This window comes from Tenrec ecaudatus, chromosome 9 (assembly GCF_050624435.1).
Source record: "Tenrec ecaudatus isolate mTenEca1 chromosome 9, mTenEca1.hap1, whole genome shotgun sequence".
NCBI lineage: Eukaryota > Metazoa > Chordata > Mammalia > Afrosoricida > Tenrecidae > Tenrec > Tenrec ecaudatus.
Window position 1 is genome coordinate 87,774,087 of NC_134538.1, and position 144,179 is coordinate 87,918,265.

Below are 144,179 nucleotides of genomic sequence, written 5' to 3' on the forward strand. Positions count from 1 at the left end.
ATGTGCGGCCATCGTTCCATTCCCCACTTGATGCCGTGCTGTCATCAGCACATAGAGGCTGTGTGGTTACCCGAGCAAGCTCCCAATGGAAGGATTTTGCCCAAAGCAGGAAGCCAAGCCACCCTTACTAGCAAAAGGTTTAGAGAGAGAATTTTTTGAGGCGAATGGTGAAAACAAGATTTATTATGATAGAGATGTATGTTGCAAAGGGAGACAGGAAGGGACCTGAAAATGCAGAGCACGTCCTGAAGAACCAGGAGAAGTGTCTAAGGGAATGTAGGTAGGAGGACATTATGACTATTCATGAAAGGAGGTGGAGAATGCCAGGAATTGAGTCCATATGGGAGGCGTAATGATAGTTGGATTTGTGCACAAGTGTTCAAATTCGGACTTATGGACGAGTTGGCCTGGGCTGTGATGTTTTCATCGATATATAATTTCTTCTTGATATAAAGCTCTTTCTTTTTTTTTAACAATTTATTGGGGCTCATACAATTCTTATCACAGTTCATACATATACATACATCAATTGTATAAAGCACATCCATACATTCCCTGCCCCAATCATTCTCAAGGCATTTGCTCTCCACTTAAGCCCTTTGCATCAGGTCCTCTTTTTTTTCCCCTCCCTCCCCTTTCCCCCCTCCCTCATGTGCCCTTGATAATTTATACCTCGTTATTTTGTCATATCTTGCCCTATCCGGAGTCTCCCTTCCCCCCTTCTCTGCTGTCTAGGGCAGGAGGAAAATAAAGCTCTTTCTTATACATTAAAAATTTTCAAAGGCTTCTGGGTCGGCTCCCCTGCAGGTCAGAAGTGTCTGGTCTACTCTTGGTCCTGTGTCCAGGCTGAGCTGGCCAAATGCTGAATGCTGCAGGGTAAGGGTGAGGAACTAGAGCATCACATGACTCATGCAAGGGGAAGATGGAGTTGAAATGGCCTCGTTGTCATTGTTAGGTGCCACCCAGTCGGTTCTGACCCCTAGGGACGCTATCTACAACAGAACGAAATCTTGCCCGGTCCTGCGCCATGCTCACAATGGTTCCTAAGCCTGAGCCCGCTGTGTCAGTCAATGACATAGGCTACTTCTTGTCTTATGCCAGGAACCCTCGTGGCCTTGTGGGCGATTTAGTTGTCTAGCTGCTATCTGCAAGATTAGCAGTTTGAAATGGGAGTCAGGCGAAGCTCTCTCTCTGTAAGAATGAATGTCTGAGAAACTCACAGGGGTAGATGGCAGTGAGTTTGGTTTGGTTCCCTGTCATATGCCACAATGTGCCACAGTGGAAAGGTAACTGGGTGTGAGTGTGATGGAGCCACCAGGTGTGGGCCTGGGGAGAGCCCTCCAAACCATTCAAGCTTGGAACACGGGGGTGGGGGAATTCAGTCTCTGTACTACCTTGTCTCAGTGTAGCACAGTGTTCAAAGAAAGAAGCATTCTGAGCACTCTTTAATCTTTCCATTTTTATTTCAAAACGCTGCATTTCATATTAACACCTACTTTTAAACAGAATGATGCATTAATTAAATGCTTTGTCATAACTGTTATAAGCTCTGTTAGAAAAATAAACATCTCACAACAAACTACAGTGTCAGCTCTTTAATAAATACATCAAACAGAAGTTAGTAGTCAAGAGTTATAGGAACAGGTTCATAGTATGTTATTTGAAATGATCATATTCATCAATTTTTTTCATATTATTTAAGGTAATTTAACTTTATGTACACTTCAAAGCCTGAAATAAGAAATCTGTTTAATGATCATTTGGTACTTTTTAAGAGCTATTTTATATTAAAATATTTTAATTAAAAAAACCACTTAATAAATTTATTTTTACAAATGAAGTACATGAAACAAAATGAAGTTATGTGGTGGATCATTTCAAAACATTTATTCATTTTGCAGAAGTTTTAAAAAACTTTAAAGAAGTAACAGGTGAATGCCAAATGATCATAAATGTTTGGTAAATGTGCTCAAAATGAATTTCAATAGTAGTATGCACAAATTTATTTATTTGTATAATTTAGATGAAAATATTTTATACGTACTCTTCTTAATATAATCTATATATTGGTCTGTATTTTTAATCAGAATCTCGAATATCTGTGGAACTGTGTAAAGTCAAAATTTATTTTACACAACTCACATATTTTCCATCCATACAGATTTCAATGGTACATTTATTGTGAGATATTTTCACGTTCAAAAATTGATTGTGGAGGCTACAAACCTGATTAACAAAGTTAGCATACTAAGGTAAATTTTATGCAAAAAAGTATTCCAGGTAGATAAAAGAGTAGTGTTTTTACTCTCAGATATTTCATTAACAGCTGTCCAGGTGGTTGAATAATATTATCACATATGTAAAAAATTTAAATATGCATTATGACAGCCATTACGTAAGATCGAAAGGAAATAAATTAGTCAAGAGAAACTCAAATGAGAGAACAGAAGTCATAGAAAAGTAAAATGAAGTAGAAGGATCCGAGAGAAAAGCTGTTTTCCACAGCACAGATTGGTTGTACAATTTTCTCCTGTCGTCCACATAAAATAGATAAGATGCTGTGATATCTAATTATGATGGTTTTCTGCAATTTTGTTTCCAGTTTTTCTCTTTAAAAGTGAGATGATCATATAAAAGAGCTCCTTAGGAAGGAATGGAAAGAATAAAACCTTGTGAAAAAAAATAGTGCTAGAAATGATCTATTCCTGTTGGTTAACTTAAGGTTTGCTAAAACCATAGCCCTTAGCTTAAGTGTCAACAGGAGTGGAAAGAGCTTTGATAACCCGAATCAGCAGGAGCTGAGCTCATGTGACTGCCAGGCCCCGTTTTGCATTGTTCGTGAGTTAGCTGCACTGAAAATTGGCTTCACCTGTTGTCATAAATGAATTCTCAAATATTTATAAGAAATACCCCCATGTCTATGTCCATGGGTCTACAGTTGAATTAGTGTACTATTAATTCATGCGAAACTTTACAGATCTCAGTTAAGATGCCAACAATTGCAAGGTAGATCACAATTTCAGAGATGTTAAACTGAAAAGGGTGTCTTGGAATCAGTGAACTATGAATATGGGTATGGATAATTAAGTTCACATAATACATATGTAATAAAAATTCATAAAGGAGAAATAATTTTTAAAAATGCTAGTTTCATATTTCTTTGAAAACGTATATCAGTTTGCAACTTTATAGTTATTAAGGTCAGTACTGATAAAGAATAGTCTTAAATTAAATATTAAGAATAAAATAAAATGCACGAGGCACAAATATGCACACGATAAAACGAATACCCAAGAAGCTGAATTTCACTTGAGACTTTCTTATTCATCTCAGCTGTTCAAGATGGAAAGAAATTCTAATAGTGGTGAGGATGTAAAAGTCCTTGGTTTGTCTTTGTTCAGGAGCCCAGTCAAACGAGGCTTAGCATTAACGAACGATGTTTGAAAATAAGCAACTCCCTCAGACCCTTACATTCAATTCTTTTTCACAATTTGGCTTATTGAGCTTGAAGCTTTAGGGCAGTCTCTTGGGATACACAAATGTAAAAAAGGAATGTTCACAGCAAATCTTACTGAGTCCAACGAGTACCGTGAGAAATTAAAGGAAAACATAACTACAGGAGAGAAACTTTTAGCCTAAGAAAGCCATATTTCATGTTGCCTGCTGTCATACATATAGGTATCTTCGGTAGGGATTAAGTAGACATTATAAAAGTGTTTGGAATTTATACTTTGGTGAACTGACATATTTGCATATAAGGTATTCCCTAATTTAAAACATTTTTGGTTTAACATTAGATATTTTTAGGGAGGGGGTGTAACATTTTTGCAAATCAAAGATGAACACTTATGATATAACCAGATCCCTAGTGGACTTTTGAGTCTTCTTGTGAATGTCTATGGCCCAATAAGTATTAATAATTCCCAAAGATTATGTAAATATTTATAACTCCACATGTGCTGAAGTATAAATATGTAGCCAGAGAAATAAAATGTTTAGCTACATTGTAGTGTATATTTGACACATTTCTATATCATTATATATCTCAGGGCACAAAAAATACTGCCTACTAAAAGTGTTATTCAAGTTCTTAATTTTGTTAGCAATTTAAAATTCCATTCATTGTACTTGATATCCATGAATCGCAAAAGCCTCCTCTTGCAATATTAGTTCAAACAGGCTCTATTTACATACATTATGTAACCTAAGAATACCCTGTTTCCCCCTTTTTTAAATTAATTCTAACTAGGCCAATATTAATTTTCATCTTACAAAACCATTACACAGGAAAACATTAATGATTCAAGTAAAATAAAAGCACTAAAGTCTTTAATAATTAGACCTCTAAGTAAAAAGAAAAGCACAAGGCATGACAGACATATCTACCATCACAATCTAACTCTGAACTGCGTATCAGGGAATGTGATTTTTTAAGTACCAGCCTTACCCCCACCCCCTGGCGAAGCTAGTGCAAACGAACGTGGTGTTGAAATCTAACACCTTGATTTCTCAGGGTTTCATTATTTTATGCTCTTTTGAATAAAAGTTATTTTACAAACATTGTAATGCTCATTTTTGAAACTGTGAGCATTTCAATGACTGGCTAGCTCCTCATTTTCCCTTTTACTGAGGTTCTCAGGCCTGCCTTTAGTTTTACTTTCTAAAGGAGATGCTGTGATGTGTGACAGGCAGGCTGCAAACGGGATTTCTGCCTTATCCTGGGCCACGGTACAGAATCACAGCATTGTCCCCTCTCGGTTCACCACGGAGATGCTGTTCAATTCAGATTTATAACTGCTTGGCAAGGGGCATTTTTCTGTTTGTTGGCTCCAGAACATATTCCTACAAGCTTTTCGCTCCTCTTTATGGTAGAATATGGAGTGGGTGCGAGTCTTCATTAAAATGCAAATTTCCTAGCTCTTTGACCTGCACAAGTGCTGCAAGACAGCAAATCTAGGGCAGGAGAAGATTTTGAATAAATTCCATTGTTACCGTAGGCACTGCTCTCTAGGGCACCCAGCCTCTTCCTGGTGGTGCCTGATGTCAGATCTACTCTGTCCACACAGATGGAGTCACGGGAAAGACTTTCCACTGAATAAGACTCAGAAACTTCCTGCTTCTGTTCAGAGTGCTACACTTCAGTCCTACTGCACCCCTCCATGGAAAGTCCTGGTGATGCTGGTCAACAGCTAAGATGTGAGTAACTGCCCTGGAGTGGTGCCAGGCCATGGTCCTGCCTCTCATAAAAGCCTGGACGTGGGTGATGGACTATTCAGCTGGAAAGACTCTTTTCTACTTTGTTCTGAAAATTTCAAATGCTCATGTACTTCAGATATCAGTAAATTCCATTTGAAAATACTTGTCCAACTGAAGGTTTTGAAGGTCCAAGAGGTAGCATGATATTGTGCAATGCACACTGTTCTAGATTGATGTGCTTTTCTAAGGCTGCCACTGACCAGGTTGGTGTTTGTGGAGAATCCATCTGAACTTTCTGAGCCTCAGTTCTCTGACTAACCACATGGTTGAAGTAGCTAGTATCTTTTTTTTTTTTTAGAAGAAAGAAATGGACTTGTATCACACCAGGTTCCAATACTGACAGGCACAAAGCAAGATGCCCACCATTCCCACCTCCCAGGAGCCTGGTGCTGGCAGAGCATGTTTCTGACCAGGGCACTAGTGAAGGCACTGTTCGCCCCACCAGTGAATCAAGGCCAGCAGGTCCTCTCCGAGGACTCTAGCACACCAAGACAAGAGTTGTGTCAGGATGTGACTCTAGTCTCGGAAAAGTAGCTAGTATCTTGTACCATCCTCAGTTTCATACTGTTACGGATTCTGGTGAGATGGGGTAAATGAGGGACATATTATCAGGCTGCATTGAAGGGGAAACACATTACATAGCTTTTAATTAGAAAAATGCTGACATTTGAGTGAAAAATCTAAGAACATTCCTTCCAAAGTGTGTGACTTTGCTTGATGGCACAGGTTCTGCACGTCTTGTGGATTCCGATGCACTGATTTGCTACGTGAACTGGTTAATAATCTATCCAGTTTCCCAGGTGAGAAGATACAAACTTCCACATCCTCAGACAATGAAACTGCAGGTGTGGTGCTACATTACAGAGTCCCTTATTCAAAATTCAGCTTTCACCAACAGCATTCTAGTAAAGTGACTTTGTATTATAGGCTTTTTATGGCAGTAGTAACTTAGCACTTATTGAGTCCAGTCATCTGTGACACATATAAACATCCTGTAAGAAACAGCAAATGAACAGAAAGTATAAAGAGGAAAGAAGGCTGGATTTAGTATCCATCTTATGAAAAACAGAAGAAAATCCCACATAAACACACATGCATAAAACTACAGGTTCAAAAGCAATATCCCTCGCTGTGAGACTAAGATTCTGTTCACCTCTTGAGTGTGTCAAACGCTCCCCATTTAATTATCTAGCTTGACTTGTCTGTGCGTTGCCGACTGCTGAAGCGTTTGGCAAAGTGAGCATAATTGACTGTCATCCACATGTTCAGTGCAGGAAATATTGTACCCTTGTAGTGACACAATGCGGACCTTCTCACAACACCGTCTCTCTAGGAAGCAGGAATGGCGGGTGCCTGTAAAGTGAAATCAGTGCTCTTCAGATGCTCTACATTCTATGCAGATCTAAATAAGTTATATATCACAGTAAAGTGCTACAACGACACTAGTCTCAGACAGTAGTAAGACACATTTTTCTCTGAAAATTTCAGCAGCTCTGGAAGTCACGTGAAGATGAGATGCGGTCAGTGTTCATTCAAGTTGGCAACCAGCAACTGGCCTGACCTTGACCATCTTGGCTCCTCCTGTGACTTCTAAAATTATATATTTTAGGAGCAATTAGTAAAAATCCAGTTTCTCACAAAGTATTTTTAAAAAAATCTTCTTTAGTAGTTGCACCTGAAAGTTTCATGAGGATTTAGTTTGCTGAAATCTATTTTTATTTCTTCAGGCTTCTCACGCTGGTAGGTTACAGCTCTTGTGCAAACACTATGCAGAATCAACTTATCCTAGATGGGGAAGAAATGTTATTATTAATTAAGGACCTAAGTCTTAAAACTAGACCAGAGCATACTTATAGCAAATCTTTTTTCTTAACTTCACTTACCTTTTTTGAGATTGGCCCTCTATAATCTGCCGAGGACTTAATTTGATGGCTATTCCACTGCAGTATCACCTGTCTAATAATGAGGACCTTTAGCAAGCCAATCAAGAATGTTACTATAAAGATGATGAAAAATATCTTCAAGTAGCTTGGGCTAGAGAAACATTCTGTAATGAAGTAAACATACGAATGGATTAAAAATTGGAATCAGCACACAAGTAAACCATAGTCACCATCGCAACTAATATGAAAAGAAATATTTGAAAATCAATATTTTCAATGCAGGGGACTGCCACTTCGGTTGATTCAGAAAGTGAATGCTGTAATTTTAATTGTACATTTATTATTAAAACATTTTCAATGGAAGGCTCTCCCTAGGAGAATAGCCATCATGAAGGTATTTGATAAGATTATCTCTCTTCAGCCTGATTTTTAGAATGGCAGCAACTGTAATATGCACAAATCCCTTTATCAAATGTAACTTGATTCACGACAGAGGAACTGTTTTCATTACGTGCATTGCTGAGCACTAAATGGAGAAGGGGATTTATTATTTTTTTCTAACAGCTCTGGATGCTAGCATGTGCTTTTTTTGTTATGTTCTCTTCACTTGTTGTACATCAGTAATGGAAAATTAAGTAAACATCTGCAGAGGCTAACACCAGTACTACTCTAATAGATGAGTAAACATAGCATCTGACATGACTGCGTGCGTACATTTCCATCATTATTAGAGACGGCCACTCCAGGATCGAGGAATGTTCAACTTGGGGAGAGGAACACAAATCCCTTCAATTTTTATTAACTTACTTTTATTTGCCGATTAACCAAACCTATTTTTCTTTTGAAAAACCCCACTTGGTCTCCTCTCAAGAACAAATCACTGGGAAAGGCTGTGTGAAGAGGAGGGGGGTGCTTCTCTTTCAGCTCCAGCCTTCCGGCCAACACTAGCTGGAAAGCCTGCAGGGCCCTCTTGCTAGAGGCACCTCCTCCTCTAAATGGAGCCTGGCTGCAAACTGCTCGTGTCTGCAGAACTCAGCTGCTTCAGGCTCACAGAAACCACCTCCTGGCCGGAAGAGTCATGTGTTTCTCTACCAATTCCCAGACCTTTGGGACTTCCCCTGAATGTGAAAAGTTCTCCTTAACGAGTTCCTTAGGGAGGGGCAGCTCCATCTCTCATGTGGCATGTCGTTTGACCATGGCCAATGGTGCTGTCACATAAGCCCCAAACAGCGACAGGGCCAAGAAATCATCCCCAGGGGGAAAGACGTAAGAGAGTCAAGTTGGGCTTTTGGTCGGGGATAAGGTTTCTTGAAAGCAAGGTGCAGGGGATGGCTGATGGGTGGACACTGGAATGGAAACACCCGCTGCCTGTACATGGCTTCCTAGATCACCTGCAAGGAGAATCTGAGACTGCTTCCACAGGGACCATGAAGTTCCAACACTGACACATACTCCTTGCGTCCTAGCTGATGCGTCGTTTTCCCTTGGCTGACTTAAAACTACTCAATCACCTAAAGTAGATCCTCACAGGAGACACGTGGCATGATCCCACTTTCTGGCTTCTAGCCTGGTAGTTGCAGAAAGACCGAAAGAATGCCCTTGGAGAGTGAGTGGATGGAAGATGCAGGCGGTTAATAAGGGCCTTGTCCTCTTCTTGCATCATAGTGATGAAGAGGGGGAGGGAGAGGGGCAGGAGCTCCCTAGCTACTGATACATCTTCAAAATATTTCTAATGGATTGGGATAGAGGACACTTTCTGGGCCCAAATCTGTGCATATTTTTAATGTTGTTAGCAATGGCTAAACATTTACCTCTCATTTGTGCCTCTCTTCTTAGTGCAGGCCAGGCAAGGGCCTTTAAGAAAACACTTTTTGTCATCTACTTAAGTCAGAGTAGGCTTGTTTACTTAGCACAATGAATGGCATGTTGGCAGTAAGGGCCTACTGCTTAGAAAGGCACTTAGCCTTCAGGGGAGGCTGCTGCAGCTCTCCAGCTGCCTGCACATGGGGTTCCTCCCAGAGGCCGAATCAGGAGGGCTGAAGGCCAGTGTGGAGACAAAGAAACAAGAAATGCAACTTTCAGACATGTTTACTCTTCTGCACAGTCCACCTAAGAGCTGGAATCACTCCTAAGGTTGGAGGAGAGACATGCCATAGTAGGGGTAGGCATGCTTTTAATGATTTCCCATTCAGGTATTATTCAACGTCCCACGGGAACGTGTAGTGTTGGCTTTTTGGGTGAACTTTGTCTAAAAGTGGTCTGTGAGCATAGGAGTCACGTGTGTCTGCCAATTCTATGTCCCCTGATCATTTGGCTACTTCTTTCGCGTTCACCGACTCGTTTATTCTCACACACTCCCCTTTGGTTTGGGGACAGTTCTCTTTCTCTTGGTGATGCTGCCAACGAAAAAGTTTGAAACTTTGAGGTTCTGAGTCCACCACAGAGCATCAACGAAGCAACATCTGGTGAACGATTTCCCTAAAAGTAGTCATTAAAGCCCATGTAGACTACACGTCTCCTCTAACACACATGTGACCATCATGCGTTGTCATCCATTCAGTGGTAAGTGGCTTTACAAAAATGATGAATTCAATAGATGAGGAAAAGTGATCTTCCAAACTCTTTATAAGAAGCCAAGTACTTCTTAAGTAATATTGTTAAGGGAAATTCTTTAAGCCAAAGTTTTTAGACTAAAAGTTCTATACCGTTTCCACCGTGTCTTATTTATAACCATTCATCCCTAAAGTGTATTTATATCAAAATAGGAAAGTAGAATTTTCCAATAGCAGACTGTGTTACTTAGTCTTTTGCCTTCAATTGACATGTGACAGCAAATGCTGGTTTCATGATGGAATGTCAGATCTTGAAACACATGTAGGCTCTATTGACTTGTCTGTAATGATGGAATGGCTTGACCTGGGGATTTCATACTCCTGGTTTCCTGAGGCCTCTCTAGTCCATCTATTGGGGTGTCCTTGCATGGAAGCAAAAGACATGGGGATTTAGATCCATAATTCAGAGGGAAGACTTAACAACTCAGTCAAGTTACGGACAGCATACTTGAAGATACAGAGTACCATTTCTAGGGGATATAAGAAACTGAGGCATCTCGTCCACTTTTCAGAATGATTAATTATGAGCCCCTTGGGGTACCCTCTGTCTAACTGGATCTACTACTTTTCCTCTGCGGGGCTTGGGTGATTAAGCTCTGGTTCACCTGATGTTTGGTCTGTAGACAACTGCTCAGCGCGAGCACAGGAGGCTGGACACTGCTCGAGCGGCGCTTGAGAGAGGTTGTGAGGGTGAAGGCACGGCACACAGTTCCTGGAGAGGTGGGGTTGGGGGCGGAAATGCAAAAAGCACTTATTAATTGAAAAAATTGTAGCCTATATTTTTGGAGAGAAATGAACAAATACTGCTTTAGGAAAGCAGGCTGTGCCATTTGTGTGTTATTGCATGTGAGTCTAACGGCACGGCACAGGTACATTTTAGCAGCATAACACATTTTGATAATATTGAAGATCAAAACAATGAGTTCACTGTATTAAAAAGAAAATATCAAGGAAACAAATAAAATACTCTTACCATAAATTAACTTGCTAATTATATATGTGTTTTAGAATATTAATATTATACTGCTACTGGAAGAATCAAACCATGGTAGACAATTCAAACTTTGGACAGGTTGATTAGAAACAGCCACATGATTAGGTCTTAGTGCTATACTTCAAACTAATTAAAATATTATTTTGCTATACTTCAAACTAATTAAAATATTATTAAATATAAGTTTTGAATGACTCAGGAAAAACTGGATATCCATTTGCAGAAAAGTGAAACAAGACTCATCCCAATCATATACAAAAATGAACCCAAGATGGATCAAAGACCTAATTTTAAAACTTAAGCTATGAAGATCATCAAAGATTCAAAGATAAAAAATAAGGACAAATACAAGGGACCTAAACATGTCATAAACACACTATCCACCGTAACTCAAATTACACTACTGGACAACAGAAAGCAAATTAGAGGATGGGCCTATCCTAAGAATGAAACACCTCGACACCTCAAAAGATCTCGCCAAAGAGGGAAAATATAACTTACTCACAGATTGGGAAAACAAAATTTATGCCAATAACCTATTGGAAAAATCTGTAAAGTTTATAGAATACTTTAATATCTCAACAAGAAAAAATAGAATAAATCCTATTAAAAATGGGCAATGGAGAAGAAGAAATATTTTATTCACATTCAAGAAGTCAATAAACAGAAAAAGAAATGCTCATGATCATTATCCATGAGAGAGGTGCAAATCGAAACAATGAGATATCCTCTCCCACAGAAGTAATAGTAATGACATAAAATAATAAATCCTGGGGAGGGTGTGGAGCGACTGGAACCCTGAATCTATTGCTAATGGGATTGCAAAATGTAAAGCCGCCTTGGAAAACAGTGTAATATTTCCTTCAAAAGTTGGAAATCTAAATACCATATGACCCAGCAGTCTTACTACTAGGTATATATCCTAGAGCAGTAAGCCTCACCACCAATAGATAGATGCACACCCATGCTCATACAGCACTAGGCACAATAGAAAAAAAGATGGGAACAACCTAAATGCCCATCGACTGGAGAGTGGATGAATACACCATGGAACAGACACACAATGAGATCCTCTGTGACATTACAGACTACTGGGTGGATGTGAGAACCACTCCCAAACATGGATGGGCCTGGAGACCATTATGCTGAGTGAAGCTAGTTAATCACAAAAGGAAAAATATTAAATGAGACCACTTTTATAAAAGTCAAGGAAAGGTTTACACACAGAAAGAACATCTTTTGATAGTGAACGTGGGCGAGAGGGAAAAGAAGGGAAAATCACTAGCTAGATGGGAAAAATCACTAGTTAATACCACAGTATTAACTGGGATGATGGGGAAATTGATATATAAATTTTAAAACAGAAAAAGGAAAAAAAGAAATTACTCGAGCTACGAATCGGATGCTTTTTAAAGCTTGAATTGCACAAATAGGAAGGGACAATGATGCTTAGAGTGGTGATCTTTATCTCAGCAGATTACAGGCTGTTACTGACACGAAATCCATTTTTGGCACCAGATAATGTCATTACTTAACATAGGGCCTTTCATGTTTATATCACTTGTGCCTAGAGAGCTTAATGGAAGCCGTCGTTCTTTACAGTATAAAAGTAAAACCCAGAATGATTACTTTGTGTAAAAATAGTATGAAGCGGGTTATCTAGTTATTTCGCAGACCTGAAAGGAGGCATTTTCATCCTCAATTTTCCCACGAGGGCTCTGAGGCACAGCGATGGCAGCTCCTTGCCTGGAACGCAAAGTGAGCTCCTTGTCAGTGGGGCCGATGGCAGCCCCTAACTGTAAAGAGTGTCTCCCAGAAACTGAAGGCAGTGACTGCTTCGAACATTTTGATTCTCTCATCATCATCTAGTGGCCAATGGTTAAAACCTGTCTCCTAATTCTCCAAAGCTCCGTTCAGTTCTTTCTTAGCTTGATGATAGACCTTATCTGGAGACAAAGATCCAGCAACTTCCAAAGTTTCAAACGCAGAGCACAAGGGGCCGTCAGAGCTACGACAGGTGTGCCCTTCACACAGGTGTGGCGGAGAGCCAACATACCAGTTCTCATCGCAGGCTGTGTTGCAGGTGGGGCAGTGTTCACAGAAACGCCCGATGCTCGTGGGATCCGTGCACTCGCACCTGCCACACACACAGGTGCCTCTCCCGCTGCACACGTGGCCCTTGGCGTTAGTGCAGTGTTGGACTGATGGTGACGGGCACTGGCACCAATCTCCTTCCCAGCCACTGTCGCACTGACATCTGCCAGCCTCACACTCCCCGTGACCTGCAACAGAGACACGCCAGGACCTAAATTATATGCACCTGCTGCCTTTGTGAAGTGCTTCCCAGCACGCATTCCCCCTTGTCTCCATGAAAACGCTGACAACGCAGTGAATGACTGTCTGCAGTCAAAGCCGTTCTAACGGAGATCGTCTCCTGATGAGATTATGTAGTGTTGACAAGGATGAACCCTGCTGTGGTCGCTGCCTGGCTACTTGGACACCACTCTGCCCTAGTTTCACATGTAAAACACACACGTTTAAGGAAGGCACAAAGGCTGGAGTAATTAACGGCCTCACTTGAAATTAGGAGAATAGGGACGGCAGTTAATAGCTTCCATAATTGACTCTTTGGGTAATTTAAGTCTTTTGTGATTGTTAAGGCCTGGGATAACTTTGAAGGACCATGCAGTCCACTTTTGTTAGTGTCGTGTTTAAAGAAAACGTTTCCTGTGAAGTTGAACAAGTCTCTTCAGGTGTGCAGTGCGATATTTAATAGGTTAGTAGGTTGGCATGGATAATGTATGCAGAGAGCTGCCAGCCCACCGCTTCTGTGTTGACTTCAACTCCAAGTGACCCTCTGTAGGGTTTCCAAGGCTACAAATCTTCACGGAGCAGACAGCCGCATCTTTCCTCCGCAGAGTGGCTGGCAGGCTTCAAGCGCTAACCTTCCAGTGAGCAGCTCCACACATAACCCACAACCCCCAAGGTTTCCTTGCAGCGAACTGTGACTAGGAGCCAAATGGAAAAGAGAAATCGGGGTGGCCGAGGGGAGGGATGCTTCTGTGGACAACAAGTTGTGAAAAGACAGGTTCAATTGGGTTCACAGCATCATTGAATTGATTTTAGACTAGGAAGTGTCCAACACTGAATATGCTCATGCAAATAAATCAATAGATAGATAGATAAACAAACAAACAAACAAATAAATAAATCATCCAAAAGGGAAATCTTTTCCAGGATTCTTTAGTGTTTGCCAAGTTTATTTGGCCAGAGTCATGCTACCCTCTCTGTTTCCCTCCCTTCCTCCATGTCTTCCCCCTTTCTGTCCCCCTCTTTCTCTCAGTCTCTCCAGCCTTCCCTTTAGGGCTGGACACTTCACAGGGGAAGCATTCTGTGGAATCAGCTCCATTTACTAAAGGATAAAGTCAGGGTCACCCAGCCCTTACAAACATCTTCCAGCCCTCTGTGCTGGAGTCCAGCCAGCTGACCTGTCAGTCTGTGAGTTTGATTTCCAGAGGAAATCACTGAAGAAAAATGTGGGTCAGTATTACAGTCTGTCACTTAGTCATAAAACACTCAAAGCCGATTCTCAGCTGCCTGAGGGTCAGTAGTACTGCAGTCACATGGAAGGGCCAGCACCTTGATTTGGAGGACGTTTCACTATAAACAGTGGGATTCTTGGTGTATTTCAAATTTCACTGAACAATTTTAGCAAACAATTACTAATTTGTTATAAGATTACTTATCCAATCAACTGATGATACCAGATACAGCTGAATAAATGTTTTGGATAAATATTATTCTCTGTATTTTAAAAATATATTTTACATAATATCTTATATATAATGATATAAAATAGAATCCCCCAATACAATAGCACCTCGCCCTGCTAAGCAGCCATTGCAGGATACCCATCTTCCCGACATGATCACTGAAGACAGCTGTGTGTGTAAGCAAATGTGGTGAAGAAAACTGATGGTGCCCGGCTATCAAAAAAAGATATAGCGTCTGGGGTCTTAAAGGCTTGAAGGCAAATAAGCGGCCATCTAGCTCAGAAGCAACAAAGCCCACAGAGAAGAAGCACACGGCCTAAGCGAATACAAGGTGTTGAATGGACCATGTAGCAGATACAAAGGAACAAAAGCAATCATTGTGTGATCACCTTCCTCACATAATGGCTGAAGACAAAAGTGTGCATAAGCAAGTGTGGTGAAGGAGGTGGATGGTGCCCGGCTACTGAGAGATATAGCGTCTGGGGACTTAAAGGCCTGAAAGCAAACAAGCGGCCATCTAGCCCAGAAGCAACCGAGCCCACACAGAAGCAACCGAGCCCACACAGAAGCAGCACTCCAACATAGGTGACCATGAAGGACAGAGGAGACCAGGTCTCCAACATCAAAGGTGGGGTGGTGGTGAGAATCACATCACCATGAAAGAGGGGGAGTGCATGATGGGGACCCAATGCCCACCTATAGACAGCTGGACACCCCTTCCAGAGGGGTAGTGAGGAGGAGATGGGCCACTCAGGGTTCAGTGTAGTAACAATGAAACTCAAAACCTTCCTCTAATTCCTGAACGCTTCCTCCCCTCCCAATCATCATGACCCCAATCCTACCTTGCCTTGTGGACCTGGTTATACCAGAGGATGTACAGCAGTGCAGTGGGGATCTGGAGGCACAGGGAATTTAGGACAGACGAACCCCTCAACACCAGCGGTGGGAGTGGCGACACCAGGAGGGAAGGACATGTAGAAAGGGAGAACCGATCTCGGAGATCTATGTGTAACCTCCTCTCTGGGAGATTGGCAAGGGGGAGGCGGGTGAGGGGAGACACCGGGGAGTGTAAGATAAGATATAATAATTATTTATAAACTATCAGGGACCAGGGGTGGGATCAGGGAGGGAGGGGGATGGGGGGAAAAAAAGGGAAACCGAGCTGATTCCAGGAACCCAAGTGGAAGGTGAATTATGAGAGTGACGAGTGCAACGAATGTATAAGGGTGCTTTGCTCAATTGATGTATGTACAGATGCTGATAAGAGCCTTATGAGCCCCAATAAAAAGATTTTAAAAAAAAGAAAAAAAAGGAAAAAAAACAAAAAAAAAACAATTCATAGCTGAAAATAATAGATGGTTCTAAGAACTCTTCTAATCCAAAGATTCAGCAAAAATGTGCATATGTAATCACTATCACTATGGTTTGCAAATGATGGGACAAGGTGGTCACAACAATTTTCACTCTGAATCCTAATCACTAAACTGGCAGCAAAAGAGGATGGAGTGGTCACCTAAACACTCCTGGACATATGATCACTGAAGAGGTGTGCTTTACACAGCTGCAGACCTTCCACTACTAATAATGCATATAAAAGTCCAGAGACCACAGAGGGCTCACTTCACAGTACAGAGAACAGGCATAAAATGCTGACAACAGTCCCAGGAATGTGTAATTGCTCAATAAAAGTTAATGCCTGCTGTTGCTATTATCATCATGTGGCAGCCCCCAGGGACTACCACAAAGTTAAGTTTCAAGTACAGGCATGCCTCCTTTTATGATGCTTCACAGCTATGAAGGGGCTTCAAAAAGATTGCAAAAAAACATCTATTGTCTTTTAATTCCATTTCCACAAATTTTTGAAGGTCCTTCATACCATGTTTTATACAAATCAGTGTTCGTGGAAACCCTGCATTGAACTATCTGCACCATTTTCCCACAAGCACGTGTTGCATCATGACTCTGTTTCACATCTTGGTAATTTCTATAATATTTCAAAATCAAATAATGCTACTGTAGACAAATTCCATTATTGTTTCATTCCACTTTCCATGAACATACCACTGAGGTATGTCTATACTATATGCTTTCAGGCACTCTGTATTCCTTATCACCACCAATAAAGTAAGGTTTCCAGCTGTCACTGGAGACTGTTTTCAAAAAAAAAAAGATATAAAATAGAATAAGACAGCTTGCCATACACTCAAGTATGTGTGATATAGGCCCCATTGTTAAGTTTACCTAAGATACACCATTTGTTCTTAGAAGTTTGCCACCTTCCATAAAACAAACAAATAAGCAAACAAACAAACAAAAAACTTACTGCCATGAAGCTGATGTCATTCACAGCAGCCCTGCAGGGCAGGGACTGAAACTTTTTTTTTTTTGAGATGCAAAAGTGGCAAAAGGAGTTTATTAGCTAGCTCAGCTAGGGCTTCCTCCCTCTGCTGCCCGGCACAGCGGGGGTGCAGCAAGCTCTGTGTTCCTGAAACTTTTTATAGGAGTAGAAAACCCCACCTTTCCCCAGCAGAGTTAGCTGGTGGTTTCAAACTGTGCATGTTGCGGCTCGAACTCCAATGCGTAGCCACAGAATAACCATCTAAATCCAACTATTTAGATCAATATTGATGAGTATATGTAAAAATCTGCAAAGCCATTTTCACAATAACTCACTGCCGACAGAAAGGTTATCCCAGAGTCGTGGGGACTGCGAAATCCCATTCTCACCCACTGCTGTTGAGTGCATTCTGACTCAGTGGCCAGACAGGACAACGGGGCTCAAAGACTGTACATGTCTTTATAGAAACAGACAGCTCATCTTTCTCCCCCAGAGATGCTGGTGGGTTCCCAAGGTCAGTTCTGCAGCTAGCAACCTGATGCTTAACTCTCTACATCACCAGGGCTCGAGTTCATTGATTTCATTAAAAATAATATTTTGTATTAATCTTCAAATGTTGCAGTTTTTCTGGAATTTAACCTCTAGGTGGCAGTAAGCCTAATTGACCTAAAAGTAAGTAGACTTTATTTTATTTCATTTTTCACTTACACGGTGTGTGGCCTCAGGCACTGATCTCCCAGATTACTTAATAAACTCGTCTGCACTCGAAGAATACTGTCTTTTGACAATTCTGCGACTGGCAGTGTTTCAAACCTGGACTGCAAGGCTGGGATCATGCAGACTGACAATACCATATAAAACAGGGCATTAAACCTTATGTTCCAAGGAATGAGAAGAATGTTTTCAGCAACTCATTTTCCATCATCCTGAAAGGAATCCCAACCCTGAGCAACAGGAGGCAAAGAGCGTTTATCACAATGAACCAGATCCTTCTAGAAAAACACACGGATTAAGAAAAAAACCAAAAACCTATCGTCAGGATCAGCAGTTCCCTTTCCAGGAGCTGCCGTTCCGCAGTCAAAGAATGCACAGGCGGAACAAGTGTTTTTGTTGCTCTTTATTGTGTCCGTGTTTCCTCTAAAAAAATGAAGTGCTAGAGCTCATTTACCATGCTCCTATTTAACGTCATTTCATGGACTCTCAAATCCTGAGTAATGAATTTAGATGCAGCGTTGCTAATGGTGCAGCTGTGATGTAAAGATAGCACAGATGCTAGTATAATTGTGACGGGTAAAACGACATGTATAAAATGTGAAAATTGAAAATGTGCTATTTTTTTTTTACATTTTCACAACTAAGCACAGTGGGGGAAACAACAACAACAACCACCGCAAAGCACTGCGTGCACACACGCTCACTCACCAGCGCATAGATGACCTTGGTGATACGGGCAAGAAAAGTCATCCTTTTCGCAGTATTCCCCATATACTTTTCCCAGCTTGGTTTCGTGACAGAAACACCTTCCACAAGCACAAACGCCCCGACCGCTGCACACAGGCTGATCCTTGTGCGACTTGCAGCTCTCAGGAGACGGACCTCCGTCCGAATGGCACGTACTGTCCTCACACTGGAGACAGTTAGCAGCGTCCAAAAGCGTTTCCTCGACACACGTCCCTGCAGGCTCCCTGCTGTCATCGCACCGGCAGGTGCAGTTTCTGTGGATGTGAACTGTAGTGGTCTCGTTGAAACCGATAGGCTTGATAATTGCAAAGCTTTTTCCTCCGGTGACGTCACATGTTTCCATTGTGACCGTTATATTGAAAAGAACCTAAGTTTAAAGAGAGAAAGGGAATGTACTTTACATGCCTTGATGAGGTTTTAAATCTCCAATAAGAACTCACCCCCCACCCTCCCCACTCCCACCCCCCACCCTCTGGCCAAGAAAACAAAACAAATATGCACTCTTTTCCATTGAATCAATCCCAAGTCAAAATGATGCTGGCAACAGGGGAGAATAGTCTCTGTGGGGTTCCCAGGCTCTAACTCTTTATGGGAGTACAAAGCCTCATCTTTTTCCCAAGGAGCTAATGGTAGTTTTGAACAGCTGACCTTGAGGTTAATAGCCCAATGAGTACCACTATATCACCTTTGCAATAATACATCTGTTAATATTTTAAAGTGACAATGTGTCTTCCTAGAGGAATTACCAATATTTATAAATTACATATGCAATGCAATTCCTTTCATAGAAGCATTGATATCCTTTTAATGTCATTCATTTTCTCAGGAATGAACTAGAGCAGCGGTTCTCAACCTGTGGGTTGTGACCCTTTTTGGGATTGAAGGACCCTTTCACAGGGGTTGCCTGATTCATAACAGTAGCAAAATTATTGTTATGAAGCATCAATGAAAATCATTTTATGCTTGGGGGTCACCACCACATGAGGAACTGTGTTAAAGGGTCGCAGCTTTAGGAAGGTTGAGAACCACTGAACTAGGGAGTTAGAGGAGGGAATGATTGGTAATTATAATGTACTTTTAAATGAACTTGGGGGGTGAAAGTTTATTTGAAGAGCCTACTTCACCATTTATGGTTAATTCATGTCTTGGCTTGATTTCCTAGCAAACTTAAGAGAGAATGTTGGGGTCCAGTCCTACTATTCTGAGATTATGCAACAGGCATTACTAGACATAAATCTAAATAAACTGCAGTCAAGGGCTGCTCCTCTATTAGTTAACAGCCCCAGAGGAGATTCCCAATGAACAATACTTATCTTGTTTGTGCTTTCTAGAGGTTCAGGTAGAGTTCCCTAGTCATCTTTTGCTTTAAACAAGAGACAATGGAAGAAGATCGTAGCCTCTTTCGATATTAAGAAAGGATGCAAGCATTGGGACTCTCTTTCTGAGACCTAAAACATCTCTCTTCCTCAGGGGCCTGACATTTGCCTTGGTGAGAGATGTTAGTCTAGAACTAAAGTGTTAGGCTGGTCAAAACTAGTTTGTTTCATGTATTTGTCATTTCTTTCTCCTGTCAAAATTCCCCCCTTCTGTTGTTGGGCAACAAAATATTGGTTTAGCGTTGATCTGTATTTGTTAATCAATCTTACTGTCTTTGGGGCCTTTGGAAAAGAATGTTTTATTGATTTATTTAACCCTCCATGTTATCTGTGTATATATATATATAATATACACACACGTGTGCATATACACACACATGGTGGTGGCTGTTAGGTGCCATCATATCAGCTCCGGCCCATAGTGACCCTGTGCACAATAGAACTAAACAGTGCATGGTCCTGTGTCATCCTCATAATTATTCTTAAGCTGAAGCCCAGTGATTCAGCCACTCTGTCAATCCACCTCATTGAGGACCTTCTTCTTTTCCATTGCCTCTCCACTTTACCAAACATGATGTCCTTCTCCATGGACTAGTCTCTTCCGTCTAAAGTATGTAATGCAAAGTCTTGCAATATAGGGTTTTGATAAATAAAAGTTTTATAATATAAACAAAAATTATCTCTAAAGAACATTCTGGCCTTGCTTCTTCCAATACAGATAGATTTATCCTTTTAGGAACGCATGTTTCTTTAACATGCATACTATGGTCCTATAAATTATATATATGTCCATTAAGAATTAGAAATAATTTTGTAATATTAAAATAAATACAGATGCCATTGCATTCTAAATTCTTTTGGTTTCAAGAATGTCAAGAATTAACAGATGTGTAGGATAGTGTGGTCATGGTCAATATTAAAAGTAGAGTAAAACTCGAGTTTATATAAATAAAAGCCCATATGTCTATTCCTGAGAGTGAGACTGTTTATGGTTGAAGGTGGGGGGCAGCGGGAGGGAAAGGAATGGAGACCAAAAAAAAGTAAAAACGTATAAGAATGAAGGAAAAAAATTCTGCTCAAATGCAATTTTGAAAAGAATAATTACTTGTAAGAGAATAAATCTAAAGAGACTTTTAGCTCACTTCCTCCTAGTACAACGTTTTCTCTATATTTAATGGAAATCAAATGTGTATTTTGATATATGATGTCTTTTGGAAGAAATACAGCAAGTGATTATAGAGAAGTTTTTTGAATTAGCTACTTATAATAATTATTTTTTAAAACACACAGCTTGCTGAAGAACAGGTGTGTGTGTGTGTGTGTGTGTTTATAAAGTGTCACGCTCACTCTTCTTGAGTTGACGTTCACTAATGATGGTCCAATAGGACAGAGGAGAACTGTCCTCGTGGTCCTCCACCCTCCGAAAGCCATGCCCTTTCATGCAGCTCCTCAGGTTGGGGTGACCCCCAACCATAGCATTATTTTCGTTGCTCCTTCATCACTGTGACTTTGCTAGTGTTATGAATCATCATGTGAATACCTGATATGCAGGATGCATTTTCATTGTTACAAATTGAGCATAATTAAACATAATTAAAGCATAGTGATCAATCACAAAACTATATGTAATTATATATTGTGGAATATTTGTGTTTTCAGATGGTCTTAGGCAACCTCTGTGAAAGGGTTGTTCAACCCCCAAAGGGGTCGCAACCCACAGGTTGAGAACCGCTGCTATAGGGTTTTCAAGGATATGTATATTTCTTAATGAAAGTAGACTGCTCCATCCTTCTCCTGCAAAGCGGATGATGGGTTAAAACTGCCGAGCTTTAGGTTGGGAGCCTGGAGCTTAACTACTGTGCTACCTAACGCACAAGTACATCACTCACCAAGCTCAACTTCCCAAGCGGCAAACATGCATTCTAATGAAAGAGAACAGAGGACTTTCTTTCAGCTCAGATTTAGAATCTTTCAACAACGTTATTTTTCCCCTTTACAGAACCGCATAGAAAAAATAGTAATAATACCATGTAACTTCAGAGGCGGAAGAAAGCAACTAGAAATCTACTCTTCACTTTAAAGCCAGCCTGTGTGATCTTGAGGGGCTGACGCGAACAGGTATCAGAAGTACAAAAACAGCGATCAAATTGACGTGAGGGGGATAGACCGAGTGTGGCCCAGCACCCACCTGTCAGACCACGGGAAAGTCCCTCACCGAGGGCCACTGGAGGGGAGGCTAGATCCAGGGTGCAGCACAGCACCGATGAAACACATCACTATCCTCTGCTCCTTAATATTTCCTCCCCTTACTATGACGGTCTTAGTTTTACCTCACCAGTCTTATGAGATCTGTGTCTTTTTATTTGTATAATTAAGATAGTTCTGAAGATAGATTCTTCAGAAACAGTAATGGAATAATGCTTTCCTCAGGGTACAGGAAGGGAGTTTGGAGAAAGGGGGGTAAAGGGGAACTGAGGGGAAAAAAAATAACAGAATTGTAGGTGAACGGATACATTGGATGGTGTAAGTTATGGCAATCTATATATGTGTATGTGTGTGTGTGTGTGTGTGTGTGTATAAAAGGGTATCCTGGGGGTGGGATGGAGGAGGGAGGGGATAAAGGGGAGCTGATATCAAAGAGTCCAAGAAGAAAATGTTTTGAAAACATTTGAAAATGGTGGCAGCAATTGTACGATGCTTGATCTCATTGAATTACAAATTGTTACAATATCCGTAAGAGCTCCCAATCAAATGATGTAAAACAACAACAAAACAAGAAGGCAGTGATGCCCAGGTTGTAAATGACTCGCAAAACTCACTTTGCCAGGAAGAATCACTTTAAAAGCATCCTGTGGGTGTTTATTCACTCTGAGAGAATGTCTCGCTTCTCTAGTTCTATTTTCCTGAAATTTCTATAACCTGGGGCTCTCTTTTCAATCACCTCCCTTCAAAATTAAACAAGGCCACTACCTGTTTTCTTGTACCTAAAACATTTTGTTATATTTTGCTAGGCCATTATGAGTGTATGGGGACAAACACAAACGGAAGATTTTGGAATTTTTCACCTACATCAACTACTCACTTACTCCCACTCCCCCCTCATTTCAGGCGATTATTTAAAATTTTCTGGTCACGTTAAGCATTTTCGGATGTGAAACCAACAGCTGTACTCATTATCCTGACTGGCATGTTTGAGGCGTGCGGTCTCTGAAGCTGGACTGTGACATCCGTGTGTGCGTTAGCTGCCCTCCAGTTGGTCTCAGACTCGCGTCAATCTGTTCACAATGAGCTCTGGCCTTGGGGATCGTAGGCCTTTTTCGGGGCTAGTTTTCCGAAGAGCACTGCCTGACCTTCCGTCCCGGCTCGTCTTAGTCTGGAATCTCTGCTGCAGCCTGCTCCGCATCACAGCAACACACAGCCTCCAGAGGTAGCTAAGTGGTGGCTGCGGAGAGGGAAACTAGCCAGGAATCAAACTGGGATTTTGTCCAGGGAGGGCGAGAATCTACCTTTAAGCCACCAAGTTGAAAGAAACTCTGACTAAGTAAGGGATGGGCTGGACTATGCAGAGCACTATTTATCTTACCGAGAGAGCTGAGAAAGAGTCCAGGCACTAAAGCAAGTAGGAATTTTCAGAAGAGACAAAGAAACTTATTTTGAAGTCTAAGTAAGATGCTTGGAAAACCAGTGGTGAGCAGTGTTTTCCAGATTGGTTTGACACCAAACAACTTAATCTGAAAATATGGAAAAGTGCACACAGCGTACTTCGTCACCGTGGGTCACATTCTTGCAACCGTCCACGCCTGGCTTTCGGGCCCCATCTGGACAGATGGCAGTAATGGTAAAAGAGACGCCTCGGACCTGGTTTTCCAGCTGAACTTTTACTTCTGAAATGAGTTTCTGCAAAAACATCAATTTGAAAAATTACTTACTGAAGTGGTTTCAAATGTAAATAACAAAAAAAGAATCACATGTATAAATAATGCTACTTTTAGTTTTCTACAGAAAGGGTAAATACAATATCACCTATTACATTTCAAATACATCAGAAATGCCGAAGTGTCGATTCTCTTCACTTAACTTGTCCTCTCTTTGCACTTATTTCCATGACTATGTACTTTAGCAAGTCCAAAAGTATTTTTCATTTGTCCAGTGTTATGAAAGTAATCATTTTAAATTTCACTTTAACCTTCAGTAAGACTTAAGCGTTGTGGCAGGTATAATAAAACACTGATAACATATGTATCACTAAAAAGCGGGAATCTTGACAGCATAAGGTACGGCATATGCCTCTAACAAAATTAAAATTATGAAAGTACACCTTATATTTCTGTTAAATTCCTGAGTTATACTTAGATTATTTGGGACAAAGAGAGCCATAGTTTTTTGTTTTTAAATCTTGCAAGAAACTAAGTATACCTGAATCACTTAACAGAATAATTTCTCCAAACCAATAGAAATGTCCAATGGGATACAACACTGCCATGTTCGTAATGGAATGGCGGTCAGAGTAGTCCCAGGTTTGGGTAGATGGTTAATGCGCATGGCTGCTAACTGAAAGTCCAGAGGTTGAAGTCCACTCAGAGGCACTTTGGAAGATCTGCTTTGGAAAAGTCTGTTACTGGAATGCTTCTGGAGCAGGTTCTATCCTGACGCTCGTGGAGTTTGCAGGGGTTGGGCTCTGCAGGCCATAGTAACAGCAGCAGCAGGAGTATGGCAAGGGAGAAGGAAAGACTTCATACAATGAACACTCTCAGTTTGCCCTTATGAAATTCGGCCGGTCTTAAGTCTTTAAGCTGGTGAAACCAAAACCAGTCTCACTGCCATGTGCCATGAAGTTGATGATGACTCATAGTGACCTTCTGGGACGAGGTAGAAGTGGGGGTTCTGAGACTGTCACTCATTTTGGAGGGAGAAAGCCTCATCGGAGCAGCTGATGGTTTCCAACTGCTGACCTTGCAGATCTCGGCCCCACGGGTAACCACGATGCAGCAATCAGGGACCCTTCCACCCTGGTTAGCAACTGTGCTTTCAAGCAGGGTGCGAAGACAAATCTCTGAAAATTTGGCCCAGTTTGAGGATTTAGAAATTACGTTCAGGGTACAGCTTAAACTCCTTTTACAATATTTAACAGGACACAGGAGCAGAAATGATGTAGAATTCTTTAATGAATTATGAAGTATTTTGTTGGATTGGGAACACAGTGGAAACTGAAAAAAATTGGAAAATGTAGACAAAAAACTCCCAAAACAAACGAAAGAAATTAGTTTGCCAGAGAAATTTTTTTGTTGTTGAATCTGCTGGTGCTTTTCTATTACTTAAGTTTAGCAAGAACTATGCTGGGCCATAGTTGTATAGACTATAGACAAATAAAAAAGCATGAAGTCACATGTGTTGTCTCGTGAGTCTTCCTGTTTCATTGGTGCAGTCTGACACATAGGTAAAAGTGTCAATTTTTCTCTCTTGCATGGGGTCATGAATTGGTTCATACTTTAAATATTCTGGGAGACTCCTAACACGATAAGCTCATTGCCAATTATTTATTTTGGGTAACAAACTACTGGTGAGAATTATTTGTACAAGAATGATTTTTTTACATAAGAAGATGCCCTAGTCCTAAGGCTCTTTTGTAACGACGAGGAAGCATGTGACTTCAAGACGCTCCTCTTTATTTCAACCTATGTCGTTGTTGGACACAGAAAACTCCCTCTTCTGACATAGAGAAATCTAGACAGATTTATTTTCCTTTAAAAATAAAAATTTAAACAAGTTCTCTACTTCCTTCCTTTGTCTTTTGTACCAAGTTCTGGGTAGATATGCCCTGAGTTAACTTAAAGGCGAGGAAGCCGCAGGACTAGTCAGGCTATTAAACACTGCCATTGTATTGGGAAGAGAAGCAGAGAGAGTTTTGAGAAGTGAGACTTTGCCAAGTCCATTGCTGTTGAGGCCAATCTGGCTCATAGCAGCCCCAATCTGTAAGCGCCAACAGCCTCATCCTTCTCCTTCAGAGTGTACAAATGTCTTAGTTAAGAGGTACTGGCTCTAGCGATAGCTGGGTGATCAATTGAAAGTTTGATCGAACGGCTGACCTTGTGGTTAGCAGCTCAATACAGCCCTTCTAAGCCACCGGGGCTCCTCAAGAGTTTACCAGTGGCTCATATGTCAGGGACAGAATTGAAGCCCATGATTTTGGCACCATGTTTGGAATCAAACCAACAACATGACACCACGAAAGAGAAAAGCCAGTCATACGGGCTCCATCCCTACCTTGATCAAGTTAAATTACTCTGTTCCTCGAAACCTTGACTTCTGTGAATGGGAGTACATCTGACTTATAAGTCGGTGATGACGATTCAGTGAGGTCACGGGTGAAAAGGGGACTGGCTCTTGGTCGAGGTAATATGATGAGCCATTAGTATATAACCTCTTAACAGATATTATCTCCCAACATTGATTCAGGTTGATGTAGAGCTATCTCTTTAAATTCTTTGTGTTTACATGTGCCCTACTTATCAGATTAATGACAGCAGGTAGCTGCCAATTCAATAAAATAGTATGTCTACTGAAGGGCGCCAGAGTGGGTTAAGGCATGGGCTTGTTAAGCACAAAGTTGGTGAGTCCAACCTGCCAGCTTCTGGGTGGGAGAACGATGAGGCTGACTGCTCTCATCAAGATTGTTTTGTTTGCGAAACCCTACATAGGGCGGCAAGTAAACGGGATTCATCTCAATGGAAGCGCATTTTATCCAGGGGATTTTAAAATCAAAATAGACAAAGAATTTGACCTCAGATCACCCAACAAAATCCTCCTGGTAATCTGTAAAATTCAGATAACTCTGCGTATCTGACTAGTTGTCTCTTTAAATAACAATGCGGATCACCTACTTCATGACTTGGAAGCATATGAAATATCTTAATTCAGAGATACATTCCGCAGCTGTGACTGGGTGGTTCATTAACTCTTTTATTGGGAAGGTGGTGTAGATAGTTTCCGATTCAAATGCAGCTTATTGTCAATGATACAACTGAACAGAGAAAAGTGAAATGATTTTGCCCAAAATAGTACAGTTAGTGAGTGGTATAGGGAAAAAAATGGGGGAAATGGACAAAAGATAAAACACAACTGAGAACTAAACACATTGCTGTGGGTTTGATGCCACCTGAGAGCCACCCTAGAACAAAGAGCGCCACAGGGTCTCCAGGGCTGCCATCTTTATGGAGTCTGACGGCCACAGCTTTTCCCCAAAGCACAAATGGTAGGTTCCAACAGCTGCCCTTTCAGTTAGCAGCTCATCTCTTAGCCACTGTGCCACCAGGACTCCCTGTGAGTGGCAGAGCCAGGGTGAAGTTCTGCATTCCAGCTTCCCAATGGAATGTCATGTCCATCACTCCCACCAAGAGATGTAGCCCTAGTTTTTCCTCTGATGCAGGAAAGTGGAGTAAAACTTTTATTTAAAAACAGAACAGACAACTGCATATAACATATACATACCTTATAGGCTTCCACTACCAAAGTATTGAGGTTTGCAGCATTTGATTCTATTTGACCAGCGATGGTGCCAGGCAAGAGTGGTAAAAGATCCTATAAAACATATGAATCGCATTTACATAATGACAAAATAATACCCCACAATTTATCAATCAGGAAATGTAAAATGTTTTATAGATATAAGTAGAAGATGAAATATTATGAAATCGAAATAAGAAAAATATAAATAACCTAGAACTGCTAAAGCATATATCTAACATGGTAGTATTTATCTGTATACATGCATGAATATAAATGTGAACTAATTAAATGTTGATCCAAAACTCCAGCATTTTCCAAATTTTTATCCATGGAAAAGAGACCAAAGAGATTTTAAACATAAAATCATATCTGAAGGCCCATAAATTTGAGGACTCCTGCAAACGTTTTCCTTCATTTAGAGACTCAAAATTCATATTCACACACCAAAGATTCTAGTATGTTCTGCAATTCAGGAAGAATTTGACCTCATTTAATGTAGAATTTCCTGAAACTTCATTGATAACAGTTTTCTTCATATATATTGTGTATGTTTATTATAGACACCACACCATTGTCTATGGATTGACCTTTAGGACATGTGGGACTGAAAAAAGAAAAGTCTTAATAGCTCATGGAAGTTTTATGAAACAAGTGGTCTTGCTGAGTGGTGCTAAATAATTAGAGTGAAGATTCTAGGCATTCCTAGGGAGAAAATGAGGATGAATAAAAGTTTACCTGAGCTGAAGTAAGAACTGAGAAAGCACCTTACTGACTAGAGAGAAAAATCTATATAGTAACAAGGGAAATCAGATTATGAAAAATCTTGCAATCCATTTATTTACTCATTTTACCCTTCAACCAACCAACCAACCAACCAAACAACCAACCAACCAACCAACCAACCAACCAACCAACCAACCAACCAACCAACCAACCAACCAACCCGTTGTCATCAAGCTGGTTGTAACTCACGCTGTCTTCGTGTGTTGCAAAGTAGAACAGACCTTCATAGGAGTCCCTTCACTCAAATGCTTATGGAACAGATTGTCAGACCTGTTTTCCATGGAATTGTTGGGTGGGCTCAAACTGCCGACCTTTTGGTTAGCAGCTGCATATAAACCAGTTGTACCACCCAGGAACCTATTAAGCACTAACAAGATGATTTTCTGAGCAATGAGGAAAATATATCACTTATACCCACCCACTGACATCTAGTCAATTCCATAGACTTTTACAAGTTTGTTTACCATCTCTAAAGAACCTACTGCTTATCACTTTGCAGATGCTAAATTGCTAGATACCATAGTTTGCATCCTGAAAGATTGAAATAATTTCATAAACCACTGTTGATGCGAAATAAAGGAACGACCAACAGACCTCAAAGAAAGGAATATCTAGCAAGCATTTGAGGGGCTGACAAAGGCTGTCTGGGAGGTTTCCTTGCCAGAGATGACTGATGAGCTGTGACGTACGGATGAGTAAAGAGCTTCAAATAGTTACGTGTCTGACTACGAGTGTTAAGATCAGTGTTACATGAATCTTCTTGGGAGACCGAACTATTTTGCAGCCTTGAAAATCCTACATTGCAGGTCCGCCTGCACTGTCTCTGTGAGCATCAACTTGATGGCAACTACTACTGTCATCAAGAGTCAACCGGAGCCTGAGTGACACAATGGCTTATTGTGTTCAGCTGCTCGCTGACAGACTGGTGGTCCAAGTCCACCAAGAGTCATCTCAGAAGTGAGAGTTGGTAATCTAGTTCTGAAACTTTCAAGCTCACTGCCACTGAGTTGATTCAAACTCATAGAGATCCTGTAGGATGGCGTAGAACTGTCTCCATGAGTTTCTGAGACTGAAACTCTTTATGGGAGTAGAAAATTGGCTCATTCTCCCTCAGATTTATAACCTAGGAAACATTACATGGGGTCAATTTGAGTCAGGATTGATCCAATGGCAGTGGGGTTTTGAGCAACAAACTGGAGGACAGATTTGGGATATTTGTTAATAAGCTGTTGCACTAAAAGGTAACTGATAACAAAATCTCTGGACAGGGAAATGAGTGACTTCCTGGGCAGATACAGGAATTGTATCAGAACTTGTCAAGTTTCCTGAGTCTGTTGGCTCTTACTTTGAAGAATGAAGTAAAAGACTTGGGAATTCTGTATTGAGGGAGATTTGCATTTCCAATGAACAAAGAGGAGGCAAAGACTCCCAAAGAGCTTAGGAAGAATTAGTGAATAGAGATGCACAATGAAGATTCGGATCTTGGAGGGCCTTGAAAGTGTGAAGAAAAGAGACCGACATTCCATGAAGAGGAATATAAAGTCTCTAAGAAGAAATTAATAGAAGAGTTTTCTGGGGTCCATTGGGCCTCCAGAGTAGTGTAGTGATGGAAGTCTAGTCAGCTTGTAGGTTCACCTGTCCCAAAGGATTCAGCAAACGAGAGAGAGTGTACTCATAAAGGTTTCGAATGGCACAGCCATTGCTTCCATGCCTCCTCTTGTTTCTACAGTGTGACCTACAGCAAACCTAAGTATGTTGCTGTTATTGAAAGTTAAGATGATATTTCCTAACCATAACTAGCTTATAAAGATATGCCCAAGAATCAGTACATAGACAAGATGCTGACATAAAAAGCATAGGGGTGGAGCATGGGCTGGTTTTCATCTGATTAAAAAATCTTCTCTTTTGTCAGTATTACCTGGAGTACAAGGCTGTGCCCTGGGTAATGAATATAATTCTGCAGTAGCTTTGAGTGCATACACTCGGTTCAAGGTGCTGGAAACATCGATGGACCTTTTTCTTTTTTTCCCTAAATGTCTGAAATTTCTATAACCTTGCTCTGCAGATACTGTAGAGCAAGGCCTCAAACCCTTTCAAAGCTGCTCTTGCAAGCACTGTAGGAATGCACAGGGTTACTCCAAACCCAAGCACGCTGGAGGCTTGCAGGGACCTTTTTCTTTAATGCCAATTTAAGACACATGATATACATCAGTCAATGCAGTATTAAACTTAGACCACACAATGTATAATAACACTAGAACTCTTATCTGTGTTTCAAAGAAGTGTCTTAACTTTAATGATCAATGAACACAGTTTTAATCATTGTGCTTTGGACACGAACATACCTTATACCAATGAAATTGACTCCCTTGAACTGCAAAAATGACATTGATATTGTTGTCTATTAATTTTTCTGAAAGTTGGCCTAGAGAGGGATGTTCCTATAAGAGATAAAGATGGTGAGATTTAGTCATTCAATTCTCTATATAATACTGATGCCTATTATAAAGCAAGCCATATGGCATGCTTCCATGCACACCTTCTTGGGAAAGATTATTATTTTTCTAACCCTTTGCTGCTGAGTCAATTCTGTCTCATAGAGGACAGAGTATCATTGCCTCATAGGCTTTCCAAGGCTGTAAACATTTTGGGATGTGGAATGTCACATCTTTCTTCCAATAGCAGCCTGAGCACTTAAACACTGCATCCCCAGGACTCCTATGGGTTTTCTAGAGGAATTTACATTGTTTTAAAAATAATAGCATCATCTACAGCTAATTTAAAGAAAAGAGCATCACAGACACTTAAAACACAATCAAACAGCATCTGATACTTTTCTTGGTATCTTGGTTTTTAGGCTGTTCCTGGGGTTATATGGGGTGCAGATTTTAAAAATTACCTTGAACAGACCACATCAGCTCCAGTTTCATAGAACTGGTGTTCCACTATATTTAGCAACTGTTACACTAATTTATCATCCTAATTTTAAGTATTAGAAAAATTCAAATCCACAAATTACAGGACAAAACAAAAATAAATGTTTGAAAAAGGGTTAGATATTACTGGATTTCCAAGGGAAGCTATCTATGGACCCATCGGGGTAGGTGGTTATGCATTGAATTGAAATCATAAGGTCCGTGATTTGAACTCATCAGTCACCCTGCAGCCTTTGAAAGATCGAAAGGCTTATGAACCAAAAGGGACAATTCTTTTCCGTCCTATGCAGTCACTGTGAGTTAGTTTTTCTTTCTAATATGGTAAGTTGTTTAATATAAACAGAGACCACAGGTTGGATACTGAAAACCCAGAACATAGCTTAAGAAGAGTGACAAATAAAAAAAAATGGAAAAGACACATACATATATGGGAGGTCTGAGCGCAGTCTAAATGCTAAAAATATAAAACTTCACAGCCATTTTCACATCTTGACGATGAATATTTTCTTCTTTTAATTATGCAGTAAATATTTCAGAACACACTTTAATATATAGGAATTAATGGATTATTTGTTTTAAATGTTTCAGAGGTAAGGTTGGCTCCAAGTCTTTTCTTTTTAAGAAAATTTTTAACTTTTAAGAGTTTCTGTGCACAGATGGAGAAGTTGTGTCATCTCATAGCAAGACTGGAACATTTTAATTTTAATAAAGGAGTTTGAACTCTGACAGGCTCCTTTTGGGTTTCCAAACATTTCACTTTCTATTTGGTGGATCAAACTCACTATTAGTCAGTTGAATATAACTTACAGAGAACTTACAGGGCAGAGTGGAACTTTTCCAGTGGGTTTCAGAGTTTCTAAGTCTGTATGGAGCAGAAAAGTCTCATCTTTCTCGTGCACAGCAGCTGGTGGGCCTGCATGGCTGGCCCTGGGGTAGCAGTCAAACACTTAGACCCCGATACCATCAAGACTCCTTATTTATTGACAGTAACTCTTAGTTCTGGCTCCTTTTTTAAGATAACAAACTGGAACTGTTCGCAAATAAAAGTTCATTCCTAATAAAGGTAAAGTGATACTTGGGGAAAATTCCAAGTTCGTGTAATTTGCATCGGTCAACAATATCTTTGGATCAAAGGACACCATGTGAAGTGTAAATATTTGGTACAACACAAACTACTCTTTAAAAAACCAGCATGCACTTCCTTTATCTTAGGCTAGCTAATGCTACATTAAAATAACTGGACATTTTAGGAGCGATCAGAATGTAGAGTGGTATATGACATAGTCTCCGTATCTCAAACACTCGAGTGGATGGATAAAAATGGGTGCTATTTTGGAATCAGTAGGTCAAATATAACATGTGAGGCAGCAAAATGAGTATTGCATTCTTTTTGTATTTTTGTCTTTGTACTAATGTGATCTGATCCTTACCACTTTAGTTAGGTCTCTTTTCTATTGTTTTCCATGGGGGTTCCCTGCTGTGAAGCACAGGAGGAGTGGACAGACAATGAGACCACTGATATGGCTGTTACAGGGAATGCAGGGGTGGGCTATGGGGACGGGAGTTTGGGAGTAAATGATGAAGGGGGTAGTGAGGAGGGAGCACTGGAGCCAATTGTAGTTGCAAAAATCATTTTGGGGGTGAATCATCCACAGGGGGGTATGCTCTAGGATGGATGCGGTGGACTGTACAATTTCCCCTTGATATGTTTGAGCGATCAAAAGATTCAATTCTATGATATGTAAATTATGTGCCAATAAAACTGTTGAGCAAAAAAAAAAAAAAAGAAGAAGAGAAAAAGCGTGTTGGTCAGTGTAGTCTGTAAGGAAAAAGAAGGTAATACCAAGGGTGTTCAGCACCTGGCTGATGAACATCTAATGAAAAATGCTTTTAGAAATAAAGTCTCATTAGTGCTTATAACCTCCTGAGATGGATTTCAGTAACAAACACGAAAATGTCTTGCAGATATAAACTGTTTAGAAGCAAAACACCCTGTGCTTAAATGCTAGATATACCGCTTTAGAATAAAAGTCCAACCTCAATTCCATCTTCCATAAAATGGAAAAGGTATCATCTACCTTCCATAACGACTGGAATGATTACAAAGGTCACGGTGGTGTGTGCGAACCATTGCTAGTTATTTGTACATAGCTGCTGTTCCTGCTAGGTGCCATTGAGGGAGCCACCTCTGTGTCACAGGGATGCTACAGAAACGACAGAGTAGAACTAGCCCACAGGGCTCTGTTGGCTGTAACTCTTACAGAAGCAGATTGCCAGTCTTTCTCCTACAGAGTAGCTGGGTGGGTTTGAACCAACAACCTGTTAGTTAGCAGCTGAGTGCTTGACCGTGGTGAGACCAGGCCTCTTTTTGCAAAGTTATTCAAAAATAACAACAGTTATTTTTATGTCATTTCCAACTGCTTGTACAATACAGAGGCTATCTCAATGTATCATTATCCTCTGGTCTAATAATATATAATAAAGCCTATTTTACTAAAATAAATAAAATTTATGAATAGCTAACTGACATTATTTGTAGTGATGAGAAATCTGGATTTTAATATGGAGGAGGAGTAAATTTTAGTTTAGGAAATGAGAAATCTGACAACTAGAGAAATTGCTAACTAAAGTTATATAATTTGAATTTTTTTTTGTTTTTCTATCTACTCTTCTAGAATTTAACGTGATGATCCCAAACAATAAATTTGCAGAGAGATTATGTCAAGATTTATTTTTAATATGCCTCTGCCAGCAAGTGGTTTCTAAGTGCATAGCAAAGAGTAATCAATTAGCACTGATCCTAATGAGTATTGTGTGATTGAAGTTAAAATTGCCCTATAGTTTTGCTCTCCTGTCATGCTTCAATGTCAATTATTTTCTCTATGGAAAAGTTTTGCCAAACCACACCATCATGGCTAACATTTCCATATTTAGTAAAGAGTAAAATTGATCAGTTTCACTAATTCCAATGGCCCATGTAGTAAATGCATATACATTGATATGATTTGTGCTTCTTTATCTCGCTCAATAACACTAGTAACCATCATGAATATCTTCTTATCTCTCTGGCAATCTTTAATGTTGTGATAGAAACAAATAAAAATTTACACAATTTGCATTTAAATTTACATAAAAGGAATTTACCAGTTAGGTTTGTGTAAGGGAATTTCTCCCCGGAGAAAATTTTAAGAATATAATTAAATTCTTATAAAATGAAAACTCGAAATTCTATCAGCTGTACTTTTATGCTCCCCTCTTAAAAAAAGTCGTAAAGCAGGTTTCTGATGGTCTGTATGGCTTTCGTAAATTAGGGAGAACAAGAAAAGGCAAGACACTGAGCTGTGCTTCGTTTTCCCTTGAAGGCAGCAACTGCTTTCCCTATGTCTTTGCTTCCGCAAAAAGGAATCTCAGTGTGCCAAGCACTCCTCCCTCTTAACGTTTAAAGCCATTCATATTTTAAGGAAAATTTAACCCATATGTTTTAACCAGTTTATACTTAACTGATCATAAAATTGATTTTTAAGGAACAATTCAAAATGCAAGCAGCTTTTGGATTATTATTAATCCCTTTTCCCCTTTCAAAAACAGGAAGTCACATTGACCAAAAGCACATAAAATTAAACCCTAGGAAGTTCTTGTTTGGCCAGAAGCTCATGAAGAAAGTCAGTTGAATTTGTAAGCAGAAAGGCTTTTTTTTTTTTAACCCTAGAAAGAAAACTGCTTTTAAAAAAACCCCAAGTACCTAGAAGCAGATTTTTTAAAATTACAAATGTATAACAGATGTTGCAATAAACCACTGTTGACAGCAGAGCTGTGGATTAATGACCAGGGCTGGGGCCCGCTCCCCATTTCCCCACGAAGCACAGTGTCATTTAAGTGTTTTATCTGTTATGTCTTCTCCTTCACTAGCAGGAGCACACACTCCCTCAGCCAGCTGTCCGTTGTCCGTGACATCACTGATCTTCGAGCCTCACTCCCCTTCTCCCTAGCCCATTATACATTGTTTCTCTAAACCCTGAAAATAATTAATAGCGATAACAAACATTTCAAGGGCAAATGGGAGGCATAAACGAAATGTGCCAGGACAGCTGCTAAGTAATTCAAGGCAAAAGGATTCCTTTTTAATTTTTCTTCTTCACTGACACCTTCTCTGAGACCTGTGGGAAGGAAGTTGTAAATGCCAGGAGGGAAGAGGAGGTAGGAAAGACTCCATGGGAGCGCTTCCAGTCAGAGATCACTGTGTGGGGATGGATGGTGGAATACTAATAATGTGCTTACGTAGTTGGAGAAAAAGCATCGAATAAAATGGGAGCCATAATTTTTTTATTAAGTACTACTGGATTTTGGTAGTGACTATTATCCTAAGAACAACAAGCACAACAAAATAGAGGTTAAATAAAATATTCAATTATTTGAAATTTTTCCCCTTCACATTTTCAGGGGAGGACAGGTAAATACAATAAAAGCCACCTGATTGTAGAGATTTGTGCAGAGATGAAAATGTCAAGTAATGTGCTGTTAGTCAACATCTCTCCTGACCGCCTGGTTTTTATACCTACCTGGCTGCAGAGGGATCATCTCATAGATCAGGGTTTCCCAACTTCAGAACTGTTCAGACTAGTCTTTGTTGGGGGCTGCCTGGGCTCCGTAGGCACTGTAGCAGCATCCCTGGCCTCTTCCCACTAGGGGCCAGTAACGCCTCCCTCCTGGGTTTGTGATAAATAAAAATGTCTCCAGGAAGCAAAGTTGTACCCCATGCGCAGGTGAGGACCAGTGATGGAGTGTAGTACAGGACCCAGAGTTGGGCTCTGGAAACAGACATTTGTCTACACCTCCTGGCACTGCAATGACTAGTTGTGTGGCAATTAGCAAGTGTCTCGATCTCTGAGAGTCCCAAGACAGGTATGAATATTAGAATGCACCTCTCAGAGCTGGGGTGGAGATTAGGTGACTGGGGATGCATAAAGGTTCTCACTCATCTTTCTCATTAGGAGTCTCAGATTTGCGGTGACTAGGGAGTGCAGGTCCTGATAGGGGACTGGCTGCCACCCACCTTATGCAACTCTGTGCCTGGCTGTGTGACTACAGACATGGTCTCTGATCCCTTTAGTGCCTGGGACTCCTAACTTCCAAAATGGTCGTCATGAGAATGCCACACATTTTAGGGGCCTCCCAACTGTGACGCTGTTGGCATTTGGGGCTGGAGAATTTTTTGTAGTGGGGGGGCTTCAGGATGGTGCGTGGTGTTACATAAATGTAAAGGGCCAGATACTACAAGACTGCTTACGAAAAGACAGACTTAAACAAAGGCTTTAATAAAAGGTATTTATAAACCATTAGCAAAGGTTACATGTTGGGCTCTCTGTTTGCTTTGTCTGACCTGACTCAGCCTTCTTTGCTGGTAGCGCCTGAAGGCATTTAAGTTTCGGACTCCTGCCGCATATGAGATTTACTACAATCCTATTTCATCTATTGAAGGAAGGGCACAGACTTTCAACAAAAGTAGCAACTTCCAACAAAACAACCATACAATTCTCTGCTCAAATAGGATTTAATTGAGACATAGGACATTGCAATCCATAAATATTTTCACTAAATATGTTTTGATTGTGCCATTTTGCATATGATCAATTTGCATTTGCGTTCATTCCAGAGACACTAAAAATCCATTGCCAGGCTACTCAGAACCTGGTACAGATGTTATTTTCAGGCATTATTTTGCTTCCACTTTAAAAAAATTATAAACAAATGTTCGCAGTCTAAATCTCTTTGCTAATGATTAAAATTATCTCCTTAAATGGAATGCTGTCTGTTATCAGTAATAATTATAAATGATTCTCCCAGACTTTGAAATGTCAGCAATTTCTTTCTGATAAAAAAGGAATATTAGGATAATTATGATATGAAATTGGTATCTTGAATGGCTTGTCTTCATCTGTAGTTCTGGATAAATTGAGTGTAATTCCATGTAATTGATTGAAAAAAAAAAGCTTCCTAAGTCAGTTCTCATAAAACAAGTCCGTTACAGTTGTATACGAGTGGCACAATCTTGACTGCTTCACCCTTCACAATGGCTCCCACTGCCATGAAGTCGACTCCAACTCTGTAGCACAAAGGAGCAGGGTTCCTGATGGAAGCAGATGCCTTGCCTTCCTCCTGCTGCGTGGACCGCAGACACTGGTCAGCAGCCCGACACTTAGCCGGCTGCACTAGCTGGGCTTCTTCAGAGGAGTTAGTAATGGTGATGAAGACCTGTGATGCTGGCCTAAGCCTTTGGGTTGGCGGTGCTTCTCATTTCTAGTAGTCTAGTCCACCTAGCGTATCCAGTGCTTGTTACTCTGTTTTTGGTTAATATGAAAATAAAATAAAACAACAACAACAAAGGGGTAGCTGCCATTATTTTGGTATTCACACTGACTTTCATGAAAGGGCTATGCATACATGTAGTGAAACTCTGGTCTAATGTGATTTAGACTTATACTATTAAAGCTCATCATCAATTACTTCACTTTCTTTAAAAAATAAGAAGTCTTGGATCAAGAAGTTCGGTTAGCATTCACCAATATTTGTCTTGGCGACCAGAGGTAAGTGTTTGATTCCTTGTGCTTGCCAAACTTACGCAGTTTTAAATCCCTATGCCATAACCAAGTAAGAGGGGGAAGAGCCAACATGCTGAGTCAGGTTAAGGTAACATGAGGCATAAGGAGTTTCAGAGTTTCAAGTAGCATATCTTGCATATGAATGTATGGCCCAGGTATCAGTCAGATTGTTTCAACTTCTTCTGTTATAAGGCAGCCTCCTCACCCCCACCACAGTGGAATGATCATTTTTTAAAGGAAGAGGAACTGCCTAAAGTGTGTAACCTGGACAACTGAACTAAGGCTTATGGCCCCCGATCCATCACGTCAGTGACGTTTGGGAAGTTCACATTTTTAGAGAAGTGGAACAATGTTTCGGAAGAAAAAAAGTTGTGCGTGATAGATTGTCCAAAATCCTGGTGTCATAAGAATCCAATCACTGCCTAAAATGCCACCATATTTAGAGTTTATTTTCCTAAGGTTCCATGACATGATACATGTCTGAAATCACAGAGGCATTTCTCTGCGTAAGGAACACTCCCTAGATAAGCAACAATACTCTCTCAAATCCACTTATCAAGAGATGACTTTGAGACTTGGCAGCACTTCAAAAGGATAATGTAATTTGAGAACAATGTGATTGGTATTTTCTTTTTAAAAAAAATAGCTTTCCCTAGTCTCGTAACAGAATAGTTCTCATCTCTGTCTCCACTCCCTAATAAAAAATTAGGGCTTTACTTTGTATTTCAAGAAGCTAAATTGAAGAAAGTTAATGATAGATATGAAATGACAAAGCTGGAGGGAGAGAGTCGGCCAAAGTAAAATGTGGATGAGGAGGAGGGGATTAGCAAATGGATTAGGACACTGTTGGGATAACTCCAAATCCTGTATTTTCTTTCAATTGAAGCTCTCATTTACTTCATGAGATCTTTACACTTCGAGTTTGCCTCTAAAAGACTAACCTCACCAAGAGTGGAACTTGCTTTCTGTGCTAATACAAACGACCATCTACATTTTCACTGTGTCTGGTAGGATGCTGCACATTAAAGGTTGATCTGCTTAAAATTTTTGCAGGGAAAACACACAAATTTCAGCACGTTTCTCATGGTGCAGCTGTCGGATTGTGTACTGAGACGCCTCTGGCCGTTGTAGAAAATTCACACACCAAAAGTCAAACAAAAAGGGAATCCCAAAAGGCCAACTGACTGTCAAAGAGTTGATTCCGTCTCCCAGAGATGCTAGATATGGTTTCTGAGAAGGTAAATCTCGAGGGGGGGTGGGGGTGGGGACGGATAGATAGCTTCATCTTTCTCCCTCGGAGTGGCTTGTGGTCAGCACTTCAAAACCTTACCCGACAGCACTACCAAACCAAAATAAATAAATAAAAGAGACTTGAGATCTAGCATTGTTTCTGGGGAATAAAACTAAAATATATATATATATATTTAATTACTGCCGTTGAGTCAATTCTGACTTAGAGTGACCCAATGGGACAGAAGAGAACTGCTTCTGTGGGTTTCCAAGACTGTCGCTGCTGATGAGCGTAGTCTTTCTCCCAAGGAGCTCCCCGTGGTTTGGAACCGCAGACCTTGCAGGTCACAGGCCAATGTGTAACCACTGTGCCACCAGGGCTCCTGAAAGCATCACTACGGTTCCTTAAACTCACAACGGTGCCTTCAAATACTTTGGAACTTCAAGGGAGACAGTGAAACTATCTGCCAAGTACCCATGAACTACTACTGAGCTGTAGTACCCGGCTTCATCATTACGTTCGACAGGCTGTGATTCCTGTGAGGTTGGGATTGTGGAGATGGTTCCGATAAACAAGAGTAGTGTAGGCAACAGCGCTAAATAGGAAATGAGGGTGGTGATGTTCAATCGGATTCCAAGGTTTGGGAAGCTCCCTTAGAATGGTTTGATAATTTTAAAAGAATGACACAAATACCCTCATTCACAGATACAGATAAGTATATATGTGTATTTTTAAAAACCTGACTAACCATGTTGTTAGGACATGCTATTTACTCAGTTGTTTGAATCTAACTATTTAATAAACACAATCACTAAGCATTCTTTTGTTTTACATGGAAAAATTAGACACCCCAAAGTCAACACAAACTAAAAAAAAAATCGAACATCTCTGTGTGATATCAGGGCATCGAGGTATAAATAGATATTGGATGCTTTCTACAGCTGATTTCCTATGTCTAGAGTTAGGTTTTCCGACATGGAGGCGGTTCTGTGACGGTATCTAAGCATGTGAGTCAAACGGTCGTCCTCTGTGAGGACTCTTGCAGATCGCTGCAGGCTTCCCAGTGAGCTCTGCCCAGCCGTACGCTTCAGAAAGAAGGGATGAGGCCCAGTGTATAGATGCCTGCCTTGTTTTACTAACGTTTTTTGTGGGGGGGGGAGCTGGGGGGAGGGGTGTCTATTTAGTTTCTACCCATTGCACTGTGAGGATACTCAGTCCTGTTATCCTTTTATGATTACTCTTTAGTGTTTGTAGATACCAACAAGGTAGAAATCATTTATTTACATATATGTATTCCCTCAGAGGTTCTCTAAATTCATAAAAAGTAGCCCTTGTACTACATTTATTTCCATAGAGTGGTTTATTGCACATCTGAGGGTCCATTGTTAGATGCAAATACTTTGAACATTTTATGGATATGTATAATTTATATATATACTACTAGTATTCATAAATGGCACTGTTTCATCTCTCTGTATTTCATGTCTCATCCTTGCCCTCTAGCTTGCTTCTTAAGGTGCTTTCTTGGCATGAGAAGAACAGAATGGCCAATTTAAACATATGCTTTAACATAAAGAACCGCAGTGACTAACAGCTCACGCTGCATTACCATGCTTGTGGACTTGACATAGACGTTGTTTTTCAGGTGGCAGTTCCCATCATTCGGCACCACCACGCCTGCCAATTTGCTGTCAAGAGCAAGATGAGATGTCTGATCTGTCATCACCAGCAGCAACCTTTTAGCTTCTTTTCGCCATCCAATATGACTCTTAGAACAAACATACAATTAGACCCTTGTACATAATTGAGTTAACAGCCATTCAGTCAGCTTGTAATGATGTGGGTGAATTCAAGACTGCTGCGTCAGCAGCACTGCATTGTCACCACACATCTTCTACTGAACTGTAACATGTGATCACGCCAGCTCCTGGCCAGAGGGCTCTAGGCTCCCTGAAGCAGGAATAAGATGGCCCTCCGACGTGAGCACACCCAATGTGAGCTGAGGAGGTTGTTTCCGGTCTCTCGTTGGAGGGTGGTGCATGAGAAGAGGAGCCCTTTGGGGAAGGATTCCCCTGTGCAGAGTTATTCTTTCACTTTGATCGTTTTCTATTTATATCCCTCTCCCAATTTAGCACCTCTGCCCAAACACATATCAAATTGACTAACGCTGGTGACTGACGAGAAAAAGGAGGGGAATGCATTCTTTCATGCTGGCCTAAAAGGCGAGAGGAAAAGAGAGGTTCTGAATTCTTTGAGAATTTGGCATCTGAACCAGCATTCAGAACCAAGAAATGTGTTACCTCACACACTGCTGCCTGCAGCATGGCATCAAAACCTCCTTCCGGTGTGTCTATGTTTCCAGAGATCTTCTGTTTGTGAACTGCTCTTTCAAACGCAGTGATGTTCTCCGTCAAAGACAGCACATGGATGTACCCGTGGGGAGGCATGCAGTCTAAATTATAGTCACTACACGAGAGAGGACAAATGCAGATTCTGTTTTGTGATGCTTCTTTCAAAGTCCCAGAATAGTAATAGCAGAAACGTCGGAAAGTGAAGGGACTCTGATATTTTGCCAGGGATATTTTATAAAGGGAAAACCTACACCTTGGAAAATCAGAAAGAAGTAGAATATTGGTGAAAATAGCTTTGTGAGTAGGAAAGAGGAGTCTAATATTTTGCTGTTCAAAAACAAAGATCAATCATGCCCTTCCAATCCAGGACACATTGGGAATTTGATACACTAGCATACACTACAAGAGTTCAAGAGACAAGGAGGGCTTGGAATAATTCCCTGTCATATTTTACACTGGACAGCTGACAAACACTTTCATGGAAATGTTTGTGGAATTTAGTTAAAACACCCTATTGCGAGTTGAGGTTGTGCACTGGTGCATATAGGAGCTGGAGGCACAGGGAATCCAGGGTGGATGATACCTTCAGGACCAGGGGTGTGAGGGGCGATGCGGGAAGAGTAGAAGGTGAGTGGGTTGGAAAGGGGGAACCGATTACAAGGATCTACATGTGACCTCCTCCCTGGGGGATGGACAACAGAGAAGGGGGTGGAGAGAGATGCTGGATAGGGAAAGATATGACAAAATTATAATCTATAAATTATCAAGGGCTCATGAGGGCGTGGGGAGCAGGGAGAGAGGGGGGAAAAAGAGGACCTGATGCAAAGTGCTTAAGTGGAGAGCAAACACTTTGAAAATGATTAGGGCAAAGAATGTACAGATGTGCTTTATACAATTGATGCATGTATATCTATGGATTGTGATAAGAGTTGTATGAGCCCCTAATAAAATGTTTAAAAAAACAAAACAAAAAAACACCCTATCGCTATTTGATTTTAGAAAAAATTTGCAGGGTTTTAAAAATTGATAGTGGACCAGGAATTATTGATGAATAGCAATAATCTATTTAAGTTATTATGTGCACTTCATGATATTCTAGAGAGTGAGGGTCAGCTTTTGGTGGATTTATAATCTAGAAGAAGGCTCATGGGCTCTGTGAGGAAATGAATCAATCCAATATAACATATAGCAGAGTTGGTTTGGTAAATTGGAATAAATTTTATCAAGGAAGGATCCTTTACATTTGTTTTGCCCCAGAAATTCAGCAAACTCGTGACAACTGTGTGTGAGACACATATTGTAAGGTCAGTTCTCTCATGGTGAAACATAACAGTATTTAGGAAGACACTAATAATAATGAATTCTTTCCCAAATAGTCATGTTCTCATTCTTTGACCCAACCTCCATGCAGTAACGGAGTTTTCTATGTTGTCCGACACCAGCAACATAACTATAACAGGATCACAGCAAAGTAACAGAAGAAATTATGGTTAAAAAAAAACACCAACAAAAACCCAAGCTCTCGATAGTCCCCAACACTTCCTTACAGAAACATTTCCCCTGTCCTAATAGTTTAGATCTTATTTTAGTAGGATGAAAATAGAAAAATGCATATACTCTTTATTTAAAATCAGGATTTTACAAGAAAATTTAAAACCCCACACATCTGACAACCACAGCCAATGTTAGATACCTGCACTGGTTATGGATCCTTTCTGGGTGGATGCTAATGTAGGGTGAAACGGTCTTATCCACATAGGAGCCGAAGCCAAGGCGGAAATCATGGGAGAACAGTGACATTTTTCTAGACAAGTCATTTCCAACAGAGTTTAATTTTTCTATATTATTGTGCATCGATGCTGAGACATCCACTAGATAATAAAGATCCACAGGGTATTTCTTCAGAGGATGAATTTTCAACATGAAATTAGCCTCCGCGCCTAGGTTAAAGAAAGGAAGGAAACATCACGGAGGCTTCATTCCAACATCTTAGGGTAAACACATCACATCAGGCACAACAAGTATCACAGCTCTATCCATGATGAATACGGTGAGAAACACTGGACAATTTAAAAGGCATAGCAATTCATTAGCTTGCAATGGATTCCTCGCAATTCTGTGAGATATATGAAAAGATGAAACAACTCAATATAAGTACTCCAGGGTATATACTCCTATTTATCGCCAGATGACGGCGTATTTCCACTGTAATCTAGAAAACAAAACAACAAGCAATATCTCTCTCCCCAAAGAGAATAAATGGCTGTGCTTTAGAACAATTTGAATAATCTCAGAAAGGTCTCTGAAGAAAATACCTCTTTATATGATACAGTGGTTAATTCATTATTTTGGTTTGAAACATATTTACATAAAGAGATGTGAAAATCTTAAAACTGGGCAGCACATTAAGCTACTCAAAACAATACCTTTTCATGAGTCTTAGTTCTACAGGGGTTAAGTGTTGGGCTGCTAACCACAAGGTCAGCCGTTTGAAGCCACCAGCTGCTCCGCAGAGAAGAGGAGGCTGTCTAGTGCCGCACAGAGCCACTGTCTGGAAATCCCACAGGGGCAGTTCTCCTCTGTCCTAGAAGGCTGCTATGAATCCGAATGGACTCAATAGCAGTGGTTCTTTGAATCACGAATTACTTGTTAAAATTCCTTCCCAGCGTTAGCTGAGAGAAGAAATGAGACAATAGTTCCAAAACTGGTATCCAACAGTGTCACTTTGAGGATTTATGGAACACACAGGGCAGTCTTTGTCCAACACATAGCCGGTGTTCAATAAACATATGTTGCCAAGGGCACTGGCCCTCAGCCAATGAACTGCTGGGGAAGAGAGAGTCCCAAGGAAAACAGGATATAAGTTTGTTTACTTCTGTCCATTACTGTTTGATACAATGACATGGGCTATTCTCTGAGTACCCTAAATAGTTAGTCCAAAGCCAAAACAACCAAACCCACTGCCATTGAGTCAATTCCCACTCAGAGCAACCCTGCATAGGGTTTTTGAGACTAAATCTCTAAGGGAGCAGACAGCTTCCTCTTTCTCCAGCAGAGCAGCTGGTAAGGTATAAACCTGTGACCTTGTAGTTAGCAGCTCAATGCCTAACCCACAGTGCCACCATGGGTCCTCACAGCATCGGCAGTGCTATTTAAGTTTAAAATGCTTGGTGGAAGAGCATCAATTTACATCCAAGTAATTCCGAACTCCTGAGGTATTAAAAAAATTTTCACTAGTCATTAATTATATGTTCTTAGAGAATGCTTTAAGTGGAAAAATAATTTTCATTTTAAAATAAGCATTAATTTGCATAAGCAATGTATAGTCTGGTCTATTTTTAAAGACATTCCCTAATTTGTCAAATCATAGTTTGAAGTTAATGTGCTTGACACTTGAAAGCAATGTTTTCTTGTAAATTATTTGATACATCAGACGTTTGCCCATCAGGTTTCCTACCCAATGTGTTCAAAATAACGTGTACGTAATAATTATATATATTATGTCTATAGTGACGAGGGGGAGATCATGTCCATGTGCATGTATCCTCCAATCATTTTTAATTTGCCCTTCTGTTGTGCAAACTCTATTAGCATAACATTCCTAACTTTCTGGTCCAAAAACTCCCAAGGAGAACTCAGGCATGTCTGGCCCGGCGGGGCCCGGCCCAGCTCACTCTTTCACCCTTGCTCTTGGCAGTGGACTGCCTGCGGAGAGCGTGTGCTGTTTCCTGGCATCCCATGAAGAGGCCTGTCCCTGATTGCGTGTCCTACAATTTGGGTGACTTTCAGTTCAGGAAACTGTTCGGGTCTGGTGCCCAGGCCCAGATGAATGAGAAGGAAAAGCAGAGTGTGAGGAGAACTGGGACACTGTCCGAGTGGAGGGACTTGGACCTGAAAGCAGGGGTTGGCATTTTCATCTTGGCAGTGTGTAGAGGACGTGTTTGGGCCATGAGATGTTCTCTTTCTTACACATTGTGTCATTGGCTCTTCACTGTTGTGATTCAGAAAGACTCGCGTGACTGCTGAGCTAGGCCCTGTCACATGCTCTTCCTTTGGTGGGTCACTGCAGCCCACTCTGTTTTCGGAGAGCCGATGCTGAAGGCAGTGGGTATTCGGCATCGAGCAGGAGCCTCATTGAACTATAGGTTGACCTTAGGAAACAGGCTGGGTCTGTATAGCACCAACAAAAGCACATTCATTGGAGCTCTAAACTACTCAGAGAGCTACAACCAAATGCCAGCCACCTGGGGCCCCTCAGCTGCTCATAGACTACAAGCAAATCCTGGTCTCCTGGCCTCCGTAAAGAAGAGATATGAGGAAGCTTTGCCGGAGGGTCACGTTTGAGCACATGCATTTGGGGGGCATAGATGCTGGCGTGCCTGGGCCAGTTCTTGATCTCGGCAGAGCCCGAGCCCTCAGCAAAATGAGCTTCCAAAACAGGGGGAAAGGAAACTCTTTCCCTAGAGGTAATGCTAGAGAGAACACGAACCACTGCTGTTACGCTGCGCAGCACCTGCATTCCCTGTGAGGTTCCAACTTTCACTCGTCAGTTCTAGGCTGATCCCAAGCCCCTCTGCGTGTGAGGGAGGAAAGCGAAGGGACCAGACTTGGATTGCCTGTGGCTTGTGGCTTGCTCGTGACTTGGAGACACTCCCCCACAATATGGTCTCAATTGGATTTGGATTGGATAATTGTATACAAGTGGAAACAATATCTTCTTTGCGAGGCAAGTTCCTTAAGCTTATATTTTATTCTATTCAATGAGATTGTTCTAAAGCCTAAAGTAAACTTGGCTGGGTTGTAAGGGAGCATGGGCTACTATTTCAACAAGGCTAATTGTGGTATATTTAAATTAATGTGGCATTTTATCTTTCACAATAAGTTAATTATAGCTGCTCTTTTCATCTTGGGGATTTTGAGTGTTACAAATAAAGGTTACCAGTTACTTAACTCAGTATGCGTTATCTTTCTTTGCACATCACGGGAAGTAAGGTGAGCAGTTTGTTACGCTGAGAAATGAGATCAGTCATGACTCAACTGTTTTCTTGTTCATGTACTTTGTTGCCATGATGCAAAGACTACATTCTTTTCAATAGCTTTCTATTTTGGGACCACAGGTACATGGAATAATGTCGTTGGGTGTGTGCTTATATGAACAGCTTTAAAATATTCTGTTCGTGTGGGTGTAAGGTAATTTAATTTTCCCTTTAATTCTGGTATGCATATTATAATATTTCATCCATTATAGGTATTTTTTCCATTTATTTTCTACATTAGAGTGTCAATTCCTACCACTGAACATATGAGATGACTGGAGAGGCCGACTTTGAGGAAAATAGTTGTAACTTTTTTTATTCATTTTGTTTTCCTTTATGGATGTAGAATTTCCAACGTAGGCCAGTACCTGCTGAATTGTAACATTGTGCCTTAAATCATAACGTTTTGACATCCTATAGGGCTTAAAGTTTGGGGGTCTATTCTGGTAACTTATTAGGCAGTCTATTTATTTTTTAGTTATCAAGCTTTAATGTAGCACGTGAAACTCGTTTCCGTGTGCCACACCTGTGCCACACCACATGAAGGTGTGCCTTCCACACCAGGCTTCTGGTCTTTTGCCAGGACTGTGCTTGTAGCCTCTTTATTTGTTTTCTACTCTATTTTTATTTTCTTGAAAGCAGAATATCATTACACTGATCTTCTAAACACTCACAATTGTTTGTCACACCTGGTTTGAAGTTTACTAGTAATTCTCCATCAAATGGCTAATGTCCAAGTATTTAATATGATAGAATATCTCTATAACCTTGCTTCCACCTATATCTCTTGCTCTAGCACAACAAATTCCCCTACATAAATTACACAAATCCTCTGTTTCCATGGCAACTGGATCATGCTGACATTATGGTGCTTACCCTATTATTATGATTCCAGATTGTGCATCTTTAGCTTTCTTTTGGTCACTAAGAGCTACTAAATGAGATAATCTACATAAAACAATTACAACAGTACTTGGTAAACAGTAAATACACACATTATATATAATTATTATTATTACTAGATTCTAAGCCACATTAGGATAAGAATTAGGTTTATTCCTCTCTGGAGCCTCTAGTTTTGCACACACATCACCAACTCAGAAAGGGACCCTGGTGGTGTGTGGGTAGGCATCCAGTTGCTAATCACAAGGTTGGTGGTACAAACCCACCAGCATCTCTGAGGGAGAAAGATGAGGTTGTCTGCTCTCATAAATATTTACAGTCTTGGAAACCCTATGGAGCAGTTCCACTCTGCCCTAAAGGATCTCTGAGTCAGAATCAACCTGATGGCAGTAGGTGCTGGAGTCAATCCAATCATGTTTAGAACTAAAGTACAGGTGATGTTCATTTGGATATAGTATTTCCTAAGGCCCACCTATTTGCCACATTAGGAAGAGACAGCATGACTGATATCCCACAGTGTGTGTGTGTGTGTGTGTGTGTGTGTGTGTGTGAGAGAGAGAGAGAGAGAGAGAGAGAGAGAGAGAGAGAGAGAGAGAGAGAGAGAGAGCTAGCTTACCTAGACTCTCTCTATTTACACAGGATTTCTCTGGCCTCAGAATGTTTATGCCACCACTTTCCTATCTCCAGAAAAGGTTCATCCTCACACCTTTTCAGATTCTGAAGACTAGGATCCGAATGTCTTTGCAGTAATCATTAAACGAAAAAGCCAGTTTTGAGACACAGACTAGCAAAGAAGACTCGGAAGAGTTGATAGTTAGAATGAGCTTGTAAACTACTCAGATGATGGTGTGAACATCCCAGATGAAAAGCTGAAGAATTGGTTGACTTTAAAAGGTAACTGAAAATGTGTTTCATGATACAAAACTGAAAAATAAAGGAAACATGAAAGACTAGAAGGAATGAAGAGAGACAAAATTTATTCATTGTCATTGGGTAGGGAAAGGAGACAGTCAGAAAAGGAGATAGCCTTGTGAAAACAGCAAGGAAAGGACACTAGCCCTCTTCTCAATTATGTGGGCAATAAAAATGGAGGATATATGCCAGGGTTGATAGAAAGAATGTGAGGATTTCTATTTTTATTTTATATCTTAAAATATTTTGAGCTAGGAAGAATAGAGTATAACTGAGAGATCTTAAGATTTTAATATGTTGCACTAAATCAGTGGTTCTCAACCTTCCTAATGCTGCAACCCTTTAATACATTTCCTCATGTGGTGGTGACCCCCAACCATAAAATTGTTTTCATTGCTACTTCATCACTGTCATTTTGATACTGTTATGAATCATCATGTAAATATCTGATATGTAGAATGTATTTTCATTGTTATAAATTGAACTTAATGAAAGCATAGTGATGAATCACAAAAACAAGATGTAATTATAGATTGTGAAATATTTATTTCTAATGACAAATCAATGAAATTTTGTCGTGTAGCATGGGTAACAGTCTTCATGCTGGGTACTCGTATGTGGGCATAGCTGTAGGTGGGTGACCCTCCTGGAGATGACAGATGAGCGGTGTTTTATGTGTTTTCCGATGGTCTTAGGTGACCCCTGTGAAAGGGTCATTTGAGCCCCAAAGGGTAGAGAAACGCACAAAATGAAAGGGACTCCTTTCTTTAAGCTATTAAAATAAACGAAGTTGGAAGCATTCCTTGAATTAGTGAAGTGTATCATTCCTTACTGCCATCAAGTTGATTCAGACTCTAGTGACCACCTCAGACAGAGTAGAGCTGCCCCTTTGAGTTTAAATCTCCATAGGAGCAGAAAGCCTCATCGTGCTGCTGAGGAGAGGCAGCAGTGTATGAACTAGATCTTGTGGTTAGCAGCCCAGTGCTTAACCCAGTAGGTTAGTCTGGGCAGACTAGAGAAGCAAATTAATAAACATGCATTTGTATATAAGGGAGAGGTTTATATACAAGAGGAATTGAACACTGAGAAAACATCTAAACCCAGTCCAGTCCAAGGCCATAAGTCTGAATTAGCCCATATTTCTGATACCAATCTATAAAGTCCTCTTCAGACTCACTAAACACATGCCACGAAGCCAAATACAGGACGATCACCCGCCAGTGGGTAGAAAGTCTTTTGGGTCCAGTGGTGTTGTAAGCATCTCAGTGCTGTCAGGGGTCTCTCTGTGGCTTCTCAGAGTTGTGTACAGGTGCCAATTTGGCAAGGGGTGGGTTGTAATAAGTAGGTTTGTTGTGCCAACATGGCCAATGAACACATGTGAAATTGGTAGAAGGGCGGAGAGATAAATGGCTTGGCGAGCCTTGCCTCCCTCTCTCTCTCTCTCTCTTGCTCTTTGATCATTGGACCAGTGTGCAGCTGCTTTGCTTATTCTGTGCCTCCAGTTAGAAGCTACACGACCTGAGAAGCCACAGAGAGACCCCTGCTAGCAATGAGATGCTCACAATGCCATTGGGCCCAAAGACTTTCTGCCCACTGGCTTGTGATCGTCCTTTATTTGGCTTCATTGCATGTGTTTTGTGAGTCTGAAGAGGACTTTATAGATTGGTATCAGAAATGTGGGCTAATATCAGACTTATAGTCTTGGACTGGAATGGGTTGGGATGTTTTGTCCATGTTCAATTCCTCTTGCACATAAACCTCTCCCTCATATACATATGCATCTTTATGAACTTGTTGCTCTAGTCTGCCCAGACTAACACATTATGGTACCAGGAGTGGAGTGACCCAGACCAATCAGAAAAATGGAGAGTAGATGTTTGACTTCTGTCTCGGAGTAGTGTTTCTTCTTTGGCTAGCCACAAGTCAGATACAGCCATGCAGATTACTCAGTTATTTTCTCGAAAGAATATGGGAAGTTAAACTTTTGGTTATTTTGTTTGGTTGTTGTTTTCGGATATTCCTGTATGAAATGGCAAAAATGAAGGCAATTAATGTATATTTTGAGCTCAGGGGTTTGAATGTTTCAGAAACCATGCTGCTTATGGAAACTAGCTGACAGAAGATTAAAATGACTGACAAAAAGCATGCATCTGTTTTGATGCCTTCAGAGACCTAATCCCATATTTTTTTATAAATATAATAGTTTAGATAAGGATTTAGATAAGCTAAAAAAGGATTGAACTTGACTGTTTTAAGAATTGAGTTTAGTATCTATTGTAGATATAAGGATGTCTAAAAATGATTTGGGGAAGTACAAAAATAGAGAGATTGAAAGCCCACTTGCCTCAAGGCATTAATTTGATCTTCAGATGGGGTTAGGCCATGCCTGGAAAGAAGGCTCTGAAAAGATAACACCCACCCAGTGCTTTGGATTACTAGGATATTTGCATTCCAAGAGATCTGCCTAAGGGCAAGATTGACAGATTAAAGGAAAAAAGGAACATTTTGGATTTGAAGTTTGAACTTTAGTGGATTTTGTCAGAAGCTGGAAAAAATATAGAACCATGAAGAAAACTCCTCTCTGGGACTGAACGTTAAAGGAAACCTGTGAGCAGGCTGAAATGCTTGCTAGGTACCACGCGGATTCACTTGTTGAGTGGAAGTGGGAGAAATGCAGCAATAAGGAGATGGGTTGAGTTTGGCCACCGACATCCGTGGACCTGGTTTACAGGAACAAGAGGAGAAGATGAGAGTGGGCTGACTGGTCTGAAGCTCATGACCTAGCACAAGGGGTCTAGGGTTGTTGAGAATTTGTGATGAGGCCATGGTCTAAGGCAAAGAGAACAATGGACACCCTGATGAGGCTAAGAGAGCCAGCCTACATTGAGTTGACCAGAACCCGGCCAGATGAAGAGATTTTTGAGCCTGTGAACTGGTGCATATTGCTGCAGACTTTATGGGTGGGTGACCTTTCCTGATTTGACTTTGCTTATGGATGCGGATTTCACCAGGTTCCAACTGGAATGAAGATTTTTCACATCAAATAAATGATTGTTTTCTCAGAGCACTGGGTTGATATAAGTGGGAAATATAGAAATTGGATACCCAAAATTGGGGAATAAAAGCATGAAGTGGTTGGCTTACAAACTTTCATAGGTGGGGGAATATATATTTATAGAATTATAGGATTAAGGTGTTCGTGTTACTGCAATTATTAGCATAAGAGTTTTTTTTATTTGTTCACTTATAGAATGTTATATGTTTAAATGAGGTTGGTACATATTGAATTGTATGCATCTTAGTTTTATCCTATTAGGTATAGATGGGATTTTATTATTATTTGAAAATTATACATGGCTAAAGAGTTATGTGAAAGTGTTAAATTGACAAGGGGTGGTTTGTGGTAGTCACCTAATGTGGTGTCAATTTAAGGATTAAGAGTGTAGGGATGGAATCTAGGCTGTCAATCTGGAGATAGCCAATGAGATTTCTGTGGGCATGGCCTTCTCCTGAGAATTCTGGCAAATCTGGTACTTCCTCCTTGGAGGCGGAAGACACCTCTCCCTCTGCCACTCCCTGGGAGACATTACAGAAGACAAGCCACATGGAAGCAACCAGACCTCGGAAGCTGGAGAAGCCACAGAGAGACCCCTGCCAGCACTGAGATGCTTAGAATGCCACTGGACCCAAAAACTTTCTACCCACTGGCTCGTGATCGTCCTGCATTTGTCTTCATTGCATGTGTTTCATGAGTCTGAAGAGAACTTTATAGATTTGTATCAGTCATATAGGCAAATATTAGACTTATGGCCTTGGACTGGACTGGGTTGGGATGTTTTCTCCATGTTCAATTCCTCTTGTATATAAACCTCTCCCTTACATACACATGCGTGTTTCTGAATTTGTTTCTCTAGTCTAGCCAGACACCCAGTATGCCACCAGATCTCCTTTAGTGAAGTATAGGTTATGTTAATTGTTTTAAAAGAAATTTCACTAGTTTTAAAGTAGAGCTAGATAATTACCTTTTCTACACTACCCTTTAAAGGATTTCATTTTTAGCATTCCCAGGGAACATGTACTTTAGTCAGTAGTCTATTTCTGTTATAATTTTTCTATAAAATACATAGGTTACAGTAAGAAAATAGACATATTGGGGGATACAGTGTGAAAAATAATGTCAGATTTTCAACTTAATTTAAAATATTTGATTTTAAATATAATCCAAGTAGTATTCCTTCAAACATTTAGTCAGTGTATGTATCTTAAAAAAAATCTTATTAGATGCCACATTGAAAATTGTGAATTTTCATCAGATAAGAATAAAGTAAGCTGAGGCTCATTTGAATGAAAAAGTTGAAATAAAATTGAGTTGTAGATGTCTACTAAAGTCTCATCAAGAGTCTTGATGGTTAATCGTGTTTGGTTATTTACTAGAAGGTTAATAGTTTGAATCTATGATCTTCTCAAAAGGAAAAGATGTGGCAGCCTGCTTCTGTAAAGATTCAAGCCCTGGAACCCCCTTAAGGTAGCTCTACTTCTGTCCTATAGGGTTACTAAGAGCTGGTATCAAGCTGATTGCAAAGGGTTATTGGAATCCCTGCGTAATGAAAAAAACAACATGCTTGGCTGCTAACTAAAAGATTCTCCATTCATGGGCCTGCTACCACTACCAAGTGCTCACCTTAAAAGATTCTGGATAAAGTGGGAGATACATGTGGAACTAACCTGAAAAAATATATATATACCATGTATGTTTTACAGATCAGGCTTGCGAGTGATACAGTCAAAACTATGGTCCTCTGTCATTCGGCAGATGTGAAACTGAACTCTCCCCCATGGCTGAATTTCCAGCCAACATTAGGGGAACAATCGCAGGAGTGAGAGGTGCATGCCTTGGAATAATCAACTACAAGGCGTCAAAAGGGCAGTATTTACCCAGGGACAAAGATCAGAGGGATGAGGAATAAAGGAAGAATAGAGATAGGAACACAGGAGGAAGTGGGGCCATTTATGGTACGTTGAAGGGATTGTGATCAAGGACATAAAACAAGGTCTGTGTGATTTGTTGAATGGAAACTGGGTAGCTCTATAAGGCTTCACCTAATTAAAATAAAAAGTTAAACAAATGGACAAACAAAAGCCCATCTCTAACTTTAAGCCTTCCCAGGGTGGCCTTGAATAGAAGATCTAATGAAGTGCTCCTGAAAAAGCAATCAGTGAAAACTCTATGAAGCACAGTTCTCTGAGGTACAAGGTTCTCCATGGCTGCAAACCACTTGACGGCGGCTCACTGGCACAGGAGCAGCGCTGGTAGCGTTCGTTTGCAAGACGAGATGGCCCGGCACTAACACCCTGAAGAATTTTTTTGGATGAGCAATAGAGCAGGTTCTCAATGGTGATTTTAACACGGAAAAAGAAATTACACTTTTTAAAAGTGGGGACTTTAGAATCAAATCTGGGAAAAGATCTAGGGATGCTTAGTTAACAGACTAAATTTAGGAAAATAAACATATTAGGAAAAGAGTAAGATTAAAAATCATTCAAGATGGTTGGGCAAACATCTTTAAAAGCTGTCTATACCTGAGAAATGTGTGTGTAGTTACAGGAAAATCTCAGGGCAGTGTCTGGAGGACATAGTGTGCTAGCATTCAGTGAGCAGGAGAATACAAATTCAGTAAGCAGTAACCACACTAAATATAAATGCACTTCACAATAAGAGATCGCAGGGCCTGTAATCTTACCAATCAAATTACTTTCTTTTTGTAGAACCCTTTCCAACTCTTGCTCTTGGGGAGGGGAGCATACTGGGATGTATAATTGCTTTAGATGGTGAGAAGCAGTTTTAATTGGAACATGCCTAAGGCCAAGGAAGAAATGGACTTTGTTTTTCTTGGTAATCAGAGAGTTTAGAAGAAATAGTTCAGCGTTGGAACTGGAGGAGTATCTATGAAGAATGCTGACTTAAAATGTTAAAGAAGGTCAAGGCCACCCAGAATGAAATAATGAAGGCTTGAGACCGATGGCCACATGGCTTTCAATTAAATCCATTGAATTGAAGGGTACATACTGTGCACCTGGACTTATCCTGCCATATGCAGTTTGCACACTGGGGTTCTCTAGCCCAATAAGAAAATGACAAGCCTGTGCAAGTGGGCAGAATTCACTGGCATGGAAAGGAAACACATGGGAAGTCAAAGAGGAATGGTGTGTGTTCAACTCAGTAGCAGTGCCCAACATAATTAAGACAATTTGGAATTTTCTGTTTGTGCTTAAAACTTCATTGCAAAAGCTCTGAGGACTTCACTGAACACATATCTCCTATTAATTAATAAATGAATCAACGAATCGTCTCAATAAACGTGTGTGCGCTTGCTCTGTACCAGCACTCTGTGCTAGGTACCAGAGAACCAGGATGAAAGTAATCATAGTGCCCTTTCTTTCAGAGCTGGAAGTGTAGAAGGAACAAGTACAGTGGAGCGTAATCAGGCTTGTACACACACAATTATACTGTGGTGTGGTGAGGTTTGCAGAGCGTGTCCAGTCACACAGGCAACTTGACGTTGTCCTTGTTAGTCGCTGTTGAGTCTATGCCAACTCATGGTGATCTCGTGTGTCGAGCAGAACTGTTCTATATGGGCTACATGTCTGCCACTCTTATGAGCAGATCTCCAGGCCTATCTCCTGAGAAGCCTTGGGGGTGGGGGGGGGGGTGTTAGGATTTGAACTGCCCACATTCCAGCAAGTAGTCGAGCACTTCACCATTTGTGCCACCCAGGAGTCTAGTGGTACAGAAAAACTAGAATTCTGATATTTGATCCTAAACTCACTGATTTCTTCTCTAACAACACTGCCTGTGCAGTATTAAGTATGGGCAAACAGTATGAAGTATAACTTTGTGAGCAAAGATTTATAAGAGGATTATTTGAAAATTGCCAAACCTGGACGAAGCTGGATCGATATTTCTCCTGGTGTCACCTGGGTATTAATTTCATTTCCACTTGGTGTTACTTGCACAGATGGGTATTCTATTGAGTCAACTGAGCAGCCTTTGCTTATTAAGTTTGGAACAATATCGCAACGTTCACTCCTTGATCCACCTGAAATGAAAACCTGTTAAAAGAAGCAAAGTCACTGACTTGCATAGGGTACAGCATCTCAGTGGTAACCATGGAAAACCAGATAACAAATTTTACAAAGAAGTCCTCTTCCAACTTCGTACGCGCAAGCGATGGAATGTTTCTGCATGGCTGCGTGTTTCCCTGAGGAGTACCAGCAACTTCAAATAAAGCTCTAATTCCTCACTCTTATTTTTAAAAGAGGAAAATTAATTATTGAGGAGTATATTTAAATCAAATAATGTAGGTGCTGTTAACGGATCGTTGTAAAACTATACCAACTTAATTCTTTGTAAATATTTGACTTTGGAAGGCCTGTTCCAAAAGGAAATTTAGTCAAAATCGAGCTCTCGGTGCTTCCAAACATGAGACTCAGTCCCCAGAGGTCTCAACTGGTTGGTTTATTATAGGTTGTTATGTTTAGAATACGAGCATGACTCCTTGGAAGTCACATGCCTAATTAAATACTGAAAATTCATAAGAGAGTGAATTGGATCACTGAGTTCTTTTAGACCAAAAATATCCTCCAACTCCTTATATACAGAAGGACCTGTAAATAATTAAATAAACTAAGCAAGATCCTGGTAATAAGCAGAGAAAAATAAGATTGCTGCTCAAAATCTCTTCAATTTGCAGCTGAACCTAAATTTTTCACTATCATTCCACAGTGGCTAACTGTTATCCAGTATCTGTTTGACAATTTTGGAATCAGCAAAAAAAAAAAAAAAAAAAAGCATAGAATTTAATTTATCCAGGCTCAGAAAAATGGGTATTTTCATTTTCGATGTTACCATTCAGGTTTGTTCCCAAACAAATAAAACTGAATAAAAGGGTAGACATGTGTTTTATTATATACCACGCTGGCTTGGCCATTTGGGGGATATTTGTTTACACATTAGCTCATGAATCTTCGTGGCATTGGCTTTTGATCTGGCATCCGTTTATTATTCCTCCATTAGTTCAGCTGGGGCAGACAGCTGAATTTCCAATCAATTGATCATTTAGCCCCCAACTGTTGATTAACTACGTAACTCAAGACCAGTAATTTGTGAAGGCTTAGAACACAGACTATGGCAAGGCAAATATAGGCCCTGTCATCAAAGAGTCAACAGACTATTGTGAATTCACTCACTGAGCAAATGAATGTAATGATGCTGGGCTAAAACTCAGAGTCAGCAAAACCACCTTGGGGCTGAGGGAACAGGGATTATCAAGGGGACACGAGAGTAATTTTGAGCAGGGTCATCTCTGGCACCAGTGGGTGGTGAGTAATTAGACAGAATGGTGGTAAGCAACTCAAAGACCTTCAGATGAGGATTTTAATTCCTCTGTCAATTAGAGCAAGGGGTTGGCGAACCAGGACTGAAGACAAACGCATTCCACAGCCATTTGGCTATTTATTTACTGTAGTTTGGTTGACATCTGAATTTATGAGGGCTGTGAAACATTTTAAAAGAAGCAGAAAAAAATATGTGACAGAGACCAAAGGTGGCCCACAAGCCTAACACTTCATTCGGTGGCCCTTTATCGGAGACAGTCGCTGGCCTTTGACCTGGCAGTGTAGAATACACTGATAACTATATCAATATGAGACACAAGGGATGTGACCTTCTTCCTAATCAAGATTTTCAGGAGTTATTCACGAAGGACTTTATGGAACGGAAAAGAAAACCATTTGCTTTGCCTTTGGCTCCACATGTAGATTTCAGCCAGAACTTAATCATTTTGAAAGTCTGAATTTCTTAAGTTCAAATTGATCAGGGAGAACCGAGAGTCCTCAATGAGAGGCTGAGTTGGCATTCCGGAGGGCGAAGTGGTCTATAAGCCACTAGGGCATGTGCCATGGTCCTCCAGAGAACACCAGGCTCAGTGGGGGAATCCTATCCTTCCACAAGTCCGTGGAACACAGAGGATGCTTCAAGAAGCCTTGACTAGCTCATGGATGGTGCACATGACGGATGTGCCCAGAAGGTTCAAGCCCATCCAGCGGCAACTCAGGAGAAAGGCCTAGAGAGCTGCTCCTCCCGCCAAAATTCAGCTACGAAGACCCTCTGCGGAACACAATTCTACCAGACATGAGGTGACCGTGAGCTGGAAGTAATTGGTAGCAACTGGTCATTGACAAGACCTGATAGCTACTTGCCCACTTATGTCTCAAGTGATATGTGGAAAATGTAAAAACTCCAGGACATTAAATCATGGAATGGAACCGAAACCGAACTCACTGCTGTGAAATCAATTGTGACTCATAACAACCATATAGTATAAATAGCTCTGGTGTGTTTTTTTTCCCCTCCTCCAAGCCAACCATTGTTACTTGAGTATTCAGAAAGACGAAGAAGCACTTACTTCAATGAAATTATACATTAAGCTATGTCATCTGACCTTTAAATGTCAAATAGTTTTGCCGAAATAGGCAAAATAGTCTCAATTATTTTGCAATATCTGAATCAGCAGAGCTCTTTTTAACCCACTGTAAAAACTAAGAAAAATATTGCCAATGTGACAGTTAGGTTTGAAGGCGGAATTAAAGACAGTGGATCAGAATCAAGACTGGAAGGCCGTGCCTGCCCACTGCGGCCTGCTTTTTCCACTTTGTATAAAAGGAAAGCAATTTGTAACCACACCCTTTTAATTTTCGGTATTTAGTGTCGTTTTAATTTCTTCTAGTTCTTATGTTTCACTTTCCTACAACACATAGCAAAATCCTCCTCCGACTTTGTGCATGAAAACTTCCTGAGAATGAAAAGCCCGGATGGAAGTCACTGGTTGGCTTTCCACCCACTGTCCCTTTGGCCATCGAATGTAATAATCATATGAGGATATAAATGAGACCCCCCCGCCCTTCTGCTCCTGTCTGACTCTTTCTAATACAGAAACAAAAAATTTATTTTATCTTCCCTGTTATGGATGGAGCTTTAGACTTCACTCCAATCCCCAATATGTGTTGATGTAGTGGGTTATGCGGTGCGCTCCTGACCTCCGGGTTAGGCGTTCAAGCCTGCTTGCTACTCCAAGGAAGAGAAATAAGGCTTTCTGCTTCTGTCAAGATTTACAGCTTTGGAAACCCAAAGGGAAGTTCTATTCTGTTCCATAAAGTCACTAAAAGTCAGAATTGACTCAATGACAGCGAAATTTTAAAAATATGTTAGAAGTCTAACTCCTCTATCTGTGGATGTAATTCCATTTGGAATAGAGTATTTTGTTACGCCAATAAGACTTCTATCAGACAGTCTGAGGGAGCCCTGGTGGTGCTCAGTTACGCTTTAGGCTTCGATCTGCATGGTCAGCAGTTTGAAACCACCAGCAGCTCCTCAGGAGAAAGACGGGGCTTTCTACTCCCGTAAACTGTTACAGTCTCAGAAAGCCCACAGGGGATCACTGTGAGTCAGCATCGACTCAGTGGCAGTGAGTTTGGTTTTGGTTATCCGACGCTTTAACCAAGGTGGCTGGTGGTTTTGAACTGCTGACCTTATTGTTAGCAGCCCAGTTGAACGCCAGTTGGTACCCACCATGCCACCAGGGGTGGCTGTGAGTCAGCCTGGGCTCAACAGTAATGAGTTTGGGTATCACTAAGGAACATCAAAATATTAGAGTTTGAGATGAGGATCTTCTCTAGCACTGGTGCCTTGAATTTAGACTTCTAGCCTCGTAAAATATGAGATAATACATGTTCACTAAAGCCACCATATTCTGCCACGTTTGTTACAGCAACACTAGGAAACCAAAGCATACCCTCCTATAAGTGAATTCTCGTCACGGTATTGTTTGGTACAGTGACACTTCTTGGTTGTTCTCCAAATTCTGACCACGCTATCGTATCCTGAAGCAAATAGATGAGGTCAGAGCAGAAGTGACTTCTTCAGTGCCTGTCCTTTCTTTCACAGGAATATTTTGTTTCTGTTTATCTGTTCTAATCATGAGCAGAGACAAGGGCCCCTTCTCTCACTGTACATCCCACCCTTCCGGGTTGAGAAATAAGACATTATTTTCATCTGGGTGATTTTAATATTTAACCATTACATTCTTCTTCTTGAAGATGTCAGGTCAGCCAGTGGGAGTGGACAGCTCCTAAGGTTAATGATGCTGACCATGTCTGAGTCTCTACCCCAGGAATGTAGGCTCAACACAATCTCCTGAAAGTTCTCTAAACCAGAATAAGTTGCTGCCCAGTCTCCCATCTTTCTGCATAGAAACAGTTCTATTTCTTGCGTGCCAAATTCTCCAAATTTAAACTTCACAACATTATGAAGTAGGTCCAAGTGTCCTGTCCATTTTAAGGACAGGGCCAACCTAGTAGTTAGGGAAGGTATCTAACGGTACAGCTAGAAACTGGTGAGACAGATTTGAAGCCACTTTGGTCTCAGCACAATATAGTGCACATGGTAGAATACGGCATGGAAAACCATTTGGGTCTGTGAACAAACAAGTGAATTCCCAAACGTTTTCCGGGGGCCCCATCGGATGGACCTGACCGGCAGCGGATGTGTGCTGGCTTTCTCAGCAATGCAGTCATCCCCGTCCCCCTTAGTTTACTCATTCCTCTGGACACCCCAATCCCTCCCTCCTCCCACGGCAGAACAGTTCCAGCGGCTCCGAGAGCTAGGCCTCCATATTTATGTCATGCCAGTTTGAATGAGACACGAAAGGGGGCTCTCTACTTCTAGGACAGGACTTTCTACAGAGCTGGCATAAGACATTTGGTGGTCCTTCCATACTACCCTCTGTAGTTGGCAGCTGGCATAAACTTTAGTGCCCTGTGGATCTTCTTGGTGGTGATGCAGCAATAATTCCAAATGAAGCACCGCGTGTTGACCAGGAAACAAGAAATCATGACGCATTCCTGAGAGCGGAAAACCTATAAATACATTTCAGACCCACGTTTTCACTGATGAGAACAGAGCCTCAGCCGGAAGAGTGAATTCAGTGTGGTCATTCGACAAGTAGGGTGTGACAGTGTTGAATCCGGACACTCTGACACTGTGCTCTCAGTGGCGGTGCTTGCCTCCTGGGACTCTGGCAAAGTACTGCCTACTTGAAGGGTGCCACCGGGCTTCCTGCTGCAGAGCCTAGAGTACCCGGGGAAGCATGCAGGATGTCAGTGAGAGGCGGACTTGCAGACGTGGCTACAGTTCTTGACCTTCTTCCCCGACTCTCTTGTCTCCATTTTGAGGTGGTCTATTAGAGAATTTGAGGGTCACCAGTCTTTGCCTCTTGTCAAGACTTCTTTTTCCTCCAGGAAATCCGTAACCAGAGAAATCATAAACATGATGGTAGTAAGCACAGTTCTTCAGCTAACCCTACAGGGGCCCCCTTCACGCCAGCAAAAGACCGCTAAAGGGTTGCCCCCTTTCAGCCGCAGGTTCGCGTAAAGTCAGTGTAAATTCATGTGGGAGAGCTCGTAAAAAAAAGAAACCTCAAATCATAAGATAGGTTCTTCAGTGCAACTTATTATAGACGGGCAATTCTGACTAAAATTTACCAACCAAAGAAAATCCAAATAACTTTAGTTGTTCACAGAACAAAAGAATGCATTCTTTTCACCAATGTTTGTCATTGACATTTGTTTCTCTTGGTAGAAACATGCTAATTCTGAATAGTACACATATTTTTCAACCCAATTCTCCACTTCACATAATTTAAGTGAACACAGCATCTCACATACCAAGTCATTTGTCAAAAGAAAGGCACCCTATTCTCCACATGTGACAGGCGGATTTCCACATGTAACATGTAGCCCCAAGTATTTCAAATAAAATGAACCAATAAATTAGCTAACTTTTCTTTAATAAGCAAATGTGAGAGAATAATTCAGCTTGGCTATGTAACCTAATGCCTCAAGCTGCAGTAAGAATTTCACACCAAAGCCTACTGAACTATCAAAAGTTATTATCCGTGCTTGCCAATTTTCTCTATAGAACAGATGGAAAGCATAAAATGCTTTGCTCTTCATTTCAAAATTACCATAATTTTCCTAATAAAGCAGTTATATTTTATATTCACCCAGATGCACTGTTTCCAACCATAAAACCAAGTAAAAATGTCCTGATGTTCGGTAGGACCATTTTTTGGTGTGTTTTTTTCCTGAAGCGCCTTTAAGGCACAGGATTTACCAGTAAAGAATCTGACTCGAGAGAAAGTTGGTGGTAAGGGAAAGAGGAGAAATGAAAAAGAAGAGAAAGCACACCTCTTGAGCACACCAGCCACATTCTGGCCCCAGAGCAAGGCACTTGGTGCATGATGCTGCACTTGAATCCGCACATCGGTTGTGTTCTGTAATGGAGCACAAAACAAAGCATTAGTGGCCTAGTTGTCCAATGGGCAGTATATACAATTCTAGACCCAAACGTATTTTAAAATTTGAAATAATGGGCACAAGTTTTAAATACATGGCATCAAAATGTTTCATTGCTTAGTGAAGAATTAACCTGTGGCTGATATTGATCAAGTATTTCCCATATGGCTCTTCTTACCTGGGCTCATAAAGTTGGAGGAAATGAGGGTGATGTAAATATGATTTTAGTTAAATTGGGTGGGGGTTGGTTTGAATTTTGCTGCAATTGTAGAGGAGTCTCCAAATATGTTTAGTATGCTGAAGTTTTCTTACACTCAGTATTATCTGAATTAAGTAAGTGTTTTGGGTCCTGGAGTTTTTACTGTAAAAAACAGTCATGTACATGCAAACATCAATTGCAACACATAAAGCTGAATCATAATGAATGGACTTTCTGAGAAAATTTCTCATTAAAAAATGTATCGAGTTTTTGGTGAAAATTTACACAGGGAGCGAGGCTCTCATTTGACTATACACACATTTCTGCACAGTAACATTAGTTAATCACACTGTGTCAGCACAATCTTTAACTGTGCTCTTTTTGTTCCATTTCCAGCACTCTAGTTTCCTCCCGCCCTTATTTTCTCATCTTTGATTTTGAGTCATTGTTGACCTTTTGATCTCATACTGATGGTTTTGACATAGAGTAATGTCCGTTAGTTGTGTGACACTCTGTTATTTCACTAAAAGATGATCTCTGAGGACAAAGGCCATTGCAGTTTTAAAAAGTGTCCCAAGGTGATAGTTTCATGGAGTTCTCTGTTGTCTACTGTTTCGTCTTTTTTCCCCTAAAAATTTGAGTTCTGCTCTACGGAATGTCCCCGTGGCCCTGTCATTCTAGCTGAGACGATCTAAGATAAGTCATGTAAGTATAGTCATTGGTGATGGCCAGGTATGTAATCCGTCCGGTTTCAGGATATACGTAGTGGTAGCTCATGTCAACTTGCTCCTTATCTGAGATTTTAGTTACCATCTTGCTGTTTTATTCATGGTGAACTGAAATCCAGAGCTTGGTATTAGATGACCACTCTCAAGCTGTTAGATCTCAGATACTACTTGCTTCACTAAGATACAGTTCACGATTTTTTTGTGTGCATTACATTATGCCAATATCACATGAGACTATGGCTAAGACGGTTTTGATAGGTCTATAAAATTCTAAATTAACTTTTGAGTTCTGATCATCTTAATAATGACAATCTTGCTTCGCAGGGTACCAGAACCAAATGCAATACTATGATTTATTATTTTTAATTTGGCTAAAACAGATGAATGGTTTAGTTACTGCATTTAATTTCTGAGAGTAGATCACAGCCAATACATTTCAGCCAATACATTTTCCCCTGTTTCCACACTATTATATATGAATAAGGCAGTTTGATTAAAGACACATTCCCTTTATTCCTCCTACCCACTAACTTCTTATACCATTTAAAAAAGACTTGTCATTATAGAACTTACACACATAAAATGTCATGGAGAACAAGTATTTATAATGAATTTTCCATAACACAATCACATATTTCCTACCAAGCCCAAAACAAACTCACTGCCATCAAGTCCATGCAGACTCATAGAGACGCTATCAGACAGGGTATTACTGCTCCTGAGTGTTGAAGACTCTCACTCCTTATGGGAATAGGAAGCCCCGTCTTTCTCCCACATCCTTCTTACAGCTTATCTTTTATTATCAAATGTTCCAAGAACACTGGGCATCCTGGTCATATAGGAGCTCAGAGCCCAGGGGAGGAGAGAAGCACACGCAGAGTCAAGTCCACTAGGACATGCTAAGCGAGCTGTGACATTCCGCGGAAGGAGCTGTTCACTCGGCTTTAGAGGGAGGACCAGAGGTAGAAGAGAGCACAGTTAAGTGTATCCAGAGGCAATAATACCCATCCCTCTTTGCTTCGTTGTATTTTTCTCATCTGGTTTTAAAAATCCAATAGGCATAATAGAAAAGTATACAGGCATGCGCACACGTGTGTGCATACATATATGCATGCGTGTGCGTGTGCAATATATTTTAAAGGGAAGAGTCCCTATTATTTCTGGTTGTCCCCATCCAATTGGGTTTTTCTTTTTACTCTCATTTATTATTTCTCTTTTCCTTCTTCTCTCCCTCCCCCTCTCTCCTTTCTCCAAGATAATCTAGAATAAAACATTGAAATAGTTCTAACGTGTAAGATGCATGGAAGAAGGAAGAAACATTACAAGGCACTAAACCTAGCAAAACAACACTAACTGGGGTGGTGGTGAGGGTGAGGATTCTTTCTTCTGTTTTATTGATTTATTGGTAAACCAATGGGTTAAAATGAAGCAGTCCTTTTCGGGTACCTCTTATGCTGTCTGTAGTCTCTGAAAACTTGGCATGAATTTAAATAAACCTTTAATATACGTTACCCCAAACTTCTTCATTGACCTTTCCAGACCTGGCCTAGAATTCCAAGGACTAAAAATAACACTAATGTTTCAGGCTCCATTTGCTTCCAGCTTGGCTCTGCCTGTGCCCTTCCTCCACCTAACTACGAAGCCTCCCTTGCCTAAAAACCTTCCATCTGGCTTAGCTTGCAAAACTTTAAAACTGCTTATTCCTGAAATCTTATGAGTGTGAGTGACCTTTTCAGTTTTGTTCCCAGAAAGAAAACTGGTTTAGGTTTAGAAATCAAACACGTTTGCAGACCCAAGGCTTTACCAACTCAGCCTTGACCCAACTGGAATGTGGAGTGCAACTAACTTCAATGGAAAAATAACCAAGTGGTTTACACAACAGGTAGGGATTCTGCACTGGCAGTGAAGCTGGCAGTTCAGTGGGAAAAAGCTGCAGCATCTGTGAATCTGGTTTTTGTTTCTAATAGTCCCTGTGTCTGTCCTAAATTGACCCAGATTCCAGCTCAGGTCAGGGTTCTACTTCCTTAGCACATGTAGTAAGTAATGAAGTGACAAACAAAAGTCCTGATTTCTTTGGATTCTGCTTTCTATTTTCTTTACAATCTTCCAGTGCCAACCTCTGATCTCAAACTTCAGAAACCTAAGGATGGGGACTCAGAAGGATGGGGACTTTGGTTCTGCCAATCCTACCCAGGTTCCAGGCCGACATTTCTCAGAGTGTACATAACTACAAGAAAAAGATCCCATAAATGGATATGGAGGAGGTGGACCTCACAGTTCTGCAGAACTGGAAAAAGACCATAAATTGTGCTCCCTGGGAACAGTGTCAAACATTATTGCTGGAGAGTGTCATGCTCAGACTTCACAGAAGACAAACCAGATACACTTTGACCAGCAGAATTTAAAGAATTTTTAAAAATTTAAAAATATGCAAGTAAGTAAAGTTGCTAAAATGCAAGCATCACACCCATTACAGAAACTCCTTGCACGGAATACTCAAGCTTAGATGGTGCTATGACTCAGCACTCGTCAGGTATCTCCTCCCAGATCTCTCTTGCTCCTTCTTTCTCACACACACACATACAATGATCTGTGCAAACAGAAGTCCAGCAGATAACACAGCAGACCCATCAATGTGTGGCTGCAGTTCAGGACACCTGAGCTTTTTGCATCAGCAAATACTCTATTCGCTTCATTTGTCATCCTATCCCCAATTCAACATCATGCAGAGGATGCTCCTCTGCAGGGGCTTCCTAGCAGCCTGTGGTGCTGGGGTCTCCAGACATGCCAGGGTCGTTCCCCGACTCCTTGTAGCTACTGGTTCAGCTATTTGTCCAGTTATGTTGCATTGAGCACCATATTCCTTACGCTCTAGTATTGCTTTCCAGTTAAGTAATGTCAATTGTTTTCGTTGAGGTTTACTTTCATGCTTCACAAAGAAAATGGGACATTGTAGAGCCTCAAGGTAACCTCTAAGCCTCGGTAGTACAGTGAGCTAAGCGGTGGGCTGCCAGGTCAGTGGTTCGAACCATTCTTAGAGGGTCAGTAGAAGTTGGAATTGACTCAGCGGAAGGAGACTTGGGTAATGGAAATTTGGACTAAGCTATTCAGTATTTTAAATCGCTTCATAATTATGCAAAAGGTGGGCAATGAATAAAGACGGAAGAGGAACTGATGCCTTTAAATGATTGTGTTGGAGAAGAATATGGAATATGCCATGGGCTGTTAGAAGAAGAACAGAGCTCGCTTGGAATAAATGCAGCCAGGATGCTCTCTAGACGTTTGTATGGCGAAACATCCCATGTACTCTGGACATGTTCTCAGAGGGTCCTGTCCCTGGAGTAGGCTATCATGTTTGATAAAGCAGAGTGTCAGTGAAAAAGAGGAAGATCCTCAGTGAGCTGGGTTGGTTCAGTGGTTGCAACATTGCACTCAAACAGCATCGGCAGGACAGTGCTCGGGTCCCTTGTACACAGAGTCACTGGGAGTAGGAACCAATTTGATGGCTTGTAATGACATCAACAATGGAAACTGTTAAGACAATGGAAAGTGATAATGGTTTAAACCATATGTCCTCAAATCTCTCTCTCTTTTGCTGATTTACCCTAGTCTTCACTGCCTCGCAAATCTCATGCCATTAAAAATGTGCTGCCTGGACAGGCATATTGCCAGAAAGTGTGTACATTCTGAGTAATCCTACTGATCTATGAGCAAGGACCGGGAGCCGTACCTTTTCTCATTATGTCACAACTGGAGACAACACGTGTTGCTAAATGGCTCCAGGAACAAATTTACAAACTTCCGTAGCCATGCTACTTATGAGTTAGGTGCCCTGCGGTTATTCCAACTCTGAGCCTTCATTTCCCTCCCTGTAACACAAGGTTCTTCTTGTTCCCAGCAGAGTCGATTCTGACTCCCGGAGGTTTCTGGGGTGCAGAGTAAAACCACTCTATGGGGTCTTCAAGGCTGTGGCCATTCAGAAGCAAACTGCCGGACTTGTCTCCTGAAGGGCCTCTGCTCATTATGAACTGCTAACCTTTGGTTAGTAATCGAATGCTAACCATTTGGTTCATCCAGGGACAGAAGGCTGAAAAGAAAATCAACTGCGGCCAAGCATTCCAAGCATGCCAAGCACAGTGCTTCGGGAATAGATTGTCTTCTCAGTGCCTTCAACTCAGTTCTGACTCATGGCAACCCCGTCAGGCATATAGGCACCTGTGTTAGTCTGGGTAGACTAGAGAACAAATTCATCAATCCACTCATATGTGTATAAGGAAGAGGTTTATATACAAGAGTAATCAAGCATTGAAAAAACGTCCCAGCCCAGATCAAGTCCATAAGTCTGATATTAGTCCATATGTCTGATACCAATCTATAAAGTCCTCTTCTGACTCACGAAACACATGCAATGACGAGAATGCAGGAAGATCGCAAGCCAGTGGGTGGGAAGTCTTTTAAATCCAGTGGCATTGTAAGCATCTCAACACTGGCAAGGGTCCCCATATGGTTTCTCCAGCACCCAAGGCTGCATCAAGGTAAGTCCATGTGGCTTTTACTCAGTGGGGGGAGGGGGGTGTCTTGACAGGAATCCGCCTTGTCAGTCGAGCATCTCCAAGGGAGTGAATTGAAAGAGTGTGTCTTCTGCCTCCAAGGAGGAAATTCCAGATTCCCCAGCATTCTCAGGAGAAAGCCATGCCCACACAGAGGCTTCATTGGCTATGATCCGATTGATAGACTCCACCCCTTCACCCTTAATCTTCGCAAGTCCCAGATTGACACCAGTTTATGTAACTACTACAGCACCAATAATTGGGACTGTTCCAGGTTTGTGGTTCATTTAGGTGCAGTTGAGCTGCTTTCACCTCATAGTGACCTCAGGCACCACAGAAGGAAACACTGCCCAGTCCTGTGCCATTCACATACCTGTCCCTAGGTTTGAGCCCATCTATGCAGGCACCGTGTCTATCCGTCTTGTTGAAAGTCTTCTTCCTCTTTTTCACTGCCCTCTACTTTATTAAGCATGATGTTATTCTCCAGAGATTGGCCTCATTGGACACCACGTCCAAAGTACATAAGCGAAGTCTCACCATCCTTGCCTCTAAGGAGTGTTCTGGCTGTACTTCTTCCAAGACAGATTTGTTGGTTCTTTTGGAAGTTTAGGCTACTTTCAATATTCTTCACCAGCACCATAATTCCAATGCATCGATTTTTTCCCATCTTCTTTACTCAGTGTCCAACTTTCACATGTATATGTTATCATGCAATTAGATTTAATTCCATAATGAATGTTGTACTGTTAGTTTATTTCATATTATAATGTACATACATGTTTAGGAGCCATACTGGTACTCTAAGGCAAGCACTGATCGGCTAACGACAAGGTCAGTGTTTCAAACCCACCAACTGCACCAAGGAAGGCAGGCGGGCCTGTCTGCTCCTGTAAAGATTTACAGGCTCTGAAACCTTGTGTCGTGTCACCATGAGTTAGACTCAATTTGATGGCAGTGAGTTTGGGTTTGGGGTTGGAAGACACAGTCTTATATATACGTGTATATACATGTGAATGTATTTTGTTACAGGTTTAAAAAAGAAAATGCTAGCTGCCTTCAAATGTGCTGTAACTGATTGTCTTTATAAGAACAACTGTGGATCACGAGGGCAAAATGAAGTTTAAAAAATATAGTCGCTAAATAAACAAATATCTTGCTGTTTTATTTTATTTGCTTCAAGAGAAATCTTAAAAGCTGATTAAGATTTAGCAATCTAAAGAGTCACACACTTTTGGTCTGACCGAAATTCTTAATTGCTGAAAATCTCTTAGAAGACTTAAAGTTTTTCATATTTTCTACCATGACATTGACTTAAGCTGAATGAATTTTTGAATTTCTTCCCAGAATTAAATGTTTGTGACGCATGTGAGATGACCTCTCTAACTGTCTGCCATAAAGCATAATAAATAACCATCAACAGGATAGAGCAGATCAAAGTCAGGAAACTACTCATTCATGACACGTAGTTATTCTGTTTTAGATGATGTAGCGCATCCATGTTGTTTTGAGACTAGGTAGTGTATATAAATGAGAAAGGCATAAAACACCCCTCATCCATGGGCCACTCAAACGACCTGCAAAAACGACAAAGGGGACTCAAGGTTGACACTGAAATTGTCCAATCAATCAAGTGATCACATCAAATGATAGTTTTGAGAAACGCTTCTGGTATTTTTCAGCTCCAAAGTCTACACAGCAACATTTAGAAGACGTTCATAGTTCTCTGGAAGATGAACCACATACAACTGATAAGATGATAGTACTTGATATTCAGAATCTTTCATTCTAGATTCTCACATTACTCTTAGCAGAATGATTTGGGAGAAACTTTTTTTTTTTTTTTTGCCCCCAGGCAGGATCCCTTTCTTAATTGCATTTACCATACAAAAGAAATTAAAAGCTACTTCCTTTCAAAGGAACAAAGTGAAATCTATTCTAATGACTACATACTCTGCTTTGACCAACAGTTAAATCCAAGCAACTGCATGCACTGAGGGAGCACAGTTTAGCATTTAACGTCGTGGCTTCCTTGTCCGAGACGTACACCATGGTCAAGGCACTGCTACAGACACCTCCAGATACATGCCGTGGTTTCTGAAAGCCCTGCTTTGACAAAGGTATTTCAATTCTTGCATCCTTTGATTTAGAAATTGAAACAAAGAAATACATTGATGTTCTAAACACTTACCATTGCATAGACACTCCGAGCTTTCCTTGTTTCCAGAAAGCCTCTACAAACACAGGGAGAAAGACAGTGCGGCCTAGCTCCTTGAATATAGGGGCAAAGCCAGGTAAAGTTGAATGAGGACTCAGTAAAGGGTCATGGGGGAAAAGCTGAAAGCATGAGGTGTTTTAGAAAATCAGACTTGAGTAAGTGGCACTCTGAACAAAATAGAGACCGTGTAGAGTGATGGAAGTTCATGGCTGAGCCAGCATTGCAGAACCAGGGGAATAAGGGCATAATCCAGGATCTCTTCGCCACCACACCCCCGCCTCAGGTTCTCCTTCACTTTATGTGTACATTATACAAACCAGGAGCCTTTCTTTCATGATATTTTCATTTGCAGATTTATTTAGTATTGGGAAGCTAGAACACATGGTAGACTGTTGACATAAAAAAAGCTGGACTGATGAGAGATGGCATTGTGACAAAACTTCTGCTACCTAATTAATGTTACTCAATAATTGCATATTTCAACTGTGCCCCTATAGAATTTGTTGTAATTTTTGCTTTGCTTTTTGTGATTTGCTACTAAGTCATGCTAGACATTCAGAAAATACTACTCTCTAGAAGTAATTTGCAGCATAGGTTGGCAAATCTCTCTTCTGCATCTGTCTGTTGTTTGTTTCAAACTAGTAGCAAGCATACCTTTAATAAAGGGTCTTATGGGGGAAATCAGTTTGTATTGGATGTTTTCACTAATATTGCTTGGAAAAAGTATGCACCATTATTTCTTTTTATCGAGCATACACAAAGTATAAATTGAGTCTATTTCTTTCTTCCCATATTAACTTTATCAAACAGTGTTTGGGTTTGATAGTCTTGAAGGGTACATTTGGATGAAAATGAGGTGGTATGATTGCATTCATTTCTTAAAAAGTGACTCAAGCAAATGGATGAGGAAATGAGGACATTATAAGAAAACAAATTGCCTTAGTTCTCTCTGAGGCAAAACCCGAGAGGATTGGCAAGTGATTTCCTGAGAAGTGAAGTGATGCAAGAAGGCCAGAGCAGGGTACGATGCTAAGCAAGGATGTTGGAGTTGCTGAAATCCAACTTTTGCCTGATCCTACCCAGAGCTCTGAGCACAATGGTACCACAAAGTTGTCCCACGGAGGTAAGGTGGCCAGAGGTACTCTCACCTATTATTCAGTGATTGGCTGCTGAGTGATAAAGGTTACAGGTAACGAGGGGGTAAAGTTAATGTCCCCATGGCAGAGGACAATTCTCCTGAGAAGAAGGCAGCCCTGAGCCATTAACAGCCACAATTCAAAGGCGTTAGAATAGGTGTACCAGTGGTGTAAGAGGAAACTGGGTGAGGTGCCAACATTATCTACCACAATGTTGTACCCAGATAATTCTGTGATTAGAGGTGTGGAATGTATTGCTATTACCCACATGGACCTCTTTATGAACAGTAACTTAGAGTAGTAGGTCGAGAAAATCTCCAATATCCCATCTTCCAGTACCTCTCACAACAAAGGCAGTCTTTGCCTAATTCTGATAGGTTAAGATGGCTTTTGTGAAAAAGTTTCTCTAAAGAAGACTGGTTGACTAGTTGGATGGCTCCTTTTTATCTGATGTCAGTCCTGCCTAGCACAGCGACTGTGACGCCTACCTCTGCAGCTGCTGTCCTCAGACCAGAGGAGAAGCCTTATCAAGAAAGTCAGTACTATGAATCTAAGAGCTAAATCAAGAGAGCCCAAGTCAGTCACAGCATGGGACTCACTCTGGATTGCTCCTCAGAACCGCTTGTGATGTAAGAGGGAAATTGACTGCAATCTTACTTAAGCCACCTTAAAGGCTTTCATATTAGTAGATAAAGACACTTCCTACCTGATAACCTTTAATCCTGGTTCTAAAACACAAATTGATGAGAGAAATGCTTGAGCTGGATTAAAGTGAACGTTTTAAAAGAAATGTTAAATATAATATTACTTTATACTCATATGAAGCCGACCATCCATCTTCTTGTTCTGTTTGCTTGGTTTTTCTTTGGGAAGCTGAAATGTTAAGATGATGGGTTCCTGTTTAGTCACATGTGCTTTGTAGGGACCGTGTGGAAGCTGAGCACATGACACCAATCAGTTGCCATTGAGTCAACTCCAACTCACGGACACCCCCTGGGTTTCAGAGGAGACCTGGGCTCTGCAGGATTTTCAATCACTGATCTTTTCCCAGAGTAGATTTCCAGGCTCCAAGGGGGAGATTTGAACTGCCAACCCTTCTATTAGTAACCAAGCACCTTACCCTTTACAAAACCCAGTTACACACTAACAAACCTTCAATGAAAAAATAAGATTCTAATTGAGGTTAATTTCATAGTTTGTCCTAAAGTTTTCATAGGTCTTGGTTACTTATATATTTTGAATAATCTTTATTTACAAAACCTACTTGTTGCACAAGGCAATACTTTATGCATACTCAATGATACCCACCTGGCTGAACCCATCTGTTTGTTTCCAACAAGGCTTCATTCTGGTTCAAGCTACGTTTTTAACCTAGGTGGTTCTTACAGATGCCCATCTATTGACCTTGGTAAAATATAGATTCTGTTCATACATCTGAGGTTGAAGGGCAAACTTTCACTAGTAGACTGAACCAGAATGAGCCAGTTCAAAGTTCTAGTTTCCAAACACAAAATAAATAAATTAATAAATCCAAAAATGGCCATAACTATGTCTAATTTTGGTCCTTATAATTATTTGATCTTATAATGTCAAATATTTATGAGAAAAGTCTGTTGATGTAAAGCAAGACTAGTCTCTTTCTAAAGAACTCCTCTGAACATATGACTGAATGACACAAAGTTGGAGTCATAGGTGAAGCCCCCTAATCTGATGCAAACACATCCAATTGTCCCCGCCCCCTTCCCCACATGCTCAGGTCTAAATTAATTGCAAATCAGCAAGTATTTCTGGCTCTTATAAATATGAGTGATGGTTAGTGAGTATAACTTGCTTATAAGGCCAATGTTAGGAAACAACATTAATATTCTTAGTGCTACTTAGCCATGTTTATTAGGCTTCTATTATATGTCGTCCTAATAGTTCAACTTTCCATTATATAGTTAAAAAATTCATGTAATTACAACAGGATTTTATGCAAAAATAAACGTTTTTGGAGAGCCAAAGAGAAGATGGGAAAGGCCACTTTTCATCTTGGGCAGGTTTAGAAATGTTCAGGTACTACCACAGCCTTCCATCTGTTGGCTCTGCCCTGCCTTGCTTAGGGCAAGCTCCACATGAGTCAGAATTTAAAGTGGGCTGGGCTGACATAAACCACACTTCTAGTTCATGATAGAATTTATAAGAAGAGCCATTGTGAAGATACTGCTGACTCCTCCACTGTGTTGAAATGTGCAGTCACAAGAATGCTGGTCGGTTGCAGTCATAGCAGAAACTTCCATTGTGATTCAATTACATTGTAGTCAAATTTGCTGCGCAAACAACAAAAAAGGTCTAATAGAAGCCATACATTGGGAGGTCATGTTAGGTTAAATTTCATCGGAAAGGGGGATCTATTAAGTAGGCTGGTGCAATGGGTGTAAGCTGACACTCCCTAGGCAGCCTGCTGACAGTACTACACGCAGACGTTTGGTGATGTAGACTAGAAAATACAGGTGGAAAGCAAGGGCAACCATGCTGAGGTCATAGGATCTGTGAGAGAAGGTAGAAGATGCCATGGTACGTGATGCTGGAGGAATGTTTTCACTCAAATGTGGCCCGAAAGCTAGTTTTAAAGGATAGGTACAACGTAAAAATCTGGGTTGCTGGTTTTTGTTGTTGTTTGTTTTTAGATATACTATGTCTACATTGGCATATTAATTGACATGGGAAGAAGATGAATAAGTCTAAATATCATTTATTATTAGCATGTGGCAATGGTTTCACTTCTTCTTACTTCCTGAACAATGAAAGTCTCTCTTGTTGGACCAATAATTCCTCAAGAGGATGTAATTTAATTTTGCAGTTGTTTATTTACATCAGCACATTAGTCTGTCTTCTGACCCACCTGGTGGGGATTTGTGAGGTTGAGAAAGAAACTCAAGAAGGAAGATAAGGGTTGAAATCACAGAATCTCTTTGCAGATCTTTCCTGCTTGAAGACTTGGAACTTCAATCAGGGTCAACATCTCAGGACTCAAGGAAGGCTCCAGAGGCCCCTCCGAGGCAAACGCCGGGTACAGCTGCATTTGTCTAACTTGGAAAAGCAATATTAGCCATGTGCTTCGTGTCTTGTTTTAGCTGGACCTTTTCCATACATTCCAACTGTCCTGTTTATGAGGTACACTCCCTTTTTATACAAGCCAAACTATTCACCGGTTTTCCACTCTCTTCCTCTAAATAATGTTTTCAATCAAACACACTGGAGTTCCAGGGGTTCTTCCTAGTTCCCGCTCCAAGCCTTGGCAGGTACGAATTTCTCTTCCCCCATAAAAAAAAAAATCACACTATTGCTCATGTCAAAATCTCAAATGCCATGAGGAAGGAGGTTAAAAAAAAGGTGCCTCAGGGTAGTCCAAATTGAAGGCACATACTTTCTGCATTTTATCTCTCAAGCCTGCAGCCACGCAGTGCAGGTGGCACATGAGGAAAGCTGCAAAAGAGCACCCTCTCCAGTACAGGATTCCGTTCTAAGAAAATATAACTCATTAAAACCTAAGGAAACTTATGTTCTCTTCCCCTCCCCCTGTAATTACATTTCAAAGACGGAAAAGGGTATTTATATTCAACTCTGCCACTTGAAAATCAAATTCATTATACAGAATAGGAAAACATTAGGGAAAACAAACCGTAAGCATTTATGAAGTGATTCCTCTGGATTACATACTTGATTGGTCCGTGAAATGTACAAGAATCCTGTGATGAAAGCGCTCCTTTGCTTTCGCTATGGGAGACTTAAGTCTATGAATTGAATGCTCTGTATCATTCTAGAATCAAACAGATGGAAAGAGGACAATTCTGGATTCCGTTCTGAAGACAGGCTTTTCTCTGAAACCCTGTCCTGTATGGCACAGCAAGAACACACCAACAATTATAATAAAATGAAATTGAGAAACCTTTTGCTACTATTATGAGTACTAAAGTCATCTTTAAGTGATTACTCGACCATTTCAATGCATCTCAAGATAATTATTTAAGACAAACACTGTGTCATAACGTTTCTCATCTTCAATGCGAAAGTAATCTCATTTTCCCAGGCTAATGATAAGGCGCTAAGATTCTCCTAAGTGGGCTCATTCTCTACTCTCCGTGCTAAAATCCACTCACTGCCATCGAGTTAATTATGATTCAGATGACCTTAAAGGAAATGCTGTCCAAAAGGTTCAAATCCACCAGCATCTTCCTCTGTAGAGGGATGTGGCCATGTCATGGAAGCCCAGTGGGGGCAGTTCTGCTCTATTTTATAGGGTCGTTATGAGTAAGAATCTACTGGACGGCAACAGGCTGGGTTTTCAGGTCTTTGGCACAGTTAGAATTTCTCCTTTTACAGCAGTGTTTGCCCAGTTTTGCCAGGGAAAGTTCCAGGCACTAGAGCGGCATGCTAATGAGGCAAAGACTTCTGAAACGCCGTTTCCACTGCAATGTTCCAGTTCTGCCTAGAACCCAGATCTGGCATACGGAAGAAGGCAACTGGTCCTTGCCATAACTCTGCCCACTCTCTGATCATAGCTTCATGATTGACATTTGTTGAGACTCTGCTTCCTCATCAGGAAGAATGGGACAACTCTCCTTCTCTTTATAAGAACTGTGCTCATGCAATGAGGTGGGAAAACATGCTAGCGTGCGAAGAAGGATATTATTATTGGTGGAGAGCTTGCTTTACTGCATGGACAATTCTGTTAGTGTCTGGGTATTTTTAAGATAGAATTAACAATATGATGAATGCTAGAAAGGACATTAAAGTTCCCAGTGCATCTTCTAAAATTATCTTTATTTTTGGACCTGGAGAAAAGGAAACACTAAATTATAATAAACAATTTCACCTACTTGTATCTTATGTGACAGATTTTTATCTTCCCAGAATGCTTACATTACCTTAAAACTCTCAACAACTCACTGCCAATTCTGGATCATAGAAACCCCACAGGACCACGCAGAACATCGCCTGTGGGTTTTCGGAGATTATTGCATAACTCACTGTGCCAAGATTTCTCGATTTAACTCCACTAACTGGAATCTGTTATGCTTTTACACACCCCCAAGACCTTTATTGAATTTGTTTACAGGCAGATTTATGAGTGTAAAATGGGGAGAGGCATCAACAAGCAGGATGCAGGGCCAGCAGTGGAGGGCTGGAGGGGTTGGGCCACAGCAATGGGTCAAAAATAGTAGCCCCCAAGTTTCTCTATCTTCTGTGAAATTACTTTTGAGGCTCATTACCTTGCCAATGACAAAAAAGAAGGATGAATCCAAAGAAGAGCCAAGTGAAGAAGTCCAGGCAGTGGTGGTACCTCTGGGCCCCTTATTCCTTATCCCTAGACTTCACAGCGTAGTTTGAGAGCATGAACTGCAGGCATCACCGGCTCCTGCAGACCATGTTGAAGTGGGCCTGGATGGCATGACTGGGTGAGGGTTTCGCTGAGGAGGATGACCACGGAGGGGGGTGGGGGGCACTGGACTGAAAGCCACCGGGCTCTGGGGCAGCACCAGTGAATCCACTTTGTGCTCCTCCTTGAGCATCTCATGGCAGTGAGGATGCCAGTGCAGGGACACATGAAGAAGGGTCAAGAAGGGTGGCTCGTGGTTCCTAAAGATGGCCCAGAGTGGATTGAGTCATACGTGGAATCTGTGTTCTGAAGTCTCCCTCATTGACTGACCTTCGGCTTGGACCTATTTCAATAATTAGGCCAGCTATTCACTTAAGAGTGCTAGAAAATACTTTCAGAATATATTTGCAAGTCACTTCTTGGAAATGTATTCTTAAAATGAGATATATCCATAGTCTCCTAGATGGCATTAGTGTGATTAATATGAGTGTAGTGGTTACACACTCGGCTGCTAACCTCAAGGTCAGCAGTTTCAAACCACCAGCTGCCCTGTGGGTTTAAGATGAGGCTTTCTTCTCCCATATAGAGTGTGGCCTCAGAAATCCACACGGGGCAGTTGTAACCTTTCCTACAGGGGGGGTAAGAGTCAGAATCGCCCCCACAGCAGTGAGTTTGGTTGCAGTATTTTGTTTTGGTTTTGTTCATACTACCTTACCTTTCGGAGTACACCTGACTCAAAAAGCAGTTAAGGAATGGTCACTCCATCTACTAAGAGAACCACTTGACCTAGAAGGCAGCTTTAGAGAGAAATCTTGAGCTCATGCCCCACGGCCTCTGTCAAAGGGGTATAACTAACATCCAAGCACATGTAGAGAGCTCTGTCTTGAGAAACGAAGTCAAGTGGCCTGGGAACAGGTCAGTTCTACCGACTACTTCCAGATCACTATAAACCTTCTTGGTATAAAAATTCTGTTTGCCTCTATTTAACAAAGTATTAAATGGGCCCCAAACCACAAGTTCAACAGTTCAAATCCACCAGTTGCTTTGTGGGAGAATGACAACATTCTACTCCCATAAAGAGTTACAATCTCAGAAACCCACAGGGGCAGTTCTAATATGTCCTATAGGGTCTCTATGCCACGTATTGAAATCTCACTGGCTGTATTAAAAAATTTTGACTAGTATTTTTTTCTTATGGTTTACCTAACACATTGTTTACATGTATATCTATTTTTCTAACAGCTTTATTAATCACAAAACTAAGGTAATCCCATTGCCCTCAAGTTGATTCCAACTCATAGCAAACTCAGATTGGGATTCCCAGGCTGTCAGTCTTTATCAGGGCAGAGAGTCTCATCTTTCTCCTGAAAAGGAACTGGTAGATTTGAACCCCCAACCTTGTAATTAACTCACCATATCACCTAGCAACAATAACTTTATTAGGCAGATAATCTTTGCGTTAAGTCTAGATGGACTAGAGAAACAAATCCAGGTGACTCATGTGTGTATAGGAAAGAGTTTTATATGTAAAAGAGCAATTGAATATTGAGAAAACATCCCAGCCCAGTCCAGATAAAGTTCATAAGTCTGATATTAGCCCATATGTCTGATACCAATCTATAAAGCCCTCTTCAGACTCACAAACACATGCAATGATGCTAAATGCAGGAAGATCACAGGATAGTGGATGGGAAATCTTGAGGATCCAGTGGCATTATAAGCCTCTCAGCACTGACAGGGGTCTCCATGTGGCTCCTACAGCTCCCAGCGCTCTGGCTGCATCAGGTAGCTTCATGCGGCTTCTTGTCAGAAATGTCTTGAAGGGAGTGAGCCAAGAGAGAGAATGTCTCCTGCCTACAGGGAGGAATCCAAGAGTTCCCAGAATCCTAAGGAGAAGGTCACGCCCACACAGAGGCCTCATTGACTATTACCTGATTGACAGGCTTGACTCCAGCCCATCACTCTAAATCCTTTTGAACTGACAACAGATTATTTAACTACCACAATCTTATTATTTCTATTTAAAAGAGAAGAAAGCTTGTGACTCTGAGTGATGAAGTAAGATGCTAACTCATATGAAATTGACAGCATTTTCTTTTGTATAAGACTTTCCTTTTTATCCATCATTCATATCCTTAGTACCCCAATGTAATTCAAGCCCTCATTTTCCCTGGACTCATTATACCACTTCTCATTCTTGTATGCATTAATTACCATGATTGCCATGAATTAAAAAAACAATTTGAAATAGCATACATTTACAGAAAAGTTGCAAGAATAATGCAAATACACTACTATACATTTTACACAGATTCTGTAGTTTTTGCTATTCTGTCATGATTTGTGGTATCATTCTCCCCAATTGGATCTTTGTCTCTCTTGCTCCCTCCCTCACGTGAGCACCGTTTTCATGCATTATGTCTCTTTAATACGTAGTCCTTCCACGTTTATTTCCTACAAACAGGGCATTCTCTTATAAAACTACAAAATTCAGTTGTCATCCAGTTGATTCTGACATATGGTGACCCTACGTGTGCCACGGCACTGATTTGCTGCATAGAGTTTCCAAGATGGTTTTGGGGAAGTTGACCAAGGCACCTCTTAAGCTTTTGATTCACAATCAAGGGTGTAAACCCTTTCCGTCACTCAGTCAGGGATGCCACAAAACCACAATGGATTTAGCAAATAAAGGAAATTCGAGAGTGATGCTATAATGTGAACTTGTCTGTTTTCTAACCTACTGAAAGAAACAGATGGAGTCACTTGACTTAGCATAGCCATCCAACCGGTCCCAATTAATAGCAGCAGCCTCTTGGATAAAACAGATATGCTCTCTAGCATTCCCATAGCTTTCATCTTTACAGAAGCAGGCGGCTAGATATCGCCCCCAACTGATGTATCTTTCTCCCTGAGGGTAGCTGGTGGGTTTGAACCACCAACGTTTTATTCATCAGTAGAGTACTTGACTACCACACCAGGGTTCCTTGACCGCTTGAGTAGGAAAGCTCAAAGACCCAACCTCGGCCTAACTCTACAGGCTCGTATCCCTGTGCTGTCAGAGTTGACCCGTCAGCACCTGCGTACAAAGGAATGAAGCACAGTCTAATCCTGCACCATCTTGCGATCTTCGCCATGTTTGAGGTGAGTAGTTCAGCCACTCTGTTCATCCTATTTTAAAGAATCCCTTAAATCTTTTGAATTACATAATTATATCTCTAGTCTGGTCGACTGTCAAACATACACCATCTGTTGAAAACCACACAGTATTGTTAGGTTGCTATTGAGAGTCAGCCTATCCTGTTGGATCAGTAAACCCAAAACAAACAAACAGAAAAACCAAAAAAAACCCCAAAAAAAGTACTGCCCCAAAGTCAATTGCAGCTCCTAGAGACTATATAGGGGTTCTCGGCTGTCAGTCTTTACCAGGACAGGACAGATAGCCTCATCTTTCTTCTGTTGCGTGGCTGTTGGGTTTGAATCACTGACTTTTTGTATGTCAATAAAAATCTGGCCGAAATAGCAGTGGTCTGTTCGCAGAAATAAATTAGTGCCCCAGAATTCAACATACCAAGTCTAATCTTTGATACCTGAATTTCTCTACTCCCTACTCAGCTTCCCCTTGGACTTCCAATATTCTTCATCTTCTAATTCCTCAAGACTCCTATCAGGCTCCAGGTCTACCTCTCTTTTTGGGGAACAGTTTATTGTCGTTCAGGTGAAATTTTACACCTGAGAAAATAGGTTCCCATTCAACGATTTATACACACTTCGTTTTGTCACATTCCCTGCGCTCCTCTCAATGGGATAACGTTCTAGGTATTGCCTCCCTGAGTTCCCCATTTCCATTCACTGACCTTTCTTGCCCCCTCCTCTCTTCTGGACCAGGTTTTGGGATCAATGCTGCCTTTTCAATCACATGTGGTTGACCGTTCTGAGGAGCACATTCCTCACAGGTGGTAGTGTTCACGTTATGAGGCATATCTGGTGTTAGTGTGAAAGAGGATCCCCTGGAGTGGGTTCAGTTCTAGTTTGGAAGACTGTCTAAGGGACATAACTTGAGGTTTTCACCAGTATAGATTAGGCCAGTAAGTCTGAATTTTTGTAACTTTGAATTCTATTCTATATTTTCCTCCCACTCTGTCTAGGGCAGTGGTTCTCAACCTTCCGAATGACGCAACCCCTTAGCACAGCTCCTCATGTTGTGGTGGCCCCCAACCATGAAATTATTTTTGTTGCTACGTCATAACTGTAATTTTGCTACTGTTAGGAATCATAATGTAAATATCTGATATGCAGGATATGTTTTCATTGTTACAAATTGAACATAATTAAAGCATAGTGATTAATCACATAACAATATGTAATTATATATGTGAAATATTTATTTCTAATGACAAATAAATGAAATTTTGTCTTGAAGCATGGTGTAGCATGGGTAACGGTCTTCATGCTGTGTACTTGGATGTGGGTGTATCTGCATGTGGGCAGACCCGCCTGGAGTTGGATAGAGGAGCCGTGTCTCAGTTCCTAAGACCATCAGAAATATGTTTTCTGAAGGTCCTAGGCAACCCCTGTAAAAGGGTCTTTCGACATCCAAAGGAGTCACGACCCACAGGTTGAGAACCGCGAACCGCTGGTATAGGATCTTTCATTGTGATCCCAATCAGATTGGTGTAGTAGCTGGTCACTACCTTGATTTTCTGGTCTCAGGCTACTGGAGGCTGTTGTTCATGTGATCCATTAATTCATTCCATATCCACATTGCTAGAGACCCCAGGCTGCCTTTAGAAGATCCAAACAAGTTATATGGGAGTGGGATATACAGAGCTACCCCTTTGGATGGTTCGTATGTTTCAACTCGGTTAGGCTATGAGTCTCGGTGAATTGGCAAGCATTGGATTTACTGTTCTACCATATGTAGCACAGGCAGTCCCTGAGTTATGAATATTCAATGTACCCTTTAATGTTATGTAAATTTACCTTCAGTATGAAACCACAGAAACAATGCATATTGGTGAAAAATTTTTTTCAATTATAATCACCATCACTTGTTCCATGCGCAGCTTATAAATCATTGAAACATCTTTAAAACTTGTTTTTGCATTAAATAAGACTAAGTAAGAATTATGATTACCTGTTCCCACTTACCTACAAATTCTCAAAAACACAGCGCCATTTCTACTTCATAGCCCAGGAAATGCTTGTATAATGTAATCACTTCCCTGATGTGATCCATCAATCAGTTGGAAGGACAGCTGCCTCAGGGTTCTGACTGACCTCCAATATATAAATGAGTATTCTGGAAAAATGTGCATGTACACGGTCTCTCTAAGCCCTGAACACTTCGCTTTACCTGGCCTCTAGTTCTTGAGACATAAAGCTGACATAAATTTTCTGTGGGCCATCTGACAAGCATTTTTAAAATTTGACCAACAGAGTTTGGGTTCATTAGTTGCTGCAACCATGTGATCCAATAGATATCATTAGTCTACCCTGCCCCATAACCCATGGATTTGGGACTTGCCAGCCCCACAATTGCATGAGCCATTTCCTTAAAGTGAATATATATAATACAAGTGCCTACTGTCACTGACTCCGCCCAGGTTTCCAACAATTTAAAAAGGGGACAAATGGAAGATCTTTTTCTAAATATGGCATGAGTATGTGTTCTAGGTAGTACCCTCACCCGTTGGAGTTCCCTCAGGATCTCTGGTCACCTGGATGGTGAGATCACTGTCATTCTGGATAAGATCCAACAACCTAGCCTTGAATAGTCAGCTCATTTATATCATCCTGGATCACTGATTGAACAGCAGTATCAAAGCTCCAGAAAGGTGAGTTTGCATGACCCTGGGTAAGGTTTTGGGGGAACCCAAGTGCCTTGTATAAAATGGCACTATGCTGGCGGACAGGTTTCAAAAAAAAAAAAAATCCAATTAGGATATTCAACATTTCTTGACATTTTTTTCAGTTTTTAGTTATCTTAACCCCAGTAAAGATTTCTAAAAATATTCTAGGCAATCCACTTAATAGCTACTCTGGAATTATGGCAGTTGTTCAGAACTAAAAGTTTCAATTCTGGTATATTTGTTAGTTTAACGTTCTTTAATATATGGCTACAAACATCTAATTTTACTAGAGGACCAGGCAAAAGCCAATTCTGAACACAGACTTCACGGGCAAAAAATTAAATAAAATAATAAACCCCAAAAGAATGATCATTAACCACTGTAGGACAAAGAACTCCATGTCTTCTGAGCAATATTTGAGGATAATCTCCTGGGTGTGAAGAAGGGGTGCAACATCCTGTAATAGTTCTATATTGGCAAGTACTCATGTCAGAGGCAGTGTTTGCATCCTGTCCCCATTTTAACTTCAATGCAAACATGTCTCTAAGAGGCAGAATTTGCCCCAAACTCTGATACTGGATTCTTTTCATAATGCCTGTAAGTTGATCCCTGTCTCAGCAAGCACATCACCAGATAATTTAGCTTTCATCCTCCGCTTTCATGGAGCAGTGGTCTCTGGCACCAAGGGCATGCTGATCTCCAAGTAGCCAATGGTCTCCTCTGATAGCATCAATACCAAGTGCACCCTCAGAGAGCTAGCCAGTTCATCTTCACTTGTATCGTGTTGCCGTCAGCTGGGCACAGGTACATGCCAGGATCTCTCTTCCCCTCTCTTATCCACCACAGGGCTATTGGAGCCTCAATTGGCCTTGGATCAGTCACAAGAACCACACATGTTACATCCTATTATAACTAATCATTCTGTTACCAATGTTCGAAGTCAGAAGATTGTCATTCTATATTCTGGCTCAGGTATTAAAAAGACTGACCTTTTCAAAGAAAATTCAAGCTACCTGAAACTATGATTCCCTTCTTAAATGTTTTTGTTTTTTTCCAGCGTTACCATTTCCAAACAAATTCTCTTGAAGCTTGACCTGTGCATCCCATTTCTGGAGGATCCTCCTTGACATTCTGGTTTCCTTGTATTCAGTTTGTCACGAACGCTCCAAATCAAATGTACAAAAAGACAATGGTAGGCATGCCTTGTACCAAGAAACATATCAAGTAGGCCACTTTTCTGCCAATAACTCAGTTCTACTAGAATTAGTTCTTTGTTTCAAACTGGAACAACCAGTTCTACAGCAATCCCTGCTCACTCTGAAACTTTCTCATGTTATTTGTTCTACTAAAGTCAATAAATAACGTACATCGCTATGCATAGCCAGCCTGGCTTCTTTTCAATCAGGAAAGACATTCTGTCCCTTGGCAATCCACAGGTACTCTTTATCAAACCAGAGCTTGTAGAATCTTGAGTTAATTTCTTTTGATTACTTTCTTTGTTCCACCTATAATACTCTGAAACACAGTTGGTCCAGAGTTTTCTCTCCAGCCCCTTCCCCAAGAATCTGCAACAATGACTATGGAATTATACTAATAAAATGTGGCTTCCAGTGAAATATGGAAAATGGGTTGTACAAGGGAAAGTGTTTGTGGTTCAATGCCACAGAAAGGACCCTGGTTACCATGTGATTTGTAGAACAGTACTCTCAACTGGGTCTGGATTTTACCACGTGTAAGTGTAATAGCAACCTTTTCTATTTTAAAAGGAGGTTGCATCCAAAGCCACTGAACACCTCACATAAATAGTAAGAAACATTTGGCAAATGTCTTAAGGCCTAAATTACTTGTAGACTTCCATCTTCCTTTCCCCAGTTTTGACCCTTCTGTCTACTTCTTCATTCAGTCTCTCTCCTGGACTTTGACCTGAACTAGCTCTTCAGAGTTAGACTTAATCTGGTCCCTTTCATCTGGACCATTTGGGGCCTTTGCTTTTTGGCAATTTGCTAGAATTGCCAAACTCTACCAATAATAATAATAATACAGAATAACAATAGACACTGTCTCCAGTAAATGTAGCTGTACTTTTCAGTTAAAAAGTTTTTAAGATGTTATATATAGTTCAATATGACCTTTTAGTACTTCTGAATAACGACACACAAAATGAAATAATTCTTTAACAGCATGTGAATTATATAGATCTCATAAGATCATTATAATGTAACATTTAATCATGTTATTTCTATTTCCTGGATTCACAGGGCAGTATTTATTTAAGGCACACAGTTCAGAGTTTCAGGAAAGATGACAGAAGGGAAACAAGAAACAAGGAAGTATGTTTGAGAGGATTCTAATGGATGAGTTGAAACAAAATGTGTATAAATTTTTGAATATAAAACTGATTATCTACTCTATAAATATTCACTTATTTCATGATTAAAAGTTAAAATATTAGGTATTTTCCACATCATTTGGCATATGTGTGATTGTGTTAGTCTGGGTAGACTAGAGAAACAAATTCATAGGCACTCATATGTGTAGAAGAAAGAGGTTTATATACAAGAGCAATTGAATATTGAGAAAACGTCCCAGCCCAGTCCAGATCAAGTCTGTAAGTCCAATATTAGCCTAAATGTCCGATACCAATCTATAAAGTCCTCTTCAGACTCAGGATACACATGCAATGATGCCAAATGCAAGATCACAGGCCAGTGGATGGGAAGTCTTGCAGATCCAGTGGTGTTGTAAGCATCTCAGTGCAGGCACGGGACTCTACATGGCTTCTCTGTCTCCAAGGTCTGCTACATCATGGTAGGTCCATGTGACTTCTCCAGCTCCCAGGGAGTAGCTGCATGTGTCTTGTTGGTCAAAAATCTCCAAGGGAGTGGGCAGAGAAAGTGTCTCTCCTGTCTCCAAAGAGAAAACCCAGGAATTCCCAGAATTCTCAGGAGGCCATGCCCACACAGAGGCTTCATTGGCTATTATTTGATTGACAGACTAAACTCAACCCCTTCACTCTTAATCCTTTCAAGTCCCAAAGTGACACCAGATTATGTAACTACCACAATGATATTAATGATATTGATAACTTCTGTACCTCTTATTGGAAGGAGCACAAGTATGGATCTCATTCAGCTGAATTATCATCAGGTAGCTGTCTGGCAGAGATGAATGAGTGCTTCTAGAGTCACATCCATTGATTGAAATATTTATAGTAGTATTCTGTCAGTTCCAAGAGGCTTATTTATTATTTATCATGCCTTGAATGTAGCAGGGACTTCTCTCAATACCATCAGTTCTTGATCAAAAGTTACCTTCTGAAGCACTTGAATGTTGACCGCTATTTTTCAGCATAGTGACTATGTATTTCCTCCATCTTCTTCTGAAGCTTCTTACATAGTTCAAAATGTTGCCTCTGAAATCCTTCAACATTGCTTTCAGCTTGAGGAAAGCTAAGCGTATTATCCCCCTTGGCTTTCTCACTCCCAGTTTTCGCACATATTATCACGGCGTTCTACTTTGCCTTTCTGATCCGATCTGAAGTCGTCTGTTTGGTTCTTTTTATTTCATCATATCTTCCATTTGCTGTCATATTCAAGAGCAAGTTTCAGAGTCTATTCTGAGATCCAATTTTGCCTCTTTCTTTTCTGTCCTTTTAATAATCGTTAGTTTCTTCACATATGAGATTCTTCATGTCTTCCCAGACTCCTCTGGTCTTCAGTCATCAGTGTTCAATGAATCAAATATATTCTTTAACTGGACTCTAAATTTAGGTGGGGAATACTGAAGATTTTACTTTGGCATATGAACAATTTATGATCTGCTCTGTAGTCAGCTCCTGCTCTTGTTCTAACTGATGATGTTGATGAAAAGAGCTTCGACAATGTCTTTTTTCACAAATGTAGTTGATTAGATCTGTGTCTTCAGTTTGGTGAGATCCACATATATGCACTACTCACTTAATGACATGGTTAGGCTCCAAACACCAGGTTGTTACACACACAAAAGTGGCATTACTTGAAAATAGAGAATGACCACATCGAATCTAATGAGGTGATGACAACTAAATCATTACGTAGTGCCAAGTTACATCATTTAGTTTGACACTCAAACTATTAAAAATCATGACCCAGACAAATTGAGACATAATATTAACTATCAATTTCACCATTATTCTCAGAGCTCAGCTCAGATTTCAGCATTTGCTACTTCTTTTTATTAATCATTTTATTTGGAACACTTACAAATATTGTAGCAATCCATAATTCAGTTAGATCAAGCATAATTTTATAACTGCTATCAACATCAGTTGCAATGTTTGTTACTTGTAGTTGTACCTTGCTACTATGCAAAAAATCTGATAAGAGTTTTTACTATTGTCAAAACTATAAACTGTTAGAAAATATGATAGCTGGTAATTGAGGAATAAAGGAAACCAATGTTATTGAAAAACGTATTTCCAATAAATGTCTTTGGTCTTATAAAACATTATCATATAATCTCTGGCATCATTTCTATCATCAAGGGCATATTTTCCAACTTTCACTTCTCAATCACCAGTAAATATCAGTTCATATTGATTGCATGTTTAATCAATTTCACACTGCAAAAGTTTGTAAAAAAAAAATCCAGTCTCTCCATCCTTAACATTAGGAGTTGGTGCATAAATTTGATTCTTAGATCTATTAACTGGTCTTTCTTGTAGGTATATGAATATTATGCTATTACCGTTAGCAATGTATTTCAGGATAGTTCTTGAAATGTTCATTTTGGTGCTGTGCCTCTTCAAATTTGTCATTCCTGGTATAGTAGATCATATGATTATCTTATTCAAAGTGGCCCACATTAGCCCATTTCCATGCAACGATGCTCAGGATATCAAACTTCAAGCATCATATTTAATTTTTAACAGTATGGATATGCAATTCATACTCCCCATAATGCATATTTTGATCAATGGATATCTACAGCTTTCTCTCCCGAGTCATGCCCCTTCAGAAAGGAGGCTCCTGAAAGGTTTGCTTTCTCCTTATTAAGGTTGGCTCTGCTTTAAGGAGGCAGCTCTTCCATGGTGAGTTTTGGTCACCATTCAAACGGAGTCTTCTGCCAGTGTATCAGAAATGTTCTGCTGTTATTCATAGAGTTTTCACTGGCCAGTTTTTTTAGGAGTTATATTGCCCATTGCTTTTTTCCATAATCTTTTAGTCTGGAAGCTCTTCTGAAACCTGCCCACCATAGGTTACCCTAGTAGAATTCGAGGCAGGACATACCGACAGACAAGTGTTGGGAAGCCACAATATGACAGTGTTTTTTCTATATAGTCTACATTTCTCACTACTATTGGGTAGATTCTGACTTACAGGGACCTGTGAGGCTATAAATCTTTACTGAAACAGAGAGCCTCATCTTTCTCCTGTGGAGTGGTCAGTGGGTTTGACTAGCAGACCTTGCACTTAGCAACCCACTCAACAGAGAGCTGAGGGAGAGCAGTGCTCTGGGACAGCTTTGCTTGTCTCACAGAAAGATTCTGAACAAAGAGTTGAAATGTAGGCAAATATTTGAAATGGCAGACTGGTTAGGAAAATCCTAGAATAAAAAGATAATTTGGGCCTTTGCTATTGTAATGAATATGATGTCTTAAGAGGAGATTGATGTCAAGAACTATCTACAACAAAGAGTTGATGTTACAAAAGCTTCTTCTCAAATATCACCCACTTAACCATCATCTTTTCACCCCTTCTCGGTCTTCTGTTTTCTACTTACTTTTAAGTGAGAGTTGCATCACCTTGGGTTGACATGAATTAAGGGCCAACTGGATGGCAGCAGCAACAACAGCAGCAAAACAGAAAGGAACACGAAATTCCGAGGATTTCTTTAGCTAACATAACATTCTCCCTCCCACTTTACCAAGGGTTAATCTATAGGAGTCCCTGGATGGTAAGTTAGGAACGTCGACAGGAGAGTAAGGCTATAGAGGTTGTGTGGTTCTGCTACAATAACTAGTTCTTAAACGTGACCTGCTCCCTTTACAACAAACAAAACAAAAATTCACCTTTTGGTTACTCAAAGTTGTAAATTAACTATTTGCTTTGGTTTTGCCTCCATGGGAACTTTTCCTGCAAAAAAGTCTGCCCGGGGGTGTAAGTGGCTAACCTGTTCACCTGATAACAGAAGGTCTGGAGTTTTGAGAGCACCCGTAGGCACATGGAAAGGGAGGCCTGGGGATCTACTTCAAAAATTATCCATTGACAACCCTATGGAGCCCAGTTCTCCTCTAAAACACAGGAGTTATCATGAATCAAAATCAACTTCCCTTAAAACACTAGAAAAGATCATGAATTGCCTTGAGTGGAGTGTAGAAAATAAAAGATGAAGTTTAATGAGGAAGCTTCATGAATTTTGAAGTTTAACTTAAAGACAGAGACATTATCAGGATAACCTGTTCTGACCCTTAGATCCCCCTCACATTAATTTCTGACTACTCACTCTCCTTTATGCTTTCTTTTTTTATCCTGAATATATTACACACATATATGCATCTACATCTATAGATATCCACGCAATACTTGTATATGCATCTATATGTGTTTGGTGAAGTGAGATTGTTTAATATAATTCTTCTACTCATAGTCATTGTAACTTCCTTTCAGTGAAAGTATGGGGATATGTAAACAAGACACAGAGGACTCTCAGTGATTTCAGTGATTGGTTTAATTTGCCATTCCTGTGGGTATAAAAGCGAGCCATTTCAGAAGCCCCCAACTATCAAGAAAGAAGAGCTACCAGTGGAGCAAGTGTGAGATCCCTGTCTAAAGTGGAGAGGCAGTAAAAGCACCAGAGACTGATAGGAGACCAGGAGACAGAGCAGAGACTGGGTGGCCATTGCAATGGTTTATTGAACCCAGCAGAGTAGATTGCCCTGGGAGACAGAATTGAATGGGATAAAGGAAATTGGAGAGTGGAGGCATATTTGACTTCTGGTTCATAGACATCATCCTTGAGCATAGGTGGAGTTGAATTCTCCTTATTTTCTGTGCAGCCAGAGGAGCTCAGACATGGCTCCCATGCCGTTTACTAACATTTATTATCCCCCATTACAATGTGTCCTAAAGGAGAGGTTTTGTTCGCTCATTGCCATATCCTGATAGCTTAAACCCGGACCTTTGATTCCTTGGAATCGAGCTGCTGTGAAAGAAGTGTAGCCCAGACTACAGATTCCATGCGCTACATGAATACTACACCCAATACATGACTACTACACCCAATGTGAGGGGAAAGTCCTCACCTCACAGGTGGACCAACAGACTGATACAAGAATGAAGTTGCCAAAGACTTCATGTCCCTTGGATCTACAATCAATGCTTATAGAAGCAGCAGTCAAGAAGTCAAGTGACATACTGCATTGGGTAATTTCACTGTCAAAGGCCCATTTAAAGTGTTAAAGAGCGAAGAAGGGCTCTAGTGTACCTCACTGAAGCCACGCCATTTCAACCGTCTCATCTGCAGATGAAAACTGGACAATGAATAAGAAAGACCTGAGATAACTGATGCATTCAAATTATGGGGTGAGGAAAGAATATGCAATATATTGTGGTTTTCCACACAAACGAACAAATCTGACTTGCAGAGGTACAGCCAGGATGCTCCCTAGAAGCGAGGATAGTGAGACATCATTTCACATATTTTGGATATGTAATCAGGAATACGCAGTTCCTGAAGAAGAATGTTATGCATAGTGCAGTGAGTAAGTGAAAAAGGAAGATACTCAAGTGAAAAAGGAAGACACAGCTGCTATCAAGAGTGGGCTCGAACATAACAGCAATTGAGAGGATGGCGCAGGATAAAAGACTGCCTGATCAGGAATCATACTCCCATTTACTATTTCTGATGAAGCTAATTACCAGCTAATTCGGAGGCTAATGCCTTTCTTGCTCTCATAACCACAAGCCCTAATATCCATCTCCATTGTCATCGCATCAATTCCAACTCCCAGCGACCCTATAGGACAGGGTAGAACTGCCTTGTGGATTTCCAAAGCTGTAATCATGAGAGTATAAAGCCTCACTTTTCTCCTGCAGAGCAGCTAATGATTTTGAACTGCTGACCTTGTGGTTAGCAGCCCAATGAGTAACCACTATACTACCAGGACTATAGGATATTGGAAATGCTCCAGGGGTTGCATCTGGGTTACTCCTGTGAGGCCACATGCCTGTCTACTTTTCTCAGTATGATAAGGAAAAATCCCATAAAGAGGTGCAGAGTCTCTAGGTATTTCCACGCAGGATATGCTTTCACCATGCTCTTAATTCACAAATCCGTATCTTTCCCTCTAGGGCAACACCTGTGCTTCATAGGGTTTTCAATGGGTGTTTTTTTGTTTTCAGACTAGATCACCAGGTCTTTCTTCTGGATCACCTCTGGGTAGATTATAAAAATCAAATGTCCAATTAGTATTCAAGTGCAAACCATTTGCGCCATCCAAAGGCCTTCCATGAGATTATTGTTGTGAAGTGTTGTGAAGGAAACCACTGAGTGGGTTCCAGCCCACAGTGATGCCATGCACAACAGACTGAAACACTGCCCTTCCTGCGCCATCTTCACAATTGTCCCCACGCCTAGGCCCATTGTTTTATCTATAGGCCAAACCACGTTGTCTAGGGCCTTTCTCCTGACTTTCTTCTCCGGGGAATGGTCTCTCCTGGCAACATGTCCCATGTATGTAAGACAAAGTCTTGCCAGGGAGCACTGTAGCCGAACTTCTTCTAAGACTGATAGGTTCGCCCTTTTAGCAGTTCATGGCTCTTGGTCAGCACCACAACTGGCATGCATCAATTCTTCAGTCTTCCTCATTCAGTGTCCAACTTTCACATGCATGTGAAACGTTTGAAAATACCATGGGTTAGGTCCTTAGTCCTCAAAGTAACGTCTTTCCTTTTCAATTCTCTGAAGAGGTCTTGTGCAACAGATTTACCTCAAGGGACGTCTTTCGATCCCTCGACTGCTGTTTCCATGAACATCAATTGTGGCTCCAAGCAAGACAAATTTCTCGACAAGGTCAGTCTTCTCTCCATTTATCATGATGTTACCTATTATTGGCCTGTTGATCCAGCTGTGAGGATACTGGTCTTATTCACATGGAACTGAAGGTTGCAAACCTTGATCTTCATCAGCAAGTCCTTCAAGTTCTTCTCACTTTTAGCAAGGAAGGTTGTGTCATCTGCATATCTCATGTTGAAAATAAGCCTTCCTCCACTCCTGATGCCATATTCTTCTTCATATAAGTCAGCTTCTCTGATAATTTGGTCACCATACAGGCTGAATATGTATAATGAGAGGACCCAACTCTGACACACACCTTTCCTGATTGTAAGCCATTCAGTATTTCCTTGTTCTGTTTGCACAACTGCCTCTTGAGCCATGTCCAAGTTCCACGGGAGCGCAATGAAATGCTCTGAAATTCCCCTTCTTCTCAAGGCTATCCATAGTTTATTATGATCTACACAATAGAATGCCTTGGCGTAGACAATAAAACACAAGTGCACATCTTTCCATGAGATTACAGCCAATGAAGCTCATGGAGTGCAGTTCTTCTCTGACACACATGGGGTCACCGTGGGCCAGAATGGATTCAGCAATAGAGAATTTGGTTGGTCCAAATAGAAATGTATTTTAAGATCCAAGACTGGGTCACTTCGTCCATATGTCGGAGAGAGGAACTCTAAGGACTAAGTCTCCGGCTACTCCCATTTGGGTGCGGAACAGCCAACATCACACACAGAGGAGCTTATGCCAAGAAAGCAGAGATTCCCTGATCTAAGAGCAGCGCTTTAAAGGAGGGAATGGTCCACCATGTCCCTTCCCTCAGAGATGCCAGTGAAGATGAGCCTTAAGAACTGACCACCGCCTTTCACAATGGGGAGGTACCTGATCGTGAGAAGATCTGCTGCGACTGCAGAGGCAGTAGAAAACGCCCGAGTCCTCTGAGCTCAACAGAGACAGCAAATAGGAACGAGTCGGGACTTTTACTGTTAAAGAGAACAATAATAACTACAAGATGGACAGTTACAAACTGTTTGGAATATCGACGGAAATGATCCAGTAGAGACGAGACAAACATGATGAAATCCCAAGGGATGTTTTAAAGCATAGGTTCCCAAACTTACAGTCTACTGCCCCCTTTTCAGGGAAAAAAATGACTCCGTGCCTATCAGGCGATTGACATTTTTGCGGTACAGCATGTACTCCAGGACAAAGCACACGCACCTTCTTTTGCGGCTATGCCCCAGCCCCCCCATAGTTCTAGCACCTCTAGGGGTGACATCGCAGACTTCCAGAAGCATTGTTTTAAAGGAACCCTCCTTAAAATGAAACTTGAAAGTATAACTTATCGTGGTCCCCTTGGGGTACGGTAACGTTTGAAGTAGCCCTCTTCATATTGTTTTTCTGCTGAATGCATGTGAATACCAAACGCTGCTGCACGGCAACACAGCTCAGACCCTTTGACCGGCATTGTGACTTAGACATTGCAGAGTAAGTAGTTGAAGCTGCGTCTATGTTGTTCTTTGCCTCCCTTTCCTCTGTAATCCCTCCATTTAAAGATATGAACATTCTGCGGCCCTACATTTCTACTTTACCATTCGTCTCTCTGTGTGTTGGCATCTGGGTTGTTGTGATACTAGAAACAATGCCACTGATATTTCAAATGCCATCAGGATCACCCATGATGAGCAGGTTTTAACAGTTTCCAGACTAAGGAAAAGGAGGCAGAAAAGCCTCCACTCTACTTCCAAATTTTAATGAGGAATATAACACAATTTTGACAGTTGTGCTTTTGACACATCATCACGGAAGACCCCTCACTAGCGGGGATGAAGTAACAGGCCAGAGCACGAGAGGGTTGGTACCCTTCATGAAACAGATCCATGCAACAGCCAAAAAGATGCCCTTGGTCATGTTGGCAATTGGGAAGATAGTGTAGGGTAAAGTTTCATTCTGTTGTATCTAAGGTCATCATGGATCAGTCAAAGGACGGAGAGCTAATAAGAAAATTTCTACCAAAATTGATGAAATGGAAATATTCATGCTGTGGGATTAATAATAACATGCATCTACTTCAGTAGTGTTTCTGCTTACTGAAATATTTTAGGCAAGAAAGCGGCTTGAGGGATTGAGAAGAAGAGGAGTTGGATAGGGTAGAAATTAAAGGAGTTGGCCATGAGTTTATAATTGATGAAGCTGGGTGGTGGATACATGGCTGCTTCTCATACATTCTGTCTTTTTGTGTGTTTTAAAATATCCAAAATGCAAAGTTAAACAAAACACAGGGCTGATATTGAAGTTGACCCCAAAGAGTTTATTGAATAATGGAATTTTAGAATGCCTGGTAACAGATGAAGGGGCCCAGAAATATCTGTAGCTCTTCCCAAAGTTTGGCTTTCAAATACAGAGCAAGAATAGGTGGTGTTTTAACTGATCAGAAAGTGCCTCAATTGCTTTTAGATAGAATGGATTTGAATGTCTCCTTGGGCAAATCATTTGGAAGACTTCTTTATTTATTTTAAAGAAGGTCTTGTTCTCTTAAACCACCTCTCACTTTAGGTAAGCATAAAGAATTCTGATCAGGGCTGATCTGTTTAAAAAAAACTAAACCGGAAGTTATCTTCTTCTGTGCCCTCTTGGCTATGAAACATGTATTAGGGCAAAGTCATGCTACACTTATAGCACAATGGCAACCCATTTTGTTGTCATTAGAAAGAATGAGTAGCTGATTAGACAGCTATCTCATTATGACACGAATGGCCCCTTTTATAAAGAAATTGTAATCTCTGAACTTCATCGTGCACATTTGTACATAACAATTTAGGCAGTAAAGATTTTTTAATCTTTCAAATTAAGCAGCAGTGGAAATAACCGATTTGCTGCATTGAATCTCTTTAAACATTAACCTGCTAAGTGTCTTCGGTGTCTTCCAGTTACTCATTAGCCCGTTTACTGTGTTCTTGTTCACTCCTGGTCAGGAATCTCCACCAGGGGAGGTTGAGGAAGGAGCCAACGCATATGCGCATTTTCCCGTACACTCCAGAGTTAGCCCACCCCTGCTCACTACTTATTCATTATTGAAAGTGTAAAATATAGCTGGAACTTATATACCCTACTTCAACGTCGAAATGAAGTCGTCCTTGTTTGCTCTAAGACTCCTTTTCTATGGCTTTATTGCCTTCAACATTTCCTCAGTGTAAACTACCGAGCGAGCGAACAAGATTTCCTTTGTAACTGATACCTACATTTCTATTCTGCTTTAGGCATCTAATTTGCACTGGGTAGACATATAATTTGAGACTTGTAGCTGTATCACGAAAGTACGATGGTTTACGCTGATCTCTAATTTTCTGAGTTGTATTGGCTATAATTTAAATTTTTTGCATGTTTTTCACTGCACTGCAAACCAGAATACACTAGGAATCTTTGCATATTTGACAGGGACTTGGAAAAGGATGCCTTGTTCTGATTTCAGATAAGCTTCCCTTTCTCAGGACTGCAGGTGCAAGGGGACTCATTCATAATATTTGCTTCAATTCAATCCCATTCACTTGATAGGAACACAATGCTATCTATTACATGAGAGACTGCATATTTACAAAGCACAGTAAACACGTTTTAAAAATCCTCTATTAACAGCAAACTCTAGACACGAGTAGTTTGTTTTTATTTTCCTTTGCCTGCCTATTGGGAAAAATGTGTACCGTTGACCCATCTTCCACACCTAATTATTAGGTGTGTATGTGCTGATTAAATCTAGAAAAAACATTTTGCCATTCAGGTTTGAAACAGGATGAAATTGTGCCCTGTGGAAAGTCTGCTGCAAGAAATACATGTTCCATTAATGAGATAATTGATAGTGAATGTTGCTTTTTCCTTTGCCCTGTGTTTCACTTATTTTGAAGTCAACATATAAGCCAAAAATAACCACAACACAAAAATGAACTCTAATTGCCCCAATTTCACATCACGAGGTAAATAGTCCTGAAACAAATACTAGGCAACTGTAGCTGCAACAATTACGCGAAGCTGGCTTGGTGTTTCCGTGATAGACTCTTTCTCGTAAGGTTATGGCTTGACTGTTGTATAATTAGCTACAGGCTGAAAGTTGGCATGTCAGTTCAAAGAGTGGGAGTGAAGTTTTGTCCATAAAACAAGCACAAGGATTAGCTAAACTTTCCTAGAACCCCAGAGGTCAGAGAAAGACTTTAACAAAATGTAAGGGATCAGTGACCACCCAACAGATGAGGTAAATTTTTAAAAATGCTTTTTAATAGTATAGCACTGCTAACAGCATTTCCAAAAATAAATGCCTGATCTATTTCAGCAACCGGTAAGAACTCATCCTAAATCATTACTTTCACTTCTTTTTTATGTCTTACTATTAGCCAACAAGCCTCTGCTACACCTTGAAATTGCACCCAACTCCTAAGCCCCCAGCTCACTCCCCACTCCGCAAGCACCCATTCTGACATTGTTTGCCCAGGCTTCCTTTATGATTTAGGGAGGGCAGACATTGTTCTCCAGTTTACAGATGGGGAAGGGTCAGGAGGCTCGGACAGAAGTGACTTGAGAGAGCTGAAGATGACCCAGGATTTTCTCTGCTTTCCAGTCTCAGAGATTGACCTCACTGAGGAGTCCATTAGCAAAGTTTCTTTACAGATCTACAAAGATGATGATTTAAAGCACGAACCTGCCTCCTGGGTTTAATTCATTCAAGCTAAGCTCTGTGGTGGCAGAAACACGCATGCTGTGTCCTATGCCTTCGTGGACTAAAAAAGAAGAACACTCATTTATTTCCATCCCAGCTATCTGATCTGCAAGCCTGGCCTCAAATGCAAGTTAGTGAACCCAAATACTAGGAAGATGGGGAGCTTGCTCTGTACAGACAATGCCCTCAAGGAGAGACTCGAATCGCTACGTTGGCTTCCCTGAATAAAACCCCCTCCTTCTCCCTTCCATCTCCCCGTACCCTAACCTCTCCCCTAACACCCAAGTTGGGGAGCACGCAGTGCCTTCCTCTCTGCGGCTGTCACTCTGGGAAAGAAAAGCTTGACACCTGGCCTCCTTCAGGCCGCCTGCGCTGGCAGTTCTCCGGGGACCACTGCTCACAGGGGCCATTTCACCTGGCAGGATGCTCTGGTCGGTCGCGCTCGCGAACAGCCCCAGACCTTTGGCGCATGAAAGGGAAACAAAACAAAAACAAAACACTTACCACTTCGGCCCAGTCCAAGAACAACTGAGAGCACCCAGGCTGCCCGCAGGGCGCGGGCAGGACCGCGCCGGCAGCTGCGCAGGCAGAGGAGCGTCGCGGTGAGAGCAGCCAGGGCCCAGCCGCACATACTGCACAGTCGCTCGCGCCGCGCCCGCCGCCCCGCTGCTTCGGGGGCCCGCGCTCGCGCCGCCCGGCACCTCGGGCCCGCGGGCCGAGTCTCGCTAGAAGGGCTCCCGCAGGCCGGGCAGGCGGAGCCCGCGGCGGCGGCTCGCAGCTGGCGGCGCAGGTACGGGGGCCGGAGCGCCGCTCGGCATGTCAGGGCCCCCGCGGCCCTCCCACTCCGGACCGCGGGTCCCGGCGTCTCGGAGAGCAGCACCTTCTCGGCCCGACGCTGCCCGCGAGGGAGCCGCGAGCTGGGGCGCCGCGGCCGGCTCCGGGACAAAGAAGAGGGCTTTTGTTTCTTCCCAGCCTGCGGGGCCCCGGCTGCATAAATCAGCTCCGCAGAGAGCCAACCCCAATCAAACCCAAACAAAGCGCGGAGCTGGGGGGAAAACCACCCTCATGGACATTCACTGGGTGATGCTGCTTCTGTGGGAGGGGACGCGGGCGAGGCCGGAGAGCGCCCGGGGCGAGGGCGCATCCCTCGGCGGGAGCTGCCTCCACAGGTGGGCTGCGAGGCCGGCTCCAGTGAGGAGCCGCTGGGCAGCCTGGTCGGCCGAGCGGCGGCCAAAGACCGGGCAGCAGCGTCCCGGCTGGCGAGGGAGGAAGCCCGGGGTGCCAGCAGCCGGTGGGGGTCTCACAGGGCAAGAGGCTCTCGGAGAGCCTGGAAGCGCCCACCCGCGCCGGCCGGCCGGCACAGCGCGCTGCCTCGGCGCTCGCTGCTCGGCGGGGAGTGGAGGGGAGGACGGCCGCGGGCGCGCGAGGGGAGGCTCGGCGGCGCGGGGGCTGGAGCCCGACCTGCGGCGCGGGGGCTGGGTGCCCGTGTCCTTTGGGCCCGAGTGCGCGCTCGGGCGTCCCGCCACCCCGAGCCTAGGCAGCTGGCGCGCACTGGGGCGCACCGGGGACGCTGAGCGGGAGGAGAGGCGGGCTGTGGGCGGAGGAGGGGAGTTCCTGCCCCGGCCCCCCCGCCCCCCCGCGGGGGTCTCGGGACGAGCGGGGAGCGAGCGCGCTCCTGCTCGGGCGTTGCTAGGAAACCGCCCCACGCTCCCGAGCTGCTCGGCCCGGCGGCCCACAGGCGCGGCCCCGGCGGCAGCAAGAGCTCCGCGCAGCGTGGGCGGGACATTGGTGAGGCATGAAGTCACCGCGGCGGCCCACACTCGCTCTTTGTTTTGCTCACTCGGGCGCTTTTTTCCCCCCTGGGCTCGGATCCTGGCCATTCCCGTCGGTCGCCAGAACTCCTGGTGCGTAGCCGCGCTGCAGGAATCGCACTGGGTCCCCCGGCGTCCCCCCCTGCGCCCCTAAACCTTGCACCGCCCTCCTACGCTCGCCTCCTGGTTCCGGGGACTCACTGGGCAGGAGTGGCAGCCGCACGCAAACCCCAACCTCTCACCCCGCGCTGGCGGTCCTTTGTTCGGCGCCACTCTCTGCCCTGCAGCTGCTGCGAACTTCTCGCCCGCACGCCGGGGGCCTCTCCCCACCGCCCAACACCCTCTTCCCGAGGGGCGACGTGCTTATCCTGCGTGCAGTTAACCGCGTGCCAAAGTCCCAACCCCTGGCACCCGGAGGAGGAATCCCAGCCCTCGCAGTCCGAGGCTCTGTCCCCAGTCAGCGTCCTGGCTTTGAGTTTGCCTGAGCTATGGGTGCCCCGCTCTCCTCTTCCCGGGAGCTGTGAGCGTTTGCTTCCAGGAGGCTTTGCAGTGAGTTGGAGCTTAGTCACCGCCCCAGTTAGGAAGCGAAGGGGAGCGAGACCAAGGAGACCTGGGAAAGGTGGAGGCACTTCTGCCTGCCGGCAGCTCTGGAGTCTGAGACACCAGAGGTCAGGGGTGTTCCCTTGAACAGCTGTCTGGGAAGCAGCGTGACTCCTGGAGTCTGGTCACAACCACCCCTGGGCCCAGGGAAGGACCCCAGGCCCCAGCCTGCAGGCCAGTCTTTGAAATACTCGGGGACAGTGGTGTCTATCCTCTAGAGGCAAAATGGTCCTCTGAGGTGGTCTGACCTCGGATTTCTCCTGGGGCAGCCTAGTCCACCTCCCAGGTAGGTCATTCTCTGCTCCGTGGGCCAGTCAGGTTAAGGTGAAATATGTGGGAGTTTCCCTCCTCCTCCTTTGCTTAATAGTTTCCGTCTCCATATGTGGCGTTAAAAACACACAAACAAGTAGGCTCTCTTTTTTCTTTCTGTTTTCTAATTGGTAACCGAGTTAATGGAAAGTACCTGGTTTATTAAGCATACCATCGAAAACCCCCCTGCGCAGGTGTGGACTGCACACTGAAGCCCACAGAATTAGCTAAGAAAACCAGCAGCCCCGTTGGAAAATTAAAAACAGGTTCCTCTGAAAGGCCAAAGGCGTGATCCAAGCTTTATAAACTGACACTTGTTAAACACAATTACACTACAGGCCATGGATTCTAAATAAACAGGATTAAGTCCAGCTCAGCCTTCTTATTTATGTTCTTTCTTTGGTTCCAGTTTGAATAGCTCTGGGTTTTGTGTTTGATGGTCTTAAAGTGAAGGGCCCAGAGAGTGGCTGGCATCTGGATATGGGCATCCTTTGCTTTGCGCAAGTTTGCTTTATACCAAAAGGCTCTTTGAAACCAACCTATGTTAGTATCTGCTAGGGTCGCTGTGTGAAACCCTGGTGGCGTAGTGCTTGTGCGTTGGGGTGTGATCCGCTTGGTGGGCAGTTGGAAACCGTAGCAGCAGCGGTCCGAGAAAGACTGGGTTTTCTACTCCCATAAAGAGTTAAACAGTCTGAAACCACCCAGCAGCAGCCGGAAAAAGTACTGGGCTTTCTACTCCCATAAAGAGTTACAGTCTGAGTCCACCAGGGGCTCACTGTGAGTCAGCATAGAATGGAGGACAGTGCTTTCTTGTTGTTGCTGTTGTTGTATTGGTATGCCTAAATTGGACATTGACTAAGAAAGGCCAAAGAAGAATCCATGCATTTGAATGGTGGTGCTGGAGAACAACAGTGAAAGTACCACAGACTGCTAAAAGGACAGACTAAAGTCTTGGAAGAAATAGGAGCAAGGGTGCTCCTGAGGGGCAAGGGTGACAAGACTTCCTCTCACACACTTCGGACATGTTGTCAGGAGAACATGGTAAAGTAGAGGGAGAGCCAATGAGAGGAAGACCCTCCAGGAGATGGATTGACAGTGTCTGGACCAATGGGCTCAAGGACAGGAACAGTTGTGAGGATGGTGCAGGACTCTTCGGCGGTGCACAGGGTCGCTGTGGGTCAGAAGAGGTTCGATGGCACCTAACGTCAACAGCATATATGGCAGGTGCCATGGAGAATGGAGATCGTGTGGTGAGCCCAGGAACAAGGAGGTCATCGTTCATGTGTATGGAAGTTCACTGTGCATTGTAGAGTGAGTGACTGGTGTGTAAGTTTTAGGATGTATTCCTAGCTCTTGGTGCTGGAGTGCAAATAGCAGTGGTGTTATTAAATAAAATGTAAACTTATTACAGATGTAATAGATGGGGTTTGGGGAAACTGAAGAGGAATGCATTGGTTTTTGTAATTTTACATGGTTAGTTTTGTGTGCAGACCTTTAAAGGACTTGGCTGCTAATGGAAACTTTAGGTGTGTAGGTGCATCCCAAATTGTCTTAGAAGGAAGACTGACAACTTAGTGCAAAGCAACAACAACAGCAACAACAAACCCAGCAGTGAACATCCTCTAGAGCAGAGTTCTACTCTGATACGCATGGAGTCCTCAGGAGCAGGAATTAACTTGACAGCAAGTTTTTGTTTGTTTTTCACAAAGGTTGTAATGTGCCGATCTATCCTGGATACTGAGCTAACACAAGTGTATGACAAGAGGGATAAAATGATGCTCATAAATCTGTTTCAGGAATCTGTGAAGCCCTTGAAAGAAAGATTTTATTCTTTGTTACATGAGGCCTGAGGGGGTATATGTCAAGATACCCGTTGAATGGAGGACAGACGTGAAGAATAAGCCCACTGCCATTCATCATCACTTCCCAATCATAAAGAGGTGGTAATTCTACTGATAGCGATAATGTTGGACTGCAGCCTTGATGTGACATGGGGTCATACACGTAGTTACTTACAGACTCTAGATACATTTGGGGCACTAAAGAAAAACGGTGAATTTCCCTGGACACCATCTGTAAGGTTTTATTATTGTGAATGTAACCTGTGACTCAAGAACTAAAAGTCTGCTCTTTCTAAATATTTTCACTAATCACATAACTTGTCCTTTTTTTTCTGTAAGAAAATGTAAAGGAGACTATAAAGTAATGCGCTGTTGTTTCTTTCATTGTATTACCCGAAGAATCCTAGTGGTGGTGGTGATGGTGGAAGGGTGGGTTTCCATGATGAGGTGATGGATTTTAGTGTGTTCTACTTTCTTGCTTTGAAGTTTTTGAAGGTAATTTTTCATCCTTTGTGGCAATGAGAGTAAATGAAATTCATAACCTAAAAATAACATTTCAGTTGTTCGTCCCAGCTTTCCTCTCATCAACCCCATGAGTTGCTAATAAGTCACAAAATTAGATGACTTACATTTCTTCCCTACTCCTTAAGCCTCAGTTCCTTACTAGTTCACTTTATAATGAGAAATCAATCAGCTACAGGCACATAGGAGAGCAAGATAGATGTTTGAGTAATGAATCCTTTAATTGATCATGTCCCAATTAATTAGATATTGTCCAAATTGCTGCCCCCCTGAAATGAAACAAAACCCTCTTTTGTTGTCAAGAGGATTTTAACTCATGGCAAGTCCTTTTATATTTTTTAAATAAAGCAGAACTCCACAGAGTTTCCTGACTGGTGTTCTTTACAGAAGGAGACTTAGTGGTGTAGTGGGTCACTCAACGACGTACTAACCAACCTGAAGGTCAGCAATTCAAATTCCTCAGCTGCTCAGTGCAGCAAAGAAGAGGCTCTCTGTGATTGTAAAGATTTACATACAACCTTGGAAATCCTAAGGGATGGTTCTTCTTGTCCTGTAGTGTCTATATGGGTCAAAATGGCCTCAGTGGTAGTGGGTTTAGGGGCATCTTTATAGAAGGAGAGCCCCAGGATTTCCACTTGTGGCCCACTAAATTTGAACAGCTAACCTTTAACCAAGCTTAATAATTCGGTGTAAGCCATTTGTGCCACCAGGACCTGTGGCACTCACGTTGTTTTTGCTACCATATAGTTAGTCGGACTCTCGGCCCTCGATGTGACAGGATAGAACTGCCCAACAGAATTTCTAGGTTTTCATCTGGACAGAAGCAGATCGCCATTTTTCTTTCTTTGCTACAATCGCTGCTGGGGTTGACTGGCTGCCATTTACTGAGGAGTAAGTGGTTAACCACTGTCACCAGGGCTCTAGTTACTGCTTTAGCCAAATAGCACCAAACCTGTGGTCAGTCTGCCATCAAGTTGGTTCTGGCTTACAGCAACTCTGTGTGGTGTTTCTGAGGCTGTACATCTTTACGGGAACAGATAGCCGCAGCGTTCTCTCCAGAGCAGTTGATGGGTTTGAACTGCCAACCATGCAGTTAGCAGTGCAACCATGACCCAACACAGCCACCAGCACTCACTGTGGGCGTAAGAGTTATTGATAAAACCATATTCACCGTTTAATATTTAGTATATTCTTCTAGGCCAGAGATTCAGTAGGTTCTAAGTGGGTGTTTTTAAGTTGGCGGTGAGCTCACTTCACCTACAGTTCCAAGGAGATGGTGAGTGATCAGGCCAGGGTGATATATTATAATGGCTGTAATTTCCAGTTGCTTCTCACACAAAAAATACCATTAGCCACAAAGCGACACTTTGCCCTGAAATAAGAATATCATGTTTCTTACACTGTGTCCTGAGGACTACCTGTAATTCAATGACTTTTAGAGTGCTCCCTTAGATGAATGGGAAGCTCTCAACAGGACCAGGCTACAGGTCATCCTGGAGGTTCTGTTCCATAGATTCGGCCTTGGGTTGTGATCCACAAGGTCAACAGCTGGAAACCACCAGCCACTCTGAGGGAGAAAGACAGGGCTTTCTACTCCCATTACAAGTTATAGTCTCAGAATCGAGTCTCACAGAGGCAGTCCTACCCTGTCCTATGGGGTCACTATGAGTCAGTATTGACTCCAAGCTTGGTTTCTCTTGGTCTAGTGTGGTTCCTGCAGCCTTCCTGACAGCAAGGCCTTGGACACTGAGGTGGAAGAACCCCTGTTCTCCCGAGCGAATACTGAGAATACGCACAGGCCTAAGGAGTACTTGATGACAGACTGTGGCATCGTATACATGTCAAAGAACACTGATCTGACTGGGGCACATGTGTCTTCCAAGGTATTCAGGGGCTGATTAATTCAATGAAATGTTAATGATTTATGAAGCAAGAACTTCTGTGATTAAGTTCCAGAAATGCAGAGCATACATTACACGAAATGCTTTACTGGAGAAATGTCTCAAAATTACATAGGCCCAGGAGCAGCGATTGGATTCTGTAAACAAAAACCCACCTTTTCGTTAAAGAACATCGCACGGACGCACTTTCCAGGACACACGCTGCTGTTCTAGTCCCTGTTTACGAATGTGGTACCTGCGACTCAAATGGATGAAGAGACTGGCGTGACTTCTCTAAGGGAGTTACCGAGCCGGGCTGAATCAGGGGTCTGATTCTTCTTGACTACCTCATACCTACAACATGGTTTCAAGAGCAACAGACTGTCGCTGTCAGTGCTTGTTTGGCTTTTAGAGCAATTTATTGGAAGGAAATTGAGAGCTCAGTCAGCAGGAGGCGGAGTGACCAGGCTCGAATCCCGCCAGAACCCTAGAGAGGTGATGCAGGACGACCAAGTGGCCAGCAGACAAGACTGTTCTCAACTTCCTTTCGGAGGATGATATTTTTTTTTTAAAGAAGGTAGATCACCAGATCTTTCTTCTACGGTACTTCTGAGGAAACTTGAACTGCCAAACCTTTAGCAGATGAGCAAGTTAAACTTTGCCACGACCCAGGGACTAATGGGATGCTCTCTTCGTCCTTGTGGGGAATTGCTTGGGCCATCCTTTCCACTTCGGACCATTTGCTGAAGAGTCAGAGTCCTGTTTGAGAATGTCTTAATTGCCTGTACTTAAGTCACTTGCCAGTACCCTGGCTTTCTGGGAATGACGCATGTAAAAGGGGAGATCTTGTTTTTATTATTCTCAGTGCATGAGGCAAGGCTATTTTTTCAATAAGAGTAAACATAATTGTCTTATTTTGTCAAAGTGCATCCCGTATGCTGAGAGATGTCTATTACTCTGTATCCTGGCTTCCTTGGGTTACCTGCTTGATGTTACAATTAATTGCATTTGGGGAAACGGTACTGCTTTAAGTCAGCTACTCTGACACTAACAGATGCTTTGGTTGGCAGTTTCCTGTATCTGCTTGGGGCACTATTGAATGAAACATTTTATGGGTGGATAGTCTAATCCTAGCTTTCTAGTATCCTTCTAGAGCATGAGACAAATGAATGCTTATTTAGCCTGTAACTCATTATCAGAATGGTTACAGAGGCGAGGGGGTGTGTGAATTAATGTCTCAGATTATGAAATTCTTTCCTTGTCAGGATGGTTGGTATCAACTCAATGGCAGAGAGTTTGGTTCCCTCCGTGGCCTCCCCACGCCCCTTCAACTCGCCACATCACTGCACACAGATGGAATGGCGAAAGAGCACTCCTAGAAGCGGCTCCACCAAGCACTGACCTAACTTCACGTGTAACCAGTTGCTGTCAAGTGGATCCTGGTTTATGGTAATCACGTATGTGTCAGAGTAGACTTCTGCTCCATGGGAATCCCCCCCACCCCACTTAGGGGTTTTGATGGCTGATTTTTTTTTCTTTCAAAGTAGGTCACTAGATCTTTCTTCTAAGCTACTTCTGGGGAAACTTGAACTGCCAAACCTTTAGCAGATGAGCACGCTAAACTTTTACACAACCCAGGGACTAATGGGATGCTCTCTTCGTCCTTGTGTGGAAACACTTTGGACCATGCATTCTATGTGCTTTGAGCCCCAAACATACCTACCAAATTGCTATAAAAGTCTGTAAGTATGTACTTACCTTAAACATCTTGCAAACAGTGCCACATACTATATTGTGAGTAACATTTAGTACCTTTCCAACAAGTTCTCTTGTAAGAGTAAGTGCCAGTTGCCCCAAATGAAAGCTGGAGTCAAAGATGTCCTTCTTTGCCCACCTTTTAGTCCACTCATTTCTCCACCATGGCTGGTACTGCCTTGATCCAGGGTCTTCTTCTGGAGGTTCTGAATACGTAATACATGTGACTGTAAATGAGCCTCTGAGGATTTAAATTTCTTCGTGGTTGGCTTTAAGGCGACCGAAGGAACGGAAAGCACGTGAGCTTCAGGGGCTGAAAACACTCCATGTGAATCTGCTACTTGGTACTGGAGAGCCATAGACAGGCCCTTAGCATCCCTGCGCCTCAGTGTGCTCCTTGGTGCAGTGAAGATGTTACCGCACCCCTAAATAAAATTGTCAGAAGAACCACAGGAGAGATTGCTGACAACACATGGAAGAATCTACCATAGAGTATCCCAAGGGCTTTTGTCATGGTAATTTGGATTATTTTCATATCACAATATAAGCAACGTGGAAGATATTCCTACATGAATATTTATTTCAAGGCTGGCCTATTGGCATAAAAATAGCATAGAATAGCATCAGCTTTGTTAAATACATAGCTTTCCTTTTCTGGTAACTATACAATTGTTTACCCACATCGATCGCTGTAGCAAGCATGCCTTTATATAGAAGCCTGTCATCCTAGCTTTCTTTAGGACATTCTAGTTTTATGTCTTCTTAATCAAACCAAATTGTTCTGCAATCCTTCCAGCCTGAAGTCATCCGCGTGCAGTCTGACATGCAGCGTCGTGAAAGATGCACTTACTTGTACGTGACAGGGGCAACATACTGAACTCTGGCTTGAATTTAAGATTTTTTTTGGAGGGGGTCAAAAGTAACGTGTATTCCGGAGAGTAAATGGAAAGGTGGACAGTTCTTATTGTTACTGTTGTACCGTGCAAGCCTCTCAATGCCCTACTGTGTGAGGAGCCCACAGCTGGGTCCGTCCAATAAAGGGATCAGCGGATGGTAGAAAGACGATATTTCACCAGGACAGAGTTCATCTGTTGAGGCAGCATGGTATGCGGCCTGAGTTGCACATCATTACACTGCTAAAACCCTTTCTGAACTTTAAGAACTTAAGAGCAAGCCCGGAACAAAAATTCCCCCTCGCATTTTCACATGATCACATAGCCTCTGGAGAGTGAAGTCACTACACAATTTAAATTATTCTAATCAAATTCACATGGAAATTTTGCCCTTGGAATATTGCCACTCTCAGCCCCCTTCTCCAATTTCCAAATTACTTCATGTGTCACCTTGAGGAATGTGGCCTTTTAACCTTGTGAGGAAATTATTTGCGAGTTAGTCATAGCATATTTAATTTAAGCATTCATTTACTAAATGTGTAAATATTTATCGAACATTTACTATGTGTAAGGTGATCAGTCCTAAAGAACCTACTGACATCAATAATACCCAGTCCCTCTTTTCAAAGATTCTATGATTTGCTTGGAAAATAATACAGAACAATATAAATAAATGATGATTGTGTTGGTGAATAGGATAATTCAGAAATGAGTCCTACTATCAGTAATAATTTAGTATAGCACAAAACATGCTTCATAGATTAATAGAGAAGAGATAAATATAATACAATAATTGGTATTGGAACAATGATTAACTTTGGGCAAAAATAAAGCACTTTCATGTAGAAACATACTTTATACCAAATATATGCATGATGGATAAAATTAGAATATCATATTATCACTATTTTTCTGGTGTTGGTAATAAAATATCATTCTATATGTAAAAATAGCTATATACATTTTAAAAGAATTTTTAAAAATTTGACTTTTTTTAACTTTAGGTATTTATCACTATTGCATAAAAACATAAAAAATATAAACTATACTATGTTCATTGAAATAGATAAAACATGACATCCACAATAGATAACCATATAAAGTAGCATATGGTCAAGGACAAGAAATACGAATGCTTGTAACCAAGGCAAAAATTCAACTTTACTAGTTATGAAAAAAGTACTAATATAAAAAAAAGAACACTCTTATCTGTCAAATACTCAAAGACTTTTAAAAATGATAATATTTGGTGCTAGCAATGTTGTTGTTAGGTGCTGGTGAGTTAATTTCACCCATAGCAACCCCATGTGACTAAGTACAAGTGTCATTTAGACATTTCCTGGTTTTAATCTTGCCACTTTTTTTGTCCTGTGGAGCTACTGTTGGGTTTCAACCAGCGATCTCTTGCAATTAACAGTCAATTGCGTTAACAATGGACTACCAGATTAGGAAATGTTTTATGGTAGAATGGTGAATTGTCTCAAACTTTCTTGAATGCATGTGATAAAATCTGTGAAAATACCTGAAGCATTCATCCAATTACTGGGAAATCCAATTTTCTGAAGACTCCATAATATAAGAAAAAGACTTTATTGGGATGTACATTTCAGCATGATATGCGAATGGAAACACAGTACAGCTATGGGAACAGTATTTCAGGTCATCTGAGCCTTATTCAAGCTAAAGATTTTTCAGGTGTAAGTGGCCCATACTTTTCCATTTTACCGATGCGTGAGTCTGGAAAAGGTGTACCCTGCTTTTCGTGGCCTTGTAAACAATAATAGATTCACGTTTGAAAAGTGACTGCAGTGATTTGCTTTCTCTGTAAGATTTTTAGTTTTCTTTGACTCCAGGTTTCTTCATCTTTCTCTTAAACCTCCAGCCTTCTTCGCCTCACGGTGCTAGGAGCATTTTCTTCATGAAGCACAAATGATCATCCGTCATCTTATACACGTCGACGGTTTGTTGTACTTCATTTCCCTAACTCTCTCCCAGGGCATGAACAAGACCTTAGGTAGTAGCTATAAAACCTTGAACATTTGGGGGCCAAAGTACATTCCTAGATTCATTTTCTATGAGAACCCCTTTCCTTCTTTGAAACTTTATCTCTACTCCATGATCTATAGGACAGAAGACTGAAACTTTGCTTTGTTTTTCATCGACTTTATGCTCAGCTAGACTCAAGCCACAGTATTTTCAAATGCCTCACATCCATGTGAAAGCTGAACACTGAGTAAAGAAGACCACACTAGAATTAATGGTGTTGACGAAGAATATTGAAACTACCTTGAAATGTCAGAAGAACAAACAAATCTACTTTGGGAGAAGTACAGCCAAAATGCTCCTTAGAAGTGGACACTTTTTCTCCCCTACTTTGGACATGTTAGCAGGAGAGACCACTCCCAGATAAAGTAAGGCATCAGCAAAAAAAAAGAGAAAGCTCATCAAAGAGATAGATCGAAACAGTAGCTACAACAAAGGGGTTCAGCAGAACAAGAATTGTGAGCATAGCCCAGGACAGAGCCTAACTGATAATCCTAAACCAGACTTTCCCCTTGATTCTACCAGCTACTTGGCAATGAAACAGATGCCATACTCAAATCAGTAAGTTGGGGGGAATTTGTTATTACAGGATGGTTTATATATGTAGGGATGGATTGTCAGGGATAGTATTGTATCCCTGAATCAGAAGCACAGGAGGGACTGATGCATCACTAGCCTTAGTCTCACGGGACAGATGGAGGGTGTGGTTCTTGGAACTTAGAGAGATTGGACTCTGTAAGGAGAACACCACCTCACAAGCTCTTTCACCTATACTCAAAAGTCTACGTCCTGTGTGGGGAAAGAACTCAAAAGAAAAGAAAGAAAGGAGCCCACTGCCATCAAGTTGATTCCTACTCCCAAAGATCCCGCAGGACAGCGTGGAACGCCTCATTAAGGTTCCTTAGGCTCTACATATGTAGGAAGCGGATAGCCACGTCTTTCTGCTGTGCACCTGGTAGGCTCAAACTGCCAAACTTTTGCTTAGCTACTGAGTGCTTCACCACCAAACCCTGTGAACTCAATTATGGAAAGAACTGGGGAGAATAAATACCCCTAGTCCATTCTCTATCTCTTCTCGGATTTCTTGTCATAACATTACACAAGGAAAATGTTCCAAAGCCAAAAGCCAGGGGAGACAAAGCCAAACTTTGGACAGGCTGGTTGTCCAAGTAACGAGGGAGATGAGTGGGAAAAACAATACGACACAATACAATAACAATAAACCCCGTTGATGGAAATTAGGTTGTTTATAGTTCTTTAAAACTTAAATAATAAATGTATTTACTTAAATTTCTATCCAAATTCGAGCACTCTTTCTTAGGACAGGTATCTGAAACTGGGTCAAAGGTTGGCTGTACTTTATGATTGCTAGTGTCCATGGAGCTGGTTGGGACACATGGTGACCCTATCTGTGCAGAGTAGAGCAGATCCAGCGGGTTTTGGAGGCTGGGATATCTCAGAATCAGTTTGCTAGGCTTGCCTTCTGAATCACCAACCTTTTGGCTAGGTGTCAGATGCTTGGCCATTTGTATCACCCAGCGGATCCTAGACATATTTTAAGCCTCCTGAGGTCAGTGGCTTTCTTAAAGTTTTTTCTTTTTTTACAATTAATCCTCCATCCAGAAAGATATGAAAATAGATGCTGCTTTATACTCTGAAGCCTAGGGAATATGAAATCTAGAAGATGCTTTCAGAAAGCCTGTAAGAAAGAAAAGGTGGGTGTGATGAGGTTGGCAGAGCTGACTAGAAGCTTGACTAGAAGAGTTGCTAAAGACCGAAGAAGAGGGCAGTGAGTCAAAGGACAAGTTGATTCATCTCAGAACTGTAGGGGATGGTTATGTCCTTTTGAATTCCTCCTTAAGTCAGGTTCCTGCAGGAACTAGAAGGACAAATCTAGGTGGGTAATTACAGGTTTTAAGGAATAAAACAAGTGATGGTGCTGTCCCTTGAATATAGAAATAGGGAAGAGAACAGGTGATGGTGCTGTCCCTTGAATTTAGCGTCTTGACTGTAAGGAGCAATAAAAAACATTTTCAAGAACTGGTAGAGAAAGAGCTATATAGAAAAGGCTGTCAGTGACAGGCGGAGTGTGCGTTGGCGGAGGCGGGGGGAGGGGGGAGGGGCGATAAACCAGACGCAAAACAAGACAAAAAGAGTACCAGGGCAAATAAATGTCCCAATTGCAACCTCAGCATTTCTTTCCACCCTCCAAGCTCCTACTAGTACGCTAGATGGTTCAAAGCCAGTGGAAACCCAAAGACAAAACAGATCATTAATAATGTCTATACTGACCAACTCCCTGAACCAAGAGGGTGGTAAGAGAGCTCTGGAGAGACAAAGGGAATACATTTAGCCTTAAAGATTACATGGCCAAGAGGAAGAAGATTGGCTTTAGTGAGGCAGATATAAGCTGTCTAGAAAATGGTATCCCATAATTTTTGGACAATATCGCAGAGAAGGAAACCATAACAATTAGTCTAAATTTCACACATTTGCTAATGATCAACCCTTTGTAGCCGTAGATTCCTTACCACTAAACTATAACCTTAATTATTTCCTTGGACTTTCTAAGTCTTTATGGCTGCCTGAGCAACACAAGCCTCCGAATGAAATGCACAGGAGGAAAGTAGAGGAGCAGACAGAAGCAGGAAGATCACTGCACAGCTCTAAAGCCCACTTTACATTGGAACCACGTGGTTAACGTTGGCATTTGCGGAAGAATAGCAAATCAGCGGCCTGCGGACCGACCGCGACACATAAATTGGTTTCGTTTGGTCTGCACAGGAGCAGCCCACAAGTTAGTTTACAGGGATGTTGAACATTTTGTCCAATTTTCAGAATCAATGGATTTGCTAAAAGCCTTTATTTCTAGCTTCTCCTAATCATCAGGATGTTTGACAAAACCGAGTCTGCATGTGTGCAAGGCAGTGATCTGGACCTGGGGAGCTGTTGCCCACTTTGCCGCTGCTCAAGAAGGACCTTTTAGCTCAGTCTCACTGCTCTCTGCTGTCTTCCTGAGAGGTCCTCACCACTGTGCATGTGCATTATTGTTTTGCTTTTAAATCCAGACCTGGTTGACTCGTGCCTGTTACCATGCTCGGGTCGGAGAGTCATTTACCTTTGTGAGCCCTGCACTGGGGACTCACAGACAAAGTGTCAGGCACACCAAGCTTCTGATGCTGTCTGTTCATAGGATCAACTCGACAGCTTACCTCAATGCGACAGAAACTGCTTTACGACATGTGGAAGGTGGCATGAGCAAAACCACTGACAATTTCCACCCCGTGACTTTCACCAAACAGTGACGGCCACTTTTATCTTTTCTATGCCCTGGACTGTGTCACTCTCCCAACGCACTTCTTGCACTATCTTATTCGGTCTGCAGGAAGTAGCTTAGAAAAAGAACAGCTTTTCTCTCATAAATTAGATTTACTTTCATGGAAATAAAAATGTTTGTGTCTTTTGACAGCTCCTTTTTTCTTGATGCTCAACAGATTTTGAATCCTCTGAAATATATTATCCCTGCTGTACTTTTATGAGACTGATAAATGATGTGCTTTGATAAGTGATATTTCAAAAAAAACTAAAAAACAATGTTCTGAAGATGTTATTTTTTGAATTATTGAATCGCCATGGTGAGCAATGGTGATTTGTGCCAGTGAATAAACGTCACTGAAGGCTGTGCCAGTAACAGCTCTGAATTTATCATCTCTGAGCTATGTCTTCCCTGTCCTGTAGGGTCGCTGTGAGTCATATTGACGTGAAGGCCATGAGTTCGGGTTTTCAGTTTTGTGGTCTTGCCTAGCAATAGCTTCCTGATGGTCATTATTGACCATTCCAGTTTCTTTGGAAACAGCCCTTTTGTCCTTGTTCTTGCCCAGTTGGTTTGGGGCTCTGGGCCTATGTAATACTGTCCTGTTCCACCAGGGGCCCTGCAGGCAATATTGGAAAGATGTTCAAGAGAAGGTGTACCATAAAACTTGGGCATCATCAGGTTTTGTGATTTACCCAGTATTTTACTGAGACAGGAAGCCAAACATTTCTAAGATGTCATTAAAAACTACACTCTAGAGTATTAGAATATCACAAGATAAAGGGACCTTGAAGAATTTAAAGAAACAGCATACATGTTCAGAGTATGCTCCTATGGAATCGAGGAAAAACCGCATTCAGAAGATTATTTGTCCCCCAATCTTCCTCTGACTGGAAGCCAACGCTTGGAAAGTCATTCCAAAATTTTAGTTTTCTCTCAATTATCTTGGACCCTAGGATAGAATGAGCACAGAAATATTAGAATGCACACATATTTTGTGTTAAAACATTTGAGAATAATTTTCTGCTAACTAGGAATTAGATGCTTAAGACAAAGTAGTGTTCAAGGATTTGAACAACCTTTTAAAGATAACACAAGAAGTTCTCTCTAAACCTGGTCATCATGGCCATTCAAAAAATTAGTGAAAAATGACAAGTATTGGTGAGGACATGAAGAAACTAGAATCATTATGCACTGTAAAGAGGAATCTGAGGTGCTATCGCTGCGGTGGGAAACAATTAGTTCCTCATAATGTTAAACTAGCACGCAGTCCCCCTCTCTGCACAGACACCTCAAAGACTTGGAAGCAGAGGCCCAAGCAGGCACTTGCGCGCCAAGGTGCACAGCAGCATCATTCAAAGAGCCAAGTGCACATCAACAGATGAATGGATAAATAAACTGTGATCTATGAGCACAATGGAATATTATTCAACCACAAAATGTTAATGAGGCTTGGGGATATTCTGTTACGTGAAATACACCACATAGAGAGAGAGAGACACAGAGGACAGCCGTCATACCACTAACATGAACTCTCTTGAATAGAGAAAACCATAGAGAGTAGATGAGAGGCCACCCGAGCATGCGGGCAGAAGGCACAGAGAAATCAGAGCTGAAGGGCTATAAAGCATCTGTTTGGGGTGATGAAAAGTTTTGAAACATAGAGTGGCAAAGATTGCCTAAAATTATGATGTTTTAAACAAGTATCGCTTCTTTTGCATTTAAAATAATATATATACATATATATGAAAATTGAATTATCTTGAGACCGAAAAATAGCTGGAGTCCCTGAATTATCTGTTAAGAAGATGATGGGTAGCACAAAAGTGAGGCTGGGTTAGGAGTGGGGTCAGAGGTAAAAGCTAAGTATAAACGAAAATATTAAAACCTGAAATTAAGAGTTTACTTACATGCCATATTAACTTAAGTTCCTAGGTATTTTATACCAATCTGAATCCTTAGTGAATTAATTTATATTCTTATTTTATGAACTAGTTTATTTTCTTATTAAAAACTCAACAAACATGCGTGGAGCTCTGGTGTATGTCATCATTCCCTCCCTAGGTGCCAGAATGCAATAATGAATAAGACACAACTTGTAATGTCCTAAGCCTTCATGGTATGCTGAGGGAGACATTCATTTGAAAACTAAATAATACAGGATGCTAGCAACAACACTAGCAATGTGTTTGAAACATAATGTGCAGTAAGGGGAGCTTTTCCATGAGAAAGCCTGGACAGGGTTTTGGAGAATGAATAAGAAATGCATATTTGTTGTCAGTTGCCACGGTGTCGACTCTGACCCATGGTGACCCCATGTGTGCAGAGTGGGACTGAGTCATAGGGTTTTCAAGGCTGTGACCTTTGGGAAGTGGATCACTAGGCCTGTTTTTCAAAGTACTTCTGGTTTGATTCAAAACACCGAATTTTTGGCCAGTAGTTGTGTGCTTACACATTTGTACCACCCAAGGACTCCCAAAGGAATAGATATTGAGATCATGAAGAGAAAGGAGGGCACTGGGCAAGAGCTTAGAGGTATAATAAATTAAAATGACTCAGAGTTTAATTGTGGAATCAAGTAGTCAATGATTCGAGTAGAGAGAGGTATAGAGATAAACCCAGAGAAGTCTGTCTTTTGGCCAGGGAGCTTAGATGTTCTCCTGTAGGCAATAAGGATGCATTGAGAGGTTTTGAGTAGGTCAAATGTTTGGTCATATTGCCATGTTGGATGGATACTTCATACTGGTGCTGTTGTGAGGGACAAATTGAGAAGATAAGATTGGAGAAGTATTAGGTGAGCGGCTATCACAACCTGCAATGAAATAGCGGTATTTGGTGAGATGGTCATGGATGGCAGAGCTCCTTGAGGAAGTCACGTGACTTCGCTGGTAATGGGGAAGATGGCCTGCAGGAATGTCTGACAATGATGTCAAGAAGGCAGTGGGCATAGGATCTGGAGCTCAGATAAGAAGTGTGACGTTTTACAGATTTAAGAGTAAGCACATGTTAGATGTCACATGAAGTCATGGTCTGTCCATGGGAGAAAGTGTGGAAGGATTAAAGCCAAACAGATCTGGGAGAGACTGCAACTGAAGACTGACATGAGCTGTTCAGAGGGCAGAAAAACCAAGAGAGCATAGCCTCGTTGTTAGATGTGTTAGTCTGAGTAGACTAGAGAAACAAATCCATGGACACATATGTGTGTAAGGAAGAGGTTCATACCCAAGAGCAATAGTACACTAAGAAAACATCCCAGCCCAGTCCATATTAAGTCCATAAGTCTGATATTAGCCCATATGTCCAATACAGGTCCATAAAGTCCTCTTCAGACTCATGAAACACATGCAATGATGCTGAGTGCAGGACAATCACAAGTCAGTGGGTAGAAAGTCTTAGATCCAATGGTGTTGTAAGCATCTCAGCACTGGCAGTGGTCTCTCTGTGGCTTCTCTGGCTTCAGAGGTCTGGTTTCATGCATGTGGCTTGTCTTCTGCAATGTCTCCCAGGGAGTAGTAGAGAGAGAAGTGTTTTCCACCTCCAAGGAGGAAGTACCAGATTTCCCAGAACTCTCAGGAGAAGACCATGCCCACAGAAGTCACATTGGCTATCTCCAGATTGACAGCCTAGACTCCACCCCTGCACTCTTAATCTTTAAATGGACACCAGATTAGGTGACTACGACAATAGACACCAATAAAGCAGAAATATTTCTAAAAGAAGGGACTTCCAAAAAAACAACCAACACAGAATTGTATGTTCCCCACTGGATTAGACCCATGAAGTCACTGTGGTCATTATGGAAATCTTCTAAAGGGAGGGTGGCCATAGAAGCATACTGATGAATTGGATTTATGTTTTAAATGGCCAGATAAATAGAGAATGAAAGAGGTCAGTGTGAGAGACGTATATTTTTCAAATAGTCTTTCTATACTAGGGTATCCCTACCCCCCCCCAAAAAAAAGGGGGAAAAAACTCTGCTGGGCATAGCTTTCATAGTATACATTTTTCACTGCTACGTGAGCATAGGGAAACTTGCTCTGAGTTAGTGCACCCAGTGGCATCACCTAGGAAGGTTCTCACTGGTCACAGTGAATTTTTTCATAAAAGCAGTTTCTTTCAAGCCTTGTTTTTTGTGATGGATGATTTAAGAAAACAATGTGAAGCTGTGAATTTTGTTTCCTGCTCAGGAAAAATGCCACAGAAACTGTTGTGATGTTGAACACAGCTTACAGTGACTGCACTATGGGAAAAACTCAAGGGTATGAGTGGTTTTCATGTTTCAAAAAAGGTTAAATGTCAATTGATGACAAACCTTGTTCTGGCTGGCTGTCAACTTCCCAAAGCGACGAAAATGTCAAGAAAATTCATGTACTTGTTTTCAATTACCAATGACAGAACAGTGAAGAGGTGGGAGGTTAACCGTACTATCTTGGAGCTTGGCTCAGTGAACTTTATAGAAGATTTGGGAATTAGATTTGTGAAATTTATGCCTCGGGTTCTGATTGATCAGCAAAAAAGAGTGTCGACTGGAAACATGTCGTGCTTTGAAAGAACAGCTCTGTAGCAACGCAGACTTTTTTCCCCCAAGGTCATTACTGGTAAGGAGACATTGTGTATTCTTACAACCTGGAAATGAAACACCTCTCAAGCCAGTGGAAGATGCCATTGTCAACTAAGCCCCCTAAAAAAGATCATCGGGTGAAATAAAATATCAAGATAATGCTCTTTTTTTTATGTGAGGGGTATAGTGCTTTTGGATATTGTTCCACTAGGTCATACTGTTAATCAAGCTTTCTGTTTAGAGATTCTGAAAAGATTGCATAACAATGTGTTACAAAAGAGGCCTAATTTGTGTCAGATGGGGGACTGGTTTGCTACCACGATAATGCACCTGCTCATGCAGCCATCTCAGTGCACCAGGTTTTGAAAAAACAAAAAACAAAACAAAAGCCAGCATGCCTCTCTTGCCCCATGGGACTTGGTTTTGTTTCTGCGAATGAACAGGACCATGAAAGGACAGCGATTTGACAGACGTAAAAGAGGTGAAGAAGAAATGAGGGAGGTGCTGTCAGCCATCCAAACATAGGAGTTTGAAAAATGTTTCCAAGGATGGAATCACAGATTTGAAAAATGTTTTAAGTGTAATGGAGAGTGCTTTGAAGGTGGCATGGTTGTTTTGTAAAAAAAATTTAAATACATAGCTTTGAAAAAATATTCCGAGCTTTTTTGGGTACCCCTTACTATACTGCCATATGTAATATTTTCATATGATAAGTGTGTAAAGTTTTGTTTGATATTTTAACAAAAGTAATGTCTATAGGATAGTTTACTTGTCCTTAGTATAACTCCCACCATTTTCTGTCATTTTTGTATACTTTGGAGGCTTGTGGATGGATCTGATTATTGAAGTTATGCCATTGGCATTTCAAATGCCAGAAGGCCTGCTCATGGTGGACAAATTTCATCAGAGCTTCCAGACAAAGACTGATTAGAAATGAAGATTTGGCAATCTACTCCTGAAAAAAATGGAGTCCTCATTATCATTTTTCATATCAAGGTCAGACCAAATGCAACACTCAATTGCTCAAGTTCCTCAAATTGAAACTGAAGAAAATTAAAACAAGTCTATGAGAGCCAAAGTACAATGTTGAGTATATCCCAGCAGAATTTAGAGACCATATCAAGAATAGATTTGATGTTTTATCATTAATGAACAAAAACCAGACAAGTGGTGTGATGTTGTCAAGATTATCACACATGAACAAAGCAAAGTGTAATTTAAAACATAGGAAAGGAAGAAAGACCAAAATGGATGTCATAAGCTACTCTGAAACTTGCAAATAGAGGAAATGATGAGGGAAAAGAGCTGAACAAAAAATTCCAAAGGGCAACTGGATAACATAACTAATTACTATGACATGTGTGAGCACCTGGATTTCAAAAGCCAAAGGGCAGGATGTGTTCAGCACTTCTCAAGCTGAAAGGAATGAAGAGACATTCAAGGCTTGAGTCACCATATCCTATAAGCACACTATTCATGACACAAAGGCATCAAAAGAAGATGAAAGGTACATAGAGACACTGCCCAGAGTGCTTGCCCCAATGGACTACAACCGAGCAGCAATGTCTGAGGACGGGGCCTGATCGAGCAGTGTTGCTCTGAGTTGAAACTGGTAATCCGAGCTTTAGATTTCAATCGTGGAAAGGCTAAGCAACATGTGTCGAACTCAGCATGGAAATCCAAGTATGTGTGGATCTCAAGACACGCTCACTGGATGCCAACTCAAGCCTTTCAGCACTTAGTAAAGACATGACATCTATGGAAATGAATTGAGTGTTATAGTAAAGCACCGGAAGATAAAACATACATTTTAGTCATATAAGTCGGACACTGATCTGGGGGAAATTAAGCTACTTTGGTTCAGACGCAGAGTCTTAGGAATTTCAAGTTTGAATGTATCTGGCACAGAGGATAGTTGTGAACTTAATTAATAAGACCCTTTCAATACAAATGAGTAAAAAAAGGCACTAGAGAAGTCAAATGACATAAGACCATTTGTTGCTAATTCATGACAAGCTTATAACTATATCTGACACTCATGCATCTGACACTCATAAGTATGTCTATGTGCCAGGGTCTATGCTGACTACACTCCATTTATTTATTTTAATCCTTGAAAGAATTTCTGATCTCCCTACTACTGTTAACATTTGCACCAGAGGAAACAGACTCAAACCCATGTCCGTCAGACTGACAAAATGTGCACCGGTCCTGGGCTGTTCTCACAATTGCTGCTATGTTTCAGCCTGTTGTTAACAGTCATTGTGTTGATTCATCTCCTTCAGGATTTTCCTCTTTTTCACGTACATACCTACTTTCCCAAATATGCTGTTCTTTTCTGCTAATTTATCTAAGAAGTGAGACAGAATCTTGCCATCACGACTTTTAAGGATCATTTTGATTGTCTTTTTTCTACAACAGCTTTTGTTCATTCTTTTAACAGTCTATGTACATTCAATAATTTTTGTTACCACTCTAATTCAAATGTATCAATTCTTTGGTTTCCCCTCCCCCCCCCACTCCCCCCCTAGCTTTCACATCCATATGAGGTCATTGAAAATTCCATAGTTTGGGTCAGTCTCACCTAATTCTTCAAAGCATTTAAGCCTAGACAAACTTATTCAAGAATTTGGGCTCTTAATCATAATCTTATAGCAGATATGGACTATGTATATTTAGTACATGAAAAGATTCTGGATATTCAAGTTCATAGTGAGCCCATGGAAAGATACTATTTTTTCTCATTTTAAATTTAATGAAAAAGTGTAGAATAGAAATATTTCAACTAAATCATTATTGAGCCATTTTTAACCTAAATTGATATTTTCTTTAACAAATAAAAATTTAAAGGAAAAACTATAGTTTTGCTTTCTGTCTTATCACAAATGTAACATAAAAGGAACACTTTCTGAAGAGTTCACTGCTATGAAGGGATGAAATAACATATTTTCTGAGATAATTATTGTAATCATTGACTATTTCACATTCTTCCCTTCTTTACCCAAGTAAGTTTTTTCTTAAATGAGCAAGCGTTTATCGGCATTCACTTAACAACTGTGTGGGGCCAAGGTAAGTCCTGCTTCAGGAACCAGTGGCGCCATGGCAAGCACGCTGCTGCTAACTAAGGGTTGGCAGTTCAAAACGCTCCCACCGCCCGGCTCTTCCACAGAGAAAGAAGTGTCCATCTGTTCAGTGAGAATCTGAAACACTGGGAGTCAGATGGGGGCAGTTCCGCCCTGTCTACGGAGTTGGTTGCTTTGAGGTGAAATGAAGAGCAACAGTTGGGTGTTTGGGGTACATCCTGTTTAGACTTGGATGAAGCGCAGCAAAAACAGATCCTCACAGTAACTTTTGTCATTCTCTTGATCTGTGTAAATTTTAAAGATTAGCTTGCTTATCATGATGTTTCATCGGTAAAATGCTAACAATACTGATTTTTTAAATAGCCTTCTCGGGAATTAATGGACCATCTAGTCAGTAGGGTTGTTTTTATTGGAGGGGCAGTCACACCACAACAGACTGGGCCCAGGATTCCTGACTTGGAGAAAACAATGGATAGAAACGAGTCCCCTCATGCTAAGGATCGCATCTAGGTCTGTTTCTCAACCTCAGCACTGAGTTGGGTTGCTGACTCTTCCCTGTGAGTGTTAGCCTGTGATGGGCGCATTGTCCGATGTTTCACAATCTTCCTTACTTCAACCTATCAGATGCTCTTTCTCCTTGTGACAACAATTAAACATCTCCCTCCAGACATTGCCAAAAATTTACCCTGGGGAACAAGGTTGCAAAATCCAGACAAGTAACTCAAGAAGAATACAATAAGTTGGTCTGAGGGTGGATCTGGTTGGCTAGAAGAGAACACTTTACAGTCAATTTGGAATGCATGAAGGTTTATCTGGGGCCTTACATTTCATCTGAAGAAGCCACAAAAGTTTGGGGAATTTGTTCTGGTTATCTATAGCTGCATATAAAAACCACTGTAAAACCGGTGATGGTCTTAATTTTATTCACAATATGAAATTTGACTAAGGCTTGGTGAAAGAATTTGTCATTTCTCTTCTGAAGTAGACTCAAAACTTGGAGTGAACAAGAGTTATCTAGATTAGAGATTTGCTCACTTACATGTCTGGTGGTTCAGCTGTGGCTGAAAGACCTATATGTGGCCTTTCCTCCTGGCTACTTGGCTTTCTCTCAGAATGATGGCTGGATTCAAAAGGGAACAGTCCTAGGAAATCAGGTGGAAGCTATCCTGCATTTTATAAATTAGTCTTAGAAGTCACATAGCATCGGTTTCTCTGTAGTCAAAATTCTGTCCAGAGTCAAGGCGAAGGAACACATACCCCATCTCTCAATTGCTTGCTGAAAGTGAGGTAGATTTGAAGCACTTGCTGATGAAGATCAAGGATTAAAGCTTTCAGTATGAATTACATCTCTATGTGAAGACGACCACTATCTTCCCAGCTGAACCAAAAGGTAACATCATGGTAAATACAGAAGAGTTTGAAGTTGACAAGGATTTTTACCTTGCTTGGATTCACCATCAATACTCATGGAAGCAAGAGTCAAGAGATTCAAAGAAAACTTTCACTGTGTAAATCTGGTGCACAAGACCTAAGAGTATTGAAAATTAAAGATGTTACTTTGAGGATGAAGGTGAACCTGACCCAAACCATGGTATTTCCAATCGCCTCATATGCATGTGAAAACTGGACATTGAATGAGGAAGAAGAAGAATCCGTGCATTTGAAGTGTGGTGCTGGAGAAGAGTACTGAAAATATTATGGGCTACTGACAGGACAAACCACTCTGTCTTGGAAGAAGTCCAGCCAGAGTGCTCATTAGAAACAAGGGTGGCGAGACCGTCTTACATATTTTGGCCACGTTGTTAGGAGAGACCAGTCCCTGGAGGAGGACATCATGTTTGGTAAAGCAGAGGGGCAGCAACAAAGAGGAAGACCAAGGGGATGGATTGACATCATGGTTTCAACAATGGGCTCAAGCATAGGGACAATTATGAGGCTGGTACAGGACCAGGCAGTGTTTCATTCTGTTATGCATAAAGTTGCTGTGGGTCAGAACCAACTCCATGGCCCCTAAGGCCAACAAAAGTGTCATCTTGTAGCAAGTGTGTATAGAACGGTTTATGTCGATGCGGCCATATTTGGGGAATGCATTCTACCACAGAACTGTAAAGGACAGACCTTGGGTCTGTAACGGGACCATCTAAAGATTGTTCTAAGGACCACCTGTATAATCTGTTGGGGAAGACTTGTTTCCAATGCCCCTTGGGAGGTCTCTCTTCCAGGAATTCTGACTTAGCAGGTCAGGCATGGGCATCGGTTGTCTCCTTTTTCAGTAAGCTCTTCTGCAAGCTAAGCATGCTCTTTGTTTATACCAATGTTTTAATCACTACACATTTCTGTCACATATTTATAGATTTCTCCCAAGACACTAGATGCTGATACAGAGAGTTTTGAGGAAAATAGCTGTTTTTGAAGAGCTGTATTCATACACTGACTTTGGGTTTGCAATATGCATATGACACTTGTCAAAAACCCACTTTGAAAGTGGTGTTACGTATCGCGGTGTTCTATCCATTTGATTTGTTTTATTTTCAAGCTATATAAAAATGAAGAGAAAGAAAAAGGAGAGAGCTAATATTTTCGTCTAAATCAAGACAATTTTGGATTTTTGAAGTTAACTTATGAACACATTTTATATGTTTTTGTTAAAGTTGAGAACTATACTTAGGTATCAAATGAAACCCAATATTTATAATGATGCAATTGAAGTTGTATCACAAAGAAGGTTGCTTTGTAAAGCATTAAAGGGATAATGTTTATAGTAATGTGAATTCCATTTTCAAGAAAGTTCATTAAAATGTGCGAAATAAAATGCTGGTAAAGCAATATTGCCCTGACTTGAAGTGGTTGACCCGAGGAGTTCTATGACTTAAAATGTGCTGTGGGAGCAGCATACAGCAAAGATCCCCCTGCAGTGGAAATATAATACAAATAAGCATACCTGATTAGCTCCCGTGAAAGTCTAATAGATGTGTCCCCAGCTTACAGCGCTGGGGAGAAAAGGGTAGAATGGCTCAGTCCTGGGTGGTTACAGACAAGCACAATGAGAGCTGGGCATATCTGGAAGCAGGAAGAGTAAAAGTACTTCAGAGTAGAGGAAAACTACTTTCATACACCCTGATTTTCTAGTTACTTCTATATCACAGTGACCCAACAGCTGCTTTAGATCATGATAAGCCTGCGTTCTTGAAAATTGTAATTTATTTTAAGCATGTTTCATTTAAGAGACCAAGAACGTAGTTAATGAATTTAGAAAAGAATTCTTCAAAGTGGTTTAAAAAACAAACAGAAAAACCCGTTGGTGCTTTTGATAGACAAACTTCTGTTATCTAGAACATTATTTTTTGGTAAATCATTTCACTGGCAGGAGAATCTAGACCATAAGTGCTCCTTTTTGGTCTACACATGACTATTCTATTAAGATTTAAAATATTATTTTACCTAATTTATGGTTCAGTGTGGCTTGAAACCTTATCCAGACATCTAAATCTAGAAATGTATAAACGTTTTAAAGGCATAACCCCAGCAAGCTGGGAAGGAAAGGCAAAACCCAGTCATCTGATTGAGCACCAAGCTCTACTGAGTGTAAAATTCATCTCAAATGCATCCAATGCTCTTTGCCTTCATTGTCACTGCCCTTGTCCTTGTCACCTTCTGCTTTCTCGTTTGTTTTCTGCAGTAGATCCTATCTCCCTTCTTTCCCTTGGCTGCCTTCAACTCATTTCTCATGCAGTTTTCAAATCAACTTACGGATCCTTTAACCTAGCTGCGGCTCTTCATCCTACTTTCAATAAAACTCAGAGTACTTGACCTGGCTTTGAAGCCTTGCATGACTTGGTGCCCTCGTGCTTCATGTCATTTCCCCTATTACTCTGCTCTCGTTCCTTGACCTCCTTTGAGGATTTTGACCTTTGCGTAGACACGTCCCCATTCCTCTTTCTCTCCATTCTTGGCAGGACCAATTCCTTATTTTCAGCTCTTAATTTAAATATTGCCCCCTCACATAAAGGTCTGTTTGGACTACCCTATTCAGGGCAGGTCTCTGTCCAACAATGTATTCTATCATACTACACTGCTAAATGTATCGGTAACTTGTACAATTCTGTATTGCATATTTTGATTAATTTTCTTATTCTTTTGAAAGCCCCTTGGGGTGAAGACCACATCTGCTTCTCTGAATGGATTATGGTGAATGTCTGGCTACAGATTAAGTACCTAATATTTTTTAACTAATTACTAAAATAAATTGATAAGAGCAGTCTACGAATAAATCAAGATTTAAAAACATAAATCCTACTAAATCAAGTACATGTCCTAGTAAAACGGAGTCTGCATCTTTGACAAGGATTTGTATGATTTGTGAATGATCTATTGAAACAGATTTTGAGATGAGAAGTTTGTAAAACTCATAACTATTTTTTCACTATGATATCATAGATGGCACTGGTTCAGTGTTCCAAATATGGCTTTGTCCGAGTTTCAGCAGGAGTGTGGAAATCCGTGCCTTGACTCTCTCTAGTGTTTCTTAGAAAGAGAAACACAAGTAGTAAGAATTGGCTTTGAAGGAGGAAATAATTAATTCTGAGGTCCCATTTACCCTTAGACATAATCAAGAGATTGCACATGCTACTGATATTCTATAACTAAATTTTGTAAATATGTAACTATGCGCTCTCTTTATATCACTTGAAGAACCTAGTATACACATTGCACCCAGCAGTGGTCTAATAAGCCTGGGTTTGATTTGATTTACCTTGCAAAGTTGGCAATAAGAAACATTTATTTTTGTTCAGGTTTTTCCAAGATTACAGTCTGACAAAAGGGAAGCCCCTTTCATTCTACCCGGTAGCTGGAGATTGCTTCCTTAATGACGCCAGAGATTATGACTTATATTTCATTTCTCTTCCCTAGATGGATGTAGTTGTGAGGGGTTGGAAAACAGTAAGGACATATTAAGTGTTTCTTGAATAAATGACAGTCTTCGGACCACTTAGAGGACCTAGGCTGAATTGTTTATTTATTTATTGTTTCAATTTTCTTTTGATTCAGAAGCAAGTTTAATTTTATCAGCAGGGTTAATGCAGATAATCAGGAAGATAGAAAACCGCGCTGCCAGCAGCAATGTCTTTCTTCACCCTGTGCTTATGTAGAAGCATAGGAGGGCAGATGCAACAATTTTGTTACAAAAGGAATGCACAGTAGGTCTCACAAGAAAATCAAACAAGAAAGAAACCTTTAGGTGGCGACCAAGAGCTATGCTTATGAATGCTTTAGTCTGCTTTCATAAGAATTTATGATTTTTATTCGAAAGTGTTCATGTTAAGCAGATTATTAAAACCACAAAAATTCAGTACAAAGCAAATATTAGCCCCAGAAAGAAACAGATTGAAATGTTAAATATTATCAAAACCAAACAAAATTGGTCCCTGAAAGAAACAGACTTAAATATTATCAAATCATAAGTCAAATCCAGTTTTGTAAAACAATGGGTTCCTTAACCACAAATTAGAAAACCAGATCTGAGAAAATGAATTTACAGACGTTGAGTTAAGGGATTAATTACAATGAGCATTTAAATGATTATTTCGATCATCAATGAAATTATCTTTAAACAAAAGAACTCGTAGAGAGCAATAAAGATGTCAGAGCTGTCCAAATACTCATTGTGCAATTAAACCCCACTCAAAATAGACACAGGCCTCAGAGAAACAATCAATTATCTAATTCATTCTCACCACGTCTGCAGACGCTACGGCTGCTCAGAGAGGAGGACACGATTCCCCCCTTCTTTCCCTTCTCTCCGAAGTAAAGTTAAGATCAAATTCACCGAACTCCCCTTTCAGTTCTAGAATAAAGGGGAAATATACAGTACTTAAAAATAGGCATCATGATTTTGTCATCACATGCATTTTTTCCCTTCCTGATTTTTCTTTTCATCAGTATATACTAATGTACTGGAGGAAAAAATATTTGTTAAGCATCACTATTAGATATTGTATTATTGTAATTTTCATTTTAAAATTCTCCCAGTCATGATTAATTCTGTTAACATTCATATTCGTGATGTATTTTTGGAAGCATGGGTTAAATTTGAAATTTTGCTTCAAAAATTGATTAGCACTTCCATGATGCAGTTGTCTCTGATTCAATTTTTGTTCAATTAAGGTGCACTAATCCAGCATCTGCGACCTGGGACCTCAGAATTGGCCCATGGAAATACTTGTGGTTGTTTTTCAATATGGGAATGATGAAGAAAACAAGCAGGACGACCGTCAACGAGATGGATGAAAGCAATAGCTGCAACAATGGGCTCAACCATAAACCAATGGGTAAAGATGGCCCAGGACCTGGCAGTGTTACAGCCTGTGGTACATAAGGTTGCTATGGGTCAGAACCAATTCCACAGTAGCTACCACCAGCAACCTAACGCCCACGGAGGAGAGAAAACAAGTATGACACAGACTTGGTACCATGGGCCAGCAACCTTTCTCGAATAGCAAGAGAACGCCACCACACTAACACTACTTGAGCCACACAGGACTACAGAGTCACAGAAAGGACAAAAGGAAAGAGTGTGGGTTGATTTTAATAATAAAAAAAGTTTCTTAAGGAAGGCGAGTGAAGTGTCCCATTACATCAAGGGGGAAAAAATCTTAATTCTTAAGAAACTCTATTTCTGCTATTTAAGTATTCCAAAATTACCCTATAGTAATATATATGACACCGTACTATTGAGCAGTTCCTTTTATAGTTACTACTTTAGTTTTACTACAGTAACTCTAGTTACTACTTTTGTAGTCTACTACTTTAGCTAATGAATGTAGTTATGCCACTTCCACACACCCCCAACACACACACATACACATACACACACATTTAGTATGTTACAGGGTTATACAGCAAGCTGCAGAAAGAGAAGTGCCCAGAAACGGCATCAGTTTTCTTGCAGTTTGCAAACAATATTTCCTAGAAGTCAGGTTAAGAACTTAGAAAGTTGTGCCTATGGAATTTCTTCAGTAGATATATATGAAGCCATGAATATCTTCAAAAGTCTATTACCGAAGATAGGAATTAGAGAGCTGACGCAAATCCTAACTCTAATGTGGCGGATGATAAAATTGTGGCCGGGATGTATCATTTCTCTGGACAGTGTATTCCTTCCCTGTCAAATGAGATAGGAGGCCCAGATGGTCTCTGTTTCTTCTCAACTCTGAAGCCATCGCATTTCCTAATTTTCAGAGAGAAACACCAAGCACAGTTATCAGGGCGAAGACTGTGCTCATCTGATGAGTGGACACATGGCATCGTGGGAGCTCCTGAATGGACCCCGTTCCTGAATGGCATGCTTTGCTGCTGTTGGCTGGCCTCTACTCAGCTCTGGCCCCTGGTGACCTCATGTGTCCAGAATCTATCATTGCCCAATCCTGTGCTGTGTTCATGATCGTTGGTATGGCTAAATTCATTGTTGTGGCTGTTGTTTGTTTCAACCATGTCCTTGACGGTTTCCCTGGTTTTCATGGACTTTCTATGCAGCGCAATGTTCTTTTCTAGGGATTGGTCTTTCTCGATGATGTGTCCACAGTGAGTGAGTCAAAGGCCTGCTGTCCTCACTTCTAAGGAGCATCCTGTCTCTCCTAGGGAGGATTTGTTCTCCTGGGAGTCACTCAATGTCTTCTGCCAATTCCACACTTAAATTGCATTGATACGTCTTCTTCCTTTTTACGTGCATATGAATGATTTAAAAGACCAGCTCTCAGTGGGGCCCACATGTATTCAGGTAAAAAACGATGCTCAGTGGAGTGGTGTATATCAGAATCCTCATCTATAATTATTCCAGAATGAAGAAAACAGGTTGTATAAAATCTCTGTAAAATTGTATATGATGGTGATGACTTATTCCCTCAACTAATACATATTGTTCATTACCTGCAGTTTTTAAGCAAGATAAAATATGTTGAATGCAAAATTAGCAAACTGAAGAAAAGAGAAAAGATAGATATACATATCTTAATTATGGTGGATGAAAATTACTTACCAGGCCCTGAGTAATATACAATCAGTAGATGTTCTGGGGTACCTAATATACTGCCCCTATCCCCCATTGATTTAAAAGACCGAAAGTCAGAAATTCTAAAACAGTTATTGAACATAACTTTTAGTGTAATCTGAAATAAGATTCACAGATGCATAAACAAAGTATATGGCATTATTATAATGAATTTATTAATATTTATTATATATTTGAATATTGACATATAATTTTATATGTGGTCATGAAGAATTCAAATATTGTGATATGTAAAGGTCTTCAAAAACATTGTGGAAAAATATAATTAAAAGAGGATGGATTTTTCCACAAACTTTTTCAATCTCTCTGGTATTCTCATTAGAGTGAAGCCATGCTTTTCAGCCTGAGACATTCATTTACCTTTACTTGATATCTGCTTGTGTATACGGATGAAAATTATGTAAAAGTATATAAAAGAAATATAAATGTACAATTGCTAAAGCAGAAAAAATATATTCTAAAACATATTTTCCAAGTGGAAAAACCAATATAAAACGAATATAGAACTTCTTAAGAGAACATCTTTGTGTCTTATTTTCTTTTCACTATTAATTCAAAACTATAACTAATCCCGGACTGGCATTATCCTACTGCTTGTTAGTCTGCCACAGAAGGGCAAACGGTATTTTATCTTAAGAACTGCAGCTCAGCTTGCTGTGCTTACCTATTTGAGAGCCCTGAACCCTGATCTTCTACCTCATAAGAGTCAGTAATGTCTGACCAAGACAAATATAGGAAATGGCAGATCTCATTAATTTGATTCCTTGTAACCTACAAAGGAGGCAGAGATTTGTTTGAAAAATCATAGCAATCTCCTCTTTTCTAAGATTACGTTTTCTTCTCATTTTTATTATATAAATTTAAAATCTTTAATTGCTTAAATTTCTATCTTTTAGACATAGGTCAGTGGGATTTGGTTTTAAGCATAGGAAAACAGTCCTACATAGAAAGAGAAATGAAGGAAATTTCCAGAAAGAACGAATAATAACAAAAAGAAACAAAATACACTATCTTCGAGGGGGGAAGAGGGACCTGAGAGAATAATAAAAAGTGACAGGAATGAAAAAATAATCAAGGAAAAGGAGGAGACTGAAAATAAGGATAATACAAAAAAGGAAAAAAAACATTTAAGGATTGAAGGAAAATGAGAGATGCGTGAAGTCATAAAAACAGGGACAGCATAGAGCTGGGAATGGAAGACATTAGGTTAGGGCTTAAGGAGAAAACAGCAAGCACACACACACACACACACACACAAACACGGGGCCAACAAAGAAGTAGGTTGCAACTGGAGAAAGAGAAGTGCCTAGACAGGATACATTGGGAGGAAAAAGTAGACAGGAAAGAGGGAAGGAGGCTGAGACCAACAGGAGGCTAAGACCAACTGGAGCCAAGTGATTCTGCTTTTGTCTTTTACAAGCAGAGTTTATGCCACTTGACTGGAGCTTGCAAACAGATGTGAATTATTTTACTGGTATTATTCAAAGTCTGGCTGCATCAAGGTTAGGCATTTGGCAAAGAAGTGCCAACCTTAATTAAGTCTATCAGCTCTTCTTCATATTAAACCAAAGCAGCTGCATTCACACCTACTTGCAAGGTCTTTTCAAATAGTAAAACCCAGAAAGAGATAAGCTAAGAAAATTCCCAACAATAAAGACAGAAAAAGAAGCTCTTTTTAAAAAAAAAAAAAGAAAGAAAAAACTTCCAAATCATTATTTTCGCTTTTCTAAATCAAGGTTGACTTACATTTAGGCAATGTCCTGAGAGTACTAAAATTATGTACATACAATTTGCTACAAAGCCAAGTTGATAAAAAATTAAAAAAATAAACCACTAAACATCTTCTTTGTGTGCTGCTTTAAACATTATTTTCTGGAGAGAATATGTTTATAGATGCTATTAATGACACCAAGAATTATTTCAAGAATTATTTGCTCCCCAGCAGATCAAAAGCAATGAGAAGTTGTTTCGTAGTTTTTCCCTAAACTTGAAACTTTTGTGCATTTTTGCCCTTCTTAATGTTCTCTGTAATTCAAACCTGAAGTTTTATACCTTCAATTCAGCTCTGTTTCAATTTTCATCTTCGTTTCTCCATGGAACCAAACATGTTGCCATGGAAACTGGGTAGCACAAAATTTAGACAGCAGAGAAAGCTTTCTAGAAAGAATCAAGCTCATAAAGCAAAGTTAGCCATGCAACACAAATGCTGGCTGAGATCCCACTACTTCTTTGACAATGACTCGGGAAGAATATCTCAACTCTGTGACTTTTCAAATATAAGAATGAAAAGGCAAAAAGCATAGACTAGTATATTGATCTCTCACTGGAAACCGGTGTGGAGTAGTGACTCACTTGCTATGACCCTTCTAGCCACAGTCTTTGCAACTTCTACCAAATGATTGGGTGGGGCCATGCAAATAGGATGTATGGAATTCTAACCAAAATTTGGTTAGTTTTGCCATCCTCCTAGGTTTTCAATGATCATCCTTGAAGCAAGAACAGGGGATCTCACTACCATTGAGGAAGAAAAGTCGGAGCAGAGAATGCCCTTTGTATTCTAAGATCTTCACATATTGAACCTTCTCCATCCAGGAAACAGAAAGCTGTGCTACTGTGGAGAGTAAGAGATGGCAGAGAAGTATGGAGGAGCGGTGGCAACAGAAGGAACATGGACAGAGTGGTGAGCTTTCTGGTCCTCAGAGAGAGAAAGCTGAGTATCTTCAGGCCAAAATTTAGGGTCTTATGAAGTGCCAAAAGAGCTTTAGAAAGAACATTTCCCAAGCAGGGCACAGGCTACTGATCTGGTGACTGGCCCAGAACTGGCCTGAGAAGAGGCTGTTCTGACCAAAGAAATGTCTCCTGAGCATTTCTGATCCTGAATGGTAACTTGTTAACATCTCTAATAAAGATCATAATAATAAGCATTGTCTGAATTATTCAACACAGAAGCAGAGAGGGCCTCGGGAGAGATTGGTATCAGAATTGGCAAAGAATGAAAGAAGCTAGAGGCCTATGTGACCCCTACCTCATAGGGGTCAGTCATGAGCTGGTTTTGAGCTTGGTTTTCCATCCCCCTTATGAAGTCAGAGGAGGGGAGACATGGCTGGATGCCCTCCTATGCCTACTTTCCCCATATTTCATTTTCAACCGCAGACACATTAGAAACAGAGAACAGATTAATTGGGGTGATGGGATGCATGGTTAAAATATTCAGTCCAATTAAAAAAATTTTTTTACTGTTGACTACTCTTTAACAGTGGCCATTGCGTCACTCACACTACCTCTGCTGTGAAGTGTGCAGGGCATCAGCGTAAGGGGAAGGGAACAGTCCATGCACAACAGAGTAGAGCTGCTCCATCAGCTCCCGTGGCCGTAGCCTTTTTGGAAGTAGACCACAGGCCTTCCTTCAGCTGCACTGCCAGGTTGGTTTGAACAGCCTAACTTCAGGTTAGCAGTTGAGTACAAAACTTTTGTCTCACCTAGATAAAAAAGGAAACCAGCAGGAAAAAGGGATTGGGAGCAATATTCTAAAAGGAGCTGAGCAACCAGCATTCCCAATCACCATATTTTGAGTTGCTGGACTGGGCTTCTGGGCCAGGAAACGGGCTGGTGGAGAAGAGATGGTAGAAGGAAGACTGTGCAGTTCTCTATAGGGTTTTCACTTCAGACAAGGGAACCAAAGGACCCATTTAGTAGGAAGGAAAGCTCCAGCCAATGTCCAGGGAACAGGGTGAGATGCCAGACTAGAAACTAGTCAGTATCAGGACCCCTGTTGAGCAGGTGGTGGTTTAGGTCCAGGCAGCAGTTGCAGTCCCAGGAGTAAGGATGTTTGCAGAAGAAGGTAATCAAAAATTAGGATGAAACAACCAAATAGCCAGGTGGGAACATGGCTGGAGCTAGCTTGCTGGGTGCATGATTGCCTGGAACACTCCATATGTCCTCCAGAGACCCAGCCCAGGGTTGCATGATTTATTCCAGGCTCCATTAGCTGATTCTTGATATATTGTCTGGTTGCTGGAGGATTGCCTCAGAGACCGTGTGGAATAGAGAGTGAGACTTGAAGCTTGGTTGATGCTGACATACACGGCAATTGAAAACATAGAAACTTGATTTACCAACGACCAACACAGAGATAAAAATTTTGTATTTATTGTCCAGTGTTGGTACAACTGTATACAGGTGGAAACATTTTCAATTCCATTAGCAAAAAAAGTTAAAAAAAAAAGAACGTTCACATAGACTTCCTATTTAGTTGTCCAATTCTAAGCTATTTTGTCAATTATTGTGAGCTATTTCAAGCTATTTTAAGAAATGCCTGAAATGACACCAACCACTCTATTAAATGACAAGCATTTGTAAAAATGTTTAACCCTTTTAAAGAAGTACTACATATCATCTAATTATCTTGTGTTCTTAATGTCCTGCAGTGACTCTTTGGTCAAAGGTGATCACTACTGCAGACAGCTAATTTGAACTCAACTCGGGTTTGTGAAGTCTGAGATTAATGGACTTGCAATTTTTCAGCTTCCAGAACTAATATGGTCACACTGCATTTATCCCGTGGTACTTCTGGGTTATGTTTCATTTAATATCTGGAATCAAATAGGTCTCCATGAAATGTAGCGTTTCTACCTATAAGTTAGAAGCAAACACCAAAACAGATGTTGAAATAATAATAACCCAACCCAAATTTCACGTAAATTTTTATGCTATAATTATTGACATGCTCCTACTATTATAAAATAAAACATGTAAATTAACTGATAGTTATGATATTTCAAAGAAATAGAAGTCTAAAAGTGGTAGGTGTGAAGTTAAAGGAAATTGGGAAAAACTAAAAATGATACTGAAGAAGAAAAGTAGGCTGCTAGAGATATTCACATTAAATTATTACTAAACTATAAAACACTTAATACAATGTGTGTTAACCTTATTAAGATTTAAAAGTTGAGATAAAAACTAAAAGAGCAAGACAGTTCCCTTCTTAATTCCTTCATTCACAGTACTTAGATACAATTTTATTTTCCTTCTTTGTGTATAAAGTTTATTTCAACTTGAATATTGTCCCCTTTCATAAAACACCATCTATGTCAGCCTGGATAAACTAGGGAAATAAATCCACAGAAATTAATATGTATAAGAGAGAGTTTTTTTATATAAGGGTAAGTGTCCAGTAAGAAAGCATCCCAACCCAGTGGTGCCCAAGCCCATATGTCCGACACCGATCTACAAAGTCCTCCTCCATCTCACGAAACACATGCAATGATGCCAACTGCAGGAGGAAAGCTGAATCAGTGAGGGTATAAGCATCTCAGCGCTGGCTCGGGTCTCCAAATGGCTGCTCCAGCACCCAGGGCTGCATCAGGGTAGGTACATGTGGCTTCTCCTCAGGGACGTCTTGCAGGAAGTGAGCCTTGCCAGTTGAAGCAACGAACTGGCTAAGGCAGCTGCACCCTGGTCCGACCATCACAAAGCAAGAGACCCGAGAACTAGAAAGGTGAGCCACACCAAGCCATTTATCTCTCTGTCCTTCAATTACTCCCACATGTGTTTATTGGCCACGTTGACCCAGTAAACCTTGTTCCCTCTCATAAAGCACCATCTCATATGAAAGCACCTATAATTTATAATTTATCCAGGTGTCATAAGGGTGGAAGAGGGGAGGGAGGGGAAAAGAGGAGCTGATACCAAGGGCTCAAATAGAAAGTAAATATTTAGAAAATGGTGATGGTAACATATATACAAGTATGCTTGATACAATTGATGTATGAAATGTTATAAGAGCTACAAGATCCCCTTGACATGATTTTTAAAAATACCTCAGTGCATATCTATATTACAAAATATTGCTCAGTTATTTCACGCATACTATACACATAAGAGCTGTGGTTGTGTGCTGGGTGGTGTACCCACAGGGGCAGGTCTCCTCTGTCCTATGGGATGAATTGAAATCAACTCAAAAGCAGTGAATTAGGGATATACATCACCTACCAGCCATCTTTAATTTTCTTTTTCTATGATAACTTTTGTGTGCTTATAATGTGGGGAGGTATGCCATTGGTATTTCATATACCATGTAACAGGGGTGCTTCCAAACCAAGATTGAGAAGTCTTGACAATCATCTGCGGATCACGGTAGAATATTGTACATCCACTGCTTGAAGACAAACCCTCTGAGTTATAAGACACACAATATGGAGGGGTCACAGCAACTATATGCGCAATGAACTCATGCAGCCCAGTTGATGGTGAAGACGAAGCAGGGCTGGCAAACGTCATTCTGAAGCACAGGGGGACATCAGAATGTACATCGAAATGGACTTGATGACTTTAATAATCACGCACGGAATGTAGAAATCTCTCTGACCTCTGACAGAGATTTGCTCTTTCATATGATCAATCCATGAGTTTAAAAAAAAGTCTAGTTGTGTTTTGGGAAGCACATTGGATTAATTACTGACTGGAGAGTTGGCAATTCAGATCCACCAACCACTCTGTGGATGAAAGAGAAGGCTGTCTGATCCAATGAAGATTTACGCTCTGTCAGATCCAATAAAGATTTACACTCTCTGAAACCCCACAGAGCAGTTCTACTCTTTCCTATAGGGTTGCTCTGAGCTGGACTGAACTTGATAGCAGTGGGTGGGCATGTAGATACTGAGATGATCAGGCAGTATATAAAAAAGAATGAAAGTGTTAATATAAAATGAGTGCAGTGTGGTAAAAGAGCAGCATGAGGACGGTTCAGGAGCCTTCGGGTGCACACAGGGTCTCTCTTGGTTGGAACCATCTTGGAAACATGAAGGACTAAAGAGGAAGGTGCCTATCTGACCCTGATGTTTCACATCTGAAACATGTTGTGGAGCCAGTGGAATTGTCCTTCAGATAATGTGGAGAAATTCATGGACCCATCGATAAGTTTTTCAGCCTGGATGTAATTGGAATATGCGAGTTGTGGGGTGGCAGAAAGTCAAGTCAAAAGATGTACAGGAGTAGATCATACTTGATCTTCAGTAAGATTTCACAGTTTAGTGCTTCCTAATGTGCAGAACTCTTCTACAAATACCAATTCAGTTATAAATAGATGAAATATTAATTCTTGATCCAATATGCAGTTAAGATGTACTAATAATTACTGATGATTGGAAATCAAAGGTTATAAACAAAGGAAGAAACAGTGGCTGGAAAATATGATGTTGGTAATAGAAACAAAGCTGGCAACGGCATGATAGAATTTTGCAAGACTAATGACTTCTTCATAGCAAAGACATTTTTCAACAGCACAAAAAGTGAGTATACATATAGACTTCTCAGATGGAATACACAGAAATAAAATTGACTTCATCTGCAGGAAGAGACAATGGAGCAACTCAATGTGAACATTTAAAACCAGGGTAGGGACTTACTTGAACAAACCATCAATTGCTCATATATAAGTTCAGGATAAAGCTGAAGAATATTAAAACAAGTCTCTGAGAACCAAAATAAGATCTTGAGCCTATTCCATCCAAATATATAAAGCATATCAAGAACAAATTTGATGCATTGAACACTAATGACAAGAAGACCTGATGAGCTGTGGGAGGACATCAAGACCATAATTCAGAAAGAAAGGAAACGGTCATTAAAAAGACACAAAAGAAAGAAAGGTCAAAATGGATATCAGAAGAGACTCTAAAACTTGCTCTTAATTGTAGCATAGCTGAGGCAGGTAGGAAAAATGATGAAGTCAAAGAACTGAACAGGATATTTCAAAGGGCAGCTCAAGCAGACAAAGTCCAATATTAAAAGTTAATATACCCAAATCTAGAGTTAGACAACTAAAAAGGAAGAAAATATTCAGCATATCCTAAACTGAAATAACTCAACAAAATTTCAAGTCCTGAGTTCCATTATTTAAAGTTTCTATGGGCAAAATATTGAGTGATTTAGAAAGCATCAAAAGAAGATGGGTAACTCCCAAATAGAGTGGCAGTGTAATTACTGAGATAGGAATTATAGGAAAGAGCCAGAGCAAAGTAGCCATACCAGGATGGTAAAGAGAAGGTGGGGTAGAAAGGGGGAACCAATCACGAGGATCTACATATAACCTCCTCCCTGGGGGATGGACAACAGGAACGTGGGTGAAGGGAGATGTCAGATAGTGCAAGACATGACCAAAAAATAATTTTTAAATTAGCAAGGGTTCATGAAGGACTGGGGGATGGTGGGGAGTGGGGGGATGAGCTGATACCAAGAGCTCATGTAGAAAGCAAATGTTTTGAGAATGATGATGGCAACAAATATACAAATGTGCTTGACACAATCAATGGATGGATTGTGATAAGCGTTGTACGAGCCCCCAATAAAATGATTTTAAACAAGAGAGATAGATGATTCAAACCACGTAGAAATGCGTTGCTTATTCTTGTTGTGTGTCCTATATAGTTTATTTAGATCCATTGTCTTCCAAGATCTCCTTTGTTTAAAGTCATATCCAACACAGCCCACATTCTTTATCATGCAATCACAAGCCAGCCATAAAACAACCTTATAGTTTGTAAAACCTGTTTTCCCTTTCCTTCTGCCAGAAATGAATCCTAGGTTTGGTTCTTGGTGCCTAGTGAATTCTGGCCAAGGTCTTGCTCTCAGGGTGTTCTCGCCCTTTTGCATGGAGGCTTAGTAGGAGGACTTGGTGCTATATGGCTTTTTAAGAATCATATATAAATGTTCAAAGGTCAGTAATACTCACCTTTCCTTCTTTCCATAGCACCCAGACATTATCATCTTCTGGAATAACTTGAGGCAAATCCTTCTTTAGGACCCAAACCTGCAAATATTGTATTTCTCTTATTTACAGTAGACTTCCATGTTTTTCCCCATGACATGCATCTGAACTTGTTTTTGCTGTCTTGTGTTCTGCTGGGTAACACACACATACTCCATATGTATGCGGAGGGAGAGAGAGAGAGAACTGACGGCATAGTAGGTGCCTCTGGAATGTCTGTAGTGAAGGTAGTCTGCCTTTTCATAATCTCAATTAAATCCTTCAAACTGACTCTAAAGCTAGCTCAATATTTAAGTACTAAATGATCACATATTACGTTTCAATTAATTATTCAGTATTTGTAATCAAATAGAATACTTCATGGAGATCATGTTACATTAAAAAACACAGAGTCCTGGTGGTTTAGTGGTAACACTTTGAGCTGTGATCCACATGACTGGCAACGTAGAACAACCAGCAGCTTGTGGGGGAAGACATGGCTTTCTACTTCGGTAAATAGCTATAGTCTTGGGGTCACTCTGACTCAGCAAGGACTCGATGGCAGTGAGTTTATTTGTTCCTTTTAATAGTAATAGCTGCACATTTTCATCTTAAAATCTCATACGCGTAGGCATTATACCCAAGGAAAGGTGATTCTTTCTGATGATAATCAATTAATTTTTCAGTTGAGGATTTATAGTTACTGAAAATTATTCAAAGGTACCCATGAATGAAAGTTCTAAAAATGGATTAGACCTATAAAATCTTAAGTTCATACTTCCCATAATATATACAAAGAAGTGTTTTGGTCTTAGTGTAATTTATGTTCACTTTACCACTTCCATTTTTACAAACGATGAGTCATTTCCTCTGTCTGGAGAATGCCTGTCGGTGGTAAAAGTCTGAATGTGTTTGCTAAGGTTACGGAACTTTGTTAGGGTACAGGATCCGCATTCTGCTTTGAATTTCATTTTGATTGTAAAATTAAAGGTTGGTGTCATTGTGAGACAATGTAAAAGGCATGATTATATAGGAGGTAAACATTTAAATGATACCCCTGGTACGGGTAGCCCACATAGCCCTGATGGCCTTGTTGGGTAAGTATTGAACTGCCAACCACAATGGCAGATGTTCATCTTCATGGAAAGATTTGGCGACCTGCTCCCATAAAAATGTACAGCCTCAAAATTCCTATCCCGGGTTGCAAAGAGTCAGGAATGACTGGAGAGTAGTGAGTTTGGTGTGCCAGGCAATGATTTTCAGTGGAAATTAGTAATATCCCAGACGGTGGAATTTTGAAACTATCATGTATGGGGTTGTGAAGGGTCTAGATTATTCCTAAGGCAGAGCTTTCAGGCTTAGGTGAGTGAATTTGCAAGAACTTGCATTTACATTAAAAAGTGATGTCACAGATAGACCAAAAGTGATGCTAAAGAAAAGATGCTACACCTTGTTCCCTAATCTCTGACTCAGTATTTTAAGGGGGATAAATGCCAGCTCTGTTGACACTGATAGCTGATGTGACCTTGAACAAGTCACTCAGTCTTCTTGAGCCTCTTTAGTCTCAGCTATAAAGTGGGACTTATAATACCTCCTGAATTTACAGAGGTTAAATTGAAAAGTTTATTGAATGTAGTTGTCTTTGCAAACATTGTTGTTGAGCTGATTCCACTCATGGCAACTCCATGTGGTTAGAGTATAACTGTGATTCCTAAGATTTGTAATATTGATCAACCTGTTGTTTTATTTAGAGTGAGAGTGAATTTTCCTCTTGATAAGACAAGAAGGGGGTTCTTATTTTTACTAAATGTCCCAGCTCCTCCTTTTATCCTCTTTGGAAGAGGGAGAAAATAAATTCTTTTCTCTCAATATCATCAACTTTTTAATAGAATATGTGTTAAAATTGATGAAAATCAGGATATAATTATGGATAGCAAATATCAAACATTATTATCTAGATTAAGACACGTTAAGTCTTCTGCAATCACATCTTATGCATGTGATTAAAATGGAACAATTATAATTTGCTTAGCAGATGGAGAACAGAATACAGAGACAGGTCAAAGGAGCAAAGGTGATATTTGGACAGAGCATGTGTCCAGTCCATGACAACATTTTACTACCGCATTTCCCAGAACCCCTACAATTCACAGAGGAAGTTCCCTAGCCAGTGAAAGTTCCTGGAAATTTCCTACTGTGTGAAATCTTAAAACTCCTGGGTATGCACGGGGAAGACAAGGAATACCAAGGCAGGCATGCTGGGTGGTAAGGATTTTTCCCTCTTAGGAGTTTCTCAATAAATTTTTCTTGTGATGCTCTATGTTTTCCAAAAGTAAATCTACTCTTGGTAAGTCCACAGCCTGAATTCCAATAACAATGTATTTAGAAAGTTCTCTATAAACACCTTGGAATATGGCATTGAGTTCTTGGTGCTGGCCTCTCTGAGAATTGTGGACTGACTATGTGTGATGTAGGCGTGAGGTTATTTGTACTCCAGGACAATGGAAGAGAGCCCTGGGAGGAGAAGCATGAAGGCAGGGACAAAGCAGGGGCAGTGCCAGGAAGAGAAGGCAGAACGCTTAGCCTCTGGATAACATGACTCGTTTCGTGACCACTGAAGTGATTAGAATGACAAAGTGTTTGTTAAGAGTAGATGGTTCTAGGAAAGAAAAAGCTTCATTCATGTCAAGTCAACAGAGATTTAGGAACATCTGTAAATGAAGCAGTGAAGACCTAGACGGGCAAACTATAAGTAATATACAGCCCTATTAGGAAGGATTTGAAGCAACATGATAGGCTGAGTTGGTTCGTTTATGTCTCTGATTGTGAGATGCTGGGGTAAAATTGTTTTCATACATTACCAGAATCTCAACAATCATTATTAACAAGAGCATGGTCTACTCTACATAGGATAATCTGTAAGATACCATTCTCACAGGAATAATTTATAAATATTAACTTTTCCATATATACCATTTTACATATTATGTCAATAAAACAAAAACCTGTTAATAGAGTTCCCATTCTAAGTCTTACATTTTAGATTGAATTATAGTCGCTTACCAGTAATGTTAGGAATCCTCATGGCATAATGGGTCAGCACTGGATGTTAACTGCATGACCAGAGATGCAAACCCAGCAACCACTGTGGGAGAAATGAGGCCATTAGCTAGACAGAACTGGTGGTGGGGTGGGGGGTGAAGGGTAGGGGCAGGGATGAAGGAAGGAATCAGGAATCGTAATGCAAAGGGGTGGTGGTGGCACACTTCCCCCATGCCTCCCCAGAACAATGGAAGGTGAAGGCACATAAGACACATTTCCTAGTCAATGGAAGTGACTGAGAATGAAAAGGTATGAACGGAGAAAGGGCATTCGCACTATCCCTACAATGGCTGAATTCATCCTTGGTTTCAGGGTCTAGTGACAAGGACACAATGTGAACTCTGGCATGTAGGGGCTCACATGCCTGGAAAGGGATGTATGCTACAGAAAGTCAGCCAACAGCAGAAGACTGCTGGTAAACCAGGCAATGGTCTGGAAAGTCTGGCGTTAAAAAGAAACCAAGACCAAGCTCATTGCCAGGAGTCGATCCCAACTCATATCTACTTTGTAGCAGAATTAAAACCTAGTCCTTGATTAGCTGGGGGACCTTTGGTGTTCCCCATCAAAGTACTTCCTCATTAAGTTCACATGTTTTGTTCAAATCTTTTTACCGACTCTGGTCAGAATGCTGTCTCTCCTCTGAATTATTTCTCATGAGTGGGACCAGGACTGAGTGAGGACAGACCCACTCAAGACCCTGAGTTGCCTCCCAGTAACAAGGCTTTCTGCCCCCGCAAAGTTTTCTTTTAGCGTCTCAGAAACCCAGCAGCAGCCCTAGCCTGTCCTATAAGGGTCACAAGGGTTGGAATGGACTGATGACCCTGAGCTCGAGTTTTGGGGTTTTTTTTTTTTTTTGGATGAGCAATGCTGCACATGAAAGATCAGGTGTTCAGAAAAGACTACAACCAAAAATATCCCAGAGCCTAATTCTCTTCTCCCCCACCAGCCCCCGCCCCTCCCTGGACCGGGGATGAGTCAGCATTGACTGGATGGTAATTCACTTAGTTTTGCTTGGCTTATCAAGATAACAAGCAGAGCTGAAGATGCAGAGCCTATCCTTGTTCACTGTCAGCCATATTTCAATAACGTTCATTGTTTAGTGTAGCCATAAAAATTAACATTAAAGAAGAAAATAATATACAAAAGGGGTCAGTAAGCACAAAACAGTCAAGGCAAAGGAAGACAATGGTAGGAGCACAAGAATTAAAGGGGAATAGAGGTAAATATTGCACAATTGTGCAGTAATAATAATAATCCTCAAGTGTATACATATATAGATATGCAAGCTGGACAGATGTGCAAAAGCAAATGAGACTATTCCCACAGATAGGTAGATACATTGGACAGAGGCTATTTCTACAACGTCCTTGCATATATCTCAGTGAGGCTAGTGCAGGGCAAGGCAATGCTTCATTCGTGAATGTGTGGCCATCACGAGTTGGAACAGACTCAATGGCCCCTAGCAACAACATCAATACCAGGGATACCTGGGAAGAAAGGCAATGCCCACTGTCATTGAGTGGATTCCAACTCATAAGGACCTTATCCAGGGTTTTTATGGGTGTCCATTTTTTATGGGAGCAAATAGCCTCCTCTTTGTCCCATCAAATAACAAAGTGTCCCTTTAGTGTGGGGAATGACTGGGAGGTTAAGAGATGAGGACAGTGAGTATGGACAAGAATGAAAAGCCTAAAAGGTGGGGCTTCTTGAATGAAAAGAGATGTCAAATGATCAGGGAGGGCAGTAGCGAGTTGGCAGGAGAGTGTTGCAGGTTTGGGCACGCTCGCTTGTTTGGTGTTTTTCCAGAATGTGATTGACAAGGTCTTTCGAAGTGTCCACAATTAGAGGAGAAGTAGACGCACTTGAAGCAAAACGAGCAGAGGGCAGATGAGGATGAAATGATAAGAGCACTCTCTGTGATTGCTAAAGGGGAGACTGCACCGAGAGTTTTGAGTGAGAAAGAAGAGACACAGATGTGAATTAACTGTTTCCTGTGCTGTTGTTACGTCATTGAATGGGAATCTGATTTTAAAACATTTTGGTAGTGACATAAGATAAATTTCCAGGTGTCCAGTTGTCTAGGTAACTTGTTTTCTATTGATGATTTTCAGATCAAGTATACCATGAAAACATGGACACCATTAAGGCTTCCATTGGCTTTTCACCCTAGAATCGGTGCCAGATGGATCTAGATATCAAGAGGAAGGAAGAATTGTTACAGTTTGTGATGGTCAGAGTAATAAAGAACACTTCATGTGGTGATTCCATTTCAGACCCTTATCTCTAATCGAGGCCTAGGACAATCTCAGAGATGTTCACGAGAAGCCGATGGCTAATCTACAGGACTGTGAAGGAATTTCTGGGTAAGCTCTTCTCTCCAAAGGGGTTATCTGAAATTCCCCAGTAGTCTCATAACATCGTCAGTCTCTTTCAGGTCTAAGAGGGAAGAAATAGGGATTTTCTAAGGGAATGGAGAATCCCCAGCCTCTGTTCTGACGATGGGTCATAATCAAATGAAGGAACACCATGCTAAACCAGGCATGCCTTCCTCAGGACCTCACATCAGGGTAAATATACAGCCACCTCCGGAACTGTGTCTGGGAATTTATAGCTTAATGGAATTTTGTGCATTGATTTAACCCTTACATAACAGATTTGACTGTTTTTAGAAGTTACATAGACATATAATTTCTTTCATCAGATATGATTCACATAGTTACTCTTGCTCACCCCAAAGCCTAAACTGGGATCGCGAGCGTTACTTTTGCTACTACAGGCTCTATCAGTAGGGAGTGAAAAGTATTCCTGACAATGAGCATTTATTGAGCCCCCATGGGATTCACACCCCTATTGTGTTTGAGATGGAGGGACATCGAGCAGATTAATCCAAGAAGAATGCAGGGAAATAACTGCTTATAATCTTCAGTGTCAATTCCTCAACACCTCTCTTAGAGTATATTTTTAAAATACTCTATAAAAAGACTCAAAATTACACAGCAGTCTTGAGCAAGTAATTATTCTGTGGTAGGGCAACTATCAAAATACCCTGTTTCATTTCTAATTTAGAAGTCATTTTATGGAAATTATATTTCCAACATAAGAAGCTATGGATGATTCTTTTTAAAGGTTTACTTGGAAAAAAGTTAACAATACTAAGAGTCTCCTTCAATAACCAAATTTCCTCTTTGTATTACTATGAAATCAAATGTCAAAGATGAAGGAAATTAAGAAACATGCACAGAGAAAATTAATTCATTGTAACAGACATTACAATAAAAAGGTTATTAGGGATCTATTGGTAACCCACAGATGACCATGGTATTTTATATGGATGGATCAGATTTGGAAATAAGATATGTCTTGTTATGTTAATGTCATCACACACAAGTAGGGTTTTATCTATTCAATCTGCTATAAAAATAGACATCATGGACACAGATGCACACACAGGAGAAGGCAGATACCAGGTGAAGATAACCTACAAGCCTGCAATTCCAAGGAGCTACGGAATATGCCAGTCTACCAGCAAGGAAGGAATTGGCAAGGGATACCCTGAATCGGACTTTAAGCCTCCAGAGCCATGAGAAAAATGAAGTCCTGTTTTGTAAAGCCACCTACCTGTAGCCTTTGTATCACAGAAGCTCTAGGTAAGCAAGCTAGATATGCTTGCCACAGATCACTGATGAGTGAAAGGAGATAGTTTTGAAAGGGAGAGACAGAAGTCAACCTCAGAGTTATGTTAATATTGTTACCTAACCTTGTGGGAAAGGCAAGGTGGAAGATATGCAATAGCTTGTATAGTTTATAGGAGGAAGCTTGTCTTTTTGTTGTTTACTTAATATTTATAGGATGAAATAAAGCAGAGCTTGTAAAGGATATTGAAAATGGAAATGACTGGGAGAAAGTGATAGTTTAGCATCTCAAAGAGATAAGAAGAACAAGATTAGGATCACAGATTCAACTTTGATGATGATAAAGAGCATTCTCTCTTTGGAGATAGGTAGGGTTGCCAGGAGACTGGGTGTCACCATTCCAAGGTTAGAGGTGTGTTGAGGTGGAGAGGGGTGGGTGGGCATTTGGAGCCATTCACATTTTAACAGCCTGGAGATTGTCTGTGAAACAGGAGGCAAAGGTATTTGGATTGAGGATAGTGGTCTAAAGGACAATGATATTTAGGACATTCCCTTTGGGAATGTGAAAAGGACTTTACCAGAAACTAAAGAAAAAAAATGCAAGGCTTGATCATGGTAATGATTATGTACCTTAGTTGCAACTACTGTGAAACAAACAAACAAACAAAACAAAACTGTTTTTAAAATGCAAACACTTTATCAAAACTAACAAAACCTACAGGATTTGGAATGTGAAAAAAAATCTTTTTGATAGCAAATACAATGAAAATTGTATTGGCATTTCTATCCATAACTCTGATCCACATAAGGGAAAAGTCAATCATCTAACAGTCATTTAGAAAACATGACAGAAATAGGGAGAGAGAGAGAGAGCATGTTGGATGCAAATCAGATTCCCTAAGTGGCAGCATAATTTAGGTTAGAGCAAGCTCTTCTTGGAACAGACAAGGGTTGGAAGCCTAACTTGACTAATTCCTGGGCAAATCATTTCATCTCTTTTACTCTCACTTTCATATATAACATCAGAGTAAAAATACCATCCTTCCTTATTTGGGGTGAGAACTCTTAAGTAATATGAAGTCCTTTTACAATGTGTGACACATTAAACACAGAAAAAAGGTGAACTATTTTCGTGATTCCTAACATATTTCATTATCAGTTCTGAGGAAAAGTGAGTAGCGCAAGAATCTTCATCCTCTAGTGGAAGGTTCATATGGACATTTTTGCTCTTCCTGCTGGGATCTTAAGTGAGGCACCACTTTTGTCAGGTTATAGAAAATCTTTTGTCAAGTAACAGAAAGTGAGATCGACATCAAAAAGGCACATTTCCCTTTGGCTCAAATGCACAGGTCAGACCTAGTAAGTATGAAAGAGGAATAAAGACTTCTAGTCTGCATCCTTGAAGGTAAATCACAGTACTCGCCTGGATTTCAAAGAAAAGCGAGTTGAACGTGACCGTATAACTGTAATATCCTAAGAAGCAGTAGATCAAGGAGACAAAGCTTTGGCTTTCTGTAAGAGTAGACGAACAGAGTGAAAGTCTCCCTCCCTAGGCGTTAAATGTAGGAGGAGGCTGGCATATAACCAATCAGAAGGCATAAGAGTGAGACTCCTTACAATGGGAGGAAGTATGCAGGAGATCACAGTACCTGAGTCCTAAGCTACACTTAAAAGTTCTTTATGAAAGTATTTTCTTTCTTTGGTCTGCTACCTGAGGAGTTAACATTGACTGAGTTACTTATCCCTCAAATCCCATTGTCTGTTTTCTAAACTGTGAACATAGACATATATTTGTTGACTTAAAAAAAAAGATAACAAGCCAGAATCCCACTTCTGCTAAAAGAACTCTGCAGCAGGGTCTCCTATTCAGTTTGTATTATTGGTAACTCCGTAACCATCCTGGAATGGAGTAAGTAATACAGGGTCGAAATAAGCACAAACCACCTGTAGGATTTCAGCCAAAAGTCTCTGTTTTCTTACAGTTAAACATGCAAAGCAATGCCCATATTAGGGGTTGTGATCATCAAACAGAATGAAGTGCTTATGAAAGCACTCCATATCTGAAGGGTTTTAAAACATAAAATATCATTATTGTTATTTTGTTTATTAGTATCTGTTTTAGAGAATCACGTCCAACTTCAAGGTTTGATTCTAAGGAAAAGTTTTCCGTTGGTATAAATTTTAAAGACAAAAAAAAACAACAACCAACATTTCAATAACTCAAGAAGTTTGTTCAGTTACTCGTGAGACCAGACAGGGAAGCAAAAGTAGTGATCTGGACCAGAGACAGATGTGAGACTGGCTCCTTGACGGAACCAGAGCTCAGAGGAGTCCCTAGAATCACAGATCTTTCCTCAGAAACCAAGAACCAGTGTCAGTTTGTGGCCTATATCCCTCTCAGGACTACACCACCCAGAATCCCTTGCCACCACCATCTAGCAGGAAGAGAATTTGTTAGATTCCTTGGGTGAGAAATACCTCAGTCCTTGTCTTTGCAAGAGAAAGAATTCATGCCGAAGCCTAGTTTGTGATCCAGGTAAGTTTTTATAAGGATAGAAGAAGCCTCAGGCATTACAATAAACTGAACACAGGGCTGCACCCCCATACATGAGGCCACCTGAGGCCCAAGAGAGACCACAGCAAGGCCAAGCATTGAAGGCAAGGGAGCAGCTGGGGGTGGAGGGGAGGAGCCTTTCAGCTGGGAGGTCTGGCCGACGGTACTGGGTGACCCCATTGGCTGAATTAAGCCCACCTGGCCTAGTTTGGGGCCCCACCCAGGTGTACATCCTTCCTGGCTCCAGGGCCTGAATTGGGGCGTGCCCCTTAGCCTTGATCAGCTTCCCACTTCCTGTAGGGGGCCCTAGGCATGGAGAG

The 144,179-nt window shown here is 41.0% G+C and overlaps 1 protein-coding gene and 2 non-coding genes across 4 annotated transcripts; all 3 read right to left on the minus strand.

The window, feature by feature from the left end:
• Positions 1 to 1,515: 1,515 nt before the first annotated feature.
• ITGB8 (integrin subunit beta 8) lies at positions 1,516 to 96,715 on the minus strand. Of its 2 annotated transcripts, XM_075558323.1 has the most exons (15): positions 95,651 to 96,715; positions 61,253 to 61,338; positions 54,889 to 55,060; positions 42,793 to 43,039; positions 41,049 to 41,214; positions 40,358 to 40,516; positions 30,328 to 30,423; positions 27,182 to 27,271; positions 23,456 to 23,590; positions 18,279 to 18,684; positions 12,802 to 13,027; positions 10,357 to 10,463; positions 7,140 to 7,303; positions 6,932 to 7,041; positions 1,516 to 6,846 (listed from the first exon to the last, which is right to left on the minus strand). In XM_075558323.1, the coding sequence occupies exons 1-15, from the start codon at positions 95,775 to 95,777 to the stop codon at positions 6,789 to 6,791; spliced, it is 2,349 nt and encodes a 782-aa protein (XP_075414438.1). In that variant the 5' UTR covers positions 95,778 to 96,715; the 3' UTR covers positions 1,516 to 6,788. The 2 variants fall into 2 exon arrangements, with proteins under 2 accessions (XP_075414438.1, XP_075414439.1); XM_075558324.1 differs by having other exon boundaries at positions 1,516 to 7,041; positions 95,651 to 96,714.
• LOC142457565 (small nucleolar RNA SNORA3/SNORA45 family) lies at positions 5,654 to 5,783 on the minus strand. Its single transcript, XR_012786278.1, has one exon. It is a non-coding gene; the product is annotated as a small nucleolar RNA SNORA3/SNORA45 family (small nucleolar RNA).
• On the minus strand, positions 30,014 to 30,148 carry LOC142457608 (small nucleolar RNA SNORA9). The gene has a single exon (XR_012786310.1). It is a non-coding gene; the product is annotated as a small nucleolar RNA SNORA9 (small nucleolar RNA).
• Positions 96,716 to 144,179: the final 47,464 nt, after the last annotated feature.

Coding starts and splice junctions, on each gene's coding strand:
- ITGB8 (XM_075558323.1), bottom strand. CDS start 95,777: ATGTGCGGCTGGGCCCTGGCTGCTCTCACCGCGACGCTCCTCTGCCTG. Junction 43,040..54,888: donor ATCGATCCAGCTTCGTCCAG/GTTTGGCAATTT, acceptor TCTTTAACCTAG/GCGCGGAGGCTAATTTCATG. Junction 23,591..27,181: donor TGGTAGTGGAAGCCTATAAG/GTATGTATATGT, acceptor ATGTTTTTGCAG/AAACTCATTTCAGAAGTAAA.